Source organism: Bos javanicus, chromosome 8, assembly GCF_032452875.1.
Source record: "Bos javanicus breed banteng chromosome 8, ARS-OSU_banteng_1.0, whole genome shotgun sequence".
In the NCBI taxonomy this organism is placed as follows: Eukaryota; Metazoa; Chordata; class Mammalia; order Artiodactyla; family Bovidae; genus Bos; species Bos javanicus.
Window position 1 is genome coordinate 7,119,994 of NC_083875.1, and position 144,179 is coordinate 7,264,172.

A 144,179-nucleotide genomic window follows, 5' to 3' on the forward strand; every position below is an offset into this window, starting at 1 on the left:
CAACACCACAGTTCAAAAGCATCAATTCTTCAGCACTCAGCTTTCTTCACAGTCCAACTCTCACATCCATACATGACCACTGGAAAAACCATAGCCTTGACTAGATGGACCTTTCCGGCGCACATAGCGTGGCCGAGAGGAGCTACTCCATGTCTGAGGTCAGGGGCAGAAGCCGGGAGGACCCCATGCCTGAGGGGCAGTGGCCAAGAGGAGTTATCCCACGTTCGAGGTCAGGGGCAGTGCCCAGGAGGAGCAACCCCACGTCCAAGGAGCGGTGGCTGCGCAGGTGCAGGAGGGCCTAGAGGAGCTATTCCATGTTCAAGGTCAGGAGGGGCGGCTGCGCTTTGCTGGAGCAGCTGTAAAGAGATACCCCACATCCAAGGTAAGAGAAACCCAAGTAAGACCATAGGTGTTGCAAGAGGGCATCAGAGGGCAGACACACTGAAACCATACTCACAGAAAACTAGTCAATCTAATCACACTAGGACCACAGCCTTGTCTAATTCAGTGAAACTAAGCCATGCCCATGGGGCCACCCAAGACAGGCAGGTCATGGTGGAGAGGTCTGACAGAATGTGGTCCACTGGAGAAGGGAATGGCAAACCACTTCAGTATTCTTGCCTTGAGAACCCCATGAACAGTATGAAAAGGCTGATATCACATTCCTTCCTTAATACCTGTCTGTACATTTAGTCTGATTTCTGACTCCTGCGATCCCATAGACTGTAGACTGCCAGGCTCCTCTGTCCCTGGGATTCTCCAGGCAAGAATAGTAGAGTGGGTTGCCATTTCCTTCTCCAGGGGATCTTCCCAACCCAGGAAACGAACCCGGGTCTCCTGCATTGCAGGCAAATTCTTTACTCACTGAGCTATGAGGTAAGCCAATACTAATCGCTCACTCTTCTCTTTATAAAATCATAGGGCCTTTTCTCCCCCCATAAAATTGAGGTGGGAAAAAAAGACATAGTGTTTTTATTAACTAACTCCATAACAAACTTCTGTTACTTTTTCCCCCTATATTTAAAAAATTTTTTTATTGTTGGATAATTATTACTGTATGATGTTGTTACTTTCTGCTGTAAAACAACTTGAATCAGGTATAAGTATACATATATCCCCTCCTTCTTCAGCCACCCTCATACCCCCATCATCTCACCCCTCTAGGTCATCACAGAGCACCAAGCTGAGCTTCCTGTGCTATACAGTATGTCCCCACCAGCTATCTATTTTACACATAGTGAGGATGGCACCCTACTCCAGTACTCTTGCTTGGAAAATACCATGGGCGGAGGAGCCTGGTGGGCTGCAGTCCATGGGGTCGCGAAGAGTCAGACACGACTGAGCGACTTCACTTTCACTTTTCACTTTTCACTTTCATGCATTGGAGAAGGAGATGGCACCCCACTCCAGTGTTCTTGCCTGGAGAATCCCAGGGACGGGGGAGCCCGGTGGGCTGCCGTCTATGGGGTCGCAGAGTCGGACATGATTGAAGCGATTTAGCAGCAGCAGCAGCAGCAGCAGTGTGTATATTCAATCCTAATCTCCCAGTTCGTCTCACCCTACCCTTCCCTCCCTGTGTCTACGTCTGTTCTCTGTGTCTGGGTCTCTGTTCCTACCCTGCAGATAGATTCATCTGAACCCTTTTTCTAGAGCCCACATATATGCAATAACATTTGTTTTTTTCCCTTCCTGACTTCACACTGTGTGACAGACTCTAGGTTCATCCACATCACTACAAATATCCAATTTGTTTCTTTTTATGGCTGACTGATACTCCATTGTATATATGTACCACATCTTCTTTATCCATTTGTCTATTGATGGGCATTTATGTTGCTTCCATTGTCCTGGCTATGGTAAATGGTGCTACTATGAACGCTGGGGTGTATGTGTTTTTCTGAATTATGATTTTCTCAGGGTATATGCTCAGGAGTGGGATTGCTGGGTCATATTGTTGTTTTATCTTTTAAAGGGGGGCTTTTTTTTTTTTTAAGAAAGCTTTTTTAACACATCTTCCAAAGTTTTTATGGTTAGTAAAATACCAAATGTACTCGGGGTCTGTCTCTCCTGGTCCCTATAAATGGTCACATGAACCTCCAAAACTCACATAACATCTCCAGACCCCTGCAAAGTTGCAGTGGTAAATATAAAGTATTGTAGAATTGTATGTGATAATGGTTGTCCTCCTCCCAGCAAAGCTCTCGAGGGCAGGGCATCGTTTTTTTTTGATTTTGCTTTTGCTTTCTTTTACAGCACCTGGTTAAATCCTTCCTTGCACAAAATGAGCCATATTTAAATGCTTACTTAAATATTTAAATGAAAATTTCACTGTCATGTAAAATGTACTGCTGTAAACTCATGTCATATTATACATACTGGGGAACTATAGTGATCCTGAATATGTGAGAAATGAAATTCTCCTTCAATAGAAAAACAAAAAAATGCATCAGAATAACTTTAGAAGAGCAAACCATGCCCAAGTGATTAGCTATAGTAAAGTTTTAAATAACTTGATGTAATAATCATGAAAGTATTAAGAAACATTCTGAGTCAATAAAAAGAGAAACTGCTGAGAAGGGAAAATTATTGTTCCACTTAGCATAACAGAAAGAAAACAAGCAGCAAATACTGAAAATATCTGGTAGAAAGTGACTTCAGTTAACAAAACTTATTTATGTATTAATATTTATGGGATATCCCTGGTGGTCCAGTGGCTAAGATCCCATGCTCCCAAATAGGGGGCCTGGGTTCGATCCCTGGTCAGGGAACTAAGATCACACATACTGCTTTTTACTGTTCTCTTTGTAAGAACAGCAGTCTTGATCAACTGCTCAAGGCATTTCCACTTCTCTGTACTTTCCTCAGCTTTCCTACCGTGGGAATGAAGCCGACAGGCACGGGAAGCCTGGCTCTGGTTGAGAATTTTTTCTCTCAGATTGTCTACAGGCACACAGTTCAGAAGAGATCACCATCTTGATATTGTGAATAGGAAAGCACTCTTTGCTAATTTTTTGCTCTGATAAAAATTGGCAAGTAGATATTATGTTATTTCTAAAGAAGAGAGACCAACATTAGCATTGTTTCCTTATGTGGTTAATTAAACAACAAAGCAAAAACACATATTGCATTTACCCCCAATAACTAGCCACATTCAGCAACTCTGTTTTAGCAAGTCATATCCCTGACTATTTAAAAATAAAAGTACTCAAGTAAAAGAGGAGTGTACTATGTCAGATCATAAATTTATAGCTTATTGCAAAAACTTGATGCTAAAATTTGGTCATGCTAATGGTTAAAAAGCATTTTCAAAAGTGAAAAATCATTTCACTTTTTTTTTTTTAAAAGCTCCACCTTAATTCTTTAAGTTAAAAAAAAAAAAAAAAAAGATCCCAAGATCGTAGGATTCCTTGTTTGTTGAATTTTTAAAATGATTTAGGGAAAAGGGATATATTAGTAAAGATTTTGTCTTTAAATAGTTTCCTTTGGAAAACATCAACACTTAAATATTTAAAAAGCGATTAACCACTTGCAAGAGACTGAAAACATCCCAGGTATGTGTGTTCCTAAAACATACATTTTCCAATTGAGACTTTTAAACTGTCAATGCCCGAGAGACGATGCCATTGATGTGTGCCTGGCACTAGTTCTGCCAGTTAATTTTCTCCCCAGAGAGTGGTTTTGGGCGACAGAGTGGCGTCCTGCTTCCCAGGTTGTTGCATTGACAAACTGCAGTGGGGTAAAGTCAAGAAGCCTGACAAAATCTCATTAATCATTTTAAATTAAATCCAACCCTCCTGTCCGACCAGGCCAAGAAGAAAGTCATTTTTTTTTTTTTAAACAAATGAAAATTTCCTCCGTAAAGATTTGGTATCTTTCTCTTGTTGGTCTTTAATTTGATGAGACAAAAATAAAACAAAACAATCCACTTTTCTAAGCTTGAAAACAAAACATTTATCCAGATATGATTTAACAGATCAACCAAGTGTCTTTTAAAAATAAAACAAGCTTTGAATAAAAATGCATGGAAACATTATGAAGGGAAACTCTACCAGCTAAATTAGGAACACTCTATCATTTTCTGAATTCTTCAAAGAATTTATTTTGTTCTGTCTAAAATACATGACCCTTGAGAATATTTGAAAGAAGAAATTTTAAAAATTTCATTATCCATACTATTTTGGTATATTGTGTGCCAATCTGTTCTTTCCAGTCATAGGCTTTTGCTTTGTATTACATAGTGATTGTAATGTGTGTGTATATATGTAATTCAATATCCTTTTAAATATTTACCATAATTTACAACTGCTAACACATTATTAACATCATGGCATCATAGTCATGAGGATGTGTTCTGGTCTACTTGATCAGTCCTTAGTTTCTGGTGTCAAGTATAAACTCAAATATTTATTATTTGTTAGAACAGCCCAAGTTTGGGGCATTCCAATTGTTTCTTTTTCTTTTTTATTAAAACAATGATGTGACGAAGACTGTACCTACTGCCCTTCCTCTGTTTTGGTTTATTTCCTTAGGATGGTTTCCTAAAGTAGACATATTCGCTTACAATTCTTGGAAAGAAACCATAGTCAGTTAGTTGCATTATTAATACTAATATTTAAGAAAATGTTCACTAGAATAATATATAGGTTGAATCTGCATTATTTTGAGTTAACTCTAATACATCCTGATTTGTAAAATGGGTACACCTGAAAGGTCTGGATGTATTTTTCTGAAATGCAAATAGTAAAGCCATCTTTCTGTATACTTAGATAGAAACTAAACCAGGGCTAGAATAATACAATTGTGGGTTTATTGAGAAACTGCTTCTGGGCCAAGGTCTATGTTAGTTAGGTATTGAGGGAGATCTAAGAATACAGTTCCCACCTGCAAGAATTGAGAAAGCTGCCCTGGAGGCAAAAGAGTCTGAGGGGACTTTGAAGGGCAAATAACATCTCAACAGGTAAATAGGGATTATAAGCTTTCCAGAGAGAAAGTAGAACAGATGAGATTAGAGAGTGTTAGTTTGGACAGAATAATAATGTTAGAAAAAAACCCTGTTGATGATAAATTTGGAGGCTCTAAAAGTTTTCAAGCACATTCTCCCTTTGCTTTTCTTAATAGAACTTGTACTGTATGTTAAAGTATAAGTGGTGATGGTGTATAGGAAGGAGGACTAGCAGCACGCAGTTGGTATGGTGTATTCTGGGCTTGAAACAGCAGAGCCCTTACTGGGAAGGAAAGTGTAGACGGGTCTGAGTTGCAGAGGACCATAAGCACTCTTAGGGGTTTCAGCAGAGTTCAGATTACACACTGAACAAGGAGGTATTTGGCCAGAGACAATACAAAAGGCATTAGCACTACCATTGTTTTCTAGCCTCAAAGAACTCAAAAAAGGCCTGAGTGTAAATGGAAAAACAAATCTACTGGGCTGCAACACATGCAAAGCTCAGCATCCTTCTTGAATCCCTAGCTCTTGGGATTCCATTATTCCCTGGTCCTTCTACAGTTTTTACAAACCTTTGTTTTCGGACTTCACGCTTCATCTCGTGTAGCATACTCCAAATTCTAATCACCCTCAAACTTACGTATCTAGTCTTATTCTTTAGCTTCAATGTTCTATTGATACTTTCAAATTCAAGACATCCCCAAATTAGAATCATTATCTTTTCCACTTCATTCCACTGGTTGGTTTTCCTACTAGTTACCTTTGATAATAGAATAAGCAGATCCTCATATTAGAAACTTTTCTTCCAAATCACTAAATCCTATCAATTTTCAGTTGCGTGTTTTTAAAAACTTTTTCTTTCTCACTAACTCCTCCACCACTTGCCTAGTTCAAGCCTTAGAATAGAATCTAATAGAATACACAGACTAACAGTAATCCTTGACCTTAGTAAGACTACAGTTTGATAAAGAAGTTGGACATGTAGAAAATTAATTAACACCAGTGGTATATACTGTATAATAGAGACAGTCTTTGATAGCTGTGACCAAGAAATTATATTTGAAGTGGATCTTATGATAGTAGGGGGACCTTAGATACAAAAAAAGAGTTAAGGATATCAGAAAGAATAGCTTGTAAAAAGAAATATGGGTTTGGTTTACGTAGGTGAGGCATTTATAAAGACATTTATTAGAATTATTTTGTCGTGGAATTCAAACTTATGTACGTGTGAAACATAATTAGATATTTGCTTTGGAATCTTAGAAATTGTGTGTGTGTGCTGTGTGCTCAGTTGTGCTCGACTCTTGTGATTCCATGGACTGTAACCCCCCTGGCTCCTCTGTCCATGGGATTTTCCAGGCAAGAATACTGGAGTGGGCTGCCATTCCCTTCCCCATGGGATCAAACCCAAGTCTCCTGCACTGGCAGGTTCTTAACCATTGTGCTACCTGGGAAGACCCTAGAAAGTGTTTACTACCAGCCTAAAAGTCCCTTTGACTCTCAAAAAAGCTGTTTTGATTATCTTGTTTTTGAAAATTCTGTAGTCCATTGTTCAGTTGTAATAATAGGGCAAGATCTGTAAGCCAGGATCCTACACTTGCAGCAAGGGGCTCCCCCTCCCCCATTTCACTCCCCCTAAACATAGCAGCTGTATCATGCCAAAGCTGATACTTTTCATCTAGAGACATTTCCAGGGCATTTGTGACTTACCATATACATGCATTGTTCTTTATCACTCCAATGCTAAGTGTTTTAATGATTAAATAACTGTTAATTAAGATGTTAATTAAGATCTACTTCATACATTTGCTCTCCATTAAGCAGTAGTTCTACAGGAGGAAATGGCAACCCACTCCGGTATTTTTGCCTGGAGAATCCCATGGACAGAGGAGCATGGTGGGCTACAGTCTGTGGGGTCATAGAGAGTCGGACACGACTGAAGTGACTTAGCACCAATCAGAGTTTTCCTCTCATGACCCAATCTCATAACATCTGTGAAGGCAGAGCCCCTGTCCAGGTACCAAGAATACTTGGCACAATATTAGCACATGGAAGGCCCTCGATAAATATTTACTGAATAAGTGAATAAAGACAGTTCACTATCATTCACAAGATTTCTTTCCCAGCTGATTCAGAGCTGAAATCATCACAATTAGAATAGTAAGGTCTGACTAATTACTTTGGATATAAGTTCTAATAGCATTTTGTTCTTATGTGTGGAAACCTTAGATTTTAATGTGTTTTGCTATGGTTTCAAGGACTTCAGACTTAACTAAGGCAGAAATTTTAAAAATGAAGTCAGGTGATGAATTTATGTTTTAAAAATAAGTGCCTGTTTTGCATAGAGACAAATATACTCTTCAAAGATTGGAAAGAGAAGCTGGTATGGTTTCTATCCAGGTTAGATGCAACTTTTATGAAGACAGTGGTAATTTCTTATCAAATAAATCTCAGAACTCAGTTTGAGAGAAAAAGGAAAGGCTTTAGTCAAAATCTTTACAATAAAATAATTATGATTATAAATTTTTAGTTAAATATGTACATATTACATGGTATTTTAAAAAAGAATGGAAATGAATAAAGTTTTCAGGCAAAATCTAATGCACAAATATACCATCTTTTTTAGAATATAACGTCAGTTTAACATTCTTAAACAGCTGTGTCAGACAATGGCTCTGCTTTGTGCAAAACATGATAAGCAAAATTAAGAAAAATTCTGCAAAATTCTTTAGTTCCCCAAAGAAGTCACTAAAAAAGAAAAAAGAAAAAAAGTTGTACACTCAAGCTTGATTGTATACAGAGGCTAGAATGACCAGCACTAATGTCACCCCATATCTGCTAAATAGGTCCTTGGGTAGCTTCAGTTTGCAGTTAAAAGCTGAAGTCCCAGCAGTTGTGCTTTTATGCAGCCACATGGCCAATAAGGTAGATGTTGTCATAAAGGTGCCCCACGAAATCTTCACTAATGTTTTGAGCAGCACGCCGGGTATTTCGAATAAATTCCCTTTTTGACATTTTATTCTTCACATGAGGGCTAGTGAGGTCAATGGAAAGTAGAATCAAAGAGTAGCACAGTACATAGACAGCATCTGGAAGGAAAAAGAAACACCTCCAATTATTAGCTGGTTATTAAACAGTGGTCCCAAAAGAAAAGTGTTCATAATTCCAAAAGATTAGATTAAAATTAAAGAGAACTGCCTGGGCCTTTTCCAATTTGGTGATGAAAGTCTTGTGTCCTAGAAAACTCATCTCCTGGGCAAACAGGGATGTCAATTATCCAAACACCAATTCATTGAGCATTTTCTTCAAGTAATTTAGGAGTTTTTAGTGAAAAGTCATTCTAAATTTAAAAATTTCAGAATTGGTTTTATTTTCCTCTTGCTCTCGAATGTGATATTCCCATTCAACTATCCATAAAATATATTTGTACTCTCAGTATATCCTATTAAAACAAAGTAAGATATTTATTTACATACGCTTTTACAGAAGCCTAATTTAATTTGGAAGCATTTTACACAACAAGAAAATGTATTAACTTGGTACTAGAAAATAAAATGTAAACATCTCATAAAATTATTCTTCTTATTTAAGATATGTATAAAAGGTCTACAAAAATTCTATTGAATTTACATATTAATCTCAAAAGTACATCTTTAGATTGCTATACATGAGCCCATGCAGCAAAATATTTTCTTCTCTATATATTCTCAGGGCAATAGTTGATGCTTATTGTTATCCTCATGATACTTGCTACAACTGCTTACTACTACTACTATGGTGTTTATTTTTCAGAATCTTGCAGTCTTAATAAAGACTGTCTTACACAAGCATGTTCAACAAATTTCGTATGCTAGGAAAAGGTTTGGTAATCTCTGTAATAAGATAAGAACAACATTCTTGACAGGAAGAAAGAAATAAAGCTGCATTACATGAAAAAATACATAGATGACTCAGGCTACATCATGCACACATATATATACACACAAAGAGTGAAAACTAGTTATACCAAAAATACACTTTAGTAGAAAAATTCTAGCTGTTACCTATGTAATATGTGTATTATTAAAAGCTTTAAAAATAATTTCTCAAGATTTTGATTAGACTAGTAAAGAATTTCCAATGTTTAAGTAAGAATTTACATATCTAAGTGTAACTTTCCTCCTAAAACAGTATATTTACTACATGTAAATAATAGCTCTGACAAACTAGTCACTGCTAGAAGCAATGAAACAAGTATTTCTAATTATGGGAAGCATTTTTCCCCAGAGTGAGGAAAATGTCTCATTTACTACTATTTTTACCCAGAGATGGGAATGGGAGAAGGAAAGAATTCACTATATATATTCTTACCAGGACTAAGGCCAAGTTCTCTCATTAAATCAGGGTTACAAGCACAGAATCTATGTGAGAACTTTGTTATAAGTGTTTCAAGATACTCCCCACGCTCTTCAGGGGCATGGATGTGACGAAAAAATTCTCTCAGTGCATTGGGTAAGAATTGATTTCTAAAGTTATGCAGTGTTACAAGGTCATCCAAGACATCTCTCCTAGTAGAAAAAGAAAAAGGTACAGCTTTAGTTAACTTTTCTCTATTAAAAAGAGATGGGAAAAATCATAGATTATTTACTTTTTGGATAAAAATACTTTACTATTTATTACCAGTCTTATAAAGCATATATGTCTTAAAAGTTAAAAAAAAATCAAAGTATGATTATCAAGTTAAACAATTTTAAAAAATCTTTCATGAATAGAACAAAAAACAAGGTGAACTAGAAATTTTAATTCTGAAATGAAAAAATGAATTTTTCAGAAAAATGTTAACTTATTTTCAAGAATCTTCTTGGCTAAATCCATATGATCAACAGAATTATTTACCTTTTTAATTCTGAAAATAAGGAGAATCTACATTTTCCGTACCAATCCACATTGCCAGAGGTAACAACTGCTGATGTGAAGCTTTTTAAAGTGTCTATCTATACCCTATATTGTTCTAGAATCTGCTTTTGCTTATTTCCTAGTATAATATGAACAGCTTTCTGTGTTTTTATACATGGATCTAACTCATTCATTCTAATGGCTCCACAGTATCCCACCTTAAGGACATAATTCTAATGAAATACATTTAGGTTGTTTACAATTTGTGTACATATGTACATATATACTTATTATCAATAGCATTCCAATAATCATGCTTTGGAGTTCCCTGGTGGCTCAGATGATAAAGAATCTGCCTGCAATGCAGGAAACCTGGGTTCAATACCTGGATTGGGAAGATTCGTGCCTGGAGAATCCCCATGGACAGAGGAGTCTGGTGGGCTACAGTCCATGGGGTCACAAAGAGTCAGACATGACTGACTAAGCACAGCACAATCATGCTTTGTTACAGTATGCTTCAATCCTCACTAAAATCAACAATGTTTGTATGATCATAATCTTAATTTCTACCAGTTGCTTATGGCAGGGACAGGCAAACTACAGCTAGTGGGCCAAATACTACAGAGGCCCATGGGCTGTTGTTATAAATAAAGGTTTATTAGAACACAGCTTTTCTCATTTGTTTACTTATTGTCCATGTCTGCTTTGATGACACAATGGCATAGTTATAAGTAGCTGCAACAGAGATCATATGTCCTTCAAAGTCTAAAATATTTACAGAAAAATCAGGTTTTTCCACAAAAAAACCCTGCCAATCCATAGGTACCTAGCATTTCAGAACAAAAAGAGTTAATGATACCATCTTTATGTAAGAAATTTTTTTCAGTGACCAATATGCTGAACTGTGCACCCCTCAAGGCTAGGGATTATGTTTTAATCAACTGCATACTACAAATTATAGCAAAGTTCCTGGCATATAATAAATACAAATTGTTGGAAAATCATGAGAAATTAAAAAAAAAAGAGAATCAAAATGAAAAGGTAAACCTATTTTTGAGACATTCTTTAGATTACTATGAGATCTATAATTTTTAAAACCATAGTTTACGGTGATGTCATATCAAAATATTTCCACAATATTTTTATGTCCTTGATACCCAGAATTCAAGAGTACAAATGAATAACTATCAAGTCAGGACAGCACATCAGACACTGTCTCTGGAGAGCACACTATTAAATCATACTTTTCGAATTTTCACACTTTTACATGACACTTTTTGTGTACTGTATCACAGATATACACATCTTAAACCTCTAGGATTGTGTTTACGGGTACAATTTGTCTATTTGATTTTTATATGGGCAATTTCAAAATTCAGAACTTTTAGCTACCAAACCCTTAGATCTTAGGGCTAGTTATAAGGAAAAAAGGCTTCGACTTTCTCAAAAATGTTTGGTTTTGTGATCTTTGCTATCACAAAGATGTTGGACTTCCTGGGCTTTTTTTTTTTTTTTAATGTTTACAACAGTAAACTCACACACAAGTTCAAGTTCACAAGAGTAATGATTTGCAAGGTACAGGAATCTTTTCCCTGTCTTCACTCAATTTTACAACTAGATGACTGTGATTTTTAAAGTAAAACTTAACTAATTAAAAGCATTCCTCAACTCTTTTCTCATGAAAAATTAAATTTTTTTTTACCTTTCATCAAGATAAATTCTCAGTTTTTTCCAATTTAGTGTCCTTGTACAGAAGATAAACTTTGCTATTTCCTTTGGTGAATCATCAAGGATGCCCTTGGACATAAAGTAGTTCACTCCCTAAGACAGAAAGACAAGTCTACATAAATAAAATCAGTCTTCATTTATAAATTTAACAATTAGGCAATAGCAAAACAATAGCTATAGAGTCTTTTCAGCATCAACAGACTGTTTATAGCTTTCACATGCAAAATACAAGCTAGAACTTGAACTGACACTATTATTTATGGTTGATAGTTTACATGCAATGAAAAGTAGGAAATTCAAAGTTTAGACTTCTGAAGAAAGTCTGATTCAATTTTCTGACTCATGTCAATTAAAAAAAAGTATCCAGAAATATCACCTAAACTGGGTTATGGGTAGGGGTAACAAATAACTAGTACTTAGATCTTAAAAGTAAGCCTTATCACGAAAACTTCAACTGCCCAATGGAAAACATGAAAGTTCAGATACACATTCTAACACACTTTTCAAGGAAACAGATTCTTGAGAAAAAAGGATTCTGCAAATCACAGACTAGCATTTTTTGGGGGGGGGGTGGGGAAGAATAATAATTAAGTTATTTAACTTAATGTAAAATGGGCAGAATTCTAGACTGGTTTATGGGTTGTATACAGTTTGGTGTTAAGTATTGCTACATTTTATAAGAATCTGGCTCCAATACATACTGAGGCAAAACATAGTAAGACAAAACAATTTCAATGTTTTTCATAGGGTTTATCTTTGAATTTCCTTTTCTCTGCATGCAAAGTCTTCCAGAGAAGCATTATCCATAAGGCTGTGCCCTACTTTAGATTTAAACCAACAACAACAAAACAGCAACAACAAAAAAACCAAACACTGAAACCAATGTTTTCTCATGTATATGAAGGTCACATTCAAATAAACGTCTTATGTGCATTTGAATGTGCAGCTATTGAAATAAAAGGCAGGTGTGTTTATTTCAACTCACAGTTATCCAGATACATGCATTCCCATGAATGCCCATGTCTGGATAATAGCACAATGTGTGCAGTTAATTGGTAGAGAAAATGACATATTATATACATGTAACATACTGTTTTCACACATAAATTCCTTCAGCATTTCTTCCCTTTACAAACAATGACACAGTACTCAGAAACACTGCATACATTGGGAATTCAAAGAGTTGGAAAAATTTTTATAAAATCTCCCATAAAAATTTTATATTACATTTTTAGAGCAGTTTGGTACCATGAGGTTATGCTTTTGAAAGGTTATAATTATCTATAGAATGTAATTCAAAAAGATAAGATTTTTATACAAAATTAATTTTATGAGCCATCAAGATAATAGGATATTAGCAATGATATCAAATTTTCATGAGAATTTTAAAAGTGTAAAAGCAATCCTAAAAGCATTGATTTTAAAAAGCACCGACTTTAAAAAGAACAAAATGTGAGAATATGTGACTCTGTCAACTCAGTGCGAAGCCATCTTTCAGACTGCACTGCACCCGGATAGGAGGCTAGAGCATGTAATATGGTCAAGATGGAAAGGAAAGCCAAGGAACTTGTTTGCAGTAAGGCTCTCAGAAAGAGCCTGAGGGGGTAGGAACCAGGGAAATAGGAATGAGTTTTCCATCCTTCCCTCCATTAGTTTGAACAATCGAGAGTTGACTGTATAATTTATCTACTTAGCAAGATTAAGTCAGGTTTGATTTCTTTTCCAAAATTCATCCATTTAAAAAGTGTAACAAAATATTAGAAGTATTTCCAGTGCTTAATTTTAATCCAAGTGATTCAAAGACAAAGGAATGTCAGTTAAGCAGTAATGAACAGGTTCTTTATTCACGCTTACTTGTAAATCAGTATTTAAGAGATACAAAACTAACTCTAATTTACTTTCTAAAAATTTACAAAATACAAAAAAAAAAAACTAATGTGGTCTATTAAATAGTACATAATTCTCTAATTATATGATATACGCCATTTTTAATATTGCTTGATGCTCCTCACTTATAAATGAACACTGGCATTTGCCTTATGCAAGCATCATAAAATTCTTGGTCATTTCCTTTTTTCTATGTTTGAAAATTTAACATATAATCTCACTTAAGTTCTCCGAAATCAATTAAATGCAGAGGAGGAAACAGATGGTTTTAAACACAATCCTGAAAACCAGCAACACAAACTTGAAATCAGCTAGCACTGTTGGTTTTGAGGAAAGACAGCCTCAGTTTCAAGCCTGGGATTCCTCTGGAAAGGAAGATTACTTCAGAAGGGCTATTAGAGTGAAGGGTTAAGAGACGACACAACATAGAGAGGCATAGGACCAGATTACAATCGTCTTCAATAAGCAAGCTGGCAACCATCCAAAACTATCTTGTTTTGTAAGCAATAAATATAAAAGAAACTATAGCATGAACTCTGTTGAATAACTATATATTTGTTTAATACATGTATAAGTATTGTTGATTTTTAAATAAAGTTTTAGAAGAATGTTACAGAGGAATCCCTAGACCCTATTGGAGGTGTTGTTTAGTCACTAAGTTGTGACCCCATGAACTGCAGCACGCCAGGCTTCCCTGTCCTTCACTATCTCCCAGAGTTTGCTCAGACTCATGTCTATTGAGTTGTTGATTGCTATCCAATCATCTCACTGTTGCCCCCTTTTCCTCTTGCTCTCAATCTTTTCCAGCACCAGAATCTTTTCCAGTGAGTCAGCTCTTTGCATCAGGTGGCCAAAGAATTGGAGCTTCAGCTTCAGAATAGTGCCGAAATCAATCAAAAGGGTTGATTTCCTTTAGGACTGACTGGTTTGATCTCTCTGCTGTCCAAAGGACTCTACCACCAAGAGTCTTCTCCAGCACCACAGTTCAAAAGCATTAATTCTTTGGTACTCAGCTGTCTTTATAGTCCACCTCCCACAACTGTACATGACTACTGCAAAAACCATAGCTTTGACTAGACAGACCTTTATCGGCAAAGTGATGTCTCTGCTTTTTAATACCCTGTCTAGGTTTGTCATAGCTATTCTTCTAAGGAGCAAGAGTCTTTTAATTTTGTGGCTGCAGTCACCATCCACAGAGATTTTGGAGCCCAAGAAAATGAAATCTGACACTGTTTCCACATTTTCCCCATCTATTTGCCATGAAGTTATGGGACTGGATACCATGATCTTCATTTTTTGAATGCTGAGTTCTAAGCCAGCTTTTTCATTCTTCTCTTTCACCTTCATCAAGAGGCTCTTTAGTTCCTCTTAGCTTTCTGCCATAAGAGTGGTGTCATCTGTGTATCTGAGGTTATTGATATTTCTCCTGGCACTCTTGATTCCAGCTTGTGCTTCATCCAGCCTGGCATTTAACATGATGTAATCTGCATATAAGTTAAATAAGCAGGGTGACAATATACAGCCTTGACGTACTCCTTTCCCAATTTTGAACCAGTCTGTTTTTCCATGTCAGCAACCAATCTGTTGCTTCCTGAACACAGGTTTCTCAGATGGCAGGTAATGTGGAGAATTCCATGGACAGAGGAATATGCTAGACCCTATAGCATTAATAATAGTTATTAATCAGGACTGGAACTCTCAGCAGTACAGATATGTGCTTCTGTGAGTCTGTATCTTATAGGTAGCAAGGAAATCATGACTAGTCTAAATTAACATAGTTTCCAGAAAAAGGAAGGGTGTAGCTCATTATCATCTACATGGTATAGTAAAATAAGTGTCCAGTTCTGGATGTTGCATTTTATGGGACATATTGACAAACTAGAACCATCTGAATAAAGGAAACCAGGGTCTGAGTGAGTTGTTGCAAGGTCAGACTTTATGTTATATAAGGAAGAACCAAGGGAGATAGAGATATTAGGTCTAAAGATGAAGCTATTTAGGAAAGAAGAAAAGATTAAGACATTGAGACATCTGAAGAGGTTAAGACTTGTGACATCTGTGTCACAAAGAAAAGAAACACTGTGTGTGGTTTGAGTGAAGACTTTAAACTGATGAAACTTAGAACTTCTTGCTCCCCAAAATGCATACTGCTAGGTTTTCAGTGATAGTAACAAGTATCAGAGTTTCACTCTAAGAATATATAAAAATAGTGACTTTCAAGGGGTCCCTTTTCACATAGTAATGCAAAAAGTAGAAAACTAAGGCACGAGCAAGGTGAGAAAATTGAATACAAATCTATTGACTTAATGTATTAGTACGTGTGTGTGTGTGTGTATGTATGTGTGTTAGTCGCTCAGTCATATCCAATCCTTTGTGACCCCATGGATTGTAGGCCATCAGCTCCTCTGTCCATGGAATTCTTCAGATAAAAATATTGGAATGGGTTGCCATAGGAGAAAAAAAATGGCAAAATTAATGGCAAAAAAGTAAGAGGACATAATTGGAGCTGCAAGTAGAGGAGAACGGGGGAAAGGATCAAAAATACAGGTGGGGTCTAAGACACTTTCTCAGCCTGGAGGACAGGATGGCTCTACTGGTTCAGAAACAGGTGTTTGGAGAAAGCATTAAAAGACAAAAACAGAGTGCATGTTGGTTTTCTTTTTAGGGAAGATAAGCCATCCAGAAGGAGTTGGACAAGAGCAAACTCTTAGCTCCTTGAGCAAAATGGTAAAGATTTCTATCAACAGTGGTGGAGGGTATAACAGGAAATCCATTAGGAATAAACAAAAGGAATGGTAAGCAGCAATGAAAACCCAAAAGAAGTTAAGGTGAATTCATCTTATCTCATGTTAAAGCTTTAAATAGAATACATGCTTTCAGTGATTCAAAGATAAAAAAATATATATGTATCAAGAAATTCTGTAAAGCATCCTCCATGGAGTACATCACTAAAATTTATTACGCAAATGACAACACCAAGACTTAAACAATATAATTAGAGTGGTAAGTTGTTTAGACAAAAGGTTTATTTAGGTGGCAAAAACAAATAAGTTAAGAAAACATATGCAAATAGCTAAAACCAATATTAAGAAGGAATTCAGATTGAAGAACGATGTGTTGAATGAAGCTCAGTCCTCTACACAATGCATCTTCCCATTTTCTTATTACTATAAGAATGGCTCTTTCACACAGCAATTTCTGTTTTAAGATATACATCCTTTGTTTTTCTTCTATTGTATTAAACTCATGTTTTTCTCTCCTATTTTTAAAAATCAAATTATTACCCATAGTATACTTCAAAGGCAAAAATCTACTATATATATATGTTCAGAACCAAAAAATATATATTTGGGGACAAAGTGAATTCTAGGAAACAAGGCATGTAAAATATTGACTTCTGCTGTGAACCTAAAACTGCTTTAAATGATAAAGTCTTAATATTTTTTTTTTAAGTGCTGAATACTAGTACTGAAAGTACTGGCAATTGGCCCAGACACTTGGCAGAAACTTTGTGTAACAGTTGGTATCAACAGAAAAAATTACTAATAAAACAAAACTGACATATTAGGGAGTATCTTTAACGTGTTTTCCTAAAGAACAACTTAGGAAAGAAATTTAGTGAAAAAATTTGCTTTAACTAGTTTTGTTTAAACTTGCTGTTGTATAAAATGTAAAAACCAAGTATTACAGCTACTACTTTTCAGGTAATAAATCTGTCCTCTGAGCATTACACAACAGAAAGCAAGCTGGACACTGCATTTAATTTCCTTTTTAAAAGGACATTTGAAAACTTTTAGAATAACGATCCTTAAATTTTAACAATAAATATTTATAAAATGAAATACTTCAATCTAGATTTCTAATTTTTGTTTCAATATGGAACTGATCTATTAATAGTCAAGTGTACATTTTAACCACAGGGAAATGAGCAATTGAAATGTAACATTTTCATACTAAAAAAACATAAAAATAAGATATTATATTGTAAAAGCTTTAATTTTAAAATTTTAATTATTTTTTAAAAGGGGAAGTCCTTCGCCCGGTCAGAGTATTCCCATTGTCTTATTTGAAAATAGCAGCAGCAGTGGCTAAGATGACAGCTCTGATACTATTTCTCCTTTTTCTAGTGCTATCATAATTGCTAATAAAAATGTAAAATCTATTAATATTAGCCAGCCCAGAATTTCTCGTTCTTCCTATTTATTTAGAGAACATGGGCACTATAGTTAACGGAAAAAACACATCTAGAAATTCTTCTAGGGATATAATACTCTGCAAATTAAAATATCAACACTTTGTTTTTTAGCTAAAGTAAAATAAAGATTATTTTACTTAAAGGGCAAGTTTTAAAACTAGGTATCCTTGTTTTTATGCTGTCATTTCATTTCATTCTACCCACTACGTTTAGCTATGCCACTCTCTGGTGTATAAAACTGTCCTTCAGCATGTAACTTCAGAAATGTCACACTTTTACTCATGGCAATTTTATTCATGGTAATTTAATGATGGTTAATCTAATCAATAGACTGAAAAGACTAAAGGAAAAGCTCTGACCAAATTTTTAAAGTTCTCTAACTGGAATTGGTCAGAACCCCATATTCTGTCTGGAGGATGATGAAAAGTCATGAGTATGGAATATGGACTGAAGTCAGCTTACTCATGGACCTGTTTGAGTTGGCAAGGATTTCAGTCTCCAAAAACAATTTATGGAGGGCTTTTGGTACATGAAAGTACACAATGCTGAGGAACTGCTAAGAACAGTCACACTTACACCCTAAATTATTTGTAGCTATTAGAAAATGTCAACAGGAAACTCAAAAAAAGCAGGGATAGTTCAAAGAAAATAAAAAGAAAAATGGAAAATCATCTCTAATGGAGTCCAGGAAAAATGGAGGCGAGGTGGAGGACAGATCTTTCTGTTTATTTTTCATAGGAGAGGAAGCAATGCCATCAGACAAAAATAACATGAACTTCGTTGTTTAAGGTTTCAAATAACACTGCTGCTGCTGCTAAGTCGCTTCAGTCGTGTCCGACTCTGTGCGACCCCATGGACTGCAGCCTACCAGGCTTCTCCATCCATGGGATTCTCCAGGCAAGAACACTGGAGTGGGTTGCCATTTCCTTCTCCAGTGCATGAAAGTGGAAAGTGAAAGTGAAGTCGCTCAGTTGTGTCTGACTCTTAGTGACCCCACGGACTGCAGCATACCAGGCTCCTCCATCCATGGGATTTTCCAGGCAAGAGTACTGGAGTGGGGTGCCATTGCCTTCTCCCTCAAATAACACTACAAAGTTCCTATTCATTTATTCTAACAGCCTCAAACAGAAAGCAAGCTGTATCTGTGAGTTCTAAGAGTCACCAGGAGTCACACCCATCACTGGGACAGACCACTGCATGCAAATGACGTTACTTCCAAAGTGATAAACTACTCAGTTCACTTTAGTTCAGTTGCTCAGTCATGTCCAATTCTTTGTGACCCCATGGACTGCAGCATGCCAGGCCTCCCTGTCCATCACCAACTCCCGGAGTTTACTCAAACTGATGTCCACTGAGTCGGTGATGCCATCCAACCATCTCATCCTCTGTCGTCCCCGTCTCCTCCTGCCTTTAATCTTTCCCAGCATCAGGGTCTTTTCAAATGAGTCAGTTCTTCACATCAGATGGCCAAAGTATTAGAGTTTCAGCTTCAACATCAGTCCTTCCAATGAATATTCAGGACTGATTTCCTTTAGGATGGACTGGCTGGATCTCCTAGCTGTCCAAGGGACTCTCAAGAGTCTTCTCCAACACCACAATTCAAAAGCATCAATTCTTTGGCGCTCAGCTTTCTTTATAGTCCAACTCTCACATCCATACATGACTACTCGAAAAACCATAGCCTTGACTAGCCAGGCTTTTGTTGGCAAAGTAATGTCTCTGCTTTTTAATATGCTGTCTAGGTTGGTCATAACTTTTCTTCCAAGGACTGTCTTTTAATTTCATGGCTGCAGTCACCATCCGCAGTGATTTTGGAGCCCCCAAAAATAAAGTCTGTCACTGTTTCCCACTGTTTCCCCATCTATTTCCCATGAAGTAATGGGACCAGATATCATGATCTTAGTTTTTTGAATGTTGAGCTTTAAGCCAACTTTTTCACCCTCCTCTTTCATTTTCATCAAGAGGCTCTTTAGTTCTTCTTCACTTTCTGCCATAAGAGGAGACAAATTACTACTAAAAGTTAAATACAGCAATCATTATTGTATATTGACAAAATTGCTGGTAGGCTATGTAAGCTTCTAGAAAAAGTACTATCTCTAATCTGTCTGTAAATTAGAAAAAAATAGCATTAATCAAAATATGGAGATAAATCTCTATTAGGTTAAGGTATGGTTACTAACACTTCAAACTAATGACAAAGTGACACATTTAAGCACTAATATTATGTCTAGAATTCCTGCTTTATAAAAATCACACACAAAACATTTTACTTGCAATATGTGCAATTATAGAAATACACATACACACATACATATGTAGCTATTTAAATGACAGACTTTGATAAATAAAACTTACAATTTTATATTATCTGGAATATACATTTATAAATATATTTTAACAGCTCTGAAGCAATTTTCAAATAAACAAGACTTTTTAAATGTTTTCCTGACTGAGAATACTTTTAAAAGGACGTTAAAATAACAAAAAAAAGATTTTTCAAAAACCCAAATCTTATTAATAGAGAAGCTGGGGTTTAAATGGTAGTTTTGCTGTCATCACATGTGCATACTTTTTCATGTAATTGAAGTCTCTGTTCATCCTACCACTATTTCAGTCCAAACATGTTTAAATTTGAGCATAATGTTGTATGTACCTCGATTTATTGCTTAAAATGTCTTTTAAAAGATTAAACTAAGCACTACCACTGAACCAAAAAGTTACTGGTTAATAACATTAACTATTATTAAAATATGCAAAAACTGCTCATCACATGTCAGAAAACAAAATTAAAGGCAAAGTTTATCACTATCTAAAGCTAGAAGATGCTGGTGTTTCTGGTACATACTTGATGAAGGACCATTGCTCAGGTGTCAAATATTTATCTACTACAATCCAAAAGTTCCAGGAGACAAAGAACCCCTAACCTAGAGCAGTGTCTGCTGCTGATACTATGGTGTGCGCAGTTGTGCTTCTAGTATAAAATAAAGCTACAGTTTGGTAAGCACTAAGCATTTAACACATACTATTTCATTAAATCTTCATGACACCACCATGATATACATACTATTATTATCTCCATTTTGGAGTTGGGGAAATTGAAGCATAGAAGGTGTAAATAATTTGCACGAGGCCAAAGTCATATGCCTAGGAAGTGGAGAGATACTTAATAAATATTTGTTGAATGAATGCTCAACTCTTTCTGTATAAAGCTTCCAGATGACTTTCAAGAGAAGCTGTAAACTTGTAAGGATTATATAATTCAAACGGGGGGGGGGGGGGTGCGGGGGGGAAAAGACAATCGTAACATAAAAAAGAAAAAAAAAAGTATCTAAAACCTATGAATTAGATAGGTGCACCATAAACACCTCAAATTATAAACTCATAAAGGTTGAAATCACTATTCCAAAAATAAAAAGTGACATGTCATTCTAATGATATATTTAACTGCTAATAAGTGGTTCAGAAAGATCTTAAGACTTTTATTATATAGAAGGTATCTTTAAAAATCTTATGAAAGGGAAAAATGTTACATAATCTTATGGCTAAATGTACACCACAACTAGCTGGTTGAAAATGCATAGTGTGTCTTTAATACTTCCATATTTCAAAGCTGCAATTAAATTGATAGATGGTGTGCAACTGATGACATCCAATAATTGAGGAAATACTATCTTTTCAATTTCTGATAAAGCAGTCATATTTGAGTGACATCTACTGTGACATTGGTAGCAACAATTTCAAATTCAGGAAAGACATTCAGGGGAGACAACTACTTCTGATGGTAAAGCTGAGAACTTAAATCTAGAAAGCGATGTCAAGTTTCAGTGAAACTGGTTACATCAGATAAAGAAGAACACTGGAGAGGTGTCAAGGTGGTCAGATAGGGTATAATAAGGAAATAAAAGGCAAACAGAATTTTCTTGGAAATGTATTTAAAATATAAATACAATACTGCAAAGTTTCTAGGAACATTTATCTAAATTGGTAACAAAATTCATACAAAGAAAAAATCTCCCTCATTTTTAGCATTTCCTATTTTAAAATATGAAGTATTAGTGCTGTGGTGTCAAAAATATTATAATTAAAATATACTAATTTTATTCTTTCCTCTAGTTCTTAGTTCTCAGTACACTGTGCATTAATTTCAGTATGCTTTTACTCCAGTAGCAAATTAGTGTTTCCTATAACATACAGAGGAAAACAAAAGCAAAGCCCATCAGGTGGTTTGGGTGATGAATAAACTGTGGAATACTCTAGTCCTGAATCTTTTTCAATTAGATACAGACTAGAAAGGCTCCTGGAAAACTAATTTTCTCTGAAGCTTCTGAAAGGTTTATGCCAAGTCTCTAAGTGTCCTTCTACGGACTGATTCTAAACCACGTGAGGGAATGACTTGGAGACAGGGGAGGGTATGGGAGGATGGTCAAAGACACAGTATGGTCAGGGCGAAGTGTAAAATAAAGTTGATCTAGTAGACACCAGACAAAACCAACACATAATAGATCAGATTGAAACAGAAACATACATACATATGCACATACTGACATATACATCATGTTGACCTTAAGAGAGTTTTAATGTTTAGTATGACTAAATGTTTAGTTATGTGTGACTAAGTTTAGTATGACTTGACTAGCTGTACCAGGTAGAAGGTTATTAAGTTATCTAGACAGAGGTTAATTAATATTCAGTGTCTGACAGGCAGAGTTTTTTTGTACTTTGACTCTAACAATGATCAAGGTAAAGGGATTTTGCTAATGAATGAGAGCATTTTAGGTCTTTTGAGTATATATATTTTATAGAGAAGGTATATTTGGTAAGGGATTCCTCTCATTGTCAACAAGTTCTTTTTGCTCTAAATAAATTCTCATCAGCAAACTGGAGATAAAATTAATTTGCTAATGAGAACCAGCAATGTCTATTTTTCTGAAAAACTTGGTTCAGAATTACATGTCAAACTCCTATGAGTTTGGGTGATAATGATTATGTAGCATTAGTATGTTTTAACTACAAAGAGCAGGAACCTCAATTCAAAAAATGTCCAGTGATTTATTGCCTTGTATAAGAAGTCCCAAATTACTAAGGCTCTAGGATTTTTAGGCTCACACACGGAACACAGACCCAATTCTTTCTTTCCAGTGTGTCTGTCTGGGTGTGTTAACAACCTACAAGGCTGCAAGGAGGTCAGAGGTATTTCTATCACTACATTGCTACACACCCATGCCCAGAAGTACACACGTGCACATACAGCACACAGTATTCTTTCTTCCAGTCTCATAGATTGGCACTGGACTACATGGATGTCATGGAAGCCAAAGGGAATGAAAGCAACATGATTAGCTTGGGATAATCTATACTCAACTCCTGAGGAATGGAGCTGGGCTCTCGGCTGTTGAGGGTCTTTATCTAGTGAGGTATCTAAGTGATGGGATTTAAATCCTACCCATATAGGACTATAGGGATTTTTAAAAAAATAACTTTCACAATAGAATATAGTGGAACTGGAAGGAACTCTAGACATCTCCTGAGTTCCGCTTATATTCTTTTGTTTTTCCACACTGTGTAGCAGTAACTATTGCCTTCTGGTAATTAAGTATAGTCACTTCAACCACAGAATAATTACCTACGCTTGTACCTTTTCTTCCTCCCTTTAGGTCTATTTGTTCAGTGGCAGGAGGACCTAAAACAGTGAGAGGGTGGTCTCTGCCAGCAATCTGCATTGTTGTGCCTCTGGTGTCAATACTCTTGCCTTGACTATTAATGTCTCTAAACCAGCAGAGCCCCAGGAACAAGAGAAGTAGAATCACACATTTTTCGAGTGGCTCACTAGTGAAAACAGTGCTGCAGACTCTTGGAAGCCTGCTCAAAGGCCGTTTTGCTCTTTCACTGCTTCTAGCATGTCAGCCACAGTTGCTAAGTCATGTTGAGTCTAAGCCAATAGCATAACCCTTTCTCTTCTGTTCTCCACTGGTCTAGAGGCGTTCATGTGATTCAGTTTGGGTCATAAGAAATGAGCAGAAGCATACTGAAGGCTCCAGAAAAAAATTTTTTCTCCTTAATCAGCATAAGGCATATGAGGAGTTTGCTGCTGATCTTTGTGCTGAGGGTACTTTCATATGAGAATGTGATGCCTTGAGTAGTGGTAGCCAGTCAACACATTGAGCTCCCACTGTATCACTGAAACAACTTTGGGATACACATTCTGGGTGTCTTCTGAAGCAAATAAATTTATCCGGCTTAAACCATTATTAGGTTCTTTGTTCTTTCAAGCCAAAAACACCTAGATGAACCATACAGGGAAAGTGGGTACTACAGGTACATTATAAAATGTGGTACTGAGTAGAGCAGGACAGTGAAGGGGAGTGAGGACCCAATCATTCCTAGACATATTTTAGTTTGTGACATTAGCTAAGAGCTTAAGCATTCTCTCTCTGTGCTATGAGGCACTGTTTAAAGTACACCCATCTGACTGTCAAACTGGCTCAGGTTCTACTATATGGCTTAAGTTTATTCCTGAGAGACTGATCTAACTTCAGTGGAAAGATAAAGTCAAACTTCAAGGCCTGCAGAGCTGGGATAAAACCCCCAAAAGCGGTACATTTGCCAAACTAAAAAGCATCTTTTGTGGCCTGTCAATCTTCCCTGGGAATACCCCTGGTGCAGGAGATTTAATAGAGTTAGTGTAGAGAATGAGACACCAAGGATATGTTGATGAATGATCTGTTCCAAGTTAGTGATACAAATACTTAATCAGTGTCTACAGGTTGTTATTTGAATACAATATTGCTATCAGGTTTGATGTCCTACCCTTATTTTCCAAACTTAACATGTTTGACTACAATCAAAATATAGAACATGAATAAAGCTCTTGGTTGTCTAGACTCAACTCTGTTTTATTATTTTTTTTTTGTAATTAATACTATCAGACCAAAGGAAAGAGAACAAAAAATTATAGATCCATAGACTTTTAAATAGGAAAGGAGATTATAGGTAAAATAAACATCATATAGCTGTCAGTGAATAAGGGTATTTCCACTATTTAATCCAGCTTTATTTAATTCATTTAGAAACACATTCACACAGAGTAAGACTACAGATAATCTACCCTAGCATACCTCAGAATGTGTTCCCCAGAATGTTACTTTATAGGCCCTCCACCCCACCTCGCCAAAAAGAGACTATGACAAATAAACTCACTCACAACACTTTCTTCTTAGATATTCACAATGGGAATCAATATATTATAAAGGCTTTGAAAAGTTATTCTTTAAATAAGCCAACTAACTGTAACTTATCATGATCAAATTTATTAGACTTGGGAAATCTTTTGACTACGTCCATTATCTTATGGAATAATTATTCCAAAAAATACATTTGGGAAATGTGCACTTTCTGATGATATCAGAGTTTTCTACCTCCAGGAAAATAGTTACTGTTCATCATTGCTTCTATGGTATGAAGTCATGGCAGTGAACATTTTGGTGCTGAATATTGGACCAAAAAAGTAAGATTTTATATATGAGACAATGTAAAAATTGAATACAAACACCCAAGTCCTTTTCTATAATGGAGAACTCCTCCAAATTTCCTGTTTGTATTTTAGCTGGTCCAACAACAAAAAGATGATCCCTTGAAAATAATTTGCTTACACATTTACATCTAAATATATGCTTAGGTAAAATTTAAAATGTTTCTCATAATAGATTTTATCCCAGATCTGTCTTATAAAATACACATAATTGTATGCATGTGGCTCTTTCTACATGAACACAGGAAAAATGTGTTTATACAGTGTTTAAAAAATCTTCTTTACCTGACCCCAGTGAGGATACTGGTGCTTCCCTGATGGCTCAGACGGTAAAGCGTCTGCCTGCAACTGTTGGGCTGCCATCTACGGGGTCGCACAGAGTCGGACACGACTGACGCGACTTAGCAGCAGCAGCAACGCAGGAGACCCGGGTTTGATCCCTGGGTCAGGAAGGTCCCCTGGAGAAGGAAATGGCAATCCACTCCAGTACTCTTGCCTGGAAAATTCCATGGACAGAGAAGCCTGGTGGGCTACAGTCCATGGGGTCACAAAGAGTTGGACACAACTGAGCGACTTCACTTTACTGAGGATATTATTTTAAAAATTTATAAACATATATAGAAACAAAAATAAGCCTATAAAGTTAAACCATGTTCACTACCAATTTCATCCTTTAAATTTACAAATAACTGTCAAGAAAACATTTATTACTCAATGGAATAAGTTACTGGTTGATACGTAAAATTACTTTATTATAATAATGCTGGGGAATAAAATCACACACGTAACTTGTACATGCAGGGGAAATATGGCCTAATGTAAACAGATGGTTTTTAGCACATTCCTTTACTAGAATGTGGTCACCTGCCACAAGGTACACAAGCTCATGCACAAGATCAAGACTTTCAAACAGCTGAGATCACATCATGCATATAACAGCAGCGTGCTAGACAATCGTACCACAGACTGTGCAGAAGTTCTCCCCCACCCCATGAGCCACTGCCAGCAGCTGCTGTGGAGTTTGGTTACCCATATCCGTGACATGAACGATGTCCTTTGGAGAATCTTGCTCCCTGTGGCTGTAAGTATTCTTATTTTTACAATATTTTAATGATGCTTGCTATCAAAATGTTAAGTACAGAACTAGAAATTATGGAAAAGTAGATTTATTACAATATTGAACAATTATATACATCTTATCTCAGGTACTTAAAATAAACACTGCTTACATTTAAACATAACATCAAACGTAATTAGTTTACTTCTCAGGCTTAAATAAACCCAAATAACACATCTGATGACAGTGCTCCAGTGAGGGGGAAAAATAATCAACCTCCATAGGTACTTTCTGATTGCTAGCACTAAAAAATCATGGCAAGAGTCATTCTAAGACCTGGCTGAAATATGACGCATGTAGGTGAGTTCTGTATAAAAACATCTACTAGGATGATCTTTTGATTATATTTTGGTTGGTTAAGCAACCAAACTGACATTGATTATTTATCAGTCAATGAAAGCAAGTGTGGAGTATTAATTAAAATGCTTCTCCTCATTTCCCTGCACCTACAAGTGTACTTCAGTGTCCTTCCATGCCTCCTTATGTCCTAAGGGTACTCTGGTAAAGAGAGAATTCTGTTTTGTTATTAGGCCACAGCTGCTTGCTGAGAGCCTGGGTGATGTTCATAAAAGCACAGAAGCAGAATTCTGGAACCAAAGTCACTTTGAATGGTTTAGTTCCATGCTGCCTGACAACAGTAAGTGCCCCTTTCAGAACAGTGAATTCAATACTTCTGGAATGCTCCAGGATATCTTTGAATCAGGCCAGGGAGTAAAAGAAAGAAAATACAGCCAACTCTCAATAACAATGGGAGGTAGGATGGATAAGTAAAAATCTGAAGATCTAAAAATCTTATTTTTAATTAGTAACTTGAATCCCCTCTTTAGGCAAACATTTGACTTTTATAGTTTATTGTCAGATAAAGAGGACTTTAATCTTACCTCTTTTCTCTGCCCCCCTCCCCCCGCCCCCGCAAATATTCTAGAGGAGGTACAAAAGAACTCTATAGTCTGATATATGTAGCTGCAAAGATGGAAACATATTTTGACATCTAACTTTTCCAATTCAGATATTTAAAACTACCCATATAATATTCTAGTATATAAGGGCCTATCTATATTTTCATTTTTGCATAAAAAGGATGCTTTATAATTTAGTTTAAAAATGGTACTCTTTTAGCAAGGAATGACTACTTACCATAATCAATATGAGCAGTTATATCCAACTTTTCTGACTTTGCAAAGGTACAACTCAGTACTTACCGAGTTACACTTTCCTTATAATGTAATATTTGCAACTGATATGAATTGGGGATGACAGTTTTGCTCAATATTGGCATAATTCATGACTGGAGCCAGTATGACTTGATAAATTAGTCCTAATAAGACAGGCCTGTAATAGCTAGCTGCCTTTCCTGATTCCCACGTATCTAGAGTAAAACACCATACCCCTCTGCCTCAATTTTCTAGTAATCATCATTCAATTAACTCAAGATACTAATGCAAAATATTTCTTATTGTAACACTAGTCATATGACCTGTTTAAACTGGCAACATCAATATTATACTGGTTTTAAATGTATACTTTGAACTTTAACTTCTAATAAATCATTCTACTTTCATTAAAAGTATGTCTTCTATTCATTGAAAATAAAAGTGGTGAAAGAAGAGAACAAATATAACATATCTGTTCTTTATAACGTATTTGCTTTATAACATATATACTTTACTGTATTTGTGGGGCTAAGACTTAAATGATCCACCCAAAAGTCATAGTTCTGAGTGTTACGTAATTTCTATTAGATTTATAAGAATAAGAAACATTTCTAAAAATCTGAACCTTTCCAGAATATATTGAAATAAGAATAGGTGAGAAGGGGAGCCAGTGACAGAACTATCTTCACATTTTGATCACTCATATGTTAAGAAAGGATTAAATAATTAATTCATTTCAAGCAGTGCTTTTTGATTCTCCCACTCTCCCTCTTCTTTATTTGTGTTTGCTTACTGTCTTAAGAAAAAAAAGAATCAGATAATTAATGCAAAATTATGCAATTTTATAACAATCTATAAGTTGTTTCTATGTTATCATGGGATTAAGATTTTTAAAGGCATTATTTAAAGACATTTTGATGTGTCACGAACTAGAAAAATATCCTTTGTATCCTCTGATAATCATAACTAAGTGGAAGTAAGGAAATGAAGAAAATGCTGCAGGTAAAGTCTGATGAATATATTTTGTGCTCTCAACTGATAATGTAGTGGTATCTCAACCAAATGTAGGTGATGGCTGCATGCGCATCATGGAAGCTGCCATACAAAGTGAACAGATTGCAAGATTAGTACTTGACATAGTAAGGAAGAAAGAAATGACTAAGTCATATAGCAATAACTCCAAACACTGGGCTTCACAGTGATTCAAAAGTCATGTTAAGAGACTTATAATTTTACTTGCAAATTTATTATGTTGGAGCAATTAAGTTCAACAGTTACAAATGTTCAAATTCTTCACTTACCTCATCTGGGTTGGCATTAAAGGTGAGACTGCCTTCATCCAGCTGCATGTACAATTTTCTGAAAGAAAATCCTAGAGGTGGGTTCTTGTTGTAAATGGAACAGTGACCCCAAGTGGATTTACACAGCCTGTAAGTATGATAAAAATCAGATGAGAAAACATGACCAGATTGAATCTTCTAAGTTAAAGATGTATGTACATGATAAAATAGTGATATGAAATGATATAAAATTGGATTTTACAGCTCTGAAGTATAAACTGCTTAATTTTATGCTTGCTTTATTTATTTACTAGAGTAAAACAGACAAACGCCTTCAATTTAGCAATTCTGACAACACTTAATAAATGTGAATTACAAAGATTGGTAATATTCGAGTCCCACTGAAGTTAAACATAAATGATGACAATGATAACAGCTAACATTTACCAAGTGCTTAACAGATGCCAGGCACTATTTAAAGCATTTTAATAGTATTAATTTGCTTAATCTTTACAACCATCCTATGATTTGGCACTACAGATAAAGAAACACAGACACCATAAAAAAGCTGCCCATGGTCACACAGCTAATTTGTGTAGAGGCAGGATCTGAATCAAAGGAACTTACTCTCGAGCTTGCAGTACTAACCAAGAGTCTAAACAGAATTAAACAACTATGTGCTCCATTGTGAAATATAATTGAGTGGGGGGTGGGGGAACTGCTGGGCAGAGGGAGAAACTGTAATGCTGTAACTTTAATACTTCAATGAAAAGTTGCAACATTAAGATTAGTATATGTTAGGATATTGCTTTAAAACACTGGTTCTTTACTATCAGAGCTAAACATGACTTTTTACAAAATCTGTAATACTTAAAATACCTCAAAACACACTGTTTCTATTAATACACACTGGGACACTTGTTTCCAATTTTGTTCAGGGGCATTAGCTACTGGTTATTATTTGAAAGCTAACCTTTCATCTTGTTACAATTCCAAAAAAATTCTGGATGGATACCATAGTTTCACTTTCTGGTATTATTAATTTTTGACTCAAACTTCCAAATTTCCTTCTTTTCTCTCTCTTTTACACACACACACGCACAGAGAGAGAGAGCTTGCAGGAAAACAAGAAAGTTACTGTCTCAGCCTATAACATCAAAATTTCTGAGGAAAGTGGGTAGAATATTCACTTTTACATGGGAATATCTTCTTCATAGTTAATTTATATCATTGCATTTTTTTTTCCCAGCCAAATGAGATGATTCTGTAACAGGGAGTTTAGTAACTTGTTTAGAAAATTATCATTTTAGCAGCCTCTTTAGTCCCATAGCTTTTGACTTTTATTACTAAGCTATGTAAAAGCAACAGAACCTCCCCTAAATTAAAATACAAAAACTAATCCAGTCTTTAATTTATCAAGGAAAAAAAAATCCAAGAGTCAGAGATATAGGCATAAAGGAAGCATTTCTCTTAGAAATGAACAATCCAGATTTAAATCCTGTTCTAATAAGCATAGAAATAAACTTTTTTTTACAAAGTTTAAATATAGGACCATAAATTAAGTTTGATGGGAATATTAAAATGGAAAAAAGCAGGACTCCACCCTCCAAAAAAAAAAAAAAGCATTTAGGCAAGGTTATACTTGGTGATATCTGGGTCAAATATGGTAAGTTGAACTTACCCTTGCCAGAGAAGTTCATCATTGGCCAGGTCCTGCCAAACGCAGGAAGCTAAGCAGAGGTCAGTGGCATTCAGGTAGGACAAGATGGTAAAGCTTAGTTCGGGAGGCAGCATTTCCAAATTAATGAATCCTTCCTGTTCTTTAGACTTTCTTGTCTTCAGAAGATGATATATGTCGATGCCCCCCTGGACGTGTTTGCGATGACTGGTGTGAGACATGTTGCTGGCAGCCACCCTCCTGCTCTGCTCTCTGCTGAGGTAGCCTTGCTCACCGTAGCCTTCCTGCTGTAGCTGCTGGTTTCTAGCCACTCTCCACAGCCCCTGACCCATCTGCAAGCCTGGGAGAAAAGCCAGAATGGAGTAAGGCTCTATTAAGAAAGTAATCCACCTTTCCCTGCAGTACTACAGGTCTACATGAAGCATTCGTTTATCAGAATTAACATGTTTTAACATTAAAAACATATTAAATAGAATAGCAAATTACAAAGAACAGTCAGAACATTGTAAGCATGAAACTTGGATTTGGAGAACTATTTGGTTTGATTATCACCTTTATCTCAGTTTGCTAACTGCTTTTAAAATCCACAGGTGACATAATCATTTTTCACAAGGTAAGATTTAAAAGTTACTGACGTCCTAAAGACTCTTACAAAATTATAATTATGTGGACTTATGGGCCAGTATTAAATACAACTCTGATCAGAGCACAGGACTTCATTTAAAAGGTCCCTACACACGCTTTTTATCACAACCCAGGCTAAGCTAAGCTAGCCCCTTTTAACCAAATTCCCAGATGCATAACAGCTGTGAAACAGGCTTTTCGTTTAATTCTTGCCAGTCTGCTCTTAAGTTGTAGGCTGTAATAAAATGTAACATAGGCCCTGAAGTCTAATTCAGAAATCTTATAAATTAGACACCTAGAACTCCACGATAAAGAGCTCAGTGATGACTATTTGGTTCTGTTGCTGCTTTAAATACAAATCTTGAAATCAATTTTCCAGTTCTTCTCCATATGGTCCTATGGACTCCTCAGAGGTCCCTGGGAAAAGGCAGGAGAAAGGGAGGGGTGGTCCAGTCTCTCTTGCCTCCACTCCACCTCCCACCAGAGCAGTTCTACCTTTATCTGTTACAAATACCAGACTTCCTTATATGCAAATATTTAGAAGGCTACTGGTCTAGCCTTTCCATTTCATTTGGTTTTGCAAATAAGTAACTTTCCCAGGGCAAATAAATTCATTGAGAAAAATGAAACCAGGAAGTGTTTTTAACTAACATAAATTATTTCCAAGATCTCTTTTACAAATAAAATATTCCTGTTTTAAAAACCCAATTTTTCTACTAATGTGTATGAGTTTTAAAAATTTGGAGGAAGAAACCGGTTTTTGTTCAAAATCATTAAATTTCATTGCATGACCTAACCTTAAAATATGGCTTTGTTTTAATTGGCTGTTTACAATAAAGAGTAGTAATCAAAATAAAAAAAGCAACCCCTCCACCAGACTATTGGTGACCAGAAATTCTGAAAATTATCAGGAATAATTTTTGAAAATTGAAATATTTCAAATAAATTTGAAAACTGAATGGAATTTGAAAGAATATCAAAGGCTATTTTTTCAATATTTAAAAAAGCATGTATATTTACTGAATTGTTGGTTATTTTTTGGATAATGACTACTTGTTGATTAAAACAGGAAAAACAGTCCAGGATAATTTTTCACTCTTCGTCCTTGGAAATCCAAAAGCTTAAGCTATAAAGAGATTGGGTGAGGTGGGGGGTGGGGGGGGAAGGGGGAGGAATAGAGAGAAGGAACATATTAATAATTTTTAAATGTAGGAAAATTTGTTTTTTCAAAGAAACCACAAAAGGTAGTAACTTTTCCTCTTTATAACACATATTACCATTATGGTAGCAGTTCCTAAAGTAGTACTTAAGCTATAATAATTAAATTCTTATTTTCTATTAGAATGATTGAGATACCAAACTGATAACACCAAATATTGGAAAGATGTGGAAACTCAAAACAATACAGTCACTTTGGAAGACAGTTTGACAGTTTCTTACAAAAATAAACATGCTTTTACCATATGCTTCAGCATTCATGCTCCTTGGTATCTACCCAAATAAGTGGAGAACTCATGTCCATACAAAAACCTGCACGTGGACCTGTAGCTTTAGTCATAATTACCGAAACTTGTAAGCAACCAAATTGTCCTTGAATAGGTGAATGGATAAATTTACTGTGATATATCCAGACAAAGGAATGTTTAGTGCTAGAAAGAAATGAGGTATGAGAAGACACAGAAGAAACTTAAATATATATTACTAAGTAAGAGCAGCTGATCTGAAAAGGCTACATCATGTGTGTGATTTCAATTATAAGACATTCTGAAGAAGCAAAACCACAGACAATAAATTAACAATGAAAAAAGCACAGAATATCAACAAAAAATTTGGAAGGAACTTTAAGTTTCCTTAAGGTTTAAATATGCTATCATATTACAACATAAGTACAGCTTAATTTTGACATGACTCATAAACATTTAAAAAATTTTATCATAGCCATTTCTCTGCTGATCTTAGCAAGAATATATCTAGAAATTGAACTGACTGCTAAGCTCATCACAGTATATCTGTTGTCATTTTAGATAATTATATTTATTCTTCTCTTTTGCACTTGTACTACCAAAGGTAAATAATCAAATATGATGACTATGATGTCTGAAGTCTCAAGATTTAAGGCATCTAATGTCAATTTGTATGTACTTCCCTACCTCTTTATGGTGGCATATGGTTAGGCAGCTGTTATTCTTCTCAGGGATGTTGCTAGGGAACGCAGAATCAGGGTGATTTCCCTAGGCTCTGGACTTAAATGGGATCATTTAAATAGAGCACTGGATAAAGGAACTCAGAAAGCATCCAGCAGGTAGAAAAGAGGGAAAGCCAGCAGATGGTTCTTAGGATTAAAAAAAAAAAAAGTTAATGGGGAGGGTGGAGGTTTGAGGCACATATACACATGATTCAGACAAAGAAAACTGCATTTTCTATCCTTCTACTGCTAAATAATATTGCAAATTACCATTGTGGGATGTCTTTTTCCCTTTAAAGCAGTTCTGGATTCTGGGGAAGAACGCAGCATGATAAATCACTTGAGAAGGATCAATATCATAAATTTCTCCTTTGGAGAAAGGAAAGGGTGTCCACAGTGCTCCATCCTACTCACAGTCTTCCTTAGGGTAACAGGTGTGTGGCATGTGGATGGAACTGTCAGAAAAGTGATTAAACTAAAAAAGACATGAGATCCATTGCAGAAGTTGTGAAGCAAGTCACAGAGGGAGCATGGTATTGAGGACTCTGATGCTGAACAGACACTTGAGTTCAAGTCCTGACTCCACTGGTCAGCACTTACAGGACTCTGGGGAATTTACTTCCCCTATGGCTCAGACAGTAAAGAGCCTGCCCACAATGCAGGAGACCTGGGTTTGATCCCTGGGTTGGGAAGATCCCCTGGAGAAGGAAATGGTAACCCACTCCACTTCAATCCACTCCAGAAGGAAATTCCATGGGGTTGCAAAGAGTCGGACATGACTGAGCGACTAACACACACATGCAGTCTAAGCTCTGGTTCTGTCATATTAAAGGTGATAATGTACATATAATATAATAGTAATACACACAGTTCAAAGGGCTGGTGTATTAAATATTACATACAGAGTTCACTTCACAGATAATTTTAAAATGTTAGCTCATTTGTTTTGACAAAATCATATTTTTACAGAGCGAAAATGATGAGCCTTTTGGTAATACATAGCTCTCTATATAATAAACAATAATAAATAGCTCCCTGATAGCTCAGTTGGTAAAGAATCTGCATGCAGTGCAGGAGACCCTGGTTCAATTCCTGGGTCAGGAAGATCTGCTGGAGAAGGGACAGGCTACCCACTCCAGTATTCTTGGACTTCCCTTGTGGCTCAGCTGGTAAAGAATCCGCCTACAATATGGGAGACCTGAGACTTGGGTTCAGTCCCTGGGTTGGGAAGATCCCTTGGAGAAGTGGCTACCCACTCCAGTATTTTGGCCTGGAGAATTCCATGGACTGCATAGTCCATGGGATCGCAAAGAGTCTGAAACTACTGAACGACTTTCACTTTAGTAATAAAACTTATAGAATGATACTCCAATTACCACATAAAGAAGAATCCATGAGTGAGTCTGCACTGATGATCAATAAACACATAAAGAAGAGAGGAAAGCTCTTCCTTATAGTAAAATTCTGAATAACAAGGAGTTAGAAAAATTATCATTTTACTATAATCATAGAAAAAATAATTCAGGCAAGAATTATCAATGAGTGCTGAATCTGGAGTTTGATAAAGAATGGAAAGTTTACAGAGTCTCAAAGTATCTGCCCCTACAAATTAATCATTAATTACAAAAAGAAATTAAGAAATCAGATAGTATTTAACCAAGTGTTCAAACTTAACTTTTATCAATAAGAGACAAACAGACATATTGCCTCTGAACATATGTGCCTCTGGACCCTGAGAAGGACATAACAATTATACAGTATTTTGGCCAAAAATGTATAACCTTTATCTAATCGTGAGGAATATCAGAGAAACCCGAGTCTACAATCTTTTTTTTCTTTCAAAATTGCCAATGCCATGAAGCTGAAGAAAGGAATAATTCCAGACTAAAGGAGACTGAAAAACATGACATCTAAATTCAATGTGTGGACTGGATCATATACGGAAAAAAAGTGCTATAAAGGACATTATTGGAATAACTAAAAAACTAGATATACAGCCTAAGATTGGGTAAAAATACTTACATCAATGTTAACTTTAATGAATTTGATAACTGTGTAGTGGCTTTGCCAGAATATTGGGTTGGCCAAAAAGCTTGTAATGTTAGATGTTAAAGAAAAACCCAAATGAACTTTTTAATATATTCTTGTTCTTAGGAAAAATACTGAATTGTTAAGGCATAACATATACAACCTAGTCTCAAATGGTTCAGAAAAACAGGAATGTCAATCTCCACACAGAGAGAATGTTAAAGCATGTTGCAAAATGTTTAAAATTTGTGAATCTGAGTAAAAGGTGAAAAGTGTTAGTCTGGCAGTCCTGTCTGACTCTTTGTGACCACATGGTCTGTAGCCCGCCATGCTCCTCTGTTCATGGAATTCTCCAGGCAAGAATACTGGAGTTGGCTGCCATTCCTTCTCCAGGTGACCTTTCTGACCCAGGGATCGAACTCAGGTCTCCTGCATTGCAGGCAGGTTCTTTACTGTCTGAGCTACCAGGATAAAAGGTATGCACCAATTATTTTTATTAATCTCACAACCTTTCTGTAAACAGAAATCTTCTGATTAAGGAATCCAAGCATGTGAAATTGGAAAATAACCGAGTTTGATATGCACTAAGTTTAAGCCTCTTGAGAAACCTATATGCAGGTCAGGAAGCAACAGTTAGAACTGGACATGGAACAACAGACTGGTTCCAAAAAGGAAAAGGAGTATGTTAAGGCTGTATATTGTCACCCTGCTTATTTAATTTCTATGCAGAGTACATCATGAGAAACGCTGGGCTGGAATCAAGATTGCCGGGAGAAATATCAATAACTTCAGATGTGCAGATGACACCACCCTTATGGCAGAAAGTGAAGAGGAACTAAAAAGCCTCTTGATGGAAGTGAAAGAGGAGAGTGAAAAAGTTGGTTTAAAGCTCAACATTCAGAAAACGAAAATCATGACATCTGGTCCCATCACTTCATGGCAAATAGATGGGGAAACAGTGGAAACAGTGTCAGACTTTATTTATTTTGGAGGGCTCCAAAATCACTGCAGATGGTGACTGCAGCCATGAAATTAAAAGACCTTTACTCCTTGGAAGGAAAGTTATGACCGACCTAGATAGTATATTGAAAAACAGAGATATTACTTTGCAACAAAGGTTCGTCTAGTCAAGGCTATGGTTTTTTCAGTGGTCATGTATGGATGTGAGAGTTGGACTGTGAAGAAAGCTGAGCACCGAAGAATTGATGCTTTTTGAACTGTGGTGTTGGAGAAGACTTGTGAGAGTCCCTTGGACTGCAAGGAGATCCAACCAGTCCATCCTAAAGGAGATCAGTTCTGGGTGTTCATTGGAAGGACTGATGCTGAAGCTGAGACTCCAGTACTTTGGCCACCTCATGCAAAGAGTTGACTCATTGTTAAAGACCCTGATGCTGGGAGGGATTGGGGGCAGGAGGAGAAGGGGACGACAGAGGATGAGATGGCTGGATGGCATCACCGACTCGATGGACATGAGTTTGAGTGAACTCCGGGAGTTGGTGATGGACAGGCAGGCCTGGCATGCTGCGATTCATAAGGTCTCAAAGAGTCGGACACGACTGAGAGACTGAACTGAACTGAAGTTTATGAAGTACTGTTCTTTGAGCTTAGTGTCATACAGACTGAAAACCATCACTAAGGAGATAAAAGTTCAGCATCACGGTTTAAGAGTAGTAAGTGACCCTTGTCAAGGCAAACATTAAAACAGAATTATTTTTGCCATTTGTGATAAAAATTTTTTATTTAAAGGGAGAAGAAATGTTTCTTAATGAAAGTAGAAGGGAAAACCCTTTAATTTTGTGTGAGCAGATTTAAGGCTTGGGATTACTGGCTGTGTTCCCTCCTTTTGTGTGTAATACTATGTACACAATATTTTAAATATATTTAAATACAAATATTAAACAATAATATTGTTTTTGTACTATAAACCACAATTTATTTAATACTTACTCTGTGCCAAGCACTGTGGAAGCTTTAATTGCATTATGCCATTTCTGTCCTCAAAACAACCTTAACAGGTAGATATTAGATATTATTCTACCTATTTTACAGCTGAGGAAATAGTGACTCAGAGATGTTAAGCAACTTTGACCAAAATCTCAGAGCTGACAAGTGGTAAACTAAAGATTCAAACTCAGGTCTGAGTCCAAAGCTTTTATTCCTAACCGCTGAGCCGTATGTGCAGAACTGGCAAAGACAATTTACCGTCTGTTTCTTCATCACTAACTCTCATCTCTTTTACCTCTGCAGCTGCTTATTACCTCCACCGTTGCTTCCAGCTGCAGTTTCTCTTTCAAGCTACTGTTCTTGTGGAAAGCACATAGGCTTTGATGTGAAAAAAGATCTACTTCAAACGCCTACACAGAATCTGATTAGACTATAGTCTGTGGTCCTTATTTTCCTCATCAGGAAAACAGTGAATAACTCTTACTCCAAAGAACTTAGAGGGGTTAAGAGAACCTAATATATAGGTAATTTACCACCACAGGTAGTTTTGTAGTCACCATTCAACCCCCTTTAAAAGAAACTCTTATTTTGGTTCTTCCATTTCAGAGTATACCTGATTATTCTAGACATAATGATCTGAACAGTTACAATCCTGGTTCTAAATTTCATGAACTTAGGATCTGTGAATTTGGAGATGCCATTTACTTTTGCTAGGAGAAAGAAAACTAACATCTAGTAAATATATAAAGTTAGAAGAAACTAACTTTGCTTAGATTGACACAGTTTGACAAATAAAGTCAAGTATATAGTCATCAGTCAGTGATAAGAGAGAGACCATTTTGGCAGTTCAGTATCAGTACTATCATCATCTTTAATCACTACAGATATATTTCTAGAAATGGAAACTTTATGACTTCATGGGAAGATTCAATATATCAAAAGTCCTTTTTGCAGTATCACAAACTAAATTAATTAACAGGAAATTTCTACTATAGATCTTTATGACATTTTCACATTCCTAGGAACCTGAATTATAAACAGCTTTATGTATAGAATGCTAATTTCTTAGATCTCTGAAATCAATTTACAACTGTTGAGATCTGTATTTTTAAGCATATTTCTTGATTATAAAATATGAATTACTCAAACATATGTTCCTTAAGACAACAATAATTTTGGAACTCACCTATCATATTGTGCTTTATTACTGTAAGAAATACAAATTAAAATATATATACAGGTAGTTCTTATACAGGACCATGCTAACTACTGAATAACAGTTCTATGGGACTTTGCATAGCAAGGCCATGGTTCTAAAAAGCACACATTTCAGTTTACACGGTACCATGTAGAGTAAAAACTGCCTGTAAGTACTAAGACAGGGGAATGATTCAACCCAATAGGCTACGAGGAAAAATCCAGTACCAAACACAGTGCCTCAGACCTACAAAGCACTCAGCAATATTTGTTGACTGAATGAATCTTTAAATGGTAAACAACAAGCAAAACTGAATTAGATCAACCTTATCTAAATTTCACATCTTTCAAAAAATCATCAGACTAGATCATAGACTTAAAATGCAAAACATGAAAGAATACAACTTTTAATGACTGTGGCTTCGTAGTAGAGCCTGAAGTCAGGCAGGTTGATTCCTCCAGTTCCATTCTTCTTTCTCAAGATTGCTCTGGCTATTCGAGGTTTTTTGTATTTCCATACAAATTGTGAAATTATTTGTTCTAGCTCTGTGAAGAATACCATTGGTAGCTTGATAGGGATTGCATTGAATCTATAAATTGCTTTGGGTAGTATACTCATTTTCACTATATTGATTCTTCCAATCCATGAACATGGTATATTTCTCCATCTATTAGTGTCCTCTTTGATTTCTTTCACCAGTGTTTTACAGTTTTCTATATACAGATCTTTAGTTTCTTTAGGTAGATATATTCCTAAGTATTTTATTCTTTTCATTGCAATGGTGAATGGAATTGTTTCCTTAATATCTCTTTCTGTTTTCTCATTATTAGCGTATAGGAATGCAAGGGATTTCTGTGTGTTGATTTTATATCCTGCAACTTTACTATATTCATTGATTAGTTCTAGTAATTTTCTGGCGGAGTCTTTAGGGTTTTCTATGTAGAGGATCATGTTATCTGCAAACAGTGAGTTTTACTTCTTCTTTTCCAATTTGGATTCCTTTTATTTCTTTTTCTGCTCTGATTGCTGTGAAACATGTATAATATCATATATGAAATGAGTCGCCAATCCAGGTTCGATGCACAATACTGGATGCTTAGGGCTGGTGCACTGGGATGACCCAGAGGGATGGTACGGGGAGGGAGGAGGGAGGAGGGTTCAGGATGGGGAACATGTGTATACCTGTGGCGGATTCACGTTGATATATAGCAAAACTAATACAATATTGTAAAGTTAAAAAAATAAAATAAAAGAATACAACTTTTAGAAAAACATAGAGAAGGAGATCTTAGGGGTCTACATCTAGGCAAAGAGTTCATCAAAAGTACAAACTATAAAAGTAAAAGTTGGTAAAGTCAACCTCATCGATATTAAAAACATTTGCTCTTTGAAAAGTCCATATGAAGAAAACAAAAACACAAGCTACAGATGGAGAGAAAATATCTCAAACACAACAGTAAAAAAAAAAAAAATCAAACAATTCAATTAAAAAAGGACATAAGACATGAACAGATACTTTGCCAAAGAGGATATACAAATTGTACATAATTACATGATAGACATTCAGCATCACTATCCAGAAGGGAAGTGGCTGTAGTTTTAAATGGCAGCACCAGGGATCCGTCCCAGTGGTGTTTGAACTGTTCAGTGTCTTGACTGTGGTACTGGATATGTGAATCTGCTCAGAATCTCATACATGCACATACACATGTGAGCAAAAATAAACTGCAGAATTCTGAATAAGATAGGTGAGATATGTTGATTTCAATATCCTGGTTATGACAGTATATTATGATTTTGTAATATGTCACACTACCCAGGGAAACTAAGCAAAGTGTACAAGAGATCTCTTGCTATATTTCTCACAACTGCATGTGTATCTACAATTAACTAAAAAAGGTGGGAGGCAGAGTACTGTACACTTAAAACAAGTGAATTTTATATATCTAAATGATGCCACAATAAAGTTCTTTAAATAACTAGATACTCTAATAAACACTCTAAAGAGGGTGACCAAGGACACAGCAAGTCTAGTGACATTTGACAAATAGTAACTATTTTAGATTTAAGGAAATCCAACTAATTATTAAAACTCTATGACCTCTGAATCACCTCTGACTTTGTGGAACACACTATACAGATCAAAAGAAGAGAGAATCAAGGAATACAAATCTTTAAGCATACAAATTATATTAATGTGTAGGCTATTTACTTAGGATACATCAATAATCGAGTGGAGGTATAAATACAAAAGAATTGATGTGTGCCTCTTCCTGGGTCTAATAAACAGCATAAATGCAAACTACATTAAAAGTGGTTTACTCATTAAAAATCAAAGTACAGGAAATAATGTGATTTAATTTTGATTGCTGGAGATAATTTTATAATATTAATAATGTTAAAAGTTACAATATAATAATTTTATAATATTTCAAATTTGTGAGAATAATGATATAATTTCTTTAAAATATTTTAAAAATATTTTTAAAAACCATCAGTTGTTTAATCTCCTAACTACTATCCTTATTTCTATTAAAATAACAGTGACAATAACAATAGTACTTTTTTTTTACACATTGACCAAATAATTTAGAAGAGCTCTTTCTTTTTTTAATCTAATTATTTAGGCCTTCTGGTTTTTAAAATTAATGTCTAGTTTTATTATGCTGAGACCAGAGAATGTGGCCTATATGAGGTCTGCATGAGAGAACTGTGCAGGTTTTCTTGACACAGCTATTTTGGAGAGTGAATTTAAAGTTGGAGTTCCAATTACACAATATGCTGTGTGACCTCAGATATTTCAAACAAGGTTTCTGATCTTTGGTTTACTATAAAATGCAGGAAATCACTCCTATCTATATTACAGGATTGCTATCAGTCTTAACTGAGATAATATATTGAATATATAAAGGCATCTTTTAATTGTCAAGCAGTATGTATATCCTGACTCATTCCCTTTTCTCTAATGCAAAAATCTGAGAAACTTTTCTGACATATTTTAGATATAATTTTCATTTTTTAAAAAAAAGAGATACAGTGGCAGTCTAAACGTAACTGTTGTAACAGCACAAAGGCACTTCCACTTAGAAGGCAGCATAGATTATATTAATTACCAAAAGCTCTATCAAGTTAATTATTAACATTTCTGAGAACAATACTTTTCTGTTATTGTAATATCTTGTTCTCTTTTCAAAAAAGTAGAACTTTTCCACAAAAGAATGCTAAAGATTGCTTTTAATACCTACTGGTACATCTAATATAAAATTATCTATAAAGTATATTAATCATCTTTAATCAAAACATCCCTATGTAACAAGTTAAACATCAAATAAAGTATTATTCTAAAGGAACACACTGCTCTACTGCTTTCAGTAATTCTATGGCACTAAGGATTCAAACAGCACATGCTGTGGAAACAATATATGTGATAAAGAATGGTTCATACACCATTTAGATGGATGGATGACACGCAGGGGAAGATGGGAAGAACACAAAGGAGTCTGGAGGTCTCAAAAAAGCATTCTGCTTTAAACATTTTCAATTGAAGCAAAGGAGATTCTATAAAGTGTCTTCCTGAGTAAGCAGTGTTAAATTACCAGTCTGTGTTGAGCGACATGAATGAGCTACTTTAAATACTCATTATAAATCATTACTTTTCAATATTTCTTAAATGTCTAAATAGTTGGATTTACAAATAAGAAATTTTCTATTTCACATAAAGATCTAAAACTCTGTGTACCAAATGAGGAAATTCACTCCTTTATATTGCCTTGGAAATTTTCAAAATTTTTTTCCAACTAGGAAGTAACCAGATTTTTAGTTACTTTCTAAGTGTTATCATGTGATTGCATAAGAACATGGGAGATTCTGTGAGAAAATATTTTCCACATTTATAACCAAATTGGCAGCCCCAGCATTTATTTCTCTTTTTCCAAAAGAACAGACCACCAAGGTAGTTTAAAACAGACTGAGGAGAGGGGGGAAAAAGAAAAGAAAAAAAAAACCTGATAACCAAGCACACTTCTAAATTTGAAAGGCAACAACTGTAGAGAAATGAAGGAGGGTAAGTCCACAAGGAGGTCCTTCTAAGGAGAAAAGGGAAATAGCTAAGTACTAAGAGGTCACAGGGTACATTAAACACATAAAAAAAAAAAAAAAAAAACCCACTCATTAAATTTAAAGATCTGGTCCTGCAAGAGCAGTTTTTTGTTAGTAAAAGGCATACCATTTGTAGTTTTTTTTAAATCAAAAAAGATTTACAATATCACTGTTTTCTGAAGGTTTTTTATCCTGTTGTTTAATTTGATTCTATAATGAATGTTACCAAATGGTATCTAAACAAGTGTAAAAATTAAGATATGTCACTTAAAATGTAACCAAAAAGCAGAGAATTGGGGGCTTATTCAATTTCACTTATTTCTTCAGCTTCTTTTGCAGAGAGATGTTCCACTGTCTGTTTTAATTTTTGAGTAAAATAAATTTATTGAATTTCTCACCAGCATTATTTGTTAGTTGCACTGACTGCACTCTTTACTCGACCCAAATGTATCAGCAGTGGTCATGGCAGCACATTCCCAACCCTCAGGGCACAGCACACTCCATGCCCACTGACCACAAGGCCACTCTTATCAGAGTTGTGGAATTAAAAAGACAAAACAAAAACTGTCATTGTTACTGACATACTTTTAAAGAAATAAAGACAAAGTATCAAACAAAATAAATATATTTTTAATTTTATTTTTGGCCATGCCCTGCAGCATGTGGGATCTTAGTTCCCCAACCAGGGATCCAACCTGTGACCCCTGCATTGGGTGCATAAAGTCTTAACCACTGGAGGGCCAGGGAAGTCCCTAAAATAAAATAAATACTGACAGCAGCCAATAGAAAAGTCAGAAGTGAGATGAGAAAACATCTAACAGTGAAAACAGACTAACACAAAATGTGTGCATTATTCAGGCTCCTTCAACTTGTGACTACAAGGCACAATACTCGAAGTTTCACTTTCCTCACCTATAGAGTTTTGAACTTGATGATCTCTAAGTTCTCTTTTAGCTATAAAATTCTGTGATCCTCTAAAGATGAGAATATCCGAAAAATTAAAACAAAATGAAGAGGTGATAGAGATGGACGTGTGTGTGCATGTACGTGTGTATTTAGCATCTATCCTTTCTGTGTCTTTTCCCTATGTTCGTGACTCCTACAAATTACTGCTCAGCATAAGCAAACAGGGGTTCTTCAAGCATGGCTCACCTGCTGAAATCATGTTCCTTCTTTCAAATAGCTTATGAAATCCTCTGCAACCTGTTCTTGCAGAATACACAAATTGCTGATCATAGACCTAAACCAAACCTGCTGCCTAAACTTGAAACCAAATGTCTTTTCTCATCTTTCCATCATAAAAACATTTGCCCTAAATAGAATATAAACTCATTCAAGTTTTACCATAGAATCTATGTCAATAAATATCAGAAAAACAAAACCATGAGGAAAAAAAAATAAATGGGGAACATAAATTTCTAGAAGTGGATGTATTCACTAAAGTTGTTTTAAAATATTAAGTAAAATAATCAATGAAAATGCAACATGAGGTAGACAAATAATCCACAGACTTCATATTAATGATTTTGACACATTATTATATCAGCCAATGGATTACCCTCAATTTTCAAATCTGAATCAAAATGTGGGGGGAAAAACAGACTTGTATATAGCCATTGGTTAAGTAATGAACGATAAATTTGTGAATTTGAATGACTAACTTCAATGCTCTGTGATCAAAGTAAAGATAATTTCTTGGTAATTCATTGCTTCGACACGACTGAGCGACTTCACTTTCACTTTTCACTTTCGTGCATTGGAGAAGGAAATGGCAACCTACTCCAGTGTTCTTGCCTGGAGAATCCCAGGGACGGGGGTGCCTAGTGGGCTGCCGTCTATGGGGTCGCACAGAGTCGGACACGACTGAAGTGACTTAGCAGCATACTTGAAGTAAGGAAAATAATTATTTTTAACCTATTCAAAAGCACAAAACATTCCCTATTAAACTGATCAGAGGTATAATAAATTATGATGCATGGCTTAGCTTATCTAGTTATTACCATAAAATATTTTTTATGAATGAAGTATTTCAACTGTGTTATTTTTGCAAGCACCTGTTTAAAATTTGGCAGACATCTAAGGGCCTACAAGTACATTAGTTAATTGGCTATATTCTACTACAAACGAAGTATGTTAACCTGATAGGAAGCAACATTTTAAAAGCCAAATCTACAATTTGAAAATTTACACTGGCTAGTGTTAAGCACCTGAAGTTTAAAAGATAAACTTGAACAATGCTTTACTAAGGATTGACAACATCTTTCAAAATTGGAAGAAGCATAGGCAATTTTACAGTGGGTCAAAGCCAAAATAATAAACCCTGAAGCCTATACCTTTCACGTCTAATAAGCTTATTTGGTTCACTGACAAAATCTGTTCTGGTGATATGCATCCAGTAGTGCTGAAAGAATGTAACCTGACATCTAATAATGCTTAAAAACAAACACACAAACGTGGTTCTGTTCTCAGACACACCTCTCCTATCCCTATTTGCTCTCATACCAACATAGACATGCCACATTCTTTCTACATTAGAAAGGCTCACCTCTAGCTTTTCCTAACTTCTTTCCACCTTAAAAACTATCTTTGCCCATGTTTATTTTGAAATCATTTCAACCATGAAAAATAGCAATCGGTAAGGAATACATAATCTCCAGTTATGAGGTACTCTGCTCATGTATATCCTTAAAAGACAAACCTTCCTCTCACACATGCCATTTCTCAGGCAGTTTTCCAAGAAAAACAATAAGCCTTTCTTTATGTAATCAGTAGGAAAAAAGACCCCCTACACAACTCTCCCCACCTCCAAAAAAAAAAAAAAAAACCCTTTTCAAGAAGGAAAATTCTTGTCTAAGTTGGCCTGTTTCATTATAACCAGGCATTTCTCTTGGATATAATTTTGCTCAGTTATTCCTATTAACTCCTAAAAGTTATCAGCCAGGGTAACTGTGTTAAGCTGCCTCTAAGATGGCTCCTAAAGACCCTTGCTCCCTGGGATTTATGCCCTTGTGTAATTCTTTCCACAATGACTGAGTTGGATTTACTGACTCACTTCTAACAAAAGAATATGGCAGTTGGCAGCAGTGATGAAAGGAGGCAACTTCCGATACTAGGTTATAAAAAACTAGAGAGAGTTTTGGGTGCTCACTCTCTTAGACTGCTCACTTGAGGGAAAGCCCAGTGCCACAGTGTGTACAATACCTCAGACAAACTGTCAAGTTATTTGGATAAAAATTGCAAGCTTCCTACTCAACCTGAAAATAGAATAAAACTTATTTCTCATTCTGATATCTTCTCAATTTTGGAAACCATTTTCTTAGGTGGTAAAAATCCCCTCTATCCCAGAAATATGGTCACCAACTCCAAACTTAAAAAAAAAAACAAGGAAAGCTGAAATGGAAAACTAAATTAGCTTCACTTTACAGTAATAAAGTTCATGATCTATTGATATGGAGAGAAACATCTGGGATCCCTGAAAATAAAAACTCCAGTTGTTAGAAGAAGTAGATTCAAAGATTAAATTGTTAAATATACACAAAACCTAAAGTAAAACCCTTAATCGACTGAGGATTGGGATCCATTTGTGATTTCATCCACTTTTAATAATATTTAATTGAGCAGCCATGTAAGAAACTAGAGCCCAGTCACAGAGAAAAACGAGACGACAAATTAAGAATTTGCCAAGTTTATAACCAAAGTTTAACAGCTAAAGCAGCCAGCAATCCATCGTGACATTAACTGTATGTTAGTGTTTTCCATTCATGTTACTAGAAAGTATGTAAGAAATAGAAAACTGTGCTTATGAACCCCCCCCAAACCCACTCTACTTAAAAGCTACATCTGGGCTAGAAGAGTAACCTCTGCTTTTTCCCGGCTTTATTTCAGAGTGAAGCCGGACCCTACCTGGGGTCCCAAGTTGACCTACACCCCAGTGACCTAGGAACACAAGAACACACCTACTCCCGCCTCCTGACACGGATTCCTTATTTTAATTAGCCAGCACCGCTGTCACTCAAGATGTTTTGCTCTGTCATTGGCCCCAAAGTCTTACAGGTTGGCAAGTTTCTGCCAACTGGTAAGCATCGGTTGTCATTATTTCCGAGGAGAAAAGTAGGGGTGTACAGGGAAGAGACTCAAGAGCTATGAAATACGTAGGGTAACGCCCTTACCTGGGCGACCTGCGATACCACCGCCGCCGCGACGAATCGGCCTCTGGGCGGGGGCTTTCAGCCAAAAAGAAAACGATTCAGCCGGGAACGGGCGCCCAGGCCATGGAGAAGCCGGTTCAAACTTCACTCGTTCACGCCGGTGGAAGTGAGGTAGGGGAGAATCCCAGAAACAGGACCGGATCCTTCCGAACTCAGAGAGCCTCAAGCTGCAGCCCCCTCAGCGGCCGAGTTTTGACGTTTCCTATTGTTGCCGGAAGTGACATCAGGGTTCAGAGGCTTCAGAAAGTATTTTCATCTCCGTGGTCTACGATTCGCCACGGCGTCTCGGCTTCTCACTTTCCAGTTCGAGGCCCTCTGAGCCTCAGAACTGGGCAGACTTCCAATCTGCACCTTGGGATCTGACTGAATGTAGAAAAACCTCTCGGCAGGACTAGTCTTCCAAGGGCTCTAGATAGACATCCTGTGGAATCTGCGGCGGAGAATCCAGGGACGTGGAGGAACCGAGAGCTTTGAAGATCCTGCAGCGGTGCTCGGAATACAAACGGTCGGCGCGAGAAGTGCGCCCCGGCAGCGGCGTCGGGCCGCAGGGACTCGTTGCTGGAGGCTGGGCTCCCGGGGTTCTCGGGTTGCATATGCTACCACCTCTTTTGCCCGTTGTGCGGGGCCAGAGGCCTTCGGAGCCCTTTCTTTGCTGGGCCGTTCTGGGTGAGCGCGGGGGAGCCGACGGGGCTGCGCCTGGGATTTGGCTGGGGTCGCGCTCATCCTCTCAGATAGGTTATGACTTAGGGTCCTGGACGGACCGATTCCTCTTTTTGGAGCCTCTGAGCTGAGCAATCCGGCTCCTCGGAAATACTGATGAGAGGGAAGAGCTGAGGATAGTTGATGTTTTCCTTGTTTTACCTTTCCCGAGTATTTCAGGGGGAAAGAAGAAGTACTTCACTTTCATACAGGACTGGATTTTTTCGTTACTAGGAGAAAAAAATACTGAAATTCGGATTCTGGAATCAGGGCTGTAGTAGACTTTTTCTAAAATTATCCACAGACCTTTACACGGTTTTATATATGAACACAGCTATCCCGCAGAGTTATATACTTGACCCTTACTCCCCCTTTCTCCCAATTTTCTCCTCTATTACTTCTAATAGATACTATCAATAGCTGTCACAAACCCTTAGTCATCAACCATAGTCCTTACAACAATGGTTTAATTGCTTCATTCTGAACAAAAATCACTGAGTTCATTGGCATTCCATTGGGAGGTATCATTTAATGACCTTTAGTGGCAATGAGACTGAATTAGATTAATCGTCTTAAACTGCTGTTTTATACCATTTTCACGATGCCTCCTGTAATACAGTGGGGCAGATCTAACTTGTAGCAGAGAATTCTGGAGGAAGCTAGGAAGCAATATTGAGACCATTTTAGTGGTTGAATCTGCTACAAGCTGAGTGGTATATGCCTTTGTCTTTTAATTTCTTTTTATAAGTGTTATAAAGTGAAAATGTTAAGTGACTTCCTAAAAAGTTATTTTTCATGTCTGAAACTACTGTGTTAAAATGTGCACAATTCCTAGATTGGCTTTTTGTTAATGTCTTAATTTTTAGTGTTTTTCAGTTTTATAATAAACTGTAGAGCCTTCCATGTAAATGTAGAGCAGTAGCTGTAATTTTTTTCTGTAATACTCAATTTTCTTAATCCTTTAATTTTTTTCTTTCCTATTTTATCACTTATCTTCCTCACCTACAGATCCCAGCTGTACTTTTATCATACTCTTCTTCAGAATATTTATTCTGCTGATACAGAAGAGGATGTGTTCCAGGGACATACTTTGTTGTCAGAAATTCCATTACCAGAGGTAGAAATAATGAGACATTAATATATGTTACAGGACTTAAGAGAAAGGAAAGATACCATAAAGTGTTAAATAAAACAAAATTTCATGTATCACAGAGACAGAATATACCTCAAAAAGGGTTAAAAGAAGTCTGTGGAAAGAGATAAAATTTATACTGAAGTTAATAGAAATGTCTTAGGAGAAAAGGTGCCCCTAGAAGAATTGATTAAGGTACATGGGTCTGGAGGCTTCCCAGGTGGCATGAGCAGTAAAGAACCCACCTGCCAGGAAAGGAGAAGGTAAGAGACTCAGGTTCTATTCCTGGGTGGGGAGGATTCCCTAGAGGAAGGCATGGCAACTCACTCCAGTATTCTTGCCTGGAGAACCCCAGGGATAGAGGAGCCTGGCAGACTACACCCCATGGAGTTGCAAAGAGTCGGAGGCGACTGAAGCAACTTAGCACATGCACCTGGGTCTGGAACTTACCAAACTTACACTTACTATATTGGCCAGTGACAACACCCAAAACTATATATATTTTTTGCAGTCAACAGCCAGATTAATTCCCACTTCATCTTTTCCAAGAAAATTAAGGCTGGTCTTGGGAAGTCATCCTTAACTGCTTCCCTATGTACATATATTCCGCCAGTTATCCTGAAAGATGTTAAATAAGGTTGATCTTTCTTGGCCAATATATTGTTGAAAGTGATTTTTAGAATGACTTCCTTTTTTTTCTAGTTTTTTTTTGCATTTGACACACTTGAAATTTCCTCTGCTTAAAAATGTAAATACTTAGTTGAAGTGGTTGATTGGCTGGAAAATATTGACTAAAACTCACATATGGGCATTTAAAAGTATGTTCAATAATGTGTTTTTTACCGTGTGGATAAAGGAGGGGAGACTTGGAACAGGAAGTGAGAGTTGCACTGGACTCTTTGTGACCCCATGGACTTATACAGTCAATGGAATTCTCCAGGCCAGAATACTGGAGTGGGTAGCCTTTCTCTTCTCCAGGGGATCTTCCCAACCCAGGGATCAATCCCAGGTTTCCTGCATTACAGGCAGCTTATTTACCAACTGAGTCACAAGGGAAGCCCAAGAATACTTCAGTGGGTAACCTATCCCTTCTCCAGGGGATCTTCCCAATCCAGGAATCTAACCTGGGTATTCTGCATTGGAGACGATTCTTTACCAGCTGAGCTATAAGGAAAAAGATACTGTGTTTAAGAGAAGGAAAGGGTACAGAATTACAGTAGTGGCTTAATGTAGAAAGTTTACTAAATTTAGGATTTTGCACATTTGTACCCCATCTCAGGTTATATATAGATACAGGAAAGGTGTGTGAGAAGGTGATTTGTACCCTAGGCAACTGCTGAGATGTTGACCAGGGGGACATGATCATGCTGACTCTAGTTCCCCTGATTTATGGATTGTTGTGTTTTGTTTTTAATGTCAGTGACTTCATTTGAGAGGAGCAGCATTCCCAGAGGATTTAGTACTCAAGGTATTGTTATATATTTGGACAGTTATAAATACTAGATATTTTGAAGTGTGTTACTGAGCTTTGCCTCATTGGTTACAGTTTAGAAGCCCTTTGTCTTTTTCTTGCAAAAGTTTTTAACCATTTGTTTACCTGTTTAGTTTAGGTACCTCCCTTGGGAATAACCTCCTTTAGTCTAGAGAAAGCCCTGCCCCATGCCATAAAATGAGTCATTTAAAAATGTAATTCCATGGTATTATTTTCTTTGAGATTAAAAAAAATGAACCATTTAAAATCTCAAATATTGTTCTTATCTTTTTGTGCACATAAAAGTACACACATATTCTGTTATTTGTATCCATTGGCCTCATACTCCTGTTTCATGGACCCTGAGTATGTTACTAGATATCACTAATAAGTTTCCCACCCCACTCCAGTACTTTTGCCTGGAGAATCCCATGGACGGAGGAGCCTGGTGGGCTGCAGTCCATGGGATTGCTGAGTTGGACACGACTGAGCAACTTCCCTTTCACTTTTCACTTTCATGCATTGGAGAAGGAAATGGCAACCCACTGCAGTGTTCTTGCCTGGAGCATCCTGGGGACGGGGAAGCCTGGTGGGCTGCCGTCTATGGGGTTGCACAGAGTCGGACATGACTGAAGCGACTTAACAGCAGCAGCAGCAGCAATAAGTTTCCCAAATCATTGTACAAATTTACACTTTCACAGCATTGTGCTCTGTTTCAGATGCTTTGCAACCTTGCCTTTGGGTTTACTTTGTAATTTCCTAATGATTATTAAGGTTGCATATCTTTTCACATTTTTGTTGTTTTCACGTTTACGTTACTGTTCAGATCTCTTTCCTGTTTTTCTATTGAGTTGTCTGTCTTATTACTTTGTAGGATTTTTTTTTTTAATCTTTTTGTTGGTTATGTATATTGACAGTATCAACTTCCCCTCAATGACTTATCTTTCCATTCTTCTAATGGTATCTTTCGATGAACAGAAGATAGAAAGTTTATTGTGACTCATTTTATCAGTCTTAAGACCAGAAATCTTTTTCTACCTGAAGAATCATGTATTCTATAATCTCCAAGAAACCTATCTGTCTTATATTTCACATTTAGATCTTTGACAAACCTGTAATTGATTGTAAAGGATATAAAGTTCCGTTTACATCAAGGAGGTTAAGATTTATTTATCCCATCTGGGTATTCAGTTGACACAGTACAATTTATTGAAAAAGACTATCCATTTTCCAGGGCTATTCTCCATCAACTTTCTTGCCTGGAAAATCCCATGGACGGAGGAGCCTGGCAGGCTGCAGTCCATGGGATTTTCCAGGCAAGAAGTCCATGGGGTCGCTAAGAGTCAGACATGACTGAGCGACTTCACTTTCCCTTTTCACCTTCATGCATCGGAGAAGGAAATGGCAACCCACTCCAGTGTTCTTGCTGGAGAATACCAAGGATGGGGGAGCCTGGTGGGCTGCCGTCTCTGGGGTTGCACAGAGTCAGACATGACTGAAGTGACTTAGTAGCAGCAGCAGCAGTGTTGATATATGCATGGTCTATTTCTGTGCATTATTCCATTCCATTGTTGTGTTGGTAGATATTTTCAATAATTCTAAATTTAACTTTATAATGACTCTCTATATCCAATGGTTGAATTTTCCAATTTTGATCATTTTCACCATGGTGTTATTTTCTGTTTATCTTTTGCATATCTATGCAAATTTTAGAATCAGCTTGTGAATTTCCACCTTTAAAAAACTACAGTGTGTTTTGGTGGGGCATGGGATGGAGGGAATACATTGAATTATGGGATCAACTTATTGAGTCTTTAAATCCTTGATCTGAATGTAGACCTCTTATTTAGGGCTTTATATCAATAAAGTTTTCTGCTTTTTTGTTTTGTTTTGTTTGAGGTCTTACAGATCTGTTTTGAATTTATTCACACATTTACGATATTTGAGGCTAGTGAATTATTTATATGTATATTTTTAAACATATTTTCTAAATTATTTGAGAAATACAGAGAAATACAATCAATATTTGTATATTGACCTTCAGTCCAGCAACCTTGCTAAATTCATTTTATTTCTTTTGAATTTTTTCAAATACAGTCTGTGAGTAGTAACATTTTTATTTTCTTCCTTTTTAGTTTTTTTTTTTTCTTGTATTTTTGTACTAAGACCCGTAGTACAATATTGAATAGAAATGGTAAGAGTGAATAAACTTGCCTTTTCCCCATCTCAGGAAGAAAGCTTTCAATATTTCACCTTTACATATGATGTTTACAGTAATTTTTTGGTAAATATCCTGTAGATGATGGGAAGCAGTTCCCTTCTGTTCCTAATATTGTAAATGTTGAATTCTATCACATGCTTATTTTACATATGTTGAAATCATTATAAGACTTTTTTTCTTTATTTGTTCACATTGAGTTATACTGATTTTTGTTGTTGTTGTTCAGATAGTTTCAGCTTTGATCTCTGGAAGCTGTTTCATTCCTTATGCCATACTCCTATCAAGTATGGGGTTGGTTTCTTTGTTTTGTGTGTACTTTTTTACTTTCTAGAATGATATAATGATAAAATGAGCCTCAGGCTCATCTTGTATATTTCCTCCCTCAGTCTGAGAATTGGCCATTTCTCCAGGGAGCCAGCATTGCACACATTTCTGTATCTATACTAAGGTAAACATGAGTTCATACTGATACGTTGAATTAATCCACAAGGCAGGGCTGATTCCAGTCGCCTTCCTTTGCTTCTCTGTAAACTCCCATCCAGCAGTGAGAATCATACCTTCTACTATTCAGCCATCTGTTTACCGAGTTGTTCAATTGCAGCGTATATGTGTGGAAGCATCATAACTCACATGTACATGGGAAATGACTCTATAACTGGAGTACAGTGTTTATGTGCAGTTCATTCTTCCTTTAGTCTTACAGGTGCCTCTCATTTCCAGAGTCAACTTAGCTTTTGGCTTTTTCACCCTCCCCTTCTGTGAGGTTGCTTTGCACATTAACTCTTTGTGATCTTTCTTCTTACTTCTGAATCCTTGCAGCCATGATCTCTAGTTTTATTGTCTTTACAGTTCTGCCTTTTCCAGAAAGTCATAAAATGGAAAACAAACAATATGTAGTCTTTTCAAACTTGTTTCTTTTACTTAGCAAGATGCATTAAGGTTCATTTCTGTCTTGGTTGCCTTTCTTTGTTGTTGAATAATATACTGTTGTATAGATGTATTAGTTTTTTTTTTTTTAATTCATTTGCCTATTGAAGGACATCCTAATATCTTTTGGTTTTGGATGATTAAGAGGAAAGCTACTATAAACATTTCCATGCAGAATCTTGTATGTACATTTAAAATTTTAAATCAGTTGGGTAAATACTTACTAGCACAACTGCTGATTGTGTGACATTTAGCTTTGTAAGAGTCTGCCAGACCATCTTCCAAAATGACTATGCAGTTGGCATTCCCACCGACCAAAAATGAGAGTTCCTGTTGCTGTTCTCAGAGGCATTTGGTACTGTCAGTTTTTTGGATTCTAACCATTATAATAAGATATGTGGTGGTGTCATTTTTTAATTTATAATTGCATAATGACATTTGATGTTGAGCATCCTACATGCTTATTTGCCATCTATATCTTCTTTGGGGCTTTCCAGGTGACTCAGTGGTAAAGAATCTGCCTGCCAAGTAGGAAACGGGAGTTCGATACCTAGGTAAGGAAGATCCACTGCAGGAGGAAATGGCAACCTACTCCAGTATTCTTGCCTGGGAAATCCCGTGGACAGAGGAGCTTGGCAGGCTACAGACCATGAGTTTGCAAAGAGTCGGACACACTTAAACCACCACCACCACATCTTTAATGAGACTTTCAGATACTAGGCCCATTTTTAAATAGGGTTGTTTTCTTACTCTAGAGTTCTTTGTGTACTTTGGAAATAAGTCTTTTATCCAGTAGTATTTTATAAATATTCTGTCTGTGACCTATCTGTTCATTCTCTAACAGTTTATTTTGTAGAAGTTTTAAATTTTAATGAATTCCAACTCAGTTTTGTGGGTTATGCTGATTATTCTAAAAACTCATTGATAAACCTGGGGATCAGAGGTAGTTGCCTATCAGAGCAGGTTATATATGGAGGGAGGGAGTGGAAGCAGAGAAACAGTAAGTCTCTAGGGTTTAGTCGCTTCTTATGTCAACCTTCAAATAATCATTCTTATTTCAGGCCCCTGGCTGTACCCCTCAGGAAAATCAAGGACCCTCATTTCTGAACCTGTCTTGCTGTTGTCGGTTTCCTCCTAAATAGGTGAATGGGATTGATCTAACTTTGCTCTGCTAGGTTGGTTGTTAACTCATCCATCTGTTTTCCATCTTCCAAAATTTTGTCATGCGGAGTCCCCTCTGGTTTTCTTTTTCCTGATGAATATATATGGTTTCTAGTCATTTACTTTCATTTTACTGGAGTTTAGAAAAGGGAATAAAGGTAACATACATTTTAATCTGCCATATGTAATTAGCCGAATCCTGAATTTTTTTAAACTCATCTATTTTTATTTTTTAAGCAAGCCATCTGATTTACAGCTATGTAAGTTCAGAGCCCTGGGAATACTGACTAAACCTGTGCTTAATTTCTTTGTCTCCATTTCCTACTGATTTTATTGTGTACCCTTTATAAGTAGCCAAAATAGTCATTGATGGAGATTATTTTAGGGGGATATGTCTTCCCAAATGGTACTTTGGTGTACCATAATTTAAATATTTGCAAGAGTGTCGTGTAATATCAGTGGTCAAGAATCTGCGTGCCAGTGCAGGAGGCACAAGAGATGTGGGTTCAGTCCCTGAGTTGGGAAGCTCCCCTGGAGGAGGAAATGGCAACATACTCCAGTATTCTTGCCTGGAAAATGCTATGGACAGAGGAGCCTCAAGGGCTACAGTCCATGGGATCATAAAGAGTCAGACATGACTGAGAACGCACACAGGTAATATCAGACTCATTGTAAGAAGGTGAACATCTGGCAAACTTACTTTTTTTTTTTAATGAAAAAATATTGAAGGGAAAAGTGCACCTGACATTCAGGAATATATAGAGGATACCAGACCAATAGGGAAGACAAATTGGGGAGAAATAGCTAAAATGAATACAATAAGTGTGTGTGAGCTATGAACAAAAGAGATTAAATAAGCTTCAGAAATACAAAGAGTTAAACAATGTCTCATGGATTTCTTTTCTTTTTAGGTGAAAAATTAGATAATTTTCAAAGCTGGAGTTGAATCAAACGTTAAATAATGGCAACAGGTGACTTAAAAAGAAGCTTACGGAACTTAGAACAAGTGCTTCGCTCGCTAAATTATCCTAGAGAGGTGGATTGTGTAGGGTAAGCTGCAATATTGAACTTCTTTGTATTATTTTCACTAATGATGTGAGGTAACATTTGACATGGGAGGAGTATCTAAATAAAAATACAGATTTTATATAGGTCCTTTAATTTTTTTCATCCAAGTGACTGAGATATTTTAGAACACAGTTAGGAGTTTGTTTCTCAGTAGGAATTAATGAAAAATTCCAACTCAGGAGATTTGAAACAGCTTTTAGAAGTAGAAGCACGACATTGTAAGTATAAGGTATGGTCTCTGTACAACTTTTAATTTCATGCAAGTATAATGGATTTCATTAATTCTGTAGTTTACCAGCCTCCCACTTTTAGTTGGGTGGTATTTCTTTTTGATTTGGAGGATTCTAGTTAACAGATTTCTTATGACAACTTATATCATACTTGAAGATTGTTATTAAGCTGTCTCACTTAATAGCCCTGCTTTGAACCATTTGCTTTAGTTTCCACTGCCAAATATGACTGACTTGCCTTTGTAAAATATAGCAACATACATTTCTTCTCTAATTCTGCTAGTCTAATATACACTCCTATCATTCTTTAGCCTTTGATACCTCTTTTCCTTCCTATGTGGGATTGCTGAGTGATTAAATATTTCTCCCAGTAGAATGCAGCTTAACATCTGGTGCTTTTATTCAATTCACTGCAGTCTCCCCCTTTCTAGAACTGCATGGAACATCTTAGAAGCTAATTAGACGTTTATTCTATGTATGCATTGAGGGACAAGTTCATATTAGGTATGTGTTCAAGTAGTGAGTGAATCTGAGTTAAACCAACTACTCCGTAGCATCCTAGATATTCTATTTTTTAAATATTTTTTTTATTATCTTTAAATTTATTTATTTTAATTGGAGGCTAATTACAATATTATATTGGTTTTGCCATACATCAACATGAATCCGCCACAGGTGCATACGTGTTCCCCATCCTGAACCCCACCTCCCACCTCCCTCCCATACCATCCCTCTGGGTCATCCCAGTGCACCAGCCCCAAGCTTCCTGTGTCATGCATCGAACCTGGACTGGCAATTCACATATGATATACGTGTTTCAGTGCCATTCTCCCAAATCATCTCACCCTCGCCCTCTCCCACAGAGTCCAAAAAACTGTTCTAGACATCTGTGTCTCTTTTGCTGTCTCGCATACAGGGTTATCGTTACCATCTTTCTAAATTCCATATATATGTGTTAGTATACTGTATTGGTGTTTTTCTTTCTGGCTTACTTCAGTCTGTATAATCAGCTCCAGTTTCATCCACCTCATTAGAACTGATTGTGAACCAGGGAAAACTAAGAGAAGGCTGCCGTCGAAAGGGTAGTGAAGAGACTAGGGAAAGTTAAGCTCAGATGACTGTTATGACCATCATTTGTGAGAAGCAGGTTATTCCCTGATCTGCTCCCATACTATGTACTGGTCATATATTGGTTTCTCAAAACGGGGACATCTCTATTGTCCAGACTTGCAGGGACTAATCAGTTTGAGTAACCACATTTTCTTCTTCCCACTTTTAAGCATTAACATATTAAAAGGCATTTTGGATAGAAATAATTCTGAAATATACTGATTATTCTCCTGTATTCTGAATATAGCATTCAAACATTTGATTTTTCTTATTGACCTATGCTTATCATTAAGAACAAGTTTAGATTATTTTATAATGTAGTAATGTCTGCAGGGTTTATTGACATGGGGTTGGGGGAGGTAACACTATCTTGCTGCTTCAGATTGCTCTCCTTGGCCTCACACACACACACACACACACACGCACCCTCCCTCCACGTATTTTGGGTTCTTTATACTTTTTTCCCTTTTTAAAGTTTTATCCTGACATCTGTTGTTTTTTGTGTTGGCTTGCCAATTTATAGTATCTGTTTTTCTGTTTTTCTTACTATTTCTAGTCTTCAGTCCATGGAAACTGGATAACCAAGATTTTTGAGATTGTTTAGCAAAAGAGGTATTCATTACAGACTGGCTGTTTTCTATTATAATGTTCATAAAATAGACAGATTTTTCTGTAAAAAAAGTACCTTTTCATGTTCTGTTTTGAACTGTCTTACAGAGAGACAGAGTTGCCAGAGCAGTTTTCTCATTGAATAAATTATAATTGTGGCCATAAAGATAAAAGAGAAACAATTTATATTTGTCCTGAAAAAAACAAAATGTAATGTTATCATATTTGTTCTCTTCCTTATTTTAAAATTTGGGGCAGGATGGGGAGATTTATGTACATGTTTGAATTTTGTGGAAAAAAATCATTTGAAGTAAGTACATTGTTACATCAGTTGAACAAATACGTGCTGTGCTTTGTTGAGAGAGAATCAGTGAAGGCGCTTCTTGGTGAGAAAGATTCATGTGTGGAGACAGTTAGACAACAGTACCAGACAAGGGCATGAGGCATCTAATCCTGAACACCTGGGGAGTTGTTCTAGAGAGATCCTTGTGGGTCAGAAAGATGGCTTCATGGAAGGCTTGAGATTGGATGGATTATTCATACAGAATGAATGACACATAACTGAAGAGAAAGACATACTATTCTAGGCTAGAAGAATTAGCATAATCTAACAAGGTAGATTCCAAATGAGCCTGCTGTCAGGGGAAGATCGTAAACTGGTCAACCTTGTTAGCAGTGGTGCCTTTTCCAGCCCTGATATCTTCATCTGTAACTTAGAATTCATAGTATTTTTCTCTTGGAGGTTTATGATAGAGAGTAAGTGAGGTAATATGAGAATGTTTGCAAAACCGTAAAGCCTACTTGTGTACTGTAAGGAGGTACATTTGCTGTATTGGTAGGAGAAAATAGACTAGATCAAGTAAGGCTAGTCTTTGGAAAATCAATAAGTATTGTGATAAACAGACTGTTGGTATTGATGCTGAAGAGTTTTTGTTTCATAGTAATTTGGCTGCACTGGTTTAGAGTAGGGGGTAGAATCTGAAGGGTCTCGTGCATCCCCTAATTATTATGGCTGTTATATTAAATTATGAGTTTTTAACAGCTTTTCATTGTGGAATTAAGCATATTAAAAATCTTTTTTCTTTTTTTCCATACAGTTTGGTAAAGGGAGATACAGCAGCCTCTCTGCCCATCATCAGCTATTCCCTTACCTCATACTCACCCTATGTAGCAGAACTTCTGGTCGACTCCAACATTGAGCTCCTAGCAAAGAATGACTTGCGCTTCATAGATACTGTCTATAAGGTATTTTGAGTTTATGAAACAATAATTCTTTTAGAAGTCATCAAATGGTTTTTTTAGATCCATATTTTTATAACTCCTTACATATATAGTTTCTTTTTTTTTTCCTTTTTTTTAAAAAATTTTATTTTATTTTTAAACTTTACAATATTGTATTAGTTTTGCCAAATATCAAAATGAACCCGCTACAGGTATACATGTGTTCCCCATCCTGAACCCTCCTCCCTCCTCCCTCCCCATACCATCCCCTCTGGGTCGTCCCAGCGCACCAGCCCCAAGCATCCAGTATCGTGCATCGAACCTGGACTGGCGACTCGTTTCATACATGATATTATACATGTTTCAATGCCATTCTTCCAAATCTTCCCACCCTCTCCCTCTCCCACAGAGTCCATAAGACTGTTCTATACCTCAGTGTCTCTTTTGCTGTCTCGTACACAGGGTTATTGTTAGCATCTTTCTAAATTCCATATATATGCGTTAGTATACTGTATTGGTGTTTTTCTTTCTGGCTTACTTCACTCTTTATAATAGGCTCCAGTTTCATCCACCTCATTAGAACTGATTCAAATGTATTCTTTTTAATGGCTGAGTAATACTCCATTGTGTATATGTACCACAGCTTTCTTATCCATTCATCTGCTGATGGACATCTAGGTTGCTTCCATGTCCTGGCTATTATAAACAGTGCTGCGATGAACACTGGGGTACACGTGTCTCTTTCCCTTCTGGTTTCCTCAGTGTGTATGCACAGCAGTGGGATTGCTGGATCATAAGGCAGTTCTATTTCCAGTTTTTTAAGGAATCTCCACACTGTTCTCCATAGTGGCTGTACTAGTTTGCATTCCACCAACAGTGTAAGAGGGTTCCCTTTTCTCCACACCCTCTCCAGCATTTATTGCTTATAGACTTTTGGATCGCAGCCATTCTGACCGGCGTGAAATGGTACCTCATAGTGGTTTTGATTTGCATTTCTCTGATAATGAGTGATGTTGAGCATCTTTTCATGTGTTTGTTAGCCATCTGTATGTCTTCTTTGGAGAAATGTCTATTTAGTTCTTTGGCCCATTTTTTGATTGGGTCATTTATTTTTCTGGATATATCTACCTAAAGAAACTAAGGACCTATATATAGAAAACTATAAAACACTGGTGAAAGAAATCAAATAGGACACTAATAGATGGAGAAATATACCATGTCCATGGATTGGAAGAATCAATATAGTGAAAATGAGTATACTACCCAAAGCAATTTATAGATTCAATGTAATCCCTATCAAGCTACCAACGGTATTCTTCACAGAGCTAGAACAAATAATTTCACAATTTGTATGGAAATACAAAAAACCTCGAATAGCCAAAGCTATCTTGAGAAAGAAGAATGGAACTGGAGGAATCAACCTGCCTGACTTCAGGCTCTACTACAAAGCCACAGTTATCAAGACAGTATGGTACTGGCACAAAGACAGAAATATTGATCAATGGAACAAAATAGAAAGCCCAGAGATAAATCCATGCACATATGGACACCTTATCTTTGACAAAGGAGGCAAGAATATACAATGGATTAAAGACAATCTCTTTAACAAGTGGTACTGGGAAAACTGGTCAACCACTTGTAAAAGAATGAAACTAGAACACTTTCTAACACCATACACAAAAATAAACTCAAAATGGATTAAAGATCTAAACGTAAGACCAGAAACTATAAAACTCCTAGAGGAGAACATAGGCAAAACACTCCCCGACATACATCACAGCAGGATCCTCTATGACCCACCTCCCAGAATATTGGAAATAAAAGCAAAAATAAACAAATGGGACCTAATTAAACTTAAAAGCTTCTGCACAACAAAGGAAACTATTAGCAAGGTGAAAAGGCAGCCTTCAGAATGGGAGAAAATAATAGCAAATGAAGCAATTGACAAACAACTAATCTCAAAAATATACATATATAGTTGACAGTATTTTCATATGTATTTATCTTATGTAAATGCAGTCTCTGTTACAATCAAGATGCAATTTGTTTGCTTCTATGTTTCATACTCTAATAAATATGACTGGTAAACATTTATCATTGATTATCATTTGTCTATTTTATATCTGTTTTTAGTAAAATTTGGTATATTGGCAGAAGTTAGAGTGAATGTAGTTTTATTAAGTAAAATTTGTGGTTCATAGAATTGTGAGTTAATTCATTAATTTAGTTGTTTGTAAGAAGGAACTGCAACTTATGTTAGAACAACTTGTGTTCCTTGAGATCTGAAACTATGTCTTATTATCTACTTTGGCATCTACACTTGTACTACATGTATCCTGAACTTAATCTGTTTGATTTTTCAAAGCCCTACTTTGTATCATTAATTTTATTTACATAGTGTGGTTTATGTAACCTTAGAAAAATAGTAAAAGCCAATTTATCAAATCAAATCTGCTTTTTTTTTCTTTTTTAAGAGTTTGATGAGATGGTAGCTTTTATATGTAGTCTCGGTTTAATCTTCCCTTTCTTTGCCTCTTACCTCAGAAAGCATCCATGGAAGTCTGAAAGGACTTCTAGGAAATCTGAGGTTACACAGAAGAGATTTTGGAAATTACTGTTTTAATCTGTTTCTTTCGTTTTACACACGAGAAATTGAAACTGAGTAGCCTACTGACTTGTCTAAAAATTGTCATAATTTCTATAAACAAAGAGAACTATGGTTTTCTGATACCTGGTATTAGCAAGCAAAGGAGTTTTTCTAGTTCCTATGAGAATATTTAAAACTTTTGATGATTATCTTTTCCATCTTTCTGGATAGCTATCTGGTACATTCCTAGCTACCTGTTTTCTACCTATTTCCTACTTGATCAGATCTCATAGCACCCCTACAAATCTCTTTAGTGCCCTTTCTATAGTGGCTTAATCCTCCCCCATCTCTTAAAAATGGTAGTACATCCCTGGTCACTTACCATTTTAGATTTTTGAAAGAAATTGTTCCCAACCTTTATGCTGGTCTGTTATTTCCTCTTTACAGCTTCTTCGTGATCAATTTAATTATAAACCAATCTTGACAAAAAAGCAGTTTATCCAGTGTGGATTTGCAGAATGGAAAATCCAAATTATATGTGATATTTTGAATTGTGTGATGAAGAAACACAAGGAGTTAAGTAGTCTTGAGAAGGTAATTTTATTAATAGATTATAACATGTTAAGTGGCTATATTTTAATATATAAAGTCAATACCTAGTCAGCAAATTAATGCACAGTCCAATTACTGTGCTACTCACAGATCTGAGTGGCCTTACAGTGCCTGATGTTTGCTTTAAATACAAGTCACTTGTTTTGACACATTTGTGACTTGGAGCTACTAGTCCTAAACTATAACAAACTAACATAACACATTTTCATCACTTTGTAGATTTCAAAAAGCATGTGGTCTCATTAGACTTGCAGTATTTGGCAGTCACATTTCATGAATATTTAAATGACAGAGGAATTTAATATATACATGCTACCTTCCCACATAGTTTAGAAAGAAAGTGAAGTCGCTCAGTCATGTCCGACTCTTTGCGACCCCATGGACTGTAGCCTACCAGGCTCCTCCCTCCATGGGATTCTCCAGGCAAGAGTACTGAAGTGGGTTGCCATTTTCTTCTCCAAGGGATCTTCCCGACCCAAGGATCAAACCTGGGTCTCCCGCATTCCACGTAGATGCTTTAACCTCTGAGCCACCAGGGAAGCACATAGTTTATGAAGTCTTAATACCTTTTCTTTTTAGACTCCATCACAACAAAGAAAAAAGACCAGTTCTGCTAAGTCAGAACCTTGTTCAAGTGCTGAGAAGACATCTACTGAACCTGTGGGCATTGATGTCACCGGCAGATTTGTGACTTCAGGAAAGGTGGGACAGTACAAAGACAGTATGTCGCATTAGTGTTAAGAATTACCTGCCTAATTGATCCAACACACAAGGTTCACTTTTCTGTCTAACATCTAGAAAAACATTCTGCTCAGACATTAGAGTGTAAGGATTTTTCACAATACATATTATGTATCATCTGGGAACATTCCTAAATTTAGAAGAGGGTAGAAATGTACAGTTGAACACTGTATATTTCTAATCCCTAATTCTGCCTCTTGTGATTGTGAAAATTTACTCTTAATTATGTATCTAATCTTCCTAAAGGCCTCTGCTTTAGTTCTAGGTCTTGATTTATATACATTCATATTTCTGTACCAGGAATGTAGGTTAGCCAATGGTTGATAGTCCTTAAATGTATAATCGGGTTTGGGGATGGTGTCTTGAATATTTTCTGTTTGTTGGTCGATACTTGCCCTGCCCTTGTCTGCTTCAAGAAGCTGTGGCTGAATGAGTTCAATGCATTTAGGGATAGTTTTTCTATCTCCAAGGGAAAATGCTGCTACTGCTGCTGCTAAGTCACTCCAGTCGTGTCCGACTCTGTGCGACCCCATAGACGGCAGCCCACCAGGCTCCCCTGTTCCTGGGATTCTCCAGGCAAGAACACTGGAGTGGGTTGCCATTTCCTTCTCCAATGCATGAAAGTGAAAAGTGAAATTGAAGTCACTCAGTCGTGTCCGACTCCCAGCGACGCCATGGACTGCAGCCTACCAGACTCCTCCATTCATGGGATTTTCTAGATAAGAATACTGGAGTGGGTTGCCATTGCCTTCTCCGAAGGGAAAATGAAGCCATAATATTATTTTATAATGGTAAATATGCTTTCAGCTGTCTTCCACATGGGGTAAACCCATCGAGACTGAAGGATAGACTACCAGACAAATAATCAGTGTGTCATTACATACAGGATTTGAGTATATTTTAGCTGAAGTAAGATTCAGGGAATTATTTTTCCCCAATTCATAATATGAGTTATATAAACAAGCTGTGAATTTATTTATACTTTACTCCATTATAAAATGTAGTGACACTTAACTATAAGAAAAAGGCTCCTATGTCAGTAACTTAAAAAGAAAACTGTGCCTGTTCTGTCTCAGGTAATGAGGGCACTGTGAAAACAAATGAAACTGTCCTGAATCCATTCCCAACTAGAATTTATCTAAACAAGGAATTCCTTATTCTGGAATTTTTCAAATCTTCATTGTGCTTTTTTAGCACAGTATTAGGTACACTGTAAGGACTTAATGAATCTCAGTTGATATGCTATGCTATGCTAAGTCACTTCAGTCGTGTCCGACTCTGTGTGACCCCATAGACAGCAGCCCACCAGGCTCCCCCATCCCTGGGATTCTCCAGGCTAGAACACCAGAGTAGGTTGCCATTTCCTTCTCCAATGCATGAAAGTGAAAAGAGAAAGTGAAGTCAGTCGTGTCCGACTCTTATCGACCCCATGGACTGCAGCCTACCAGGCTCCTCCGTCCATGGGATTTTCCAGGCAAGAGTACTGGAGTGGGGTGCCACTGCCTTCTCCTCTCAGTTGATATAACTGAATACATTTTTCAATCTTCTATTTCAGTGTGGGGCTGAGGAATGATCTAAATTGTCTTAACAGAAAAAGATAAAATTTTAAGACATTAGACTTGTTTTTAATTTTCTTAAAATTTCTTTTTGTTATCCATCAAAGTTTTATCAATTATATCAAAATTATCAGAAATTTGGGTAGGAATTAAAATTCTTCCAATCTAGAGAAGTTGGAGTCAGTAAGTACACTGGTTTACATGAGAAGCTGAGTCAGTGCTAAAGCAAATTGTCTCCTTCTCCCATGCTTTTCTGGAGTGCTAGTTGTGACTTCTGTGTCACGTATGCTGAGTTTTCATTGTACATATGCAGATTGTAGGAAAGGAAGTAGGCAGAAGAGTCCTGCATAAATGCAGTTTCACCTAAAGCCTTCCTCTCAAAACTTTACCTTTGTAATTGTTATTGAGGGTCTGATGTTTTATGGTTTAGTTAATAGAAAAAAACATTGCAATGAGTCCTACTCATAAAGCCAGCTCAATTATCTGTATACATGAATAGTGTGTTAACCTTTTAAAAACAGCTTCCTCTTATCAGATCAGATCAGACCAGTCGCTCAGTCGTGTCCGACTCTTTGTGACCCCATGAATTGTAGCACGCCCGGCCTCCCTGTCCATCACTAACTCCCGGAGTTCACTGAGACTCACGTCCATCGAGTCAGTGATGCCATCCAGCCATCTTATCCTCTGTCGTCCCCTTCTCCTCCTGCCCCCAATCCCTCCCAGCATCAGTCTTTTCCAATGAGTCAACTCTTTGCATGAGGTGGCCAAAGTACTGGAGTTTCAGCTTTAGCATCATTCCTTCCAAAGAAATCCCAGGGCTGATCTCCTTCAGAATGGACTGGTTGGATCTCCTTGCAGTCCAAGGGACTCTCAAGAGTCTTCTCCAACACCACAGTTCAAAAGCATCAGTTCTTCGGCGCTCAGCCTTCTTCACAGTCCAACTCTCGCATCCATACATGACCACAGGAAAAACCATAGCCTTGACTAGACGAACCTTTGTTGGCAAAGTAATGTCTCTGCTTTTGAATATGCTATCTAGGTTGGTCATAACTTTCCTTCCAAGGAGTAAGCGTCTTTTAATTTCATGGCTGCAGTCACCATCTGTAGTGATTTTGGAGCCCACGGACCGTCTCAAACATTTACCAAAGTATCCATTCAGAGTTTCAGCAATTTGTCAACTCTTTGCTAATCTTCTTTTATCTTAATTGTAATCACTTTTCTCAACATCTTTTCCCCCAAATTGAAACCTTTTGAAACAAGTCACAGACGTCACTGAATAGATTATTTCAATATTTTGTAAAGTATAAAAATGCTTTTTAAAAATCATGACCACACTTTATCATCACATATAAAATATTAATAAATTTGTAATATTTGGTGTATGCATATATGTTAATTTATACTTCTATAAATCTTAAATGGAAGATAGGATGTTTGTTTTGAAAAATTACTATGTGTGTGTTTAACATAATTGTGGAAGAGAGCATGAAAGCATCTCTGATGTGTTTTTCTCTATGCAGAAGAAAGCTGTGGTGATCCGACACCTGTACAATGAAGATGGTGCTAACATTCCTGAAGATACAGTTACAGATGTTAACGAAGCATTTGATGTTTGTGACATAAAGGCTGCTGAAATAACAATTCCTGAATTACAGGTTCCTGACATTAACTGTGAGCAAGAAGTAAGAATTTGGGGCTTCTTGAACAGATGGATGTCTTGCTTTGATGTATATAATTATTTAAGCGTCTAACCTTTGTAACATTTCTAGTCTTTTAAACTATTGATCATGGCATGTTACCATTACTTAAGAATCACTAAGTCTTACTGAATATAATTAAAAAGATATTATTTGCTCCTCATGTTTAGGGTACTAGGAGAGATGATGCAAAGATGAATAAGACATAGGACTTCTTCAAGCTTTACAATCTAGTGAGAGACTCAGACTGCTTTGTAGGGAAGGTTCTTTTCCACCTCCTGCCTATATTGATGAATGGAAAAACGTGATGCACTACAGCCCTTTCATTTTCCTCTTGGGACCCTTGCTGTCCTCTGTGCCCTCTTTCCCTCTCTCTCCATGAGTATTATTTGTATTACTTTGTAATCGCAGACCCCTGTTACAGTGTCTGGTCATTACTGCTTCTGTTAAACTTCTTTTTCTGTCTTTTATGCCTTGTGACTTACATCTTGGTATATAGTTGACATGTAAAAGCCACCAGATATCCATTAGGCTTATTTCCTGTTTACAGCAAAGGGAACAATCTCAGTGTACTTTCATTTGTTGGTCATTTCCTCTTAGTTTTCCTAATTATAAGAAGCTAGTTAGTTACAGTTTTATTTTCCTAACTGATACTATTCTATCATTTTAGGATATAAAAGTCAATCCTGAGGTTACTGCATTACAGTCTATGCTTGCTGAATGCCAAGAAAAGCTTAAGAAACTGACTTGCATAGAGAGTAGATTAGAATCTTTGGAAGAAAAAATGAAAGGGAAAGTGCTGGTGAATGAAAAAACCTGGGCTAATCTTCTGAGTCGTGTCACTCTACTTGAAACAGAAATGCTTTTATCTAAAAAGGTATTTTCTTTCCTTTGCTTTTACAGAGTATCTCAGATAATAAAGTACTTTTATTCATTATTATGTGTGTGTTCTTTGGGATGCTAAGTAAGAGACTATTTTGGGTCTTGGGAAGTGTTTAGTTGGAATGAAGTCCTAGTTGGACACAGCCCGTTTGGTGGTGCCTGTTGTGACTACCGCTTTTCCCTTCATCCAGTAAGATAATCTGATGAACTTGTATCAATTTCTGGTCCTAGTCTATCTTTCCTTCTTAAAAAGTAGATTCAAGGTTTCTATCTCCTTCCACATTTGAAAGATCAATTTTATATGTAGAGATATTTATGTTTTGCTTGTAAATAAAAGTATCTAAGCATTTTTATGTCATCTATATATGTTATGCTTAGCAGTAAGAATATAAATTGAGAATATATCTTTTCATTTTATTCTAAATGCTAAATTGTGTTATTTTAGAATGATGAATATATACAGTTTAATGAGATGAGTGAAGACTATTCTTCCAGTAGCGACATGGACAGTCTCAATCCAGGTGAGCTCTTGGTGTATTGGAATTGGTGATATGATTAGGAGATTTTACAAAAATGTTTTTATAGTATTCGATTATTTTAATCCCTGGAACCTTATTTTTTTAGAAATTGCAAAACTCCTAAGAAGAAAGAAAATACTGAACTTATAGATAAGTTAAGAGTTGCTAGAAAAGCCAACTTACATATCGTAGTGGAATAAATTCCAATGTACAAAATTGCAAACTTGTAGAGGCATTTTATTCTTTTATTTGCAGAGTGCTTTAGAATAATAAATGGACCTCTGTAGTTTCTCATTTAAACTTAAGCAGTAACTTTCACCAGGAATGGCTTCCCTGGTGGCTCAGATGGTAAAGAATCAGCCTGCAATGCAGGAGACCTGGGTGTTTAATCCCGGGGTCAGAAGATCCCCTGGACAAAGGCATGGCAACCCACTGTAGTATTCTTGCCTGGAAAATCCCATGGACAGAGGAGCCTGGCAGCTCCAGTCCATGGGATCACAAAGAGTTGGACACAGCTGAGTGCCTAACACATAATAACTTTCACATATGTGAATAATATATGTAAAACAAAACAAAAAAAAAACCACATTTTTCAGTAACCTGTAATGTGTTACAAACCTCTTATATTTCAACAGTTCACTGATGATGATAGAATGTGAAGGACCTAAAATTAGGGCAAATCTCCATGTCCCTTAACTTCTTTGGCTACTGGCATTTCCATTGTGACTGAACAGCAGGGATAAGGTTTCTAAGCTGCTTTTCAGTGATAGCTTTTTTTTTTTTTTTGATTCTTAAACTTTTTGAAAAGACAAAGGTCTAAATTTTGTCTCATGTTATATATAATTAAATCATATTTGCAGAAGAGATATTTTTCCAACTGAGAATTCATAATGAAGCTGTAGTAATAAAAATTTAATTTTCAGGACAATACAAGTGCTTTATTATCCATATTTTACAGATGAGGAAGAGAGATTAAATATTTAACTGCCAAAAGCCACATAGCTACTAAATGATTGGACGTGTTTGAATGGAGGCAAATTAGCTCTGACATTTTCTTATCAGCACTGCATACTTAAGTGTACATGCCAGTTTCATTTCACAGAGAACAATTTCAATATTTAGGTTGTTAGGTACAGTTATTAGAGATGCTGTTTCTGGCACTAAATTTATTATAGACTACAAGTTTCAGATTTGGTAAAAGTTGACTTTTTTTCTCTTTATCATTCATTACTCAACAAATTTATAAGCTCAGTTCCAAGACCCTTGAGAGCAAGAACTTTATCTTATGGTCTGTCCAGCATAATGTCTGTATTTTTGTCCCCAGTAAATATTTGTGGTAGAAATCAAGTTTTCATGCATTGCAAGAATACTGAATGCCTGCTATTTGCAAACATTGTCTTTGCCAAGTTCGATGTTGCCTGTTTGGGCTTAAACTTTTTAAATAACATATTGCAGCACATGCTATTAACCCCTTAGTTAAACACATAACCAAGTTTAAGACCTGCGCTAGGACTCAGAGTGATGAGCAGACAGACTACTGTCTGACATGGATTATAGATTAGGAATGAGGTGAATACTTGTCTCAAAAAATTTTTAGTCTGACCCTGATCAATTAAGAGTCAAATTTATGAAGTTTATGCATTATATCTTATCTATACATGCTGCCTGGAAGAAGAGGGTTTGACTTCTTTTGATGCTGAGAGCAGCAGTTCACCAATCTGGTCTTAGAATCATGTTGGGTTGGGGGTGGTTTCTGTGAAGTTCATGCTGATGAGTGAGTAGAGGAACGGAGCCAACAGGCAAGAGACTGTGGCTTGATGAGAGACTAAGGTTCTCATGTGGTAATACTCTGTTCCACAATACAAAGACTGTCTGTGTAGGCTTATGGTAAACTGTGTACAATAGTTTAAGTGGGTACCTGATTTTTTTTTTTTTTTTGCCTTGTTTTTGCAAATGTACCATGACTAAAAATGCAGGGCTTATGGGGTTGATTGGACAGAAACTTGTCTTTTCTGTGATGTTCTGTAATTGATTCAGTTGTAGGAAAGACTTGCCATCATTTTGCTGAATGAATAATATCAGGATACTGGAAAAGGAAAGTTATTCAGTTATAGAGAGAAATAAATCTGTGAACCCTGAATTTTAAGCAATTTTTCCCATACATATCAACTAAGGGTAGAATGTTTCTTGATTTTTAGGAAGTATATACAGTCAGTTTTAGTAATAATTGCCACTGTTTTAAGAAAAGAAAATTCATGGGTCAGTAGCCTATATTTAAAAATACATTAACCTGTATATTCAGTTGATTGCTATCATGATAAAGATAATTATAAAGATATTGCTTTCCTTGATTTTTATTGGCCAATTTTTAACATCTAGATCTTCATGTGCAGGTCATTATCCTAAAAGAATATTAAGGACTCATCTAGACCTATACCAGTAGCCATTTTATATTGAGATGTTTATTTTCCTTCCCTCTATACATAATATTTTAGATATTTGACTCTCCATGAAAGGAAAAGGTAATCTAAAAATTAATTTCTCCACAGATAGAAAAAGCAAAGAGGAAAGGCATGCAAATATTCCTTTGTCTTCTGGTTATAGTACAGTATCATCAGATTCAACTCCCAGAACCTCAACTGTTAATTACTGTGGTTTGAAAGAGATCTCAGAGGTAAGAAGAATCTGGCAACCACTTACATGATTTCCTTTGTGATGTCAGAAAAAGTAAGCATTAGATTTAGTTGTAGATGCCATTGGCAAGAAAAATAGTGAAACTATAAATCTTAATCTCATAAAAATTCTTTGTGATAAATAAACAGTACTTAGTGCAGTGTTTTAGACTGTGTTTTATATGTTCACGGTCCATCTTGGATTATGATTTGCTTTGAGAAATCGCCTAAATTTGTTGCTTTTTAAATTAAAGGAAACAACAATGCAGAAAATGGAAAGGATGAAAAAAATGTAAGTAACCAAAAAAAGGGCAACAGAGATTCATTTCTCTATAGGGAATTGTGTTGGATTACAGTATATAAAGAATGTACATGTGTGTTTCAAACCTTGAAGGTCTCTCAATCAGGTGTGGAATTTCCTTCAAGACTCCAGTGAATAATAAATCCATCTACAGTTATGTGTTTGTGAGATGAGTCACTGTTTTTGTTTCCAACAATCGATGTAAAACATTGTTAATGAAATTAATTGCAGATTAAAGAGTGCGGTGATATTTTTGGTTAATATTAATAGTTAATCAAGAAATTATCAATTTTTGATAACTACTTTGTCAAACTATTAAGTTATGTATGTAGATGAATGGTTTGGGGACATAAAAAGTATTGTTAAAGTGTTGCTAGTCTTTTTCAGAAAGTTATTGGTATGATAATACTGAATATGATACTTTCATCTAATACAAATATAAATTATGTGTGTTTTTTAAAGAGAAGTTGAAATAAAATATGAAATTGTGTAAGATTATCATGCAGCCTACTACTTTAAAAAACTATAATTTTTTTTTTTGAAATTTGAAATGTGCTGAAATAACTTATGCTCCACGATTTAAAGACTTAAAATCGACTCTAGTTGTTTTACTTTACCTCCTGGCCACAGTATACTTATTAGCAGTACTTGTACCCATAAATAGGCACTGAAGTTTATATAAGGCTCAACACCATAATTTCAGCAACCTAAATCCTACACCTCGCTATGGATTAGTTATTTACTTAATATATTATTTATTTATTATATTTCAGGTTTGAAGAAACTGCAGAGTTACTGAAATGTCCAAATCACTAATTATAGAATTGTCTGCATGAACTTCTCTAGGACTTTGGCTACTGTACATGTTGTATATTTTAAAGAGTTCTCTATGCAATTTTAATACACTGGAATGTTCTTATTAGAATTTGAATTCCATTTGGTATATTTGCTTTTTGGTTCCATATTGAATAAATACTTAAATATTTTTGTGCTTTGATTATACTGCTTTACTGTTTTGCTATTCTTAGGACAGCTGAGGTGCCAGTACACTTCTTTTAGAGCATGAAGTCATTCCAGCACTGTATTTTTGTGTCGACATTTGTTGACAGTGTGCTAAATAATATGTTTTTTAAAGTACAGGCTTGAGGACCATGGTTTACATCCTGTTGGAAACGCTCCACCTGGGACTTGCATGTTGTCCCCAGGAGGCTCTCGTACATACCATCTTGCCATCTGTACTAACGAATATGTTGTAATGAAAAGTTGAAAATACTCATTGAAATTTAAATAAAACAAAAATACAACTGTTTCATGCGCAGTCAAAAGGCAGCAACACATTTTCAATTAATGTTGAGGAAGTCATGGCATGATTTTCCTTTTGTGTTTGGAAGCAAGTTGGACAGTTGTGAAAATGTGTTGAGTGTTTTAGTACTCTATTCTGTAACACATTTTAAGACCAGCAGCTCAGACACAGATGGTGGCTGTCTGTATTACAAGATACCCAATGAGTATTTTTGTTTGTTTGTTTTTTTAAATGATGGGAAGTTATGTTCTTTTTGAGAGAGAAAATAATCTTAGATGAACTTAGAGAAAAGTGGAATTTATTTTAAATAACTAGATGAATTATTTTATTTACTCATATATTTATATAATGTAATTTGATATTTTCCACATGTGAAACATTAATAGTAAGTTAAAATTCTAAGTATAAGTAACCTAAAAAATACTTTTATTATTCTAATACAGGGACATGTGTAGTCATCATACTTTAAAATTATGAACTTTTGAAGTTAGCATACAACTTTGAGTTTAGTAGTTTCAGTAAATGTTTCTAGAATTAATGAATCCATTTAGCTTTATTTTTTTCAGTTGCAAAAAGTTATAAACCAAGAGATTATGAAAAACCACTTTATCAATGAAACTTCTAAAAATTTAGTATCTGTAGGCGTGGAATTGTAGCACCACCTTGTGGTTTATATGCTGGTACTTTACCTTTTATTAAGATAACGTGGTTTCCCGTGAAACACAGGATCTTATTTTCCCTTTGAAAAACCAGATCCAGTTTTTAAAAGAAAGGTTTTGGAATCTTCTTTTCTGCACAAAAGAGAAGTTATCTTCTTTTCTCATGCTCTCTTTTTCCCCTCTCTCTCCTTTATGTAGTATACACATATACCAATTGTTGTTGTTTAGGCTCTTAAGTTGTGTCCACTCTGCGACCTCATGGACTGTAGCTCGCCAAGCTCCTCTGTCCATGGAATTCCCAGGCAAGAATATCGTAGTGGGTTGCCATTTTCTTCTCCAGGGGATCTTCCTGACAGGGATAGAACACGCATCTCCTGCATTGGCAGGCATATTCTTTACCACTGAGCCACCAGGGAAGCCCTGAATACCAATTAAAAGATTTTAAACATTTTAAATTTCCTGATATACATTAAGTGTGCCAAATATAAATTTCTATTGAAAATACAATAAAAGATGTCATATTATCTAGTAGAATTTGGAATCCAAATTTTTTCATGCTTTTATCTAACACACTTACACAGGACTTAATGAAAACAACTCACAAGAACACCATGCGTTTACACTTACAAAGAATCTTACTACTTTGAGAATGTAATTTTTGGGGGAAAAGAAAGCAAATTTGACTTCATTGAAGTTATTTATTATTCTTCTAACTCTCCTGGAAATAGTAGAAAACTTTTTCCTCTTAGGTAATTTGGTGAGTAGCTTGAAACCATAAACCAGCCACTTGAAGTTCTTAAGAAAGTAAGGAGGGGCTCCTGGTGAGATTATTTGGAGCTACATAATTAAACCCGCAGTTAACTAGAATTTTCACGAACTCCATCCCCTTAATTCTCCCCTAAGTGGGATGAAAGGTATTTATTATACTGCCCACAAAGGCATCAGCAGCTGGTGTGGCCCCACCTATACTGTGCTCTGAATACATCTGGAAAGAGATCAGATAGAAACACTGAGAATTCATAAGGTGAAGTAAGAAGTAATGTCAACTCTATGAAAATTGTAGGCATAACTCAGGACTACTAAGTTGGAAAAAAAGGCTCTACATTTGTTTGTTTGTTTCAGTCTAACACTTTGTAATGTCATGTTTTAACATGTAATACATTCCCTGAAAAATAAAACTTCAAGACTTTGGAGGCTGCATTTCATGCTACTCATTCCTACAGCTTTACATCGTTGACAGGCACTTGGGGAGGCATTAAAAAGTAAATGAACCTTGTCAATTTTACAAACTACAACACTTTCTGAGATCCAATAACATTATAGGTTTAATTTTTACTTTTTAACAATTCCCAAGTTCATCTAGTGAAAATGTCAGGTTTCTTACCCTACTCACTCCAAGAGTGATAAAAGACAGCAGTAGTGACACGGAGAACATGCAGATTTATTGGGGTGGGAGGGGATCTTTCAAAACCCATACTCATTTGATTATGGTTTTTATATCTAATACTTGTAGGAATGGGGACTGTATAGTATGTATGTCTTATTTGTCTCTGAAGTTCACAAATCACAAAAATTATTTGATTAAAAAAATTTTAATATGAAATATTCAACTCAACATTTTAAGATTAAGAATAGAGCACTTGGATTTCCCTGATGGCTCAGTGGTAAAGAATCCACCTGCCATTGCAGGAGACATGGCTTCCATCCCTGCTGGGAAGATCCCACATGCTGCTGAGCCTATGCTCTAGAGCCTGGCAGCCACAACTACTGAAATCACATGCCTCAACTACTGAAGTCTGAGCCCCTAGAGCCTGTCCTCTGCAATAAGCCACTGCAGTGAGAAGCTGTCACACCACAGCTAGAGAGTAGCCTCTGCTTACCTCAACTAGAGAAGAGCCCATGGCAGCAACAAAGACCCAGTATAGCCAAAAAAAAAAAAAGCATTTATTCAATAAGTATCCCAAATGTATAAATTATTTGAATTATATATTATGGATGGGTATTAAGATAAAGGAGGGCGTCATAATTACTGATTTCTGAATCTGACATCTTAATTTCAATTTAACATCAGTCATTTAAATGTTATATCATCTTGCTGTATCTGGTAATGTATTTAAATGTGGAAAATAATATGTAGCATGAATTTATAAGTTGATAATTTTTAACATAATTTCCCATACTTAAAGCACTAATATTTCTGAGCCTTAATGCAGTAAGTTTCTCCCAGTAAAAAAGGTGAGCAATTTTTAGAAACTACCATATTTTTAAAAGCTTGCACAAAACTAGGTAGGTCTAATATAAAGCACTAAAAGCCAGAGAATTTTTACTAAGAAAAAAAGTGAGATTTCTGTTTGCAGCAATATGACAAGATATTGAAAGAATTTTTTTAAACTCCTTTAAGAAACCATCAGACATTCTGGAGGAAATGCGCTAAATATTTATCACAAGAAATAGAAAGAAATTCTTAAGGCCCTAAAGAAGAGGAAGCAAAAATTCGGAGGGCTTGCAGCTGACTTGGGGTAGTTTGTTGACAGTAGGAACCTAAGGCCTTGAGGGTTTTTCCTTCTTGTTTTCTCATCAGCCTGATTGTGGAATAATTTACATATAATAAAACTTACTTGGTGGTCCAATGGTTGAGAATCCGCCTGCCAATGCAGGGGACAAGGGTTCCATTCCTGGTCCGGAAGTTCAGGGCAGCAAAGTCAGAGTACCACAACTACTGAAGCTCAAGCCCTGGAGTCCATGCTCTGCAATAAAGAAGCTGCCGCTGCAATGAGAAGCCATCACAATGAAAAGCCCATGCATTGAAACTAGAGAAAGCCCGTGCTCAGCAAAGAAGACCCAGCACAGCCAAAAATAAATAAAAATTTTTTTAATTACATACAAATGTTTTAAATTAATTCACCAGTTAACAGAATTCAGTGAGTTTTTATGTTCATGCAATTACCTCCCTAATCAAGATCTAGAACATGCTGCTCTGTACCCAGTCCTCCACCTCCACCCTTGTCTTAACAACCGCTGGTTTGCATTCAGTCATTTTAATGTTGCCATTTCTAAAATTTCACATAAATGTAATCATACAGTGTTTTCCTTTTGAGGTTCATTCATGTACTCTTGCCTGCAAAATCCCATGGATGGAGGAGCCTGGTAGGCAGCAGTCCATGGGGTCGCTAAGAGTCGGATACGACTGAGCGAATTCACTTTCACTTTTCACTTTCATGCATTGGAGAAGGAAATGGCAGCCCACTCCAGTGTTCTTGCCTGGAGAATCCCAGGGACGGGGGAGCCTGGTGGGCTGCCGTCTATGGGGTCACACAGAGTCGGACACGACTGAAGTGACTTAGCAGCAGCAGCAGCATGTTGTATTAGTTCTTTCCCTCATATCACTGAGCCATATTGCATTGTGTGGAAATACCACAGTTTCTAGATGACTTATCAGTTGATGGACATTGGGTTATTTCTGGTTTGGGAATGTTATGAAGAAAGCTGCTGTGGACATTAGGATGCAAGTCTATTTAAAAATACACTTTTGCTTCTCTTGGGTAAATACCTAGCAATGGAATGGCTGGGTCATGTGATAGGTTATGTTTAACTTTTATGAGAAACTGCCACACTGTTTTCCAAAGTGGCTGTGCCCTGTTACTTTTCCCACCAGCAGTCTGAGAGTTCTACTTGCTCTACATCCTCACCAACACTTGGTTTTGTCAGTTCTTTGGTGGGTGTGTGACCCTGGCTGGTCACTTAACAAGCGCAACCCCACTTGGCCTGCAGCGTTCTCTTCCCACAGGTGGTGAGCACACCTAACTGAGAAACTGTTAAGCGACCTCACCTGTCCTAAGATCAGGCATCTCCATCACCCTAAGGTAGGACGCTCCTCCTCACCAGTGATTAGTAAACAGGAGGTGACAATGTGGTACCTCATGGTGTTTTGTTTTTTTTTTTTTAAACAGTTTAGGCTATTCTCTGGTTGTGGTGAGTGAAAGCTACTCTCTAGTTGCAGTGTGCAGGCTTCTCACTGTGGTGATTTGTCTTGTTGCAGAGCATGGGTTATGGGGCAAGTGAGCTTAGTAGCTGCGGCTCCCAGGCTCTAGCTGCTGCTAAGTCACTTCAGTCGTGTCCAACTCTGTGCGACCCCATAGATGGCAGCCCACCAGGCTCCCCCATGCCTGGGATTCTCCAGGCAAGAACACTGGAGTGGGTTGCCATTTCCCTCTCCAATGCATGAAAGTGAAAGTGAAGTCGCTCAGTCGTGTCCGACTCTTAGCGACCCCGTGGACTGCAGCCCACCAGGCTCCCTTGTCCATGGGATTTTCCAGGCAAGAGTACTGGAGTGGGGTGCCATCGCCTTCTCTGCCCAGGCTCTAGAGCACAGGCTTAATAGCTGTGGCACACAGGCTTGGTTGCTCCGTGGCACGTGGGATCTTCCCAGATTAGGGACTGAACGTGTCTCTTGAATTGGCAGGCAGATTCTCCAGCACTGAGCCACCAGGGAAGTCCCTCTCATTGTGGTTTTAGTGTGCATTCCTCTAAGATGTTGAGTATCATGTCTTTATTTGCTGTCTGTGTATATTCTTTGGTGAAAGTTTCTTCAATTTGTCCCTATTTTTTTTATATTGGGTGGTTTGTCTTCCTACTGAGTTGTGAGAGTCCCTTGTTGAATACCTGTTTTGCAAAGATTTTTCTCCTACTCTCTGACTTCTCAAATTCATTTCCCTTAACTAGGTACTTTAAAGAGCAGAAGTTTTAAATTTTAATGACATTCAGTTGATCAATGTATTAGTTGTTGTAACAGGAGTGTTGAAATCTCCAATTATAACTGTAGTTGAAGGCTGCAGAAGATTCTCATTTCTTTCATTTCTGTCCTGTATTTTGAATCTGTTGTTACATAGATTCATAAACGCTTAGGGCTGTTATTTCTTCATGATAAATTTATTCCTTTATCACTATGAAATGGCCCTCTTTATCTTGAGTAATAGTCTCTCATCTGGAAATCTACTTTGTCTGATTTAATATATCCACTCCAACTTTCTTTTAGAAAGTATTATTATGGTATTACTCCCCATATTTTTACTTTTAATGTATCTGCATCTCTATTTGAAGTGGTATTCCTGAAGAGAATATGTACGCTGTCCTTGCTCTTTCATGCAATCTGTAAATCTCTGGAGTGTTTAGATGGTTTACATTTAACTTGATTATGGACATGGTTAGGTTTAAATATACCACCTTATTTGTTTTCTTATTTCGCATTTGTTCTTAGTTCTTTTCTTAACCTCTTTTTATGCATTATTTTGCATTAGTTGAGTATTTTTTAATATTTCTATTTTATCTCTTGACTTATTAATTATATTTTATATTTATAATGTGTGTAGTTGCTACAGGTTTGCAGGATACATCTTTAACTTACCACAGGCTAACTTCAAGTAATATTATACCATGCCAAGTATAGTATATGAACATTATAACTACATGTACATTCACCCCTCAAGCCTTTTTTGTTATGCATTTTACTTCTACATGTTTTAATTCCACAAAACATTGTCATTATTTTGGCTTTAAACATTTATTTATTTTTTAAAGAGGTTTCCTAAAAGGTATTTGAAATTATTATAAAACTGTTGTAATTATAACAGTAACTATGATTGCTAAGTAGTTATGGTATTGCAGGGCAGAAAAAATAGGCTATTGCAATGAGCAGAGTACAGAGCTTCCTACTAGACTCTACAAAGAATAAAGATTATGACAAACTGCATTACTGACTAGTGGGAAAAGGATGGACTATTCAGTGAATATGGGCTTCCCTGGTGGCTCAGTGGTAAAGAATCTGCCTGCCAATGCAGGAAATGGGTTCGATCCCTTGGTTGGAAAGATCCTCTGGAGAAGGAAATGGCAACCCATTCCAGTATTCTTGCCTGGAGAATCCTATGGACAGAGGAGCCTGGGGAGGGCTACAGTCCATGAGGTCTCAGAGTCATACACGACTGAGCATGTGTTAGACTACATTCAGTGAATAGTTTTAGGAAGGCCAGTCTGTCAAGGGGTGCGGAAGATTAAATTAGAGCCTCATTTTATACCATTCAGTCATTTAAAGGTAGATGAAAGACATAAATATGGAAATAGAAATTAAAGTGAGGTCTATGAACAGCAGCACCAGCATCACGTGCGAACTAAATCTGCATTTAAAAATATGCATATGAACGTTAGGGAAGCACTGGAAAAAATGATCTTTGTGGAAATAGTTCTTAACTCAAATTGCACAGGTCATAAAAGAAAATATAAACTTGACATACGGGAGTTGAATTACTGACTAGAAAGATGGTGGCTTCCTGGAGGGTTGGTTGTTCATGCAGAAGGTAGCTCTCCCTGCAGATGTGTTGGCTGGAAGGTACTTGCTGAGCACCCCCAGCGTCCTACACCTCCTGCACAAATGGCTTGGCTTAAACTAGCCAAAACAGGAAACAATGTGATGGGTAAAGGGAACCATAGACATGGCAGAGCCCAGAAATCTCACCGAGAAGGAGGAAACAGCTCTGCAGGCATTCCAATCTGGAAGGGAATGAGAATCAGGCACTGGGGCTCGGGCCAGTGTGGGCAGCCATGGTGTGTGTGCAGGAGAGGTGGTTAGGGCTCATGACTGCCCTGCTATCCCATCTCCCCACCTCCTGCCATCCCACAGGATGTCTGCCCACAAAGCCCAGGTATGTATGCTGAGGGGCAACTGTCTAGACCTGTCTGTGGAAATGCTGTCAATGTTAAAGGGCTTTAACAGTTCCGAAACCAGCACCCTTTGTGCCTCTCAAGATGATATAGATGTTCATATGGACGAAACACAGGACGAGTTCAAAGAGGCATGAGTTAGTGCTGGTGGCTCTGGCTTGACTGTCAAGCCCAGTCTCCCATCTCCAGAGGGCTTGTTCAGCTGCTTTGTACCAACTGGAGATGCACCTGCAACCTGGAGCGCCCCTTCCACCTCAATGGCAAGAGACCAAACTGCGGGTCATGGAGAATGGCCAGATCATTGCACATCTGTATTTTCTACTTTCTCCTTCTCCACCTCACCCACTCTCTGAGCCCTGATCTTCCCCAACAGAGTGTGAGAAGACAGTGGTTCCAGCACTCACATTTCTTCTTTGATATCACATAATTTGTCCACAGTGGAGCCAATTGAGATTGCAGAGGTGAGCTGGCCACACAGATGTCATGGGTGCAAGGTCACTTTGGAGCAGCACTGGCTGAAGCCCTCAGTTTGCACACACCTGGAAGCCAAACGAGGAGTGACCATGCTGGAGGAGGGCCATACTCTGAGACCAAGGCCACTATGCAGGCATATTTCCCCATCCTTTCCTTCCTGATAGCCGTGGTGGAGGAAGCCACCACCAGGGTTCTTGGGGCAAATAGCTCAACCTCTGAGCTTGGTTTCTTCTCCTGTGAAGGGAAGTTTGCGCTAGGGTACTGGTTCTCAAACTGGGCACTGTGGAACCCATGGAGGTTCCAGAAGTTCCTGGAGGACTTTGGTAGGAAGCACAGAAACCCTGAGAGGAGCACCAGGAACTCTGAGCACTCGTCCCCCATGACTCCCAGCTGATACCTCCCTCTCCATTTGTAAATTTTATTCTTATATGACTTATTCCCATGTGATTTTTACCACTGAAATAAAAATTTGAGAATCCCTTAAAAATATTTCAGTCTATCAGAAGATGTGAGATGACAAAGCAGAATTTTTTTCAGTAGGAATAACCAACAAGTTGGTATTCAGCATGTAAAAAGAACATCCCTAAATAAATATTCCAATAGAATACAAAAGATGAGTTACTGAGAAAAGCATCCTGGATGAGCAATATACAATAAAAAAAAATACAGTCAATGTGCAAAATTTTAAGTCATTACTAAGTTTTATTAGGGTTGTGGTCAACAAAGTCTTAACTCTGAAGTGTAGTCAGTACAATGACTTTGCAGATGGTTTGGCAAAAAACTTGGAAGATGTGCATGTCCTATGAAGTAGCAATGCCGCACCACAGCATATACCTTAGATAAATTCCCTCATAAGTATTGACAGAATTTATAAGGATATTCATAGTATTTATAGTAGCATTTCATCAAATTGCCAACAAAAATAGTAACCACTGGTGACAACTGAGGCTGAAGAGGTAGAATCTTGTATATTATCCTAAGGAGCTTTACCTTGTGAAACAATGGGAAGCCACGAGGTCTAGAATATTGTTTTAGGAAGATGTCCCTGGTGGTGTTGGAGGAGGAACAAGAAGAAGACAAAGCTGGAGGCTGGGGGACTAGTTAGAGAATGCTTACCGGATCCAGGAGAGAAAGAGGCTGAAGGCAAAGAAGGAGCATTGGAGATGAAGAGGGGACAGAAAAGAGAAATACTGACTGGATAAGGAAGGAAGGGTGTTTCTGCCTTGGATGGGTGATAATCACCCGAGAGCATTGACAGCAGTCCCATGGAGTCACTTTAAAGAGCCCTATCTCCAATGAGTCCAACAGGATAAATAACATCCAACAGATCATTTCAGATAAATATTTTGATTTGTTGGCTGTGCTCTTTTATACTGGTTGATATCAATTTAGTATAATGTCTACCTCAAACAATGATTTAGTTGCTTCATAGTAGCAATCAGTTTTCTGGCAGTAGTTTTACAAAGTTCTCCTAAAAGACTCAACTACAGCCCTTTTTCTTAGGACTACTTAAGGATGGTCTCTGCTATGTTCTGGGACTGGCCCTGTTTCCTCTGTTCTCCCAGTGCTATCAAAAGGCAACTTTTGTGCATGGATTCGTCAACTGGGGCCTATCTTCAAGTCAAAAACAGATGACATTCATTTTGGTTTTGGAATTAAAGACCATAGAATTGGTTGGGGGTTTTGTTGTTGTTTGTTTGTCTTTTCATTTTGTTTGTTTTCCCTGAAAAGTGAAGAAGTATAATTATTAATGTGCAATAATCTACTAAATGGTGATGGGGATTGTAGACACATTGGCTGTCTGCTCTCACGCTTAACTTTCTTTGGGGGATTTACCCAAATTTCCTAGTGGGTAACAATGCTTTCCCTTTCTGAGCCATGTGTTGTTATGTTGTTTACTTGCTAAGTCATGTTTGACTCTTGCGACCCGATGGACTGTAACTTGCCAGGCTTCTCTATACATGGGATTTTCCAGGCAAGAATACTGGAGTGGGTTGCCATTGCCTTCTCCAGGGGATCTTCCTGACCTGCATCTCTTGTGTCTCCTGCATTAGCAGGGGATTCTTTACCACAGAACCACCAGGGAAGCCCTAAGACAACTATAAGCCTCAAGCAAAATGACTTCAGGTATAAGCCCACTTGCCTTATAACTTATTCTACTGATTCCCAGACACTGATTGACAGATGAGCAGGCCACCCAACTGTAGGCAAAGAGCTTGGTCTTCTGGGGAAAACGAGTTTCCTTCCCTTGCCTCCATACCTACCAGAAAAGACCCTTAGCTCTGTACAGTGTGATGTGAGGGTGTGGCTCTGGAGTTGATATACTTGCTTGCACCTGAGTGAAAAGCTGCCATGTGGAACCCACAGAGGAAGGTAGGGGGTCACAGCATTTAAGATGCTGAAGGAAGCTTCTTGCAAAGCCAGGTCTCCTTGTGGACTTTCACTGCCATGAAACAGTACACTGCTATTATTAGAGACCTTATGGGTGTAATGACGTACCCAGAAAATTATGTGTAACTTTTGGGAAAAATCAACCTTATTTCTTTAATTATTTTCTCATGACAAGAACTATTTGATATATATGATTTCTTAACCCTAATACTTTGACACATGTAAAAGATGTAAGTATACAACTCAAGCAAATTAGCTTCAACATAGAAGGTATCAATTGTTCTTAACTTTTCAGGTCCAAACTATCATTTAACAACAATAACAACAGTGAGCCTTTAACGTTTAAGATTAGGATGTAAAGAATTATTACAACTATGTTGTTGTTTAGTCACTAAGTCATGTCTCTTTGCAGCCCCATGGACTGTAACCTGCCTGGCTCCTCTGTCCATGGGATTTCCCAGGAAAGAATCCTGGAGCGGGTTGCCATTTTCTTCTCCAGGGGATCTTCCCAATCCAGGGCTTGAACCTGCGTCTCCTCGATTTCAGGCAGATTCTTTACCACTGAGTCACTGGGGAAACCCTGTGACAACTATACTTTCCCATTTTATCAGGAAAGTGAATCAGGAGGAGTAGGAAAATACACAGGAAAGCACTTTGCTCAAACACACAAAAAATTACATTTTAAAAAGAGCTGGTCATAAGAATGTTCAGATAAGTTGCCACCTCTTCCCCTCTTAGTCCGGTTTTATTTGATTTTAAGTTGTAAAAGCTAAAGTTAAAGGAGACATGTGTTTTTAAATTGTTTTCAGTGTATCTTCAAAGTTATAAAGTAGTCAGTGTTAAAATATATCTGGTAGTTTAACAATAACATTTTGCTTCCAGGATAATGTTCTCACACTTTATAGCTTTAAGAATGTACTGTACTCATGGGAAAATGAAGGCTGTTATGAGAAACTGAAGGGAAAAGTTCAAAAGGTAGTCCATGACTTTTTGCCTTTTTTTTTTTTTTTAAGTTTAGAGAAAGGATAAGACTGTTTGGATTATGTTGTTCTCTGACTTAGTAAAAAAAATGCTAATGAATATATGTTAACCTTCAGGTTATCAACATTCTTGCTCAAGATAGATTTATAGTAAAAATAGACTACTGAACTGTCTTGTTAAATTTTAAAAGATGAGTTTGGATGAGTTACAAATAACATCCTCTACCCTGAGGTCAAAAAGAATACGCAAACTCAAATTTTTTAGATAAGAAAACTTATTATAGTTTCAACTTTCATGCTTCTTATTAAAATGATTATGTAAGAAATACAGTCTTTTATGGTTTTATTTTACTACATAGCACTCTCTGTTTTTAACATTTTCAAAGTACCACATGTTCATTTTATTCTCATTTTGAAAATTTTTTAAAGTACAAAGAGCACCTTAAACTTTGTTAATATTTTGGTGTTATCTTTTTTATTTTTCTATGTGCACATTCATGTGAATTGTGTGGGTTATTAAAATGGAGATTATATTTTAGATATAATTTTAATTTTTTCATGGGACTAGTGATAATTTTCCATGTCATTATGTTTCTAAATATAAAATATGGATTTTTCACACTATTCTGTCCTAGAAGTTTAACAGTCATTTGACCTTCTTCAGTGTGCTGGGCATAATACCATGATCTTTTAAATAATTTCTCTATTGTGCATTTTACTGGTTTATAAAGTTCCTAAATAGAAAAAGTGCCCATGATAAGCCTTCCTACATGTAAATCTTTGATGGTACATATTTCCTTGGGATAAGTTTTTAAGATATGCAATGATTAAGGTAATTGGTATCTATTTCTGACTTTATGTCCACAAAAGTTATATCTTCTACAAGACTTTTGAAGTATGCACTTGCCATAATTGAATATATTCACTTTGTAGATCTCTACTAATTAGTATCAATACCTATATTATCATATTATGATGTCATCATTGTATTTACTATATATATATTTTTTATTAGATTAAGATGATTGCTGAGGCTTCTTATCCCTACAGCTCTTCACCCGAGCCCCACTCCCCAGAGGAAAAAATCTTGACCATTTTAAGTCTTTCTCTAGTGTTTTAACTGTATTTGTAAATAATCTGGTTAGTTTTTGCTCATTTGGTCTACTTCTGACCTTATCTCTAGACCACCTATTATGGAATAGGAAGAACTAGCACTCTAAGTGCTATGTACCCATCCTGCTAATCTGTTTATACACTATTTTAATCTCTTGTGTTGTGTTTTCTGTTTCCTAGAACCTTCCCACATGGAGTGTCCCATCCTCTTGTTCCCACCCCAGCCGGCTGCGTTCTAGGCCTCCTCCAGCCAGCTCGTCCTGGACTCTCCCGGGTCCCTCTCCCAGGTTGCCTCTTCATTTCTGGGACCCCATGTCTCCCTTCCCTTGCTGCACTCGGATGTTTTAGGGGAGCTCCTCCACTAAACCTGGAGCCCCTTCTTCAGCAGTAAGTCTCTCAGTAGGTGGACCTTCACCCTCCGCTTTTCCTTTCTGCAGCATCGCTCTTGTCCATCTGATTTCCATTTTCCACCAGCTCATGAAAACCCCAGCTGATGGCCCCTCACCCATATTCCTCATGTGCGTTTATAACTTACCTATACCTTTGTCGTGGTAAACGGGGTGGAGGGCCCCATGGGCAGGGAAATACATGCTTGCTTCGAATAGAAAACGTGCTTCATTCACTCAAATATTTTCATTGACTTTACAATACAAAAATACAAAATTAGGGCAAGATTGCTAGAAAAATATTCAGATATGACAAACACCCGTCCTTACTTTCCTCCCATCCTCAACTAAGTCCACACAAATGTAAAGGACTGTGTAACCAGAATAGTGAAAGGGACAAACGGGCTGAAGAGGTAGGAATTAAAATGTAGTTCAACAGTGAAAACTAGGAAAAAGCTGGGCAGGGCAAATAAGATAGTTCTGTAGGGTTGGTAAGGATTCCCAGGTGGTTCAGTGGTAAAGAACCCGCCTGCCAATGCAGGAGAGAGAGGTTCAACCCCCAGGTTGAGAAGATCCCCTGGAGGAGGAAATGGCAACCCACTCCAGTATTCTTGCCTGGGAAATCCCATGGACAGAGGAGCCTGGTGGCTACAGTCCATGGGGTTACAAAGAGTTGGATAAGACTGAGCCACTGAGCACACACACAGGGTTGGTAGCGTTCACAGAAGCTAGGGCAACAAGGAGAAAGCAGATTGAGTCCTTGTATCTAAGATTGCTCCTCCTGGAGTGGTAATATATTCTAAGCTGTACCATGGCATTCATTTCAGTGGAGTAGGAGAAAGCAGTGGCAAAGGAAAAAAGGGGAATATAACGGGGATACCATTTGCTTAGCCTGAGAGCCTGCAGCATTGGCAGTGCTAGATCCATTCTATTAATTGCATCACTCACATCTTGTAAACACATTTTCTTAGACCACATGTAAGAGGCCTTGGCTCCATTCAGCCCGTTTATTGACTCCTCAAATACCTAACGTATAATTTTTTTTTCATATCATTCTCATCAAATAAAATTCACTTTCATTTTTATGACCATATTTAAAACAGAGAATATCTCCCCAAGTGGTCTTGGGTCTCAAAGTGGCAGAGATTTTATGTGCTTCATGTTTGAACTGCCAAAGATCTCCGGCAATGTGTGCATTAACCACAACCACTTAGAGTTCTGGTTCGTATGTTTGCTCAAAGCATAGGGCTACCACCAGAAAGGGTCTCAGCCTAAAAAGAAAATTACTCTAGTTACGCAGATCCATAAATTCCGGCTCAAGCAATGTATTTTGGGGGTAATAAACACAATTTTGTTCTTAATTGGGGAGAAATAATACTTATGCTTGAACCTGTCGCCTTCCTGGAATTGAAGTCTATCCCACATGGAGACATTCCTCTGTAACGAACACTTTTGCTAGTAAAACCAGTCCACCAGGATATCCAGCCAACACTTCTTGCAGAGGGCAGAATTCTCTGGAATTTACTGAAAATGGAAAATTGATTACATTGGCCACAGAGGATGTTTATATTTATACAAACACTTTAGATAAGGCTTTTAAAAGCTAGAAATCACTTTTAGCAAGATTTCAGAAAACTGTTGTAGTCTTTTTTATTTTTAATAGGTGTTAGAAGGGTTATTATATTGATATTGACAGCAATTAGGTGATTAATTGAAGAATTTGACTTGAAAGGATGAACTGCTCCAACATTGGTTTGTAATTTTCTTTACTATATGCAGTTCAATTTTGTGGTCTGGCAAATGACCAACAGCCGTTCATCTAGTACACATACCTTTCTACAGCTGGATTTTCAAATATGATTATAAAGTTCATATGACAGAAGTGTCCTGAAAATAAATATGTCAGCAGGCTTTTCTTTATTTTATGCATTTATTCTGGATGTAACATAACTTGATACAAACACAGATGACATTCTAAGACATTTTGCCAGACCTGTTCAAGTACAGCTTCGTTTGAGATGGTGGAAGGTGATTTAGAAACACCTGGGTTGAGTATTTCTATCCATGCCTTAAATCCTAAAAGCCTTGCAGTTTTTATAGTCCTTTCGGGGAAAGACAGGAACTACATTAACACTTGTTAGTATAACAGTTAATGTACTTCTGAGAAAGACTTTGTAAAAATTTGAAAATTATGCAAAAAAATTAAAGGGAAGATTTAAAAAGAATTAGTGTTTGATCAGCCTCTATTGTGGCTTCCCTGGTGGCTCAGTCAGTAAAGAATACGCCAGCAATGCAGGAGACTGCCTGCAGTGCTGGAGACTGCCCGCAATGCAGGAGACCAGGGTTTGATCCCTGAGTTAGGAAGAACTCCTGGAGAAGGAAATGGCAACCCACTCCAATATCCTTCCCTGGGAAATCCCATGGACAGAGGAGCCTGGTGGGCTGCAGTCCATACAGTCACAAAGAGTCAGGCATGACTGAAGCTCCTTAGCATGCGTGCATAAGCTGATAGATTAATAGGGAGAAGAACCGCAAAGTTTCTTCCTCTCTTAACCAGCAACATATTTGCATTCAACAGCCATCTTTTGGAGAAATGCCTCCACTTTCCTTGTCAGGAAGAGTAATTTTCAGCCAGTGTTATAGAAGGGCTACACCATAGCTCATAATGATATTTTTTCTCAAAGTGGGAAGCTTCATAGGCTATAACATTAGTCACCTGAAGTGCCAAGACTTTTGAAAAAGCTCCCTCCCACACAAGATAAAGATTATGATAATAGCAATAACTCTTATCATGGCTAACATAGTTGAGTACTCTGAGTGAGCAGAGAGGATTACATGTATGATCTCATTTAAATTTCCCAAGATACGCCAATTAAAAAGAAAAAGAAAAAATATAACTCCCAAGAATAATGACTAATAAGGACCTACTGTACAGCACAGTATTTCTGCTTTATTGACTATGCCAAAGCCTTTAACTGTGTGGATCACAATAAACTGTGGAAAATTCTGAAAGAGATGGGAATACCAGACCACCTGACCTACCTCTTCAGAAACCTGTATACAGGTCAGGAAGCAACAGTTAGAACTGGACATGGAACAACAGACTGGTACCAAATAGGAAAAGGAGTACGTCAAGGCTGTATATTATCACCCTACTTATTTAACTTATATGCAGAGTACATAATGAGAAACACTGGGCTGGAGGAAGCAGAAGCTGGAATCAAGATTGTTGGGAGAAATATTAATAACCTCAGATATGCAGATGACACCACTCTTATGGTGGAAAGTGAAGAAGAACTAAAGAGCCTCATGATGAAAGTGAAAGAGGAGAGTGAAAAAGTTGGCTTAAAGTTCAACATTCAGAAAACTAAGATCATGGCATCCGGTCCCATCACTTCATGGCAAATAGATGGGGGAACAGTGGCTGACTTTATTTTTCTGGGCTCCAAAATCACTGCAGATGGTGACTGCAGCCATGAAATTAAAAGATGCTTACTCCTTGGAAGGAAAGTTATGACCAACCTAGATAGCATATTCAAAAGCAGAGACATTACTTTGTCAACAAAAGTCCTTGTAGTCAAGGCTGTGGTTTTTCCAGTGGTCATGTATGGATGTGAGAGTTGGACTGTGAAGAAAGCTGAGTGCCGAAGAATTGATGCTTTTGAACTGTGGTGTTGGAGAAGACTCTTGAGAGTCCCTTGGGCTGCTAGGAGATCCAACCAGTCCATTCTAAAGGAGATCATCCCTGGGTGTTCTTTGGAAGGAATGATGCTAAAGCTGAAACTCCAGTACTTGGGCCACCTCATGCAAAGAGCTGACTCATTGGAAAAGACTCTGATGCTGGGAGGGATTGGGGGCAGGAGGAAAAGGGGACGACAGAGGATGAGATGGCTGGATGGCATCACTGACTCGATGGATGTGAGTTTGAGTGAACTCCAGGAGTTGGTGATGGACAGGGAGGCCTGGCATGCTGTGATTCATGGGGTCGCAAAGAGTCAGGCACGACTGAGCGACTGAACTGAACTGATATTTTTTGCAGCCAAAGATGGAGCTCAATACAGTCAGAAAAAAACAAGACTGGGAGCTGACTGTGGCTCAGATCATGAACTCCTTATTGCCAAATTCAGACTTATATTGAAGAAAGTAGGGAAAACCACTAGACCATTCAGGTATGACCTAAATGAAATCCCTTATGATTATACAGTGGAAGTGAGAAATAGATTTAAGGGACTACATCTGATAGAGTGACTGATGAACTATGGACTGAGGTTCATGACATTTTATAGGAGACAGGAATCAAGACCATCCCCATGGAAAAGAAATGCCAAAAAGTAAAATGGCTGTCTAGGGAGGCCTTACAAATAGCTGTGAAAAGAAGAGAAGCAAAAAGCAAAGGAGAAAAGGAAAGATACAAGCATCTGAATGCAGAGTTCCAAAGAATAGCAAGAAGAGATAAGAAAGGCTTCCTCAGTGATTAGTGCAAAGAAATAGAGGAAAACAACAGAATGGGAAAGACTAGAGATCTCTTCAAGAAAATTAGAGATACCAAGGGAACATTTCACGCAAAGATGGGCTCGATAAAGGACAGAAATGGTATGGACCTAACAGAAGCAGAAGATATTAAGAAGAGGTAGCAAAAAAATACACAGAAGAACTATACAAAAAAGATCTTCATGACGCAGATAATCACCATGGTGTGATCACTCACCTAGAGCCAGACATCCTGGAATGTGAAGTCAAGTGGGCCTTAGTAATCATGACTACGAACAAAGCTAGTGGAGGTGAAGGAATTCCAGTTGAGCTATTTCGAATCCTGAAAGATGATGCTGTGAAAGAGCTGCACTCAATATGCCAGCAAATTTGGAAAACTCAGCAGTGGCCACAGGACTGGAAAAGGTCAGTTTTCATTGCAATCCCAAAGAAAGGCAATCCCAAAGAATGCTCAAGCTACCGCACAGTTGCACTCATCTCACACTCTAGTAAAGTAATGCTCAAAATTCTCCAAGCCAGGCTTCAGCAATATGTGAACCGTGAGCTTCCAGATGTTAAAGCTGGTTTTAGAAAAGGCAGAGGAACCAGAGATCAAATTGCCAACATATGCTGGATCATGGAAAAAGCAAGAGAGTTCCAGAAAAACATCTATTTCTGCTTTATTGACTATGCCAAAGCCTTTGACTGTGTGGATCTCAATAAACTGTGGAAATTCTGAAATAGTTGGGAATATCAGACCACCTGACCTGCCTCTTGAGAAACCTGTATGCAGGTCAGGAAGCAACAGTTAGAATTGGACATGGAATAACAGACTGGTTCCAAATAGGAAAAGGAGTATGTCAAGGCTGTATATTGTCACTGCTTATTTAACTTCTGTGCAGAGTACATCATGAGAAACACTGGGCTGGAAGAAACACAAGCTGGAATCAAGATTGTTGGGAGAAATATCAATAACCTCAGATATGCATATGACACCAGCCTTATGGCAGAAAGTGAAGAGGAACTAAAGAGCCTCTTGATGAAAGTGCAAGAAGAGAGTGAAAAAGTTGGCTTAAAGCTCAACATTCAGAAAACAAAGATCATGGCATCCGGTCCCATCACTTCATGGGAAATAGATGGGGAAACAGTGGAAACAGTGTCAGACTTTATTTTTTTGGGCTCCAAAATCACTGCAGATGGTGATTGCAGCCATGAAATTAAAAGACGCTTACTCCTTGGAAGGAAAGTTATGATCAATCTAGATAGCATATTAAAAAGCAGAGACATTACTCTGCCAACAAAGGTCTGTCTAATCAAGGCTATGGTTTTTCCTGTGGTCATGTATGGATGTGAGAGTTGGACTGTGAAGAAAGCTGAGCGCCGAAGAATTGATGCTTTTGAACTGTGGTGTTGGAGAAGACTCTTGAGAGTCCCTTGGACTGCAAGGAGATCCAAGCAGTCCATCCTAAAGGAAATCAGTCCGGGGTGTTCATTGGAAGCACTAATGCTGAAGTTGAAGCTCCAATACTGTGGCCACCTCATGCGAAGGATTCACTCATTGGAAAAGACTGATGCTGGGAGGGATTGAGGGCAGGAGAAGGGGACAACAGAGGATGAGATGGCTAGATGGCATCACCAACTCGATGGACATGAGTTTGGGTAAACTCTGGGAGTTGTTGATGGACAGGGAAGCCTGGCGTGCTGCGATTCACGGGGTCACAAAGAGTCGGACATGAGTGAGTGACTGAACTGAACTAAACTGATAGATTCAACTGTTCAACTGCTTTTATATATATCTAAGCTACTAAAAATCCTTCCTAAATGAATAGCAGATGAACAACTGAATATAAATGAAAACAGATGCTTCGAAGAAGAGGATCCAGAATTGTCATCAACTCTTCACAGTCACTACATGTTTTCCCTAACAAGCTCATATGCCCACAGCACATTGCCAAACCTTACTGACTTCTTCCAGCATTTCTTTATGAAGTTATGATTGTGACCTCATAGCACTCAGGACTATTGGCTAAAGAGCATGCCTCCCCAGGATGTTCTCCTTTTCCAAAGAAGCTCTTACCCCCTGGAGTGGGGGGAAGGGAGATGCACACACATATTGGAGGATGTCCCCCACGTAAACCCTGCTGTCTGACCTCAGAATCTCCGAAGTTTGACTTCTTTCAAATCTGACAATCTCGAGGTACTCCAGATCTAGAGACACAAGGCAAGCAGAAAAGGAAAGCCACTGACCCCGTATTTGGCATCCACATTCTTGTGACTTTCAAGTATACATTTTCAAAGTTAACCTATCTAAATGTCATTATCCTTCTGAATATACACGTGTATTTTCACAGTACATACATTCACGATATAAAAGAAAAGATGGGTTCTTACACATAAAATGCAACATAACATAAAACAATGGTTTCCACTGTAGTGGTTAGACTCAGTGTCTATTTAAATGTATGCATAAAGTATGTTTAAGACGTGCTAAGAGGTTAGATGGTCGATAACTGAATGTGGAAGCTTGAACTAAGGCATATTGCTGAGTTTTTAATCCCTGTTGGAAAAATCCTAGAAGACAGAAAATTCACTTTATACCTCATTTCTGTACACAATCAGATTTAACTGCTGAAAAAGTCTCATGGGTGTATAACCATGATTCCATCTATCTCTTTTTATTTCTTTCCTGACTTTTTCTAACAAAAACTGTTGATTTTCACAGACAGATTAAGAGAGGGAAGACGTATTCAGACGTGTGCACACACAGATCGTGGGGTGAGAGGGGCATGGGCTTGTGAGAAACATTCGTCATATATATATTTTTGCATAGCAACAGATACACAAGTGTTAAAATATATTCTTATTATAACATCTGCTAAAATTATGGTTCATTTTGACAGAAAGATATCTAGCTCAAAATCTAATTTCAGGCAACTATTCAGCAAGCAGAATTGTAGGAGCAATCTTTTCTGTGCTTTTTATGTGTATATTTTTCTGACGGGTTGTGCTAGTTATAGTAAGCCTTTCCTAGCACTCTACAGAATGTATCACAATGTGTGACTTAAATAAAAGCAAGTCATTAATATTTGAAACTTTAGAGCCCTCATCCCTTTGTTTACAATGATTTCTGGTTTCATCTTATTTATGTTGTTGGTTCTAGAATCAAGTACCCCACCAGATTTACAATAAAGTTATCCAAGTTTGTGTATTATGTAAGAATATATTAACATTGCATAAAATCTTAAAGCACTAGATTTCTTGGAAAAATGCCCATGAATTTAAAGCACTAGTTTTAAAATTATGTATATTTGGATATATCCTTAATTCTGAAAGAATGCACAACATAAGCTGCTAGATTTTTTTTAAAGGATTAAAATTTCCTCTTGTTTTTGTCTCAGTTTAAAATATAATAAATAGTTCTACCTCCCAAAGACACCCTCTCTTAATACAAGTTCGTTTCTAGGCTCTTTTTTTTTTTTTGGATACACTTTTATGTAACTGGGACCATACTCCCTATAGTTTCTATCCTGCATTTTAAACTTAAACATGTTTTCTTATGATATTATCACAATTTCAGACATATAAATACAACAAGTAACTGTGCCATAATTACTTTAGTTGAATTCATAATAAAGTGAAAGTTTTAGTTTCTAGGTCATGTCCAACTCTTTGGGACTGCAAGAACTGTAGCTGCCCTCCAGACTCCTCTGTCCATGAAATTCTCCAAGCAAGAATACTAGAGAGGATAGCCATTCCCTTCTCCAGGGGATCTTACGGACCCAGGGATCAAACCTAGGATCTCCTGCATTGCAGACAAATTCTTTACCCTCTGAGCCATTGGGCACCTTTAAGTTTGCTATTATAGAAAAGCTCTCATGGTAACCTTAGTATGTGAAAGTTTCACACATTTCAGATTATTTCTTTTATAGTATCAGTCAGGACTTACCCTATGAAGCAGAAGCAGTAGGACATGTTTGCCAAGGGATTTATTGTAAGGATCTGGCTCACCCCGTGGAGGCCAGCCAGCCAAGTATGGAACTGCAGGTGAGAAATGGAAAATTTCCTGCCATACCAGTAAACAAAGGATGTCACATTCATCAGCAATTATTAGCCACCATGGATGGTGAGCTGGTGAGCCTTGAGAAAACTCAGGGTGTGAAAACACAAAGAAACTGGCACCAGAGAGTTGAGGTTCATATCATAGGAATGATTTCAGTAAGCCCAAACTCTTGCATGTTCCCATACATGGAAAAGTATTAAATTCCTTAACCTGGGTTTTCTTTAGTTAACAATAACCTGCCCTTTGTTGCAAAACTTCTATTATTATATAACCTGGCTCCTCCCCTCACCTCCTTGGAGAAATTCTCTCAGGGTTACTTGAGATGCTGTCTTTGGGCTCAAAGTCCTAAGTGAAGTGAAGTGAAAGTCACTCAGTGGTGTCCGACTCTTTGCGACCCCATGGATTGTAGTCTACCACACTCCTCCGTCCATGGGATTTTCCAGGCAAGGGTACTGGAGTGGGTTGCAGTTTCCTTCTCCAGAGGATCTTCCTGACCCAGGGATCAAACCCAGGTCTCCCGCATTGTAGATAGACGCTTTACCATCTGAGCCGACATGGAAGTCCTAAAAATCCCACCAAATAAAATGAAGTGTTTGTCATTCAGTCGTGCTCTACTCTTTGTGACCCCATGGACAAAGATGATCTCTTTTACTTATAGTCAATTGATTTTTTTACTTTAATCACATCTTTAAAAAAAAAAAAACCTTCATGGCAACATTTGGATAAGTGTTTATGAATAATTGAGGACTGCAGCTTAGCAGGAGAAGGCAGTGGCAACCCACTCTTACCTGAAAAAATCCCATGGACAGAGGAGCCTGGTGGGCTGCAGTCCATGGGGTCACTAAGGGTCGGACACGACTAGCGACTTCACTTTCACTTTTCACTTTCATACATTGGAGAAGGAAATGGCCACCCACTCCAGTATTCTTGCCTGGAGAATCGCAGGGACGGGGGAGCCTGGTGGGCTGCCATCTATAGGGTCACACAGAGTTGGACACAACTGAAGTGACTTAGCAGCAGCAGCAGCAGCTTAGCAAAGTTGACTCATTAAAAAACGGTCAAGAACAACAACAACAACAAAGACCATCAGGGCTAAAGTTTTTAGAAGTAGAATTACTGAGTTAAAGGAAATGGATCTTAAAAATAAATTCTGATGTGTGTCCTACTCTTTACAACCCCATGGACTGTAGCCTACCAGGCTCCTCTGTCCATGGGATTTCCCAGGCAAGAATACTGCAGTGGGTTTCCATTTCCTTCTCCAGGGGATCTTCCTGACCCAGGGATTGAACTTAAGTCTCTTGTATCTCATGCATTGGCAGGTGGGTTCTTTACCACTACACCACCTGGGAAGCACCCCCAAATCTGATACATATATTTAAGTCCCTTTTCTAAAGGATTGTCACAATTTTCTATGCTTTGCCACTCTATCCCTGAATTTTCTTGGGATAGATACCAGACCACCTACCCCAAGAAGGTAATGGGGTACCTACACCACAATGCATGCATGCATGCATGCTAAGTTGCTTCAGTCCTGTCTGACTCTTTGTGACCCTATGAGCTATAGCCTGCCAGGCTTCTCTGTCCACGGAATTCTCCAGGCAAGAATACTGAAGTGGGTTGCCATGCCTTCCTCCAGGGGATCTTCCTGATGTGGGATCAAACTTGTCTCATGTCTCCTGTGGGGTCTTTACCACTAGCGCCACCTGTGAATCAACAGCATAGATGAGAAGCCTCCTAAAATAAAAAAGCACTAGTGTCAAGATAAGCACAAGGTTTTCTGGCAGTGAGTATTTAAAGCTTTGCTTTCCCAAGATAGTTATTGTACCTCCACCCTGAGCCCTGTATGAGCCTCACTGAGCAATTGCCCAGATGTATTTACAGGTAGGAATATAAATTACTGTTTATTATTTACTATTTAGAGGGGATGTGTTAGGCATTTTTGAGGGGAGTGTTAACCCTGTCCTCAAAAAGTCTCAAGACTAATTTTCAAAAAAAATATTGGATGTTATTATATCCATGTTAAAGTTCTTTTTCCTAAATTCCTCTGGGAAACAGGACTAATGTCTTTAAACTCTGCTGCTGCTGCTGCTGCTGCTGCTAAGTCGCTTCAGTCGTGTCTGACTCTGTGCGACCCCATAGACGGCAGCCCACCAGGCTCCGCCATCCCTGGGATTCTCCAGGCAAGAACACTGGAGTGGGTTGCCATTTCCTTCTCCAATGCATGAAAGTGAAAAAATAAAGTGAAGTTGCTCAGTCGTGTACGACTCCTAGCGAACCCATGGACTGCAGCCCACCAGGCCCTTCCGTCCATGGGATTTTCCAGGCAAGAGTACTGGAGTTGGGGTGCCATTGCCTTCTCCACTTTAAACTCTACGTAGCTATAAATAAAAGGCAGGTCGTTCTGAAGTCCCTTGCTGTTTCAGTAGATCTACATAGTACAAAGAACCACATTATTTTATCTTCAGAAAACTTATCATTAGGCATAGGTTAGTGAAGTGATTAATTAGATGGATTTTGGGATGAGGTTTTTTTGCTTGAATTCTTCTACTTTGAACTATTTTTTTAAACCTGGACAAATAATTTAATATCCTTAAGCTTCAGTTTTCTCACTTATAAAATGGAGATAATACTCTCTCATGTGGTTGTAGGAGGTTTAAATGAGCCAATATATGTAAAACGTGTGGTATATATGCTGGCATATGATGTGTGTGTGTAAATGCATATTATCCCTTTGTATTTTCTGCTTTTAAACAATTTAGAGGCAGGGCAGAAAGTGCAACTGGCTTGCAAATCATTCTTTGGTATCTTCAAAGGCTCAAACCTTCAGGGAAGTTAGGTTTAGGAGGAAGCAGGAAGTGAGGTGGGGGTGGGGTATAATTTGAAAAGAGAATGCCTAGGAAGAACATCAAGGAACACATTCTCCTCCAGAAGACACAGAGGGTCCCCAAGCTGAGGGAGAGGAGGATGGGGCTGTGGGTCCTAAGAGCAGAAAGGTCAGCATGCTTAGGGGTGGAGCCTGAAGAAAAGGAACTGAACAAAGAAGGCCTCACTGCCTCCACTTCAGGGTTTGGAGGCTGTTTGGTGGCCTCTTTCCCTAAAATATAACTCTCCCTGTTCTCAGATTTGATTTCTTAAGATGAACATTTGAGGGGAAAAAAAGGCAATTTTACTCCCAGTGTGAAAACACATTAATTTTCAAAAAATAGGAGCTGCAATTCACTATTTGCAGGCAAGCCAGGAGATAGCTTTGCCAATACCATTGATTCACTGCAAATGTCTCTGTGTTCTCAAAGCTTGATGTTAAGCTCTTCAGTCAATGACTGTTTTCAAAGCACCTAATATTATTCAGTAGCTTAAAAACCTAATGCGGTTTCAGCTGGTAATTGAACTTTCACAGAGAGAATCATGTGCCTTGTTTCCGAGAAATGAACTTAAAGAGTTAAATCCAAATAGATGACATCCATTATCAATAAAGTAGGTTGGAACCTTTTTGTGATGAGTATGTAGCAAAACAAAATAAACTAATAATTCTTGAGTGATTCTTTTATATCATCATTGGATATTAGACAGTCTTGATCACTTCCACAGATTCATTTTATAGGCAATGTCCGAAAGTACATCTGCAAAGCAAGAAGCAGAATGACTCCTTAAATGTCATCCTCATTCTCATTGAAGATGACAGATTTTTGACAAAACTCAGTGTTTGCTCTGAACTATTAGAGCAGTTTATTTTCCAACAGCAGGTCATTCCAAACTGACATGATGGTTAATGTGGACGTTTAGTTCACGAGCTAAAATCTTCAAACCCCTGACTCTTCACATTGGGGAAACCTCTGGGTCACCTGCCGTGGTTTCTTACAGAAAAGAAATAGAACTCTGTTGCAATACTTTGAACTCTAGATAAGGGAGAGATGTAAAAGTGATGTGTTTCTGGTGTTCCATTTCAAGATAATAATGCATCTATTCTTAAAGAAACACATAAAAACTGAAGTTATTGGAGTCATAGCATCTGTGAAGAGGGTGCCTTTGGAGACAGGTGGAAGTGCTGACATGTTAAACCATGTGTCTGGACCTGACGGGGTGGCCCCTGAGGCCGATAGCACAGCACTTATTTCCCTGCAGACTCTGAAGCATCCTCATCCTTCTGTCAAAGGCAGACAGAACTTCATCCCACAGGGGCCTCTTCACTTGCATTCTTTGCCTCCCACAATGGCCAGTGGTTGTTAACTGAGCTTTCCTAAATGTGGCTTCTCTGAGCAGAGCCAAATGTTTGCCTCAAATTTTGCCTATTATGCTGATGCATCTAATATGATTATTTTGGTGCAGGACAAGAATCAGCATCATTCTAAACCTTAAAAAATAGAGGTAAGGGCTGGGCTAAGATTTCATGGGGAGGAAGGAGAGCACAGCTTCTCCTCTCCTGGAGAAACCTTGGCTCCTGGTTGTCTTTCCCAGCCTTGGAAAGGGTTCATCACACTCAGCAATGAACAACATCAGCTCAGAATCCTGCTCTGATTTGTTTTCTCCCAGTCATGCTTTGGGAAGGCGCGTTACGCAGACAAGGGCACACCCTAGGGAGAAGGCAGTAGTGCTCAGAGGATGCTGAACTTGGCCACCTGTGCTGTGAAGTGGGAGTGAACGTTCTAATCAATAGCTTTGTCATTTTCTTCAATCACTCTGCCTCCCTTGCAATTTAGCCCAGAAAATCAGTTGAGGGTTGTCAGGAAGCATTTAGCAGGAGGCTTCCTGTGTGCTGTTTTGGATCTGTCAGGAATTCTCTGTTCCTTATTAATTCCTGAATATTCAGGAATTAAGAGGAGAGGCAAGCCTCTCCCAGGGGCTGAGGAATCCAGGCATTTCCTTCATTAGTTTTTCTATACGGTGATACGTACCCTCTTCCTTTTTATGAACCATATGGTAAAAGTGATTATTTACAACTCTCTGTCTCTTTAATATGGATCGCCTATGTTTTGTAAGTCTGGAATTTTAATCTTTATCTTTGCTGAGAATAACTACAGTAAATGTGCCCACACCATGTTGATTAAAACACCTTTGCTCCATCAGAGCTCTGGTCCCCGTGTCTTTCTTTTTCTTTCTCTCGCTCTTTTTCAGGCTGATCCCCTGGAGTGCAGAGGCTTTCTGTGTTCACTTTGCTGCTCAGGCTTCTAAAACCCTCCCGAGAAGGCGCTCTGTGCCTTCACCCCATCAAGAGGGCGCCTGAGGCCTTCGTGAATAGAGCAAACCCCGTGCAGGGGCTTTATTGGCTTTCTGCATAAACCAAGGAATATCAGCCTCTTTCTCTCTCCTTTACTTTCTTATTGGTCGACTCTGGACCACCAGGTTCCAGTCCATTAAAGGACCTCAACAAAGGGTAAGAGAGCTCCTTGTGATCCTATAATCATTGGGGTGGCCCAGGTGTTGTTCGGTGCTCTGCAGAAGGTAGAGAAAGTACACGTCCTCCTCTGATGAACAACCTTCCTATGAGGGAGACTTACTGGCAAGTGTTCACTGATGAGAAACCTGGAGTCAAAATCAAAGAAACTGGCAACAATTAAACATGATAAGCTAAGGGACTTCCCTGGTGGTCCAGTGGTTAAGACTCTAGCACTTCCACTGCAGGGGCTCTTCCTGGTTGGGGAACTAAGATCCTTCAGGCCCAGTCATGCAGGTTAAAAAACAAAAAAATTAAAAAAGCAGAGTGGGGGGGACCTCAGGTAGATAATGTGGGCCTTTGTTTTAGAAAAAGTCACTGAGAGAAGTATCCATTCCTCTCCTGCACATCTGGTCAAAGATGGGGGTTAATTCTGATTGACAAATTCTTACCACTGTTTCAGGGAGGATAAGGCCGATGGTTTAAATAAAGGGGAAAGTATGTGTATTTTTAGGACTTAACCCCCTTGTGCTTTAACTTGTTGATTTATTAATTTAATACATTTCAGTTACTCATCAGCTATGCTCCAGGTACTCTGGCTTGCAGCACGGATGCTCTTTCTAGAAAACCTGAGCATGATTTTGATAATCATAATGAAGAACTGGGCAACTCACTTTACTTCTCTGAGCTACACATTCATCAAGGAAATTGTGAAAATAAATTACTCTAACCCAACCAACACAGTTTTTGTGGCTCTGGGAGCATATAACAGAATATTAGAGAAAAACTTACCAAATAATGAGAGTTCACATCCCTTGTGGGTAAGTGGATAACACTTAATGAAACATGAATGAAACATTGTGAGATAGAATTCCTCCTCCATTTGGAGCAAGATGTTAATAACCCCAATTCAAGATTGACTCATTTTGATTCATTCAATCCACTATTTTGGTTGAATATCAAGCCTCTAGAGGAAAATTGAGGAACTTCTTTTAGTAATTCAATAAAATTGCATTGATACTTATTGCCTTATTCCAAAAATAGTTTTTGAAAAACAATTGTGCTAGAAGATTACAGTTTAGTAGAGGAAGACGTCTGAACCAACCAGTGCACTATGATGTATAAATTCTGGAATAGAAAGTTTGAAGGCTATGTATAGGATGAGGGCTTAATAGACATAATGAAAATCAAAAATTGTTCTAGTTAACTAGTGATATAATATTTCTAACATTCCCTCAGCACTCCTTTCTTTCCCCTTTCTCAGAAAAAAAGATAAAGAAGAAAAAAGAGAAATGAAATAACATCAGAAACCACCATGAATGGTTAGATATTTATAACTCATATCTGAAACCTGATTTTCTTTCCTTTCTTTTTTTAATCCCGTTTAACTGCATAGTTTTATTTGACTCATATCTTTTTTTTTTTTTGGCTTCATCTAGCAGCATGCAGAATCATAGTTCCCTGACCAGGGATAGAACCTATGCCCCTGAAATGGAAGCATGGAGTCCTAAACACTGGACCGTCAAGGAATTCTCTTGACTGATATCGTAGATAGAAAGAAGGGCTTAATGAGACACAAGGCTCCAGATAGAAGAGTTAAAGTAAATAACCTTGGGAAAAAAGAACTCCTGGGAAAGGTCAAAACAACAATAAGGGGAAAATGAGATTGGCTGATTTATATGTGTCAAACTGCATTTCATAGCATTTTGCTAAAGTTTAATCCTGAGTGATGATGCTTCCAAATACTTCTGCTCAAATATTTGTTCATCTTGTTTAAATCCTGGTTCCAGACAGTTCCAGAGCCATCTTGAGGAAATTTCCTAGCTTTTTATTGCTTTAGAGCTGTCATCTATAAAGTGAGCATAAAGACACTTCACTGTTTTCTGAAGGGGATCAGGACACACCACCCCAAATTTGCTACTTTGACATATTGATTTTTTTTAACTGAAAGCAACTGAGACACAGCACATCCAAGAAAAGTCCTGTGCCCTCACCCTTCTACCTAAAAGCAGAGTATAAACTTCCTCCCAGGTGCGCTAGTGGTAAAGAACTTGCCTGACAGTGTAGAAGACCCAAGAGATGTGGGTTTGATCCCTGGGTCAGAAAGATATCCTGGAGGAGGAAGTGGCAACCCACTTACCACAGTGATTTCCCAGGATTCCTGCCTGGGAAATCCCATGGATAGAGGAGCCTGGAGGGCTACAGGCTGTAGGGCTGCAAAGAATTGGACATGACTGAGCATATACACACAAACTACTCCCTCCCAAAAACACTGTACCAAGATGAGGATAGCAATTCTTATCACCAGAGTTGGAGAGCTGGCACCAAGGTGAGTCCATATAAAGAAAAACCTTACTAAAATAACATTTTACTTCCATTAGTTCTGAAACTGAATAGAACCTTATAGGGCTCCTGGGGCTTGAAATTCTTTCTGTGTCCCCTGTTTCTTGAACTTTCTTGAGTTCCAAAGGGCAGTTTCAAACAGTTGCTACTCAGGGAGGGTATGCAGAGACAAGGGAGGAGCAGTGGAGAAACAATTGCCCAACCTTGGGGCAAGGTCCTGGTTCCCCTTCAAGGGATTTTTTGTTCAGTCACTCAGTCGTGTCCGACTCTTTGTAACCTCATGGATTACAGCATGCCAGGCTTCCCTGTCCTTCACCATCTCCTGGAGCTTGCTCAAACTCATGTCCATTGAGTCTGTGATGCCATCCAACTATCTCATCCTCTGTTGTCCCCTTCTCCTCCTGCTGCCTTCACAGCATCAGGGTCTTTTCTAATAAATCAGCTTTTCACATCAGGTGGTCAAAATATTGGAGCTTCAGCTTCAGCATCAGTCCTTCCAGTGAATATTCAGGATTGATTTCCTTTAGGATTGGCTGGTTTGATCTCTCTGCAGTCCAAGGAACTCTCAAGAGTCTTCTCCAACACCACAGTTCAAAAGCATCAGTTCTCCTGTGCTCAGCTTTCTTTATGGTCCAACTCTCACATCCATACATGACTACTAGAAAACCATAGCTTTGACTAGACAGAACTTTGTTGGCAAAGTAATGTCTCTATTTTTTAATACACTGTCTAGGTTTGTCATAGCTTTTCCTGAAGGGATATGCATAACAATATCTTTGAGCTCAACTGCAGAAATAAAACCATCAACAAATGGAAGATGTTAACTACTTGAGGAAGCATTCTTCATCCCAGAGAGAAGGTCAAAGTTTGAGAACCTTAGGAACCACAGCTCATCAGGAGACCACCTAAAGCCAGATTAAAGGAATCCAGTCCCTATGTGCACGCTGATCCTTATCAATAAACCTGCCCTTGAACCATTCCTATGAAACACCTCACCAAATCCCTCCAGGTTGGGACAGACAATTTTTGAGGGCACCAGTCCACTGTGTCCCCCTTTGCCTGGCAAAGCAATGAAGCTCTTCTTTTCTACCTCACTCAAAACTCTGTCTCTGAGATTTGGTTTGGCACTGGTGCACAGAGGTCAAGTTTGTAGCATCAGTTTCTCTCATATATATTTTTTCCTCACATAATTTATCAGCCTGAGAAGACCCAAATCCCTCTTCTTTTCTCTGCCTACTTCAGAATTTATTGTGCGTGTGCACACTCAGTTGTGTCCGACTCCTTTGCAACCACAGGAACTGTAACCTACCAGGCTCCTCTGTCTATGGAATTATCCAGATAAGAATACTGGAGTGGGTTGCCATTCCCTCCTCCAGGGGATTGTCTTGAGCCAAGGATCAAACCCACATCTTGCATTGGCAGATGGATTCTTTACCAACTGTGACACCCCTACAATTTATTGGCCCTTGTTAAAATGTTCCATAGGCCCCTTAATTTGACCACTTCTTGAAGTTTTTCTCGTTTCTCTGATGCCTCTGTGCATGTAAAAATATTAACATCAATATAAATTTTACATTTCTTTTTCTACTTAATGTGTCTCTTGCCTGTTTAATTCTCAAGTTCTTCATACTGAGCCCAAACGGATAGAGGAAAAGTTTCTCCATCCCTATACTTGTAAGGATTAAATGAGATTAACTGTTGAGAAGTCATTTGCTCCAGTCTAATGATTTTCAGCATCATCACACCAGATTTCTTTCATTCAAATGCAGACATAACATAATATGGTTAGAAAACATCAGCCTAACATTTGGGCCAGAATTCTTCTCTATGAGCTGTTTCTGCTTAGAAAACAAGTTTATAAACGCTGGGGAAGTTTCGGCTGGTGACTTCAGAGGACAGGGGATGCTATGGGTGAGGTGAGAGCAGAATGTATTGTTTTTTACCAGGAAGCCAGGGGAGGAGAGAGAGATAAGTTTTAGGAGAAGAGTGGACATAAGCCAGCCAAACAGAAGAACAGGTACTTCAGAGAAAAAGCCAGGAGAGAAACTTCTGGTCTTGAGTGGTAAAATGGACCAGAGAACAGGGCAATATAATAAGTGATGTGGGGACTTCCCTGGTGGTCCAGTGGTTGAGACTTCCCCTTCCAATGCAGGGGTTATAGGTTTGATTCCTGGTCAGAGAGCTAAGACCCCACATTCCTCATGGCCTAAAAACCAAAACATAAAATACAAGCACTAACACATTTAGACTTAAAAAAATGGCCCACGTGAAAAAAATCCTAAAAAAAGCAATGTGTTCTTGTTCCCACCTTTCCAATTATCAGTAAAATCACACATATTAACAAATGCTTTAGTTCTAATTCATCGTCTGAGAATGATGATACAGGAACTGTGTGTATAACCAGATTGATGAGAGGTGGCACCCAGTCAGTCTATGTGGAGCCCAGGAAGTAGAGGAAGCTGTGTGATAGTAAACTGTCTAGGTATTCACCAAGGGTCCTAGAATGGCTTTGAATTTCAGCAGCAAGTGGAAGCATGGGATTCAGTCCAAGTTTTCCTTGCTCACCAAGGATCAGATGAGCTCCCACATGACACATGACTTAGACCAATTTATAAAGACACCAGAAAAGAGTTCTCACTGTTTCAAAGTTGGCTCCATGACTAGGCATTTATTTTTAACATAGAATGAGATTCTTTAGGTTAAATCCTTCTGTTCACGTCAATCATATTCCATATCCTCTTTGTTCACCTGTGCTACCTTAGTCTTGACTTTTCCTAAGCCAAATACATCCCTGTGCATCTACGACTCTTGCTTACATGGTCATCAGAAGAGAAAAGTAAAATTGCTCTACCGAAGATCATAATGATAAAATGTGCTTTTAGTTTTGTTTCATTTTATTTTTTTTAATTGAAGCATTTTTTTTACAATGTTGTGTTAGTTTCTGCTGTACAATGAAGTGTATCAGCTATAAGCATATATATAACCCTCCACCCCTTTTGCACCTCCCTCCTACCCTCACCATCCCATGTTTCTAGTTCATCACAGAACACTGAACTGAACTCTCTGTGCTGTACAGCAGCTTCCCACTAGCTAGCTATTTTACACATGGTAGTGTATATATATATAAATATATATATATATGTGTGTGTGTGTGTGTGTGTGTGCGTGTGTGTGTGTTCAGTCGTTCAGCTGTGTCTGACTCTTTGCAACCCCATGGACTGTAGCCTTCCAGGCTCCTCTGTCCATGGAATTTTCCAGGCAAGAATACTGGAGCGAGTTGCCATTTCCTCCTCCAGGGGATCTTCCTGACCCAGGGATCAAACCTGCATCTCTTGCATCTCCTGCATTGGCAGGAGGATTTTTTACCACAGCACCACCTGAGGATCCAGTGTATGTATGTCAATCGTAATCTCCCAGTTTGTCCCACCCCCATGCTCCCTCCTCCCATGTGCCCATATCCATTCTTTACATCTGTGTCTCCATTCCTTCCCTGCAAATAGATTTATTTGAACCATTTTTCTAGGTTTCACATAGATGTGTTACTATACAATACTTGTTTTCTCTTTCTGACTTACTTCACTCTGTGTGACTGTAGGTCCATTTACATCTCTACAAAATAACCCTATTTCATTCCTTTTAGTAGCTGAATAATATTCCATTGTGTATATGTAGCACCATCTTCTTTATCCATACTCTTTAAATGGAGATAGATTATGAAACTATTTATGTACTGTTATTCTCACAGAGGTATGTTTAAAGTTATACTTCATAGGTCTCTTCTTTGCAACTTCAACTACAAAGTCAAGTGTTGTCAATTTTTAATTTTTTCTTCAGAGAAAATTTTCCTCCGCCATCCAGTGACGTTATATCTTTATTTGGGCCATTTCCTCCCTTCTCCTCAGAGATCTCCACATTGAATTTTGCTCCAATTTCCTGTTCCTTCTCTGACAGTCTTTGTAATTAGAATTGGAGGTGTGGGAGAAACTCACATTCAGAGAAATTCCAGATGGAGCCAGGAGCAAGAACGTAAGTCTTACTGACCCATGGAAATTTACCTGTGGACAGCCCTGGGCTCTGTGTATGCTTAGTCACCCAGTCGTGTCTGACTCTTTGCGACGCCATGGACTGTAGCCCACCAGGCTCCTCTCTCCGTGGGATTCTGCAGGCAAGAATACTGGAGTGGGTTGCCATGCCCTCTTCCAGGGGATCTTCCCAACCCAAGGATCAAACCCAGGTCTCCGTCATTGCAGGCAGATTCTTTACCATCTGAAACACCAGGGAGACCCTGGGATGCTATTGAAATAAAACACCCACAGTCCCTCAGTTGAAACTAGTCTTTTCTCTTGCTTTCTGAGCCCTCTTCAAAATAACCAAAACAAACAGTACCCCTTCACCTCACAGGGTAACAAGCTATCTTGGTCTCAATTCCTACATCCCTTCTTGCTCTGAGTTGCTTAGGATCGCACTTCCTTGGGTTTATGAACTACATTTAGGTGCAAGAAAACAGAGAGACAGGCTGTTGCAAATCAAAAGCAGCAGACACGTGGGCATTTCTGGTGACCAAAGCGTTTCAGGATGGTTCAGGGTTTGCGCTGCATCAGCAAGTGAATTCTCTTTCCTGCTCCCATTGGCAGAAATGGTTCAGCTTTAGTGAGCCATTCAGATCTTGGCTACATTACTGGGACTCTTATCTTTCCTGAAAAGACATGGACATGATTCTGAAAATAAATATATGAATGAATAAATAAATAACAGTGCTAAGATTTTCTGTCTTCAAAATGTTAAATATTCAACAAAATAATCCATAGGGAAAAGTATAATGCTGTTACGATTTTTCAACAACAAAAAAAATAGACTAGGATGGAGAGAGTGATGTTCTAAAATCAAGAGGAGACTTTGATTTCCAAGTTGCATCTACTTATTTATCACATGAATATGAATAACTTTACTTTTTCAGTCTAAACTTGCTAAGCCCCTCGTGGTTTTGTTCCAGCAACTGCTCCCCTGCTCAAGCTGTGGCTTTGCTTATAGTGAGCTCAGTTAACTTTTCTGAGTCATCATGCTTCTCTGGGCAAGGGAGGTATTTTCTGTCACTAAGGTGAGCTGAATCAACAAGATGTCACTCTGTATTTGCTGAAAATTGGTGCCTTGTCAGGAGGCAGTGGTGACGTAGGCAGTGATCTGGCATATTCTAGAATGTTAACAGGTTCCAGGATCTTGTAAACAAGCAGCCTGTGATACTTTTCTTTCAAAATAATGCTATTAAATATTAAATGCATACATATTCAGTTGCTTCAGTCATGTCTGACTCTTTGTGACCCTGTATGGGCTGAAGCCCATCAGGCTTCTCTGTCCATGGGATTCTCCAGGCAAGAATACTGGAGTGGGTTGCCATGCCCTCCTCCAGAGGATCTTCTGAACTCAGGGATTGAATTGGTGTATCCTGCATTGCAGATGGATTCCTTACCACTGAACCACTGCAGAAGCCCAAATATTAAATACTTCATAATATTATTCTTTAAATATAATATTATTATAGTAATATAATATAAATATTTAAATATAAAGAATAATATTATGAAGTAGATCATTATCTTCATGAGAAATAAATAACTGTGATGCTTGAATGCACCATAAGGAATTTTGTTTGTTGATGGTTAATTCTCAGGTATGCTAATTGTTGACCAGAGTCTGCTATTCTTCTGTAGCTGAAGATTTCCTTAATCTCTGCTTCTTTCTCTTAGGATAGCTGAGAAACTTGATTTGCATGAGTTTTTGTGGAGCTGGCTCTGTCTTTAAAAGTTAGGTCAATAGAGTTGTTGGAGTTGAAATTGTCCAGCCCTTTAACCACTTTTGGGCTTGATGGATACTGAACCTGGTTAGTCTCATAAGCCTCTGGGAGCCACTTTCCTCCTTTTTATATTTTGAATGGCCTACTTTTGCTTGTGGACTGTAACATGCAATCTTGCATAACAACTGCTTTTATAGCTTTTTAACTCTAGTAGCCAACACAGGACTTTCTGTACGCATCAGGGCTCCAGAAACATTTGATGTTATTGATAACAGTCAATGATGATAATCAGTATTTTAAATTTTAGGAGTAGTCTTTATTAAAAGATTAACCAACCATGGAGTACATCATGAGAAACGCTGGGCTGGAAGAAGCACAAGCTGGAATCAAGATTGCCAGGAGAAATATCAATAACCTCAGATATGCAGATGACACCACCCTTATGGCAGAAAGTGAAGAGGAACTTAAAAGCCTCTTGATGAAGTTGAAAGAGGAGAGTGAAAAAGTTGGCTTAAAACTCAACATTCAGAAAACGAAGATCATGGCATCTGGTCCCATCACTTCATGGGAAATAGATGGGGAAACAGTGGAAACAGTGTCAGACTTTATTTTGGGGGGCTCCCAAATCACTGAAGATGGTGACTGCAGCCATGAAATTAAAAGACGCTTACTCCTTGGAAGAAAAGTTATGACCAACCTAGATAGCATATTCAAAAGCAGAGATACTACTTTGCCAACAAAGGTTCGTCTAGTCAAGGCTATGGTTTTTCCAGTGGTCATGTATGGATGTGAGAGTTGGACTGTGAAGAAAGCTGAGTGCTGAAGAATTGATGCTTTTGAACTGTGGTGTTGGAGAAGACTCTTGAGAGTCTCTTGGACTGCAAGGAGATCCAACCAGTCCATTCTGAAGGAGATCAGCCCTGGGATTTCTTTGGAAGGAATGATGCTAAAGTTGAAACTCCAGTATTTGGGCCACCTCATGCGAAGAGTTGACTCATTGGAAAAGACTCTGATGCTGGGAGGGATTGGGGGCAAGAGGAGAAGGGGATGACAGAGGATGAGATGGCTGGATGGCATCACTGACTGGATGGACGTGAGTCTCAGTGAACTCCGGGAGTTGGTGATGGACAGGGAGACCTGGCGTGCTGCGATTCATGGGGTCGCAAAGAGTAGGACACGACTGAGTGACTGATCTGATCTGATCTGATGTGTGTATGTATATATATATATATATATATGTGTGTGTGTGTGTGTGTGTGTGTGTGTGTGTGTATCGGAGAAGGCAATGGCACCCCACTCCAGTACTCTTGCCTGGAAAACCCCATGGACGGAGGAGCCTGGTAGGCTGTAGTCCATGGGGTCGCGAAGAGTCAGACACGACTGAACGACTTCCCTTTCACTTTTCACTTTCATGCATCGGAGAAGGAAATGGCAACCCACCCCAGTGTTCTTGCCCGGAGAATCCCAGGGACAGGGGAGCCTGATGGGCTGCCGTCTATGGGGTCGCACAGAGTTGGACATGACTGAAGCGACTTAGCAGCAGCAGCATGTGTGTACAAATGTATAAAATCACTTTAATATACACTTGAAACTAACTCAACATTGTAAATCAACTATATTACAATAAAAAAATAAAAACTTTTGCTCCATGAAAGTTCCTGTTAATAATAGAATAAAAAGACAAGCTATATCCTGGTAGACAATGTTTTCAAGCTGCTTATCTAACAAAAGAATTATATTTAGAATATAGAGAACTGTCAAAAGTCAGCAGCAAAAAAAAAAAAAAAAAACAGAAAATGGGCAAAAGGTACAAACAAGTATTTCCCAAAGAGAAGAGATAGACAGCATGTAAGCACATGAAAAGAAATTTAGCATCTTTAGCCATTAGGGAAATAAACCTGAAAGCTGCAAAAAGACATCACTATATATGTGTCAGTATGTACAATAAGAAACAGTAATAAGACCAAATGCTATCAAGGATGCTGAGAACCTAAATTTCTCACACAATTATAATGTGAATCTAAAATGGTACAACTACTCTGAAAAGAGTTTGGCACTTTTTCCATGGGCGTCTATATGCTATTTTTTAGCTTCATGTGAATCTCTGTTTTATAATAAGAAGTTAAAGAAATCACATGTCCAACATGGTAAGATGGGAATGGGCCATCACTTCATTCATGATCTTATTGTAATGATAAAAATGGTATTATCAATAATAATGTGCATATAATAGACATGCACAGTTTCTTTGAAAAAATTTTATATCTAGTTGTTTCAGATTAAAATATCTAAAACATTCTAGCCATTTAAGAGAGAGAATCCTTTTAAAATCTGGTCATGGTTTGCTGCACCAGAGGTTTTATTTGAAAAAATTCAGAGGCACCACTGGATGGCAGTAGAGGTTTGCTTTTTTGTTTGCCTGGCACATGGGGAGGAGAGCGGGGCAGGGGAAGGCTGAGAAAATAAGGGACACATTTGGTTCTGCTTTCAGAACCAAATAAAAAATAAATATTTGTAATGATAAATATTATTGGAAATTAGCAAGGTTTAAGCTGCAAATGCTATCATTAAAAAATAATCAGTATGGTGTAAGTTAAATAAACTTGCGAAAAATAACAAACTGAAAGATCACAGGCAGAGTAAGCTTTGTAAAATAAATCTTGAGATAACAGTCTGGATGAAAATGAACAACTTCAGAAAACAAACATTTGGCATTGAGCTCTGTGATGGCAAGTGAGATTTTATAGTTCAAAATCTTAATGTCTTTCAGAAATTTTAAGCTATTTTTTTTATTTCTGACTCCTCCCACTAATGATTATTCAAAGTTCAGCTGCTGCTTGTCATTTCTTTTGAATTTAACTTAATTTATTTTTAAATTTTGTATTGGAGTATAGCTGATTTACAATGTTGTATTAATTTCAGGTATACAGCAAACTTATCCAATTATGAAAAAGAAAAAATGAAGTGAAAGTGTTAGTCCCTCAGTAGTGTCTGACTCTGTGATCCTATAGAGACTGGAGCCCACCAAGCTCCTCTCTGTCCATGAAATTTTCCAGGCTAGAATACTATAGTGGGTAGTCATTCTGTTCTCCAGGAAATCTTCCTGACCCAGAGACTGAACCCAGGTTTCCTGCATTGCAGGCAGATTCTTTACCATCTGAGCCACTATATCTATTATTATTCAGATTTCTTTTTCCTATTTAGGTTATTACAGAATACTGAGTAGAGTTCCCTGTGCTATACAGTAGGTCCTTGCTTATTATCTATTTTATATATAGTAATGTATATATATTAAGACCAGACTCTTAATTTATCCTCTATCTCCACTCCATCATTTCATAACTGGGAAAAAGTCTTCCTCTTTTAGATTACAGATTAAGGCCATATGAAGCAGAGGAAAAAAATTCTGCTGTTTTTGTGTTATCACATTTCAAAATACTCAGTATCTTTTCATCTTGAAAAATCTCTATATCACTTGCTGGATTTTCTGTGAAATTTATTTGCTAGGGAAAATTGAAGCATTGACTTAATATTAAGGTTCGAGAGATGGGGGTTGCAATGGGGAAGTGAGGAAGTGGAGGTTGACAGACCCATGAGGCTTCCATCCTAGTCTTTAATGAAACACTTTCTAGGTTAAAGAGAGAGAGAGAAATCCTATGCTTTTCTTCCTATAGGTTAATTGATAAGGTTAACCCATTCATGCTTCTCACTCTAATTATATACTGTCATCAGGAATATTTCTGAGGCATTTATTTGCATATGTTATTATTCCTCTGTGTCATCCTAATGTCAGACGAAATGAAACAATGAGTATTATGTCTGGGGCTCTCTGTGTAGGAGAGACACATTGAAAATCTCGGTGGAAAATTCAGAATTGTGAAAGCAAATTTCCACATGAGTCAGGCATCAGAACAATTTTTACAACAAATGGTCCAACTTTTGGTCTGCCTTCTACAATGCCATCTAAACCTTATGGATGCTAGATGTTGAAGGAGGAGTGAAATTACCATGAGACTTCAATGGTGAGGCTGGGATGGTAACACAGAACAGCACCATCCTGGAGTTTGAGGGTGAAAGTGCCAGGAAAGAAAGAGCTGGCATTTGGACTTCTGTGGTGGTCTAGTAGTTAAGAATCACCTTACTAATGCAGGGGACTAGGGTTTGATCCCTGGTCAGGAACTAAGAACCCACATGCCTTGGAGCAACTAAGCCCACATACTGACAACTGGAGAAGCCTGTGCACCACAAGGAAGATTCAGCATAACCAAATTAAAAAAAAAAAAAAAAAAAAAGGTGGGGCTGGCATTGTTCCTGCCCCAGAGCAGGTGATCAGTAAATCCTATTGTCTGTGAACCTGGTTGAAATAAGAAGATGCTAATTCATGGTATTTTCTTGGCACAACAGACTTTAAAAATAAACAAGTATTCTTAATGCTTTAGTAGAGAGAAATATTGGAAAAGGCAATGGTATCCCACTCTACTACTCTTGCCTGGAAAATCCCATAGATGGAGGAGCCTGGTAGACTGCAGACCATGGGTCGCTAAGAGTCGGAAATGACTGAGTGACTTCACTTTCACTTTTCACTTTCATGCACTGGGGAAAGAAATGGCAACCCACTCCAGTGTTCTTGCCTGGAGAATCCCAGGGACGGGGGAGCCTGGTGGGCTGCCGTCTATGGGGTCGCACAGAGTCGGACATGACTAAGCGACTTAGCAGCAGCAGCAGCAGAGAAAAATATCTGATATTCTCTCATTTACTTTATACACATCAGCAAACCTTAAGAAATCTGACTTTCGTACTTCTGTATATCCACCTTTGGTATAAATAGCAAAACAAGCTTTTCAAGGAATGTGGGTGTCTTTGTCTATTTTTTTTTTACTGTTATCTCAAATTTAAACTTTTTATTTCATATTGAACAATTAATAATATGATTGTTTCAGGTGGACAGCAAAGGGACTCAGCCGTACATATCCATGTATCCATTCCCCTCCAAACTCCCCTGGCATCCAGGCTGCCACATAACATTGAGCAGAGTTCTATGTGCTATACAATAGGTCCTTATTGGTTATCCACTTTAAGTATAGCAGTGTGTACATGTCCATCCCAAACTCCCTAACTCTTTCCCCCAGCATGTAAGGTCTATTTTTTAGTAGAAGAATAAGATTGTTTATTTTCTCTGTATTTCTGTAAGTGAGTAATAAAGATAGTTAATTCTTCTATATTATAATTTTACTATAACTGATAATGAGATGAAGCAATTAAAATATTTTTCACTACTTCAATATTTGTCAGAAAGCATTTAACAGGAGGCTTCCTGTGTGCTGTTTTGGATCTGTCAGGAATTCTCTGTCCCTTATTAATTCCTGAATATTCAGGAACTAAGAGGAGAGGCAAGCCTTTCCCAGGGGCTGAGGAATCCAGGCATTTCCTTCATTAGTTTTTCTATATGGTGATACGTACCCTCTTCCTTTTTATGAACCATATGATAAAATTGATTATTTACAACCCTCTCTCTTTCATATGGATGACCTCATGTTTCCTTGTAAGTTTTGATTTTATCTCTGCTGAAAATAGCTATCTTATAAGACAGTATAAATACCTACACAATGTTTAATAAAACACCTTTGCTCCATCAGAGCTTTGGTCCCTGTGTCTTGCTTTCTCTCTCTCTCTCTCTCTTTCAGGCTGATCCCCTGGAGCACAGAGGCTCTCTGAGTTCACTTTCCTGCTCTGGCTTCTAAGACCCTCTAGAGAAGGCTCTGTGTGCCATCACCCCACTGAGAGGGTGCCTGAGGCCTCAGTGAACAGAGCAAGCCCCATGCCAGGGGCTTTATTGGCTTTCTGCATAAACCAAGGAATATCAGCCTCTTTCTCTCTCCTTTACTTTCTTATTGGTCGACTCCAGACCACCAGGTTCCGGTCCATTAAAAGACCTCAACAAGTGGCACCCAAACAGGGACTTGTTACACATAGGGAGATTTGGACGGAGCGACCCCAGGGCCTATTGAGGCCAGTAAGTATTAAGACATGGGTAAAACGGCTGGAAAGCCCCATCACTTTTCTAATTTACTTCATCACTTATTTAAAGTTCAGGGATCTAATGAAATGTATGTTGATTTTCTAGCTAGGTTAGAAACTTCTATTTCCCATACTGTAATTGGAGAAAAAGCCAAAAGGCAACTAGAGAAATTACTTGCTTATAAAAATACAAATCAGGAATGTAAAGAAGCTGTAGCTCCAATTCGTGAGACAGGGACTATTATTGATTATTTGAAGGCTTGTTGCAATCTAGGATTAGAAACTCAAAAGAAGCAAATTGTAGCTGAAACAATGGTTGCTGCCTTAAGAAAGGGGAATGAAGGATGCTTTACATGTGGAAATAAGAACCATTTAAAAAGGGACTGCCCTAAGAAAGCTAAAAAAAAAAAAAAAAGGAAAAAAGAAAAATAAAAAATCTCCAAATATCTGCCTTCACTGCCATAGAGGAATACATTGGGCCAAAGATTATAAATCTAAAATTCACATTAAAGGGAAACCTATTCCGAGAAACTCCAAACAGGGGACCCCCGCCCCAGGTCCCCTTCAACAAAAACCTGGGGCAAATTCCATCTTTTCCCTCAAATCCTCAACATCCGGCAGTGCTGCCATCGATATACCAGCTTTGTTTTTACATAATATGAAGTTAATGAGCTCTATTTAAATTCAAATTCACATGGACTGAAAAATATTAAATATAATGTTTATTTAAATATAAATATAATTTAAATTGTTCGCTAATCTAATTAAGACATGTCTTAAGTCATCAACATTATATAATACTTTTATTATGCCTAGGTTTAAGGTAAACTAAATTTGTCAACAAAAGGTAACTCTTTATATATATATAAATATATAAATGAGATAAAAACTTTTAGATAAACTATATTTAAAATAATTATATTTTTGATAGAATATTATTACAATCTAAAATAATCTCTTAGGATTAAAGTGAAGTCGCTCAGTCATGTCCGACTCTTTGTGACCCCGTGGACTGTATCCCACCAAGCTCCTCTGTCCATGGGATTTTCCAGGCAAGAGTACTGGAGTGGGTTGCCATTTCCTTCTCCAGAGGATCTTCCCAACCCAGGGATCAAACCCAGGTCTCCTGCATTATAAGCAAGATGCTTTACCGTCTGAGCCACCAGGGAAGTCTTGGGATAACTTAATTTTCTAGAGCTGTACTAAACTAAATAATAAAAGTTTATTAAATAGCTAGGTCATTTCCAAATAAAATAAGATTTTAAAACATTAATTACTAAACATTAACTTCCTCTTACAAAAAGTTTTTCTTACAGAAAAACTAAAGAGATTTTAAACTATTAACAAATATATTGTATAGTGTATAATATATTGATATATATATATTTATATATGATAAATATATATATTATAATATGATATAATAAATATTCAGACACTTCATAGTTGCTAAGGAAAAGTTAGATATATGCTTTTAATAAAAAGATATAAGATATGACAAACTCAGATATACATTCCACATTTTTCCTGGGGGCCACTGCTCATTTAACAAACAATACAATTATTAAAATAACTTGGAAGTATGACAAGCCTATTTGGGCAGAGCAGTGGCCCCTCACGAAACAGAAATTACAGGCGGCTAAGGAACTTATAGATACACAACTAAAATAAAGCATATTGAGGAATCTTGTTCTCCTTGAAACTCTCTTATTTTTGTCATAAAAAAGAAATCTAACAAATGGCATCTCCTAACAGACCTTAGAAAAGTTAATACATCTATGAAACCTATGGGTGTATTGTAACCAAAAATCCCATCACCTACCACTATTCCTCAAAATTGGTATATTATTATTATTGATTTACAAAATTGCTCTTTTAATATACCTTTACACCCTTTAGACCAAGAGAGATTCGCTTTCTCTCTCCCTTATCCTAATCATATTGGACCTCATAAACAGTACCAATGGACTGTACTGCCACAAGGGATGATGAATTCTCCCACCATGTGTCAGTACTACGTAGCCAAAGCCCCGGAGCCTGTGAAAAAGCAATTTCCTAACTTTCTTGTTATTCACTATATGGATGATATATTGTTTTCGGCTCCATCTATCTCAGAAACTCAACACATGTTTGATATAGCTTAACTATGCTTAAAAAACTCTGGATTAATCATCGCCCCTGAAAAAATTCAAACCCCTACACCTTGCCATTACTTTGGGTTTGCTGTTAATAGACAACGTATTACTCCCCTCTCTTCATTCTTTCACAAGTCTTCTTGCCCAACTAAAACACCCAGTAATGTGGATCTATAGCCATTTTAAGAAAATAAAGTCACTTACACCCTACCTTGATTTAATTGCTCTAATAATTCTCAATAAAAAAAATAGGACTAAAACTCTAATTGGCTTTGAAATTATTAGTAATTGCTCTACTTGTAGACCTCTACCCATCACACAAGGTATTAATCCCTGTGGTTTACAACCTAATGAACTATGACAAATGGATGGAACTTATTGCCCTGAACTTTCTCCATTTTCTTTCCTACATTTTCTTTCTGTATAGACACAAATTCCTCTTTTATCTGGGCCACACCTCTTTGCGGTGAAGCTACACAACATGCTATACCCTGCCTATACTTCTAGACACTTTAAACAACTTTTACAATCTTTTTCTATTAAACAGTTACAGGTATTCCTTATAATCCACAGGCACAAGACACAGTCAAACAAACACATCACACACTAAAGTTACAAATAAAAAAATTAAAGGGGGAATACACAGGTACACTACTGTCTTCCTTATCTAAGGCAGACTTTACTAGATTCCAACATAAGATATTTTCTAAACCTATAACTATTGTTAATACAGCTTTATTTGTTTAAAATTTTTTTTAACCTCTTCTGGAAGATTTGACCCAAGGAGGCCCCCGGCATTCAAAATGGAGATTAAACACCAAGAACTCCAGGAAGAAGAAATTCCAATATGGGCTATGTCCACTCTAAAGATCTCCAGAAAGCACCGGCCTCGGCGACATCAACCTTATGATCTCCCTACTTGGGGACAAATAAAAACCCTTGCTAATCGAGCTGAAAATTTGGTCTTTCAACAGGGACTGCCTCAGAGTCCTGAATACATTTTCCTGGCAATGCCCAGCCGCCGCGCATGGCCTCCTCCCATTTGAGCTCTAACTTACCCAACCCCCTCTATTGCAGGTCATAGAATGGACAGAGAAAACACCGATCCTATCCACCAATGACTCCACCCATATACCCCCTCCCAGGAATGTGAAAGGGCCTTCACACCCTGGGGAGGAAAGAAAACTAATTAACATTTCTTTAGGCTATGAAGTCCTTCCCTTGTGCATGGGCCCAGCAAAATTGTGCATAAATGTCAGCTGACAAACTTGGGCTTTTGCCCTGCCTCCCAAAAAGGATTTTCAGACATTGCTTAGACTATTTACTGCCCTTTCTTTGTCTGTGAACCATGTTTATAATTCTGAGACTTTAGGGAAAGAGTTAGGGAAAGAACAAAGAACATTATGTAAGGGGTTTACTTATAAAAACTTTACTTATACTCCTGTTCATTGGGACAAATGTCAAACCAAATCAAGAAAATCAATGTTTGTGGCTAATCATACAGTTGTTGATTGGGGGCCCCATAGTATGTGGTTATCTGACTGCTCAGATGATATTAACAACACTGTGTGTGATGGAAGGTCACTGACACTAAGATGGAACATTAGTATGACAAAGGACTTCTTGGGTGGCTTGACAGCGGGTTAGCCCCATCTCGTCCTAGGATCGTCCTGGGTAAACAGAGTGGGCCGGAACAATGGGACGTTTGGAAACTTGCCGCAAGCACCAGAGCACCAAAGAACTTGGAACTTGGACCAGGCATTTCTGAGGGACCAGTCATGGTCATAGTAACTATTTCTTGCACTATAATCAGTTATATTTTATACAAGCCTGTGTCCCAATTCCTTTTGTTATAGCCATAGAAAATTTACAATTTAATGTGACAGCGGCTGAAAGGAGCAACCCGACATCCAAGGAGTGGTGGTTGCGAGGGCGCCGGAGGGCCAAGAGGAGATACTCCACATTCAAGGTCAAGAGGGGCGGCTGTGAGGAGATACCCCTCATCCAAGGTAAGGAGCAGTGGCTGCACTTTGCTGGAGGAGACATGAAGAGATACCCCACGTCCAAGGTAAGAGAAACCCAAGTAAGACGGTAGGTGTTGCAGGAGGCATCAGACGGCAGACACACAAACCATAATCACAGAAAACTAGTCAACCTAATCACAGAAATCACAGCCTTGTCTAACTCAATGAAACTAAGCCATGCCATGTGGGGCCACCCAAGACAGGAGGGTCATAGTGGAGAGGTCTGACAGAATGTGGTCCACTGGAGAAGGGAATGGCAAACCACTTCAGTATTCTTGCCTTGAGAACCCCATGAACAGTATGAAAAGGCAAAATGATAGGATAGTGAAAGAGGAACTCCACAGGTCGGTAGGTGCCCAATATGCTACTGGAAATCAGTGGAGAAATAACTCCAGAAAGAATGAAGGGATGGCGCCAAAGCAAAATCAATACCCAGCTGTGGATGTGACTGGTGATAGAAGCAAGGTCCAATGTTATAAAGAGCAATATTGCATAGGAACCTGGAATGTTAGGTCCATGAATCAAGGCAAATTGGAAGTAGTCAAACAGGAGATGGCAAGAGTGAACGTCGACATTCTAGGAATCAGTGAACTGAAATGGACTGGAATGGGTGAATTTAACTCAGATGACCATCATATCTACTACTGAGGGCAGGAATCCCTTAGAAGAAATGGAGTGGCCATCATGATCAACAAGAGTCCGAAATGCAGTACTTGGATGCAATCTCAAAAATGACAGAATGATCTCTGTTCGTTTCCAAGGCAAACCATTCAATATCACAGTAATCTAAGTCTATACCCCAACCAGTAATGCTGAAGAAGCTGAAGTTGGACGGTTCTATGAAGACCTACAAGGCCTTTTAGAACTAACACCCAAAAAAGATGTCCTTTTCATTATAGGGGACTGGAACACAAAAGTAGGAAGTTAAGAAACACCTGGGGTAACAGGTAAATTTGGCCTTGGAATATGGAATGAAGCAGGGCAAAGGCTAATAGAGTTTTGCCAAGAGAACGCACTGGTCATAGCAAACAGCCTCTTCCAACAACACAAGAGAAGACTCTATACATGGACATCACCAGATGGTCAACACTGAAATCAATTTGATTATATTCTTTGCAGCCAAAGATAGAGAAGCTCTGTCAGCAAAAATAAGACTGGGAGCTGACTGTGGCTCAGATCACGAACAACGTATTGCCAAATTCAGACTTAAATTGAAGAAAGTAGGGAAAACCACTAGACCATTCAGGTATGACCTAAATCAAATCCCTTATGATTATACAGTGTAAGTGGGAAATAGATTTAAGGGACTAGATCTGATAGAGTGCCTGATGAATTATGGATGGAGGTACGTGATATTGTACAGGAGACAGAGATCAAGACCATCCCCATGGAAAAGAAATGCAAAAAAGCAAAATGGCTGTCTGGGGAGGCCTTACAAATAGCTTTGAAAAGAAGAGAAGCAAAAAGCAAAGGAGAAAAGGAAAGATACAAGCATCTGAATACAGAGTTCCAAAGAATAGCAAGGAGAGAAAAAAGAGCCTTCCTCAGCAATCAATGCAAAGAAATAGAGGAAAACAACAGAATGGGAAAGAATAGAGATCTCTTCAAGAAAATTAGAGATACCAAGGGAACATTTCATGCAAAGATGGGCTCAATACAGGACAGAAATGGTATGGACCTAACAGAAGCAGAAGATATTAAGAAGAGGTGGCAAGAATACACAGGAGAACTGTACAAAAAAATTTTCATGACCAAGATAATCAAGATCGTGTGATCACTCACCTAGAGCCAGACATCCTGGAATATGAAGTCAAGTGGGCCTTAGGAATCATCACTATGAACAAAGCTAGTGGAGGTGATGGAATTCCAGTTGAGCTATTCCAAATCCTGAAAGATGATGCTGTGAAAGTGCTGCACTCAATATGCCAGCAAATTTGGAAAACTCAGCAGTGGCCACAGGACTGGAAAAAGTCAGTTTTCATTCCAATCCCAAAGAAAGGCAATCCCCAAAAATGCTCAAACTACCGCACAATTGCACTTATCTCACACGCTGGTAAAGTAATGCTCAAAATTCTCCAAGCCAGGCTTCAGCAATACATGAACCGTGAACTTCCAGATGTTCAAGCTGGTTTTAGAAAGGGCAGAGGAACAAGAGATCAAATTGCCAACATCCACTGGATCGTGGAAAAAACAAGACAGTTACAGAAAAACATCTATTTCTGCTTTATTGACTATGCCAAAGCCTTTAACTGTGTGGATCACAATAAACTGTGGAAAATTCTGAAAGAGATGGAAATACTAGACCACCTGACCTGGCTCTTGAGAAACCTATATGCAAGTCAGGAAGCATCAGTTAGAACTGGACATGGAACAACAGACTGGTTCCAAATAGGAAAAGGAGTACATCAAGGCTATGTATTGTCACCCTGCTTATTTAACTTCTATGCAGAGTACATCATGAGAAACGCTGGGCTGGAAGAAGCACAAGCTGGAATCAAGATTGCCGGGAGAAATATCAATAACCTCAGATATGCAGATGACACCACCCTTATGGCAGAAAGTGAAGAGAAACTAAAAAGCCTCTTGATGAAAGTGAAAGAGGGGAGTGAAAAAGTTGGCTTAAACCTCAACATTCAGAAAACTAAGATCATGGCATCTGGTCCCATCACTTCATGGCAAATAGACGGGAAAACAGTGAAAACAGTGTCAGAATTTATTTTTGGGGGCTCCAAAATCACTGCAGATGGTGATTGCAGCCATGAAATTAAAAGACGCTTGCTCCTTGGAAGGAAAGTTATGACCAACCTAGATAGCATATTCAAAAGCAGAGACATTACTTTGCCAACAATGGTCCATCTAGTCAAGGCTATGGCTTTTCCAGTGGTCATGTATGGATGTGAGAGTTGGACTGTGAAGAAAGCTGAGCGCCGAAGAATTGATGCCTTTGAACTGTGGTGTTGGAGAAGACTCTTGAGAGTCCCTTGGGCTGCAAGGAGATCCAACCAGTCCATTCTAAAAGAGATCAGTCCTGGGTGTTCTTTGGACGGACTGATGTTAAAGCTGAAACTGCAATACTTTGGCCACCTCATGTGAAGGGTTGACTCATTGGAAAAGACTCTGATGCTGGGAGGGATTGGGGGCAGGAGGAGAAGGGGACAACAGAGGATGATATGCTGGATGGCATCACCGACTCGATGGACATGAGTTTGGGTAAGCCCTGGGAGTTGGTGATGGACAGGAAGGCCTGGCGTGCTGCATTTCATGGGGTGGCAAAGAGTAGGACACAACTGAGCGACTGAACTGAACTGAATAAGACTTTTACATTCTGTAACTTGTATGAATTGCAGACTATATACCTCTCTGAACTGCTCTATTTCTTTAAGCTACTCAATTTTGTGTTACTCCTATTCAATTCAATCATAGTGCCTACAACTGGGAACAAATCAAGTTTTATTTACAAAATATGCATGACAATGCCTCTCTGAATATACAATTACAGCAAAAGAAAATCTTTAAAACTTTTTCTAAAAATCTTCCCTTTTCCCCTAATTTGGAAACTTATGCTGAACAAATTATCCAGGCTAGACCCATGAGGATGGTTTCAAAGTATTACACACAGTATCGGGTCTGGAACTGTAACTTTGGTGATTGTCTTGATAATTATATTTGTTGTTTACCATCGACTTTCTGTAAGGTTGATTAATACTAACCAAACTCATTTGGTCAGGACCTTTTTTTTTAATGAATATAATAAAATAGGGGGAATTGTCAGGAAGCATTTAATAGGAGGCTTCCTGTGTGCTGTTTTGGATCTGTCAGGAATTCTCTGTTCTTTATTAATTCCTGAATTTCAGGACTTAAGAGGAGAGGCAAGCCTCTCCCCCTCTTCCGGGGGCTTAGGAATCCAGGCATTTCCTTTGTTAGTTTTTCTATACGGTGATAAGTACCCTCTTCCTTTTTATGAACCATATGGTAAAAGTGATTATTTACAACCCTCTCTCTTTCATATGGATTACCTCATGTTTCCTTGTAAGTTTTGATTTTATCTCTGCTGAAAATAGCTATCTTGTAAGATAGTATAAATATCTACACAATGTTGAATAAAACACCTTTGCTCCATCAAGCTTTGGTCCCCGTGTCTTGCTTTCTCTCTCTCTCTCTTTTTCAGGCTGATTCCCTGGAGCGCAGAGGCTCTCTGAGTTCACTTTCCTGCCTGGGCTTCTAAGACCCTCTCGAGAAGGCTCCCTGCTCCTTCACCCCATCGAGAGGGCGCCTGAGGCCTTCGTGAACAGAGCAAGCCCCGTGCAGGGGCTTTATTGGTTTTCTGCGTAAACCAAGCAATGTCAGCCTCTTTCTCTCTCCTTTACTTTCTTGTCGGTCGACTCCAGACCACCAGGTTCTGGTCCATTAACGGACCTCAACAAATATTTATCAGTTTTTTACTTTGCTTTAGCTTTGATAATAAACCGGATCTTGGACTTTCAAATTAGACAGTTTCCTAAAGAAAATTCTCTGGGGCTTCTGAGGCTAACACAGAGATCAATAATTAAAAGTGATTCCCTCAAATCCTCTCGGCTTTATACTTTTGATCTTGTTTCCCCTCAGTTTCATTTTTCTTTAAAACCTGGCACAGGCTCAGACACCTGATAATCTTGTATAACATGTATTTTTGTCTCTTCACTCCACTGTCTTCAATCCTTTCAACACCTGCATTTTTCTGTTTTTTCTTTGCTGATGATGTTTCTCCTTGAGAAATCTATCCTTGATCCAAATGAATCTTTTGGAGAATATGTGTAATATAGATAGCTACAGACAGGCATTCAGAGAATATGGCTCTGGGCCTCAGAATCCAGGTGTTATGTTTTAAGATGAATATATATCAAAACTGTCCTGTCAGATTAAATACTGTCATATTCTGATAAAGCTTTCACCTTACCTATTTTGTTTCTTGAAGTTGGTCTCTAGAACCTCCTAGAAACAGTTTTTAAGAGGCTTATTTCTAGTAATTTCAGGAAAAGCACTGGGGAACAGATGAATGTTTTACTGTAAGAGTTAATTTGATTCCTGTGCTCAGCATTGGCTCCCAATAATTCACATTCCTGAAAAAATTGCCTGAATCTTTGTAGGAAAGAAATTGTCCACTGAGTCATAAAGAAGAGACTTTTTGGAATAAATCTCACTGAAAATTTCAATACTTCATGCTTTAAAATGGTAAGAAATAAGTCAGAGATTTTCCTCCAAGCTTGCCCACAGCTGACCTGATTGGCATCCCTTGTCCTTTACATGGAAATTCTTTTTAAATGCTCAGATGGCATCTTAAGCAGCATCACATGCAACCTCATCTCTGCCTTCTTAGCAAGGTAGCAAGAGGCAGTTACTCCATTTTTATTAGTGCCAAGGTTAAAGCAGAGAGTAAGAAGACACTGGAGAAGATGGTTTCCAACACTTGAGAAGCATTTGGCAGTACCTATGAAAATGCAGTTTACTTCTGTGAGCAGGCTATTAATCTGTGCTATCAAATTCACAACTGAGTGGAAATCAGGGCAGGTAGAAAAAAAAATCCAAAATTGTTTTAACACCTTGTATGTGATGGGTGTTGTGCCACACACTATAAAACTGCTCTTTATCACCAAATCTTTACAGCCCTAGGATGAAAATTTCTTTTTACATACAAGGAAACTAGAATTCAGAGAGGTGAGATGACTTTTGATCACATAGCTTGAAAAAGGTAGAACACGGTTCTTACTGTTTTTTTAGATTTTTTTTTTTCATTTTTTTTAACACCAAAAACATTTTGTGTTGGGTATAGCTGATTAACAATGTTTTGATAATTTTAAGTATGATTGTTTAAGACAGCAAAGGCAATCAGTCATACATATACATATATCCATTCTCCCCTAAAATCCCCTCCCATCCAGGCTGCCACATAACATTAACCAGAGTTCCCTGTGTTATACAGTAGGGCCTCATTGGTTATCCATTTTAAATATAGCAGTGTGTACACGTCGATCCCAAACTCCCTAACTGTCCCTCCCCACCAACCTTCCCCCTTGGCAAAAATGTCTATAAATTCACAGATCATGGTTTTAAGCCCTGATTTGTCTACCTCAAGACCTAGTCCTTTTTGGCACACTTGTACACTGTTGGTGGCATTGTAAATTGGTATAGCCGTTATGGGAAGCAGTGTGGAAATACTTCAGAAAGCCAAAAATAGAACTAACCATGTAATCCAGCAATCCTTCTTTGCAGTACATACCCAGAGGAATTTAAAGAAGTGTCTCAAAGCAGTATCTGCACTTCCAAGTTCACTGTAGCATTATTCACACAGCCAGTATATGAAAACAACTTCAATATCTGTTAACAGATGAATGAATAAATATAGTGTGATGTGAGAAAAGATATCTGAAGTACTTAGAATAGAACTCATCATGAAGCAAATCACTGCCTTTTCCATAGGGCACTTGTTTTGAAGGATTTGTTTGCTATTGCTATTCAGTCACCAAGTCATATTTGAATCTTTGTGACCCCATGGGCTGCAGCACACCAGGCTTCCCTGTCCTCCACTATCTCCCAGAGTTTGTTCAAATTCATATCCATTGAGTTGGTGATGCCATCTAACTATTTCATCCTCTGCCACTCCTTCTCCTTTTGCCTTCAGTATTTACTAGCATCAGGCTCTTTTCCAATGAGTAAGCACTTCGCATCGGGTGGCCAAAGTATTGGAGCTTCAGCTTCAGCATCAGTCTTTCCAATGAATATTCAGGGTTATAGGATTGACTAGTTTGATCTCCTTGCTGTCCAAAGGACTCTCAAGAGTCTTCACAAGAACCACGTTTGAAAGCATCAGTTCTTTAGTGCTCTTCCCTTTTTATGGTCTAGCTCTCACATCCATACATGACTACTGGAAAAACCATGGCTTTGAATCTATAGACCTTTGTCGGCAAACTGATGTCTCTGCAAAACCCAGCTGAGCAAATTTGAAGATCTAATTAGCTTTATTTAATGATTCATGAAACAGGGAGCATCCCATTTAGCAGGCAGAAAGGGGTTCTGAGAAGCTGTCAAAATGGAAGGGTTTTCTAGGCAGAAAGGGGTGGAAAATGGAAGTTTCTAACAAAGAGTGGGTTGTTTCCAGCAAGGTCGTATTTTGGGAGATGGGTGGGGTTCTATCCTGCAGGTGACCTCATTAGTACTGATCAGGTAATTCCGGATTAACTGGTTAAAGGTCACATTTCTGGGAGAGGCGGAAACTGTAATTAGGTTAGATATTAAATCTTGATTTGCTGTTATGTGAAGCAAGTGACCCCATTCTGGGCTTCTCTTCTCTCTCTTTTTTTTTTTAAACAATTCTCCCCTTTTGATTAGACACTCAGCTTCATTGAAAAATGTAATCAAATTGCAAGGCATGAGGGCCATTTCCAGCTCCCATTCTGAAGTTCTTGCAGGTTTTGTTGATCCTTGTGTGATAGTCATTGGTCATAATGTTTTTATGACCTTAATTTCTCTGATATTCACATGCCACAACTTTAGGTTCACAATATTTAAGTCAGTGTTTCTCTTTGTTCCTTTTTTTGATGTTTCAGTCTCAGGAAGATGATGTGCTTGGTGGTGAGTGGCTGTGGACAGGCGTTGAAAACCTTGAGAGTACAGAGCATGCCAGGGAGACTCTGTAACTACTATACACAGGATAATTCCCAGTGTCTGGCGTTCATGTCAGAACCGTAGTCTCCAAGACCCAAACCAGTCAAAATCAAATAAATCGAAGAAAGACTCCATTGATGGAGCCACCTTGTTAAGTCCACTGCTTACTCAGTGACCTTATGTGACTAAGTTTCAACTTCCCTAGAGGTGTTAATCTGGGTGAAGCAGGTAGCCTTGGCCAGTGAAGTAAGACCTGACCAGAGGAAGTGAGTACTGAATCACGAATGGCTCCTGGGAATTTGTATCTGAATCAGGATGAAAAAAGTGACAGCCATGGATTCCAGTCTAATTTTAAGTGTCTGTAGACAACACAAGAAGTTTTATTCTAGTTACCCTTATCTCATGTTCCTTTTCTTTTTTACAGAGCCTGGAAGCAAAGTTCACTAATTTTGGGGTGTTAGCCAGAGACAGGAAAACAGACCAAACAAAAAAATGAGGAACAAGGAAAGGATTCATACCCACAGGGTCCTGCTTGGTTTCAATACCCCCTTTCTTCGATAGTCATCAGTCATGAGAAGAATAAGTGTTGGATGAGAAGGGGGATAATGGGTAGATAATTTAATCATAAACTCAGAAGAGGAGCTCAGTTTTAGGGGGACTCAGTTTCACAGTGGGTCTGGATTTGGAAAGGAGGGAACAATGGAAAATTTAATTTTCTGTCTGGACTGGATGCTGTAGGCAGACAGACACCTGAAGGAGGACAGAGGGGAGCAGTAAAAGTTATGTCACTCAATCTTTTGATTTAGGCACCTCAGTCTTTAATTTTTCACAAACCTTTTTCAATATATATATTTTAAAATTGGTATATAGTTGCCTTACAATGTTGTATTAGTTTCTACTGTACAACAAAAAGAATCAGCTATATGTATACATGTACCCACTCCATCTTGGACCCCCTAGATTATTAGCCATACAAAGGAACAAATTTTGATCATTCACAGATGAACCTAGAGACTGTCATACAAAGTGATGTAAGTCAGAAAGTGAAAAGCAAATACCACATATTAATGCATAAAATGGTACGGCTGAACCTATTTGCAAGGCAGGAATAGAAACACAGATATAGAGAATGGATTTCTGGACATGGGGCAAGGAAGGGAGGTGCAATGAATTGGGAGATTGGGGTTGCCATTTATACATTACCATGTGCAACAAATTTTTACACGAAGCTATTTTTCAATTTTTAAGCCTTTGGAGGCTTCTGCATGCCAATTAAAATAGGTATTCAGTATGTTTGATTTGGGAGTCCTTGCTTTTGAGTTCACTTCTTAAGTAAATAGTCTTGTCCAATTGGAATGTTTCTCATAATGGCCTGGGTTGTTTTTAGAAAGATTTTGTCATCTTTGTAGATATCTACAATTTCTGGGACCACAGTTCTTAGACATAAAGTAAACAGGTGTGTCAGAAGGTGGTATGCTTCACTTTGTAGGATGTAAGGTTCTATGCAAAACAAAAATGAAAGTATGCACCTTAGCCCACCAGCAGTTACCAGGAGATGTTACTGCAGATTGTCCAAGAGAAGGTCCTGTGTGCACCATCCACAGGAGCATGGGACTAGGGAAAGGGCTGAGCCAGAAATTAGGACTGAAGGCTGCTCTGGATTTCTGAAAGAACTGGAGACCGGAAAGTCAATGAGGTAGGGAGCCCAACACAAAGAGATCATCCTAGCTAGCCAGTGTGAAGGTCTGATGAGAACTCTTGTAAAATTAAAAATATATTTCCATGAGTTCAGAAATCCTGTGAATCTGATGGTCATCAATTGAAACAGTTGATTGAATTCTTGAAGCATCTTGGTTTACATTAAGTTTGCTCTTATAATAAGCTCAAGGGACCCATCAGTTTTACAACAGAGGATTCAGTTTACATCCTATTTTTTAATCTGCACTAAAATACTAGAATTTCAATCACTTATGTGAAGCTTGGGTTCCATGAATGACTCAACAGTGAAGAATCCACCTGCAATGCAGGAGATGCAGAAGACTCAAATTCCATCTCTGGGTCTGGACGATCCTCTGCAGGAGGAAATGGCAACCCACTCCAGTATTCTTGCCTGGAAAATCCTACAGACAGAAGAGTCTGGCAGGCTACAGTTCATGGGGTCTCAAAAGAGTTGGACTTGACTGAGTGACTAAGCACAGCAAACAAAGTGAAATTTGTTAATTAATGCTTATTTTTCGAGATAGCATAATCAGACAGACATGTGGATGACTTTCATTTCCTAGTCCAAGATATAATACAGCTAAAAACTTGAGCTTCCCTCAAAGATGTGATTTCTTGGATTGATTGTTCTGTGTGTGATAGCCCAGTCATTTGTCATAAAAGTGCTGATTTAATCACTTTATCAAGAGGTGAGAAGTACATAAACAAGTTCTGTAAGGTCTTCCAACATAAGTAGGACTTTGTTTCATATTGCTTTGAAGCATAAAGTTTTTTATTTGTCTTTTTAAACCTTTAATACTACAAAGATAAGGAAGCCCATTTGCTAACCTGAGAAAAGGAATGCTTTTGGTGGGCTGAGGAAGTCTGGGGAAGTTTTTGAGCCCATGTTGGTTTATTGGTTGGTTTATGTGTTGGCATTTACTTTTTTTCTGAGAAGCCAATTTGCAGGTTTTGTATTTTTAATTTTTATTCTTTTAATTTTATTATTATTATTTTGGCCACTACATATGGCATAAAGGATCTTAATTCCCTAACTTGGGATCAAACCTGTGTCCCCTGCAGTGGAAGGTGAATTCTTAACCACTGGACCACTAGGGAAGTCCCAGCATTTACTTTTGATTGTGTGGATGTTCAGATCAGATCAGTCGCTCAGTCGTGTCCGACCCTTTGCGATCCCATGAATCGCAGCATAACAGGCCTCCCTATCCATCACCAACTCCCGGAGTTCACCCAGACTCACGTCCATCGAGTCAGTGATGCCATCCAGCCATCTCATCCTCTGTCGTCCCCTTCTCCTCTTGCCCCCAACCCCTCCCAGCATCAGAGTCTTTTCCAATGAGTCAACTCTTCGCATGAGGTGGCCAAAGTACTGGAGTTTCAGCTTTAGCATCATTCCTTCCAAAGAAATCCCAGGGCTGATCTCCTTCAGAATGGACTGGTTGGATCTCCTTGCAGTCCAAGGGACTCTCAAGAGTCTTCTCCAACACCACAGTTCAAAAGCATCAATTCTTTGGCGCTCAGCCTTCTTCACAGTCCAACTCTCACATCCATACATGACCACAGGAAAAACCATAGCCTTGACTAGATGGACCTTTGTTGGCAAAGTAATGTCTCTGCTTTTGAATATGCTATCTAGGTTGGTCATAACTTTCCTTCCAAGGAGTAAGTGTCTTTTAATTTCATGGCTGCAATCACCATCCACAGTGATTTTGGAGCCCAGAAAAATAAATTCTGACACTGTTTCCACAGTTTCCCCATCTATTTCCCATGAAGTGATGTGACGGGATGCCATGATCTTCGTTTTCTGAATGTTGAGCTTTAAGCCAACTTTTTCACTCTCCACTTTCACTTTCATCAAGAGGCTTTTGAGTTCCTCTTCACTTTCTGCCATAAGGCTGGTGTCATCTGCATATCTGCAGTTATTGATATTTCTCCCAGCAATCTTGATTCCAGCTTGTGTTTCTTCCAGCCCAGCGTTTCTCATGATGTACTCTGCATATAAGTTAAATAAGCAGGGTGAAAATATGCAGCCTTGACGAACTCCTTTTCCTATTTGGAACCAGTCTGTTGTTCCATGTCCAGTTCTAACTGTTGCTTCCTGACCTGCATACAATATAGCTATATTTTGTTTATAGCAAAGCATAAGGACCATGCTGAAGAATGTTCTTTTTCAGTGCCTATGTATTCTACCTGGATGCTCTGCCATCACACCATGAAAGGAGATATCCTTTCACCATCCTACAGTGTATGTACTATCCTTATCCCCACTTTTCAGTTGAGCAAACCATAGCCTAATGGTAATTACCATGTGAACCTGTGATTAAATGTTTTCCCTGATAGAGGGTGCATAAGCCAAACATTTAAATAGATCCAAGGAAGGTTCATATAGTTTAATTATTTGTTTTTTTACCAAGTCTGAAGAGGATAGTAAGATAACCTGATATGGGGAGGAATACTTTTTTTTCATATTTTATTCTCTCATGCAAGAGAATATCTTGCATGAGATTATATCTTTAGATATCAAGGACAGAACATTTTGTCCTAATTAGTATGGCACTGAAAAATCTTAAAGAACCCCATTCTTATTTAATTTAAATCCTGAATATGCAATGTGATTTTTTCGTCTTTATTTTGATACACTTAAAAAAATTTTTTTTATCTTTGATTATCTTACTTAAAGGTAACTTACTTGCTATCTGTGTAAACCTGGGTGGCCTACTTACAGGCTTTGAGCCTTAATTTCCTCATCTATAAAACTGGGGAAAATAATAATGTATACTTCTCAGGATTGTTTTAATAAGTAATGGATTACTTTTTTAAAAGTGACTACAATGAGACTTGGAACATAGTGAAGGCTAGGGCTTTACTAAAAATTAAAGTGGAATAATATATTCCACCTTAGAGAAATATACCTATTTTTTGTTTCAGAGAAATAAACCTATTTTTTCCTAGATAATGTCTAATGGACATTCTTATATTAGGAGAAATCAAAATATAAAATAGTGGCCTCTGAGTAGAAAAATCAGCATCTCCTTTTTCTGAAGTACTTTCAAGGGTTGATGTGTGCTCTCCACTTGGCTTCTCTGGTGATTCAGTGGTAAAGAACTTGCCTGTCAATGCAGGAGACTCGGGTTCAATCCCTGGCTTAGGAAGATCTGCCCCCCGGAGAGAACAAAATGACAATCCACTCCAGTGGGTTGCCTCAAAAATTCCATGGACAGGGGAGCCTGGTGAGCTATAGTCCATGGGATTGCAACGAGTTGGATGCAAGTTAGCAACTAAAAAACAACAACTAAGGCTCCTAGTTCATTCTCTCTGGTCTGTAAACAAAGTACAATTATTCAAGGGTGGCAGGGATATCTTACTCATTTTTACTGTTAAGCACAACAAAAAGTCTTCCATAACGTTGGTGTCCATGAAATATTGGTTGAATTAATGAACATTTAATGCGTTCTTTTTTGGTGATTTTCCTGGAATTCCCAGCTTAGTCAAAGGCTCCCTCTTCCAGACATGCCTTGTTAGACTGTGTCACATCAACCACAAAGTTGCTGTGGTGGGAAAATTCTGACACAACCAGGGGTGTCTGGAAGAGGCAGAATTTGTACAGAAGCTGAGGCTGATAACTTCCAGAAACCTTACTGTCAAGTTCAGTATCCTCCTGTTAAATACTTTAAAACAGGTTTTGAAAAGAAGGCCAGGATTTAGTCCTTTAGTTTGCATCACTGTGGGGAAGCATATAGTCAGAGTATCTCATGCAAAAATAAAAAAAAATTTTTTGATTATGCCTGAAATTTTAAACCATGCTGTCTGATGAAGAGAATAGTTTTTAGAAAAGATAGCTTTAGGGAAACTCAATACCTTAAAAAAAAATCGTTTAGCAAAATATTTATTGAACAATCAGGAAAATAAATAATCTTTTGTCTGTATTTAAACTATTTTCTAGAAGTTGTAGAAATGCCTTTAAATATTATCATTGTTGTTTACATACTTATTGATGTCTTGAGTTCTTATGGAGAGAGCATGTGAGTGCATCAGTTTTAGTCTTCATCATCATTATTGTTGAATTTAACATCTTTTTTTTTTTTTTTTTTGAGGCACTGGCTGTCTTTGTGGCATCTGGGCTTAGTTGCCCCTCGGGATGTGGGATTTTAGTTCCCCCACCAGGGATCCAACCTGTGTCACCTGAATTGGAAGACAGATTCTTAACCACCTGACTACCAAGGAAGTCTAAATTTAACATCTCTAATACCCTTTATTTCTCTCCCCCTTCCTACAATTCTCACCACTATCCACTTCCTTGTTGTTGTTCAGTTGCTAAGTCACGTCCGACTCTTTGCAACCCCATGAACTGCAGCATGCCAGGCTTCCCTGTCCTTCACTATCTCCCGGACTTTGCTCAAACCCATGTCTATTGAGTTTGTGATGCCATCCAGCCATCTCATCCTCTGTTGTCCGCTTTTCCTCTTTTCTTCTATCTTTCCTAGCATCAGGGTCTTTTCCAATGCTCTTCCAGTGGCCAAAGTACTGGAGCTTCAGCTTTAGCATCACTCCTTCCAATGAATATTCAGGTTTGATTTCCTTTAGGATTGATTAGCTTGATCTCCTTGCTGTTCAAGGGATTCTCAAGAGTCTTCCCCAGCACCACAATTCAAAAGCATCAATTCTTCGGCACTCAGCTTCCTTCCTGAACTTGATTATCACCTAGGAGGTAGGTTAAAAGCAGAGATAAAACTTTGGTTTGACATTTAGCTAGCTGTCTCATCTAAGCAATCTGAATTACCTAGAAACTGTTTGCATGGGCATGCACCAAAATTTCCCCATCATTTGACTTTTCAGATTAATTTTTTTCCTTTGTTATCTATCAGGATGAGAGTTTTTAAGATCAGAGCAGTTAATAGAAAACAAAAAAGAGGTTTTTTTTTTTTTCTTCTGTTTTTGCACATCTGAATGGAGCATGAGTAAATTTTCAACTTCATATCAAGGTTAAGAATCTATTTTAAAAAAAGGAAGCCAGCTGAAATTGTTTTAAAGTACGGTTGAGGGAAGGGGCATAATTGATGTTTTGGGTTTCAAAAATTCATTTCAGCCAATGTGAGTGCCTGAATGCTTAGAGTCTTTTCAGAGACTATTATAGTACTGAACATAAAACCTGATTGAAAAAGAAATCAGATGCCAATAAATCAAAGACTTTTGGAGACACTACTTTGGGAAATATCCCCGATGTTCACCTTAGTTACTGCAAGTAATAAATCCTTTCTTCTCCAGATCTTTGACGTGGTTGTGTCTCTTGGCTCAACACCCACCAAGTAACAAACCTAGTTTTCAACTGTGAACCCAGTTTTTGTATAACATAATATTCATTTCTGTGAAAGACTAATATGTTGGTATAATTTTTTTCCTTAAAATTAATGTAATTAAATAGGATCAAGCCATTACATTGTGTTGTATGTAATCTTTGTTATTTCTTTGTTTTATTCATGTGTTTGACACATACAAAGTTGAATAAATAAAAAATATACTGTAAAAAAATAAAATATTTTTATTGTAATCCCTACAATATTTATCAGAGAAGGAAATGGCAATCCACTCCAGTATTCTTGCCTGGAAAATCCCATGGACAGAGGAACCTGTCAGTTACAGTCCATGGGGTCCCAAAGTAGTCAGACACAACTGAGTGACTAAACAATTGGGTTTATATCTAGAGATTTTACCATTATCATGAGGTGCCAAGGTGATTGGGCTACCAATAAAATAATGTTAGAAGAAAGGTAAACCCTTTTTCCCATAAATGCCAAGTCATTTTGACATCAAACCACTATTTCCAAGATGAAAATAGTTTTATTATTTTTCCTGGTTACAAAATAATGCATATTTTTTACTACAAAAACTTGAACTTTGGATGTCAAGCCACTATTTTATTGTCTCTTCTCAGAGAATTACCTATTCCAAGAAATTGAAAAAATTGTGTCAATAACAGTAAATAGTTTACCACATGCATCAGACTGTATCATTGTCTAAGATCATGGACTTAGGGAAGTGAAAATCCATCAAAATAACTGTATACCTTTTGAGATTAGTTGTTTGTCGGTTGCTTCATTTGCTATTATTTTCTCCCATTCTGAAGGCTGTCTTTTCACCTTGCTAATAGTTTCCTTTGATGTGCAGAAGCTTTTAAGTTTAATTAGGTCCCATTTGTTTATTTTTGCTTTTATTTCCAATATTCTGGGAGGTGGGTCATAGAGGATCCTGCTGTGATGTATGTCAGAGAGTGTTTTGCCTATGTTCTCCTCTAGGAGTTTTATAGTTTCTGGTCTTACGTTGAGATCTTTAATCCATTTTGAGTTTATTTTTGTATATGGTGTTAGAAAGTGTTCTAGTTTCATTCTTTTACAAGTGTTGACCAGATTTCCCAGTACCACTTGTTAAAGAGATTGTCTTTAATCCATTGTATATTCTTGCCTCCTTTGTCAAAGATAAGGTGTCCATATGTGCGTGGATTTATCTCTGGGCTTTCTATTTTGTTCCATTGATCTATATTTCTGTCTTTGTGCCAGTACCATACTGTCTTGATAACTGTGGCTTTGTAGTAGAGCCTGAAGTCAGGTAGGTTGATTCCTCCAGTTCCATTTTTCTTTCTCAAGATCGCTTTGGCTATTCGAGGTTCTTTGTATTTCCATACAAATTGTGAAATTATTTGTTCTAGCTCTGTGAAGAATACTGTTGGTAGCTTGATAGGGATTGCATTGAATCTATAAATTGCTTTGGGTAGTATACTCATTTTCACTATATTGATTCTTCCAATCCATGAACATGGTATATTTCTCCATCTATTAGTGTCCTCTTTGATTTCTTTCACCAGTGTTTTATAGTTTTCTATATTTAGGTCTTTAGTTTCTTTAGGTAGATATATTCCTAAGTATTTTATTCTTTCCGTTGCAATGGTGAATGGAATTGTTTCCTTAATTTCTCTTTCTGTTTTCTCATTATTAGTATATAGGAATGCAAGGGATTTCTGTGTGTTGATTTTATATCCTGCAACTTTACTATAATCATTGATTAGTTCTAGTAATTTTCTGGTGGAGTCTTTAATCTAATCTCAAAAATATAATATATTTATATTTAAATATATATATTTAAATATATATGTTTATATATATATATAAATAATATATATATTATATATAATTTATATATATATATATATATATGTATATATATATTTATATATATATATATATATATATACATATTTATATATATTTATATAAATTATATATATATTTATATAAATTTATATATATATAAATTATATATATATATATATATATAATATATATATTATATAAATATATATAAATATATAAATATATATAAAATATATATTATATAAAATATAAATATATATATATTATATATATATTTATATATAAATATATATAAATATAATATATAAATATATTATATATATATTTAAATATATATATTTATATTTAAAATATAAAAAATCTAATCTAATCTAATCTCAAAAATATACAAGCAACTCCTACAGCTCAACTCCAGAAAAATAAATGACCCAATCAAAAAATGGGCCAAAGATCTAAATAGACATTTCTCCAAAGAAGACATACAGATGGCTAACAAATACATGAAAAGATGCTCAACATCACTCATTATCAGAGAAATGCAAATCAAAACCACTATGAGATATCATTTCACACCAGTCAGAATGGCTGCGACCCAAAAGTCTACAAATAATAAATGCTGGAGAGGGTGTGGAGAAAAGGGAACCCTCTTACACTGTTGGTGGGAATGCAAACTAGTACAGCCACTATGGAGAACAGTGTGGAGATTCTTTAAAAATCTGGAAATAGAACTGCCTTATGATCCAGCAATCCCACTGCTGGGCATACACACCGAGGAAACCAGAAGGGAAAGAGACACGTGTACCCCAATGTTCATCGCAGCACTGTTTATAATAGCCAGGACATGAAGGCAACCTAGATGTCCATCAGCAGATGAATAGATAAGAAAGCTATGGTACATATACACAATGGAGTATTACTCAGCCAGTAAAAAGAATACATTTGAATCAGTTCTAATGAGGTGGATGAAACTGGAGCCTATTATACAGAGTGAAGTAAGCCAGAAGGAAAAACACCAATACAGTATACTAACGCATGTATATGGAATTTAGAAAGATGGTAACGATAACCCTGTATACGAGACAGCAAAAGAGACACTGATGTATAGAACAGTCTTATGGACTCTGTGGGAGAGGGAGAGGGTGGGAAGATTTGGGAGAATGGCATTGAAACATGTGAAATGTCATGTATGAAACGAGATGCCAGTCCAGGTTCAATGCACGATGCTGGATGCTTGGGGCTGGTGCACTGGGACGACCCAGAGGGATGGTATGGGGAGGGAGGAGGGAGGAGGGTTCAGGATGGGGAACACATGTAAAAAAATAAATTAATTAATTAAAAAAAAAAAGAAGCTGACTAGAAAAATGGGCAGGAGGAGGCAGCTGACGGATGAGCAAATTCAAAAAAAAAAAAAAATAACTGTATACCAAGACATGTATAAACATTTTTCCTTAGGCTAGAAGCCCCACTTTGTCTCAGGCTTGCTCAAATGTCCAATCCCACTGCTCACAACTGAGGCAGCTTATGAAGTTCTTTGGATTCACGTTTTCTGGATGGTGGGTAATTTGCAGTGATAAGGAGATTGGTCCTTGAATTAATTAGTAGCTGATATGACTAATCCTTCTGAGTACTTCCTTCCTGACTCTGTCTTGTAAATCTTACCTTGGAAAAAGGCTGACATAAAGATTTTTCTTATAATTTTGCTCTTAGTTACCAGTAAGCATTCTGTCATGTGTTTATTGCAGAAAGAAAATTGAGGTTGTAACAATTTTGAAGTGCTTATCCACCTTTAAGAAACAAAACTCGATTTTGGCTTGAATCCATCATTCCATATTTTAAGTGGATTGAAATCCACTGGATTTCTTCTCTTTCTTTTTTTTTTAAATTACGCTTGTCATATGTGAGTGAGATAATCAAAATTTCCAATTTTTTCCTTCTTATAATTCAAATGTTGTAAACATAGCTATACCTTTGTACATGTCATTAATATTTCTTTCAGATTAGTTGGGATACTTTAACAAATCCAATTGTTTTCACAGATTTGCTCCTGTTGCCATTTTCCTGATCATGGAAAAGAGTGTGTGCATGCTAAGTCACTTCACTGAGTCCCCATGGATTGTAATCTGCCAGGCTCATCTGTCCATGGGATTTCCCAGGCAAGAATACTGTAGTGGGTTTCCATTTCCTTCTCCAGGGCATCTTTCCAACCCAGGGATTGAATATGTTGGCTCCTGTGTCTCTTGCATTGGCAGGTGGATTCTTTACCACTGAGCCACCTGGTAAGCTAGTATGCATCTTCAAACCCCCAACAGGACTAATTAGGTGTGCACAACCAGCTCTATGAGGCAGTTCCATTTAGGAGGAGAGCCTGCTAAGAGCCAATGAATCATTGAATCATAATATGTCTCATTGAATCATAATATGTCTAAATCAGCTGGAAAAGTAATAGGAAAGCTCAACTTGTGGACATTTATTGGGAAAAGAGATGATCATTTACGTACAAAAATAACTTTAAATTCTGTATGTCGCAGTGAACTGTGATTAATTTTTTGGTGAGATCCTCAGTTGAATAACCATGAAGCAATCAGTTATCAGCTTGTTCCTGGAGGCTAACAGTAAAATCCAAGGCAGATGCACTATTGACTGAAATCCTGGAGAAAAATGTGATGGAGACCAGGATTGCAGAGCTCCTGTTCCTGCATCCCCTTTCCTAGGTGAAGAAAAGGGACTGAGAGGGAGAGAAAGAGGAGAGGGATGGGGTGGGGGCAGGGGGAGTGGTGAGAGAAAGATAAGAAGATTGCTTTAGTTCTGAAAGTGCTCAAGTGGAGAATTTCTGGTTATTTCATTTTCTGGCTATGTGTCCTTGACTCTTAGAGAATCAGTTGGAGGAAACAATTTAGAAAGTCAGCCCACTACGCCATGAGCATTTAAAGCCCGTCAGAGGGCAGAAGTGGTTCACTAGCAATTATAAGTGGACAGTGAAGAACTAAGATGCACGTGTCCAGATTTGACTCTGATTACAAGTCAGAAAAATAGAGAAAACGAACAGTCTAATTTAAATGCAAAAGAGGTTTTAGCCAGCTTCTGTTGCCAAAAATCTTCTCCGGTTTAAAACTACAGTAATGATTTTTGCTACTGCTACTGCTAAGTCGCTTCAGTCGTGTCCGACTCTGTGCAACCCCATAGACGACAGCCCACCAGGCTTCCCCATCCCTGGGATTCTCCAGGCAAGAACACTGGAGTGGGTTGCCATTTCCTTCTCCAATGCATGAAAGTGAAAAGTGAAAGTGAAGTCGCTCAGTCGTGTCCGACTCTAGCGACCCCATGGACTGCAGCCTACCAGGCTCCTCCGTCCATGGGATTTCCTAGGCAAAAGTACTGGAGTGGGGTGCCATTGCCTTCTCCGAATGATTTTTAAGGCAAGTCAAAATGTTGACATTTACAATTTTCATTCATTTAGTTAAAAGATACATTATGAAAAATATACAAATATATATATATATATTTCAGTTTCTATATTTAATGTAGAGAAAATTAATAATATGAACTGAAATATTCCAAACATATATACAAAACAATATAGTAAATATTCACATCCAGATCATCCAACTTAAGGAAACAATACTTATCACTGTTGTGGCTGTGTTTCTTCTCCATCTGCATTGGGAAATAGATCAGATCAGATCGGATCAGTCACTCAGTCATGTCCGACTCTTTGCGACCCCATGAATTGCAGCACACCAGGCCTCCCTGTCCATCACCAACTCCCGGAGTTCACCCAGATAAGTATTGCTAAAAATACGTAACAATTTTGCATGTTTATATCAATACAATTGTACTCTATTTTTCTTCATTTTGGTATTATGTTTGTGAGACTCAACCATACTAATACCTGTAGGACTAGCTCATTTGCTTTACTGTTGAATGGGATCACATTCACCAAAATAAAATATATGCATCCATTCATCTATCAATGGATATAGTTCCAACTCCTTGTTTCCAATTCCTTGCCATTACACCTACTGCCAATAGAAGCTTTCTTTGAATCATTGAATTCTTTTTAACACTGGCCATTCTCCAACAGTAAAAAATCTGCCTGCAACGCAGGAAATCCAGGTTCAATCCCTGGGTCGAGAAGATCCCCTGGAGAAGGGAATGGTGAACCACTCTAGTATTCTTGTCTGGAGAATTTCATGGACAAATGAGACTGGCAGGCTACCATTTAAGCCATCGCAAAGAGTAGGACACGACTGGACAACTTTCACTCACTCATTGTAATGAATGTGAAATCATACAATAGTTTTAATTTGTACTTTTGATTTCTAAGTTAACATACCTTTTTTTTTTTTTTCTTAAGACTTTTGTTTTAGGACTGAGCAAGTAGTGCAGAGATTTCCCATATATCCTTTACCTACACACATGTATAGCCTCCATTTGTTACAGCTGATGAACCACACTGACAAAAAATAATCACCCAAAGCCCATAGTTTACATTAAAGTCCATTCTTGGTGTTGTGCAGTCTATGAGTTTAGACAAATGAAATCACCAATATCACTGCCCTAAAAACCTTCTATGCTCCAACCACTTATATTCTTGTGGGATATACGCTGCCCAATCAGGGATTGAACCTATGCCCTCGGCAGTGAGAGCACAGAGCTCAAACCACTGGACTACCAAGGAAGTCCCTGTACATGATATGTTAAACTTTAGCATTGGTATATCCACATTAATATTCTTCTATACAGTATATCTGATTAGAATTTACTAAAGCATTGGTTCCAAATGGGTGTTTTGATGGGGAAGAGTCTCTGGGAGCCAGATGATGCACACCACACCCCTGCCCCAGGATGATTCTTCAGGACACCCTCTCTGAACAAACCAGCTATTATACAAAAGTGTAATTATCACAGTACATCACTAACCTCCAAAGTGAGAGTGGGATTTCTCTACCAAATCTCAGATGTCCAGGCCTTGGGAGTTGTTTCTTGATTTTGATTATATATCACCCCAGAAAATAAAGATATTAATGCTCAAAGCACAGAGAGGTTCTGGATGGTGAGGAATTGTTGAAGTTCCAGATAGAGATATTTGGTTTACAGCACAGAAAATAATTACCCAATACAAATTACAGAATGTTCCTTTATGCTGAGGTTGGCAAGCCATGGCCTGTGGGTCAAATCTAACTGCCGCCTGTTTTTGAATGGCCTTGGAGCTAAGAATTGTTTATATATATATATATTTTTTTTCCAGATAAAATATTATAAGCTTATTTAAAACTTCTCACCGTGAGTATACAAAATACAAACTTCACAAAATGTTCATTTTTTTACTTTGTAGTTTACAAATATACAAAATAAAAATTATTAAGGCAAGGAATTATACAGAAAAAATAATTTGTTCTGCTTAAGGCATACTTGGAAATAAAACCATTGTATAAATTACTACACATCTGAAACCACAGTGCATAACAGACTATAAAAAAATGGTTAAAGTAAACCAGGTGTATTTATGTTTTTATATTTTTAAATCATCAAAATAAATCAAAAGAAGAAGGATATTATATGGCACTTGGAAAGTATTAGAATTCAAATCTATAAATCAAGCTTTATTAGCACACAGCTTCACTCCTTCATTCACTTAGTGTCTAGGGCTGCTCTTGTAATACGTGGACAGAGGTAAGCAGTTTAGATAGAGACTGTGTAGCCTACAAAGCCTAGAATACTTACTATATGGCTCTTTACAGAAAAAAACAACGATGTGCCCTATTGGATGCCATTGTCAGAGAGAATCCGGGGCCAGGGGTCACCATGGGTCAGAGCACACGGTTACTTCTTGTCTTTCCATCTGTATAGTTCAGTTCAGTCACTCAGTCATGTCCCACTCTGCGACCCCATGAACCACAGCATGCCAGGCCTCCCTGTCCATCGCCAACTCCTGGAGTTCACCTAAACTCATGTCCATTGAGTCAGTGATACCATCCAACCATCTCATCCTCTGTTGTCCCCTTCTCCTCCTGCCCTCAATCTTTCCCAGCATCAGGGTCTTTTCAAATGAGTCAGCTCTTTGCATCAGGTGGCCAAAGTATTGGAGTTTCAGCTTCAACATCATCCTTCCAATGAACAGCCAGGACTGATTTCCTTTAGGATGGACTGGTTGGATCTCCTTGCAGTCCAAGGGACTCTCAAGAATCTTCTCCAACAACACAGTTCAAAAGCATCAGTTCTTTGCTGCTCAGCTCTCTTTATAGTCCAAGTCTCACATCCATACATGACCACTGGAAAAACTATAGCCTTGACTAGACAGACCTTTGTTGATGTAATGTCTCTGCTTTTTAAAATACTGTCCAGGTTGGTCATAACTTTCCTTCCAAGGAGTAAGCATCTTTTAATTTCATGGCTGCAATCACCATCTGCAGTGATTTGGGAGCCCAAAGAAATAAAGTCAGCCACTGTTTCCACTGTTTCCCCATCTATTTGCCATGAACTGATAGGACAAAATGCCATGATCTTAATTTTCTGAATGTTGAGCATTAAGCCAACTTTTTCACTCTCCTCTTTCACTTTCATCAAGAGGCTCTTTAGTTCCTCTTCACTTTCTGCCATAAGGGTGGTGTCATCTGCATATCTGAGGTTATTGATATTTCTCCCAGCAATCTTGATTCCAGCTTGTGCTTCTTCCAGCCCAGCGTTTCTCATGATGTACTCCGCATACAAGTTAAATAAGCAGAGTGACAACATACAGCCTTGATGTACTCCTTTTCCTATTTGGAACCAGTCTGTTGTTCCATGTCCAGTTCTAACTGTTGCTTCCTGACCTGCATACAGTTTTCTCAAGAGGCAGGTAGTGGTCTGGTAGTCCCATCTTTTTCAGAATTTTCCATAGTTTATTGTGATCCACACAGTCAAAGTCTTTGGCATAGTCAATAAAACAGAAATAGATATTTTTCTGGAACTCTCTTGCTTTTTCCACGATCCAGTGGATGTTGGCAATTTGATCTCTGGTTCCTCTGCCTTTTCTAAAACCAGTTTGAATATCTGGAATTTCACAGTTCACATATTGCTGAAGCCTGGCTTGGAGAATTTTAGACAGGAGCATTACTTTACTAGCCTGTGAGAGGAGTGCAATTATGCAGTAGTTTGAGCATTCTTTGGCATTGCCTTTCTTTGTAATTGGAATGAAAACTGACTTTTTCCAGTCCTGTGGCCACTGCTGAGTTTTCCAAATTTGCTGGCATATTGAGTGTAGCACTTTCACAGCATCATCTTTCAGGATTTGAAATAGCTCAACTGGAATACCATCACCTCCACTAGCTTTGTTCATAGTGATGATTCCTAAGGCCCATTTGACTTCACAGTCTAGGATGTCTGGCTCTAGGTGAGTGATCACACCATCGTGATTATCTTGGTCATGAAGATATTTTTTTGTATAGTTCTTCTGTGTATTCTTGCCACCTTTTTTTTTTTTTTTAACCAAAGGAAGAAATACGGTGACTTTATTTGTTTGAGATTCTTATATACTTTAAAAGAAATTATTCTTTAAAAAAAAAGTTAAAGAACAGAACACTGTAAAAAGAAGGAGAACTAAGGCATCCATGATCCTAACAGGTAACATATCAGTTTCTATTTTGCCTGTTACTTTCTTGCTTTGTCTATAGCTTTGGCTATAGATAGTACATGTATTTTTACATTTGCAATTATAGTGATTGAACAATTTTGTATTTGGTTTTTTTCATATAATTGCATTCTAAACATTTTTCATGTTGCCACAGGGTCTTCACAATATTTATTTTTAGTGATGGCATAATATTCCATCAAATTGCTTAAACATTCTTATGCTATTGCAATTTTAGTTTATTCTCAGTATTTTTCAAAAAAAATTTAAAAATCTAGTTGTGAGCGTTACTGACTAAAATTGAGTACTATGATTTTATTTTTTTCATCCTTTTAGTATACACTATTTTCACCAATTGTTTAACTATAAAAGAATCCTCTGGAGTTTCAAAGAACATGAAAAAGACATATTAAATCAGGATAAATTTCAAACACTTGATGACAGGTCATAACGTACTCCAGCACTTGTTAAAACTGCGTGCTTGTAAAGCAGTAGACTCTGGATTCAAGATGCTGGGTCCTGCCTTTGCTTGATACCAGTATTGTGTGTTGGGGAAACTTGCTTCATTTCTCTGTGCCTCTGTCTTCTCATCTGCAAAATGGGATTAGTAATAGTACCTGTCATGTAAGACTATTCTGGGGATTAAACAAAACTCCGCCTGTTAAATACCTAGAACAGTGTCTTTCGCATTTAAAGTGCTATCTAAATGTTATCCTTTAAAATTATTATTTTTTAAAATTTTGACAGTGCTGGGTCTTCGTTGCAGTGCACAGGCGTTCTCTAGTTGTGTATGGGCTTAGTTACCCCTTGGCAGGCAGGACCTTATTTCTTCAACCAGGGATTGAATCCTCATCCCCTTCATTGGAAGGCAGATTCTTAACCATTGGACCATCAGGAAAAGCCCAATATCCTTTTGATGTTAGAATAGCTTTACTTTTTTTTTTTTTTCCTCTACTTTACAAGAATTCTACATGAAAGTAAGGGAAGTGGTGAGTTTTAAACCTTTAAGAAAAAAAAAGTGAGATAATTTCCTAGCCAGGAGCAACTTTGTTTATAATCAAGCTTTTACAGTAGTGAAATATGTATTAATTCATTTAGCAGCAGTTAGACCCTAAGCTCTGGCATTAGTGTTTTCTCTGGTTGGTTACAATACCATTGCCACCTGTTTTTAATATCTTCTGCTTCTGTTAGGTCCATACCATTTCTGTCCTTTATTGAGCCCATCTTTGCATGAAATTTTCCCTTGGTATCTCTAATTTTCTTGAAGAGATCTCTAGTCTTTCCCATTCTATTGTTTTCCTCTATTTCTTTGCATTGACTCTGAAGAAGGCTTTCTTATCTCTCCTTGCTATTCTTTGGAACTCTGCATTCAGATGCTTATATCTTTCCTTTCCTCCTTTGCTTTTTGCTTCTCTTCTTTTCACAGCTATTTGTAAGGCCTCCCCAGACAGCCATTTTGCTTTTTTGCATTTCTTTTCCTTGGGGATCATCTTGATCCCTGTCTCCTGTATAATGTCATGAACCTCCATCCAAAGTTCGTCAGGCACTGTATCAGATGTAGTCCCTTAAATCCATTTCTCACTTCCACTGTATAATCACAAGGGATTTGATTTAGGTCATACCTGAATGCCAACAAAGGTCTGTCTAGTCAGAGCTATGGTTTTTCCAGTGGACATGTATGGATGTGAGAGTTGGACTGTGAAGAAAGCTGAGCACTGAAGAATTGATGCTTTTGAACTGTGGTGTTGGAGAAGACTCCTGCGAGTCCCTTGGACTGCAAGGAGATCCAACCAGTCCATTCTAAAGGAGATCAGCCCTGGGTGTTCTTTGGAAGGAATGATGCTACAGCTGAGACTCCAGTACTTTGGCCACCTCATGCAAAGAATTGACTCACTGGAAAAGACTGATGCTGGGAGGGATTGGGGGCAGGAGGAAAAGGGGACGACAGAGGATGAGATGGCCAGATGGTGTCACCGACTCGTTGGACGTGAGTTTGAGTGAACTCCAGGAGTTGGTGATGGACAGGGAGGCCTGGCATGCTGCAATTCATGGGGTCGCAAAGAGTCAGACAGGACTGAGCGACTGAACTGAACTGAACTGAATGGTCTAGTGGTTTTCCCTACTTTCTTCAATTTAAGTCTGAATTTGGCAATAAGGTGTTCATGATCTGAGCCAAAGTCAGCTCCTGGTCTTGTTTTTGCTGACTGTATAGAGCTTCTCCATTTTTGGCGGCAAAGAATATAATCAATCTGATTTCGGTAGTGGCCATCTGGTGATGTCCATGTGTAGAATTATTGTTGGAAGAGGGTGTTTGCTATGACCAGTGCATTCTCTTGGCAAAACTCTATTAACCTTTGCACTGCTTCATTCTATACTTCAAGGCCAAATTTGTCTGTTACTCCAGGTATTTCTTGACTTCCTATTTTTGCATTCCATCTGTATAAAAAGACCATAATAAATGGTCTTCCCTCTGGTGTCTATATAGACAGGAGCATAGCTTGAGTAACCATCTACAATGTTGTCTGTATTTGAAATAAGAAAAAGTCAGGGAGAGTTCCCCCAAAGCAGTCTCATCTATTATTACTTGTATATAGACAGACTGAAGAATTAAGAAGCCCCTTTTGCGCAGGGAAATGCACCGATCATCATGAATATGCGGCCAGATCTGTGGACTTCCTGTTGCTGTTGTGCTTGTCTTCAGTTGTGATGAATCTTTGTGACCCCCTGGACTGTAGTCTGCTTCCCTTTTGGCCCTGATTTCTTTCATTTTTTCTATTCTTCAAATGTGTTTGTGTGTGTTAGTTGCTCAGTCATGTCGGGCTCTTTGTGATCCCATGGACTGTAGCCCTCCAGATGACTCTGTTCATGGGATTCTCCAGGCAAGAATACTGGAATGGATTACCATTCCCCTTTCCAGGCCATCTTCTCAACTCAGGGTTCAAACCTGTGTCTCCCGAATTGCAAACAGATTCCTTACCATCTAAGCCATAGATGGGTCATAGTTGGAAATGTTTAGAAGCCGGGTAGACTATAATATTTTTGCAGCTTATTCCCATGATGGAGGGTGGAAATTGCATGCCTTTAAGACTATCTAAGGAATTTCGCTGGAGACAGAAATGTCCAAAGTTGAGAAAGATTGTGCTGGAGTTAAGATGCCTGCTATTCCTCTGGCGTTACATTCTGGAGGACTGGAAATTTGTCTTGGTATACCTAGTGCTTTGTGAAACTATGGATTCTTGCTTCTGTTTCTTTCAGCAACAAAGACTATGATCAGTATTCTGTGATTAACATTCCATCAGCCTGAGAGTGAGAGGGAGAGACTTCAGTTCCATTTCTGCTTGCAACTAATTTTGTAGCTTTAGCTCCTCATTAAAAACTGGGTACCGGTTTTAAAATTACAATCCAGTACAACTTGACTGGATGACCTTGATGGCTGTCTGACTTTGAAAGAATGATTCCAAAGCATGATTCTTTTATTTTAACTCTGACTGAGGCCTTCCTCTTCTCCCACTGAATTTGACTCTGAATACCTAGATTTTTATTTATGTTACATATTTGTGGTCTATCTGAAATTTAGTGGAATTTGTTTTGCTTTTAAGATAATTAAACTATTGTGATGAAAAGATGTAAATAAAATATTGCAGCGAAATATTTTCCACTTCATTTAAAAGCAAGTCATCAGTATTAGGCATTAGTTAATTATATGAAAGTACAAAAATACTGGGCCTTCCCTGGCAGTCCAGTGGGTA

The 144,179-nt window shown here is 37.8% G+C and overlaps 2 protein-coding genes across 14 annotated transcripts; one reads left to right on the top strand and one right to left on the bottom strand.

The window, feature by feature from the left end:
- Positions 1-7,403: 7,403 nt before the first annotated feature.
- On the bottom strand, positions 7,404-46,844 carry FBXO8 (F-box protein 8). The gene is made up of 6 exons (XM_061424961.1): positions 46,631-46,844; positions 30,388-30,724; positions 28,728-28,854; positions 11,520-11,638; positions 9,293-9,489; positions 7,404-8,031 (listed from the first exon to the last, which is right to left on the bottom strand). The coding sequence occupies exons 2-6, from the start codon at positions 30,714-30,716 to the stop codon at positions 7,844-7,846; spliced, it is 960 nt and encodes a 319-aa protein (XP_061280945.1). The 5' UTR covers positions 30,717-30,724; positions 46,631-46,844; the 3' UTR covers positions 7,404-7,843.
- Positions 46,841-86,024, top strand: CEP44 (centrosomal protein 44). 13 transcript variants are annotated; one of them, XM_061424951.1, is made up of 15 exons: positions 46,841-47,335; positions 48,377-48,485; positions 49,921-49,968; positions 53,617-53,673; positions 54,181-54,294; positions 55,192-55,330; positions 58,395-58,542; positions 61,553-61,699; positions 62,297-62,419; positions 65,535-65,696; positions 66,382-66,588; positions 67,039-67,114; positions 69,661-69,785; positions 70,038-70,075; positions 83,899-86,024. In XM_061424951.1, the coding sequence occupies exons 6-15, from the start codon at positions 55,242-55,244 to the stop codon at positions 84,107-84,109; spliced, it is 1,326 nt and encodes a 441-aa protein (XP_061280935.1). In that variant the 5' UTR covers positions 46,841-47,335; positions 48,377-48,485; positions 49,921-49,968; positions 53,617-53,673; positions 54,181-54,294; positions 55,192-55,241; the 3' UTR covers positions 84,110-86,024. The 13 variants fall into 13 exon arrangements, with proteins under 13 accessions (XP_061280935.1, XP_061280937.1, XP_061280932.1 ...); XM_061424953.1 differs by lacking the exon at positions 54,181-54,294; XM_061424948.1 differs by lacking the exon at positions 53,617-53,673 and having other exon boundaries at positions 54,181-54,261.
- The last annotated feature ends 58,155 nt before the right edge of the window (positions 86,025-144,179 follow it).

Bases quoted from the DNA above. Each gene is read 5' to 3' on its own strand.
- FBXO8 (XM_061424961.1), bottom strand. From the start codon at position 30,716: ATGGGTCAGGGGCTGTGGAGAGTGGCTAGAAACCAGCAGCTACAGCAG. The intron at 11,639-28,727 runs GTAAGTGAAGAA...TTTCTGTCTTAG, and splicing joins TTAATGCCAACCCAGATGAG to GGAGTGAACTACTTTATGTC. The intron at 9,490-11,519 runs GTAAAAAAAAAT...TTTTTCTACTAG, and splicing joins AGAATTTATCTTGATGAAAG to GAGAGATGTCTTGGATGACC.
- CEP44 (XM_061424951.1), top strand. From the start codon at position 55,242: ATGGCAACAGGTGACTTAAAAAGAAGCTTACGGAACTTAGAACAAGTG. The intron at 61,700-62,296 runs GTAATTTTATTA...TTTTCTTTTTAG, and splicing joins AGTTAAGTAGTCTTGAGAAG to ACTCCATCACAACAAAGAAA. The intron at 70,076-83,898 runs GTAAGTAACCAA...TCTGTTTCCTAG, and splicing joins ATGGAAAGGATGAAAAAAAT to AACCTTCCCACATGGAGTGT.